The sequence below is a fragment of the Poecilia mexicana genome, unplaced genomic scaffold (assembly GCF_051168715.1).
Source record: "Poecilia mexicana isolate PSO_F unplaced genomic scaffold, ASM5116871v1 scaffold_11, whole genome shotgun sequence".
Lineage (NCBI taxonomy): Eukaryota > Metazoa > Chordata > Actinopteri > Cyprinodontiformes > Poeciliidae > Poecilia > Poecilia mexicana.
Genome location: NW_028263380.1, coordinates 6,390,912 through 6,508,095, shown reverse-complemented (window position 1 = coordinate 6,508,095; position 117,184 = coordinate 6,390,912). Strand labels below are relative to the sequence as shown.

General features: G+C 39.8%; 3 protein-coding genes across 5 annotated transcripts; all 3 read right to left on the bottom strand.

The window, feature by feature from the left end:
* Positions 1-700: 700 nt before the first annotated feature.
* On the bottom strand, positions 701-70,359 carry adcy2b (adenylate cyclase 2b (brain)). The gene is made up of 25 exons (XM_088010104.1): positions 69,070-70,359; positions 58,544-58,741; positions 48,433-48,594; positions 47,476-47,625; positions 41,912-42,060; positions 39,120-39,231; positions 37,664-37,791; positions 35,870-36,028; positions 33,165-33,297; positions 30,438-30,614; positions 30,314-30,354; positions 29,720-29,800; positions 27,743-27,812; positions 26,144-26,241; positions 25,444-25,528; positions 20,231-20,371; positions 16,183-16,302; positions 15,609-15,793; positions 12,035-12,119; positions 9,134-9,292; positions 6,762-6,908; positions 6,470-6,577; positions 2,453-2,567; positions 2,211-2,335; positions 701-1,634 (listed from the first exon to the last, which is right to left on the bottom strand). The coding sequence occupies exons 1-25, from the start codon at positions 69,340-69,342 to the stop codon at positions 1,482-1,484; spliced, it is 3,354 nt and encodes a 1,117-aa protein (XP_087866230.1). The 5' UTR covers positions 69,343-70,359; the 3' UTR covers positions 701-1,481.
* Positions 70,360-88,021: 17,662 nt separating this feature from the next.
* Positions 88,022-106,832, bottom strand: tent4a (terminal nucleotidyltransferase 4A). Its single transcript, XM_015011784.2, has 13 exons — positions 105,174-106,832; positions 103,016-103,139; positions 100,167-100,213; positions 99,949-100,069; positions 98,240-98,347; positions 96,237-96,365; positions 95,515-95,728; positions 94,517-94,643; positions 94,331-94,434; positions 94,059-94,243; positions 92,735-92,893; positions 92,376-92,549; positions 88,022-90,695 (listed from the first exon to the last, which is right to left on the bottom strand). The coding sequence occupies exons 1-13, from the start codon at positions 105,995-105,997 to the stop codon at positions 90,540-90,542; spliced, it is 2,472 nt and encodes an 823-aa protein (XP_014867270.2). The 5' UTR covers positions 105,998-106,832; the 3' UTR covers positions 88,022-90,539.
* A 3,772-nt stretch (positions 106,833-110,604) lies between these two features.
* Positions 110,605-116,534, bottom strand: srd5a1 (steroid-5-alpha-reductase, alpha polypeptide 1 (3-oxo-5 alpha-steroid delta 4-dehydrogenase alpha 1)). 3 transcript variants are annotated; one of them, XM_015011787.2, is made up of 6 exons: positions 116,100-116,534; positions 115,747-115,913; positions 114,562-114,663; positions 112,580-112,730; positions 112,398-112,489; positions 110,605-112,280 (listed from the first exon to the last, which is right to left on the bottom strand). In XM_015011787.2, the coding sequence occupies exons 1-5, from the start codon at positions 116,408-116,410 to the stop codon at positions 112,423-112,425; spliced, it is 798 nt and encodes a 265-aa protein (XP_014867273.1). In that variant the 5' UTR covers positions 116,411-116,534; the 3' UTR covers positions 110,605-112,280; positions 112,398-112,422. The 3 variants fall into 3 exon arrangements, with proteins under 3 accessions (XP_014867273.1, XP_014867274.1, XP_014867272.1); XM_015011788.2 differs by having other exon boundaries at positions 110,605-111,821; XM_015011786.2 differs by having other exon boundaries at positions 110,605-112,277; positions 116,100-116,533.
* Between the last annotated feature and the right edge of the window lie 650 nt (positions 116,535-117,184).

The window sequence follows — 117,184 nt, the reverse complement described above, 5'->3', positions numbered from 1 at the left end:
AGCAACATTTAATTTCCCTTTGAGATTAATAAAATATTTTTGAATTGAATAAAACTCTTAGCACGGGTCAACAATACAAAAGCACAAAACTATATGGGCTAAAATCTACCCAAAAATACTTTTAGTTTGATTTTGTGTTTTTGCATTAAATAACCTACACACTGGTCGTAATGAGGGCCGGATATAGACTGTGAAGGGTCCATGGGCGAGAGACAGTTTTGGTGTTCTATTCAAGACAAAACATTAAAATGTATACAATATTTGACTATTGTATGCATTTATTAAAGTGCAGCAATATTGAAATGACAACTCATATTGCCCTATGAATTTTATATAAGGTACAATTCGTTAGCCTAATAGCATAATTGCCCAAAAAAAAAAAAAAAAGACTTAGGCAATTATGCTATTAGGCTGATGAATTTGAAACATGCATTCATTACAAAAAACATTCAACATATTTGGGGCCACCCAAAAACGTGGAGCCCTGGGCTACTGCCCATGTCAGTCCTTTTTAATAATTTATACAGATCACCCATAGCAGAGTTTATAGAAGTGGAATTAACTAGTTATTTGTTTTGACATTTTGATATCAAAAGTCTGTCCCAACTATTTTTAGGCTCATTGTGCATGTTTTCACTGAATGACGTTTCCAGCGTGGGCTTTTTAGTTTTTGGAGAATTAAAACAACACGCGCTGAGAATTTATATACAAATGTTTTAATGGATAACAAAAAAAAGATGGCAGTGAACGTTCACACACATGCTGTTGGCATGGCTCCAGCTTTCATTATTTAAAAAACAGAAACCTTCCCCCTTGCTTCATGAGTCAGACTCCACCTGTTGGCATGTGGGACACATATGCAGCTATAAAGCTAGAAATACAATCACAGGTTTTATTTATCTTTTTTCTTTTTTTTTTTGGCAAACTACCCATCAAGCTGGCAATTTGTTGACACCAACAGCCCCTATATGACGAGAATTATTGTAACATCCATTTGGAAACGAAATGAACCAAAAATCAGCTCTCAGTGCCAATCAGGCAGACAGAGTTGGAAAAACAAAAACAAACAAAAAAAACCCAAATTGACTCGACAGGCGGCTCAATTCCCTCAAGTATAAGGCCGTGAAGCATTGCGACACCGGCATGGGTAATTAGCTCCACACCACTGCTATTTTACAGACAGGTGACTGGGGGTCCTTGAGAGCTGCACTAATTCAGCCACCCTCTCTTTAGTCAGGCACTCCTTTAGGCCGTGAAGAGACTCCTCAGAGTGACGTCCTCGTAACACTGGAGAGGTGCAAACCCACTCAGAGTGCAGCGTTGAAGGACCGCGCCGGCCAACCTCGGCCTCCTTGATGGATGCCGGTCGGGTGCGCCAGTGGCTTCTGATGATGGGTTCTACTTAGAGAGCATGACAAATCACTTCTGTGCCGCTTTGTGCGATTGTTGTTTCCAGGCCTGTTTTGGCGGCCGAGGCGTGCTCAGGGCATCACGGTCCCCTGCGACAGAGACCGGGTCATCTCTGTGTGGACGAAGTAGGTCTTCAGCTCCCCTTTGCCCTTCACGTTGATGATGCCGCGGCATGAGCACATGTAGCCCAGGTTGGATAAGATGCCACTGGTCTCTTCTGTAACCTGAATGTCACAAAATCCTTTGGATTACTGAGAAATAATATAGCTGCTAACATACCTGTGCTAGCTGGCTAACTTTTTTGTGTCTAAAGTGGGTGAATTTGTTAACACACGGAGAGCAATGAACAGTACTCAGAGACAAAAGTGATCGCCACTCAACGCAGATGAAACAGGTCTTAAATTTCATTCATGGCGGCATTTAAAAAGGTCTTAAAAATACTTTGTGAAACCTGCAGACAGCCTGTGTAGAGCCACCAGTTCTCTCTGAAACAATGGGCCAAACTTCCAGCTAGCTACTGTCAGAACCTTACAGGATGCTGACAACTTTTTACCCAAGTCCTATGTTTTAAAAGATAATTCAACCAAATACTAAAGAAATGTATGAACATTTCCGAAACTGAAGAGAGAGAGAAAAAAAATTATCTGTCTTATTACTCTGGCATTTAGAAAATAGTGTTCATTTTGTAATCCTGGCTGACTTAGATCAGTAAAAACTGAGTCTAATTTACTATCAGTGAGGAAAAACTCTCTCTGATTTCAGCTGTACATTGATGGACATGCATCATACAGACGTCTTACCTGGATTTTACCCAGAACCCCCGTGGTTTCCATCCTGCTGGCCACATTAACACTATTCCCCCAGATGTCATATTGAGGCTTCTGAGCCCCAATGACTCCCGCTATCACCGGCCCATGGTTAATACCTGGCAAAACAGAGATAGACATTGGGGTAATCTTCACAAATATTCAACAAAACGGATTCTAAATGAAAAAGAGGGAAACAAATATGCAGTTTTAAGGTTGCAGGAGACGATTCATACCTATTCGCAGCTTGAAGTCATTAAAAGAGTGTTTGTTGATGACATCTAGCTTCCCAACGAGAGCAAAGGCAAACTCTACCATGGTGCCTATGTGCATGTACTGTCTGTCGTGTTCCTGAGAGAAATGCAGAGTGAATGGAAATGTGTGTTAAGGTGAACAGCAACAAAACCTCTGTCTCAATGACAAAAACACGAGGAACTCAAACTGGAGTCACAATCTGCAAATGTGCTCAACAGATTGTCAATATTCAGCTAATGTAGAATAAAACTAAATTTTGCAATTGCGGTTTTTCTATTAAAGAAGAGCTGTGATAACACATGAATAAGTTTGTTCATGCGATAAGTTATTATTGCGACATCATCATCCAACTACTTCCTGTCTTCATTGTGGTTTGTGCCAGTGGAAACTTCCAGTTGTTGATCACGTGACTCATTTGATGCTCAAAAAATGCTTCTACTGCATGAACCAGCTTATTCCTGTGTGATTTTAATTTTATTTCTTATGTAATGGAAACACCACAGTTGTGAAATTATGTTTCTTTCAACATCAGCAGAATACAGACAAAAATCTGCATCCATTTGTAATGGAAACGAAGCCACAGTTATCCTAGTTTGCCTCCATGACGTCTGCTCACAAAAACAGTGACCAAAACGGAAACGAGGAGAGTCGTTTCTCTTTGTCAAATCCATAAAATAAACTGTACTTTTTAAAAGTGATGGTAAGAATGAGAAATGAAACCAAGGGAAATTGCGTCAGAACCTTTTCTGCCTTTTAATGTGACATTTATCCTATGCAGCTCAACTGAAATCAAAACACATCTGTCTGAAGAGCCTGTCATGTCACTTCCTGCCCCACTTCCTGTTCTTCTTCATGGTTTATTCACTCTGGCAGTACTCAAACCTGGATCTCAGCAGGTTGGAACCAATCGCTGAATTGACAGTGATTAATTACTGTCTTTGGTTCAATCTGTTTGAAGGGAAGCTGGAAAAGAAGAAAAGAGCTGGAACACGCTGCTAGCATAACTATGCATTACAGGAAGTAGTCTCCCTAAGTTTGCACCTGCTACAGGGAATCTGATGAACCACAGATAGAGATCGGCTGTCCTTGTGAGGTTAGCATGAAATTTGCTCGTTTGAATCATTCAGGTTAAGCCAGAGTTCGCAGAGAGGTCACTAAGGATTTCATGAACCAAATACGTACAGTAAGTCCTCAAGATTAAACGTAACTGCTCTGAAAATGTAACCCCTTAAATACATAAATATAAACCAGTTAACAGTGATTAGAGAAGGTTTCTGTCTCAGTTTCTCTGACCAGGTCTTTGTTTTATAAATGCTCAACATGTAAAATGAAGAAACTTCTGGCAACATGAAGAAGGTCTAAGAACTTTGACAAAAGGTCAGAAACAAAGTTGTTGAGATGTAATTCAGTAACTAGCTTTAAAATCATTTTGGAAATGATTTTAAAGCCATTTCTACATTTTGGAGCCTACAGCGAATCAGAGTGCCAGTAGCAGCTTAGCTTATGCACCCGGACAATGACCTGAAGTACCCAAGCTACTTTATCTCTAGAAAAAAGCTAAATTACAGTTTTGGAGTGGCCTAGTCAAAGTTTCAAAAATGGCTTGGGCATAAAATCCTATTGAAATGCTGTGGCATGATCTTAAACATGCTAATCACACTTAAATATCCTCCAGTGGGGCTAAGACATTTGCCAAAGAACACTGGATCAAAATTAATCCATGGTGATGTCATTTCCTGTTATTACAAAAGCTTGATGGGTTTAGAAAGTCAAAGTGCCAGGTGGGTTTGGATAATTCTTTTTTCCCCTGAAATGAATAAAAATATTTGAAAACTGTGTTTTGGTTTTGGTTAGATTATCTATGACTGATTAAAATTAGTTTCACGATTTACTCTATCAGAAAATGTCCTCAAAGTCAGAGATCTGGAGAAAATGTTACAACCTAGAGTGGGGAAGTTTAACAAGGTCAGGTTGACTAGTTAAAGAGCGTACACTTTCATGTAACCGCTGTCTGGTAGTTTTTTGGGGGGTTTTAAAATTTGGGGTTAGTAGTTTAATTGTACAAGAAAAATGTCACATGAAAACTAAAAGGCAAAAATAACTACAAATGTTGATTGAAGAGTCTGGCCTGTTGGACGTTAAGATATATTTAAAGAAAATCTCTTGACTGATGCAGCAACAGTGTCTGAATAGGAGGCGGGGCTGAGTGGACACCGAATTAATCCAGATTTTCAACAATCCGGCAGATCTCCTGACACAGCGCTGATGTCTGAACAAGACCCCCATTTGTTCACATGCATTCAGATGTGCGGCAATGAATCACTGATGGACGGGTGACGCTGCTGCAGATTTCATGGAGCGACCCACACGGGGCTTTTAGCTGCGCTTGGAAAGCCGTTGACGCTGCGATGCTTTTCACTGCCCCATTTTTTTTGAGGCCTCAGGCAGCTGTAGATAATTAGATGGGAAAGTCCAGGGACTTGTCAAATGTACATATAGAGACTAAAAAATAACCCTCTGTTGACTCCTTGCATGAAGCCGCTGTATTCTCAGCATAGAGCCTCCAAAAGTCTTCATAACCAATCAACTTCTTGGCAATTTGTCACATTACGACAACAAGCTTTAGTGTTTTCAATTGGGGATGGTTAGTAATAAATCCAGGAGAAAGTAGTGTGTGTCAAGTCTGGTGTGCATTTTGCATTAAGGCCAATTTTAGTGCATCATGTTACTGTAAAGGTCTTTCAAGTGTGGATACTAGCATACAAAATTAGCATACTCAACCCTCAGGTCATATGTTTTTCATATTTACCATTAGCCACTTGAATTTTTCAAGATGGCCGTCTTTTTTTTTCCTTTCTCTTTTAACCAGTTATTGCCATAAAATGTCCCTCATTTTGGTCGTCCTATTATACTATTTAAAATTAATATGTAACAAAATCAGACGGCAAAACTGAAACAGAGGACTTTTCTGTTTGTGGTTCTCACACCAGTCGTCAACTGAGACAAAGATATGTAACATCATCTAAATAGTTAGAAATAGCTTCTGCCAATTTTATTAGGTGGTTAGCGGTTTAGCATTAGCTTAGCTTCCCCATATTTTTCTATATGTAGCATCTTAGCAATAGCATTCTTTGTTTTTTCATGCGTCTCACATTGTAGTGTTAGTTGGCTCAAATTTTTGTGTTTAGCGGTTAGGTGTTAGCAGAGCCAAAACTCTTGTTTACAGAATAAGTGGCTACTGAACCTAACTTTCTGTTAAGCTGTGCCCACAATGTCAATACCTACAGCCGATCTTAGTGCAAACATAAGATCCAGATCTTGGTGGCCATTTTGAACCACATGATTTCTATGGTTCAAAATATGTAGGCCATGTTTTGACAGCAAACACATTCCTCTAATTGACAATTTTAGTGAAGAAATTTATTTTCCATGACAACCATGGTGGCCATCTTGAAAAATCAAAAAAATTATCAGTAAATCTGAAATCCATGGGTCTAGTTATGAATGATTTAACACTAAATGTATTCATCTTTGATAAATACGGGCAAATCAAGAGCAAAAATTAATTTTCCTTCACGACTGTGGTGGCCATCTTGAATTTTTTAGTGGCTGAGATTTTTTAGTTGTTTTTTTTTTTAAGCAAGCCGCTGGAAACATGGGTGCCAAGTTAGGTCCTTGATGCACACGTGAAAGATTTTGGTCAGTTATCTGCTGCACTATCTGTAGACCCCACCCTATGTTGCAATTAAAGCTGCAGGTCTTTTGGTTATGTTTCTTTAAGCTTCGAACATGGAGATTCAAATTTCTGCTGATTGTCAGGAGTCAGACTGAAATTGAACATCAATGTTACAAAAGTTATGAAAACCAGCCTCTCCTACCTCCCACATAAATCCCAGTAAAATACAGACATAGTGGTTTGATTGGGACAGAATGCACTTGTAGCTACAAGCTACTTGTCTTAGGATTTGCCGAGTCTTACTGTTGAGGTGACAGCTTACTTGTGTGCACTCTGGTCCTGGAGCCACATTGAGCCCAGTTGCAGCCATGTAGGTGCTACCAATGGTCTTTATCTTCTCCACGCCGCTGAACTTGGGCTTAGACAGCAGCTGTGAATGCAGAGGGAAGCCAGCACTAAGCGTGAAACCGGAGCAGCATCCAAACGACCGCCTGGCTTTGTGCTCCTTCTGCTCAGGAGCATCATGACACTTCACCGGAGAAGGTCAGAAATCTTTCTTTTGTCTTTTTCCACACTTTCAGACAGTCAGGATTATTAGTAAGAGAGGAGTTTACCTCATCAAAGTCGGCTATGATCTCGTTGAGAAGTCGGAGGCACTCCAGTCCTTCCTTATTGACATCAGACTCAGTGTAAAACTCTTTGAAGTCCGGGATGGAGGCGAACATCACACACACTGACTCGTACGACTGATGATAAAGGTCCTGATAACAAGCGAAGAAGAAGAAGAAAAAGGAAAAGAAGAAGGAGAAGAAGAAGATAACAGCTGGATGGGCCGTATCGAATAAGCACTCGCGCCAGAAAGATGAAGGGAAATGGCCTGTGGTTTCATCGGGCTTCACAAAAAATAAAATAAAAAATAGCATGCCCTAAATGCCTCATGCTGAACACTGACACTTAGACTTTAAATAAATAAGAAGACGCTTTAATCATCTCTGCAGGGACGCCGGGTCCCCGTGGCAGCTGGAAAATAGGGGCATTCATCTTTAGAAAGGAGGAGGTAAGAACAGAGCAGCTCAGGTGACGCTCAGAGCGAAAGGGGTTTTGTCTTGTGCAACTTTTTTTTGGAAATGTTTCAGAGTAGAAAGTAAAGCAAGTTATGCTGGGTGAAGAGATCATGCAAAGTGTAACAGCTAAGAAAAACAACATCAATAACAGCATGCGAATGTGTACTACTTTATTGGCACCTATGGTAAATAATGTATGAAAAAACCTGAGATCAATTCATATATCACAATAAAAAAAATGAGGAGGATTCACTTGACTACATTTATTCATTGTGGATAAAAGCCCCACATTGTTAAAGGCAAAACCATTATTTTTGCCCGTAGAAAGAATTTCCTCTAAATAAACTCGAGGGTTGCTAACATTTCAACTTTATTCCTTTCATCAGGTTTTCTAGAAACTTCTGTTTAGTCGTCCGCCATCTTGTTTTTCTGTGTGTTTATAACATGACACGGAGACCCGTCTCTTTCAGCCACTGGCCACAAAGCTGGACCTATTTTCATCTGCCCAGCACACAAAAAGAAACCTCAGAGGCTCACTGCAGAGAGGGGCATCTTGGGGGCCAGCACGTCTCCATGACAACCATTACAATAAAAAACGGCAGTAAGTTTTTTGGAAATGCTACCATCACAAATGTAAACATGAGGAAGTTGGCTTGACGCTAACAGAAACTTAACTGGCACTGTAATCAGATTAGGTAGGTGTCCCGATCAGCGCGATATCAAAGTTGGACCGATTTCCAGTATCGATATCAGAGCGATTTCTGATACTGACATGTAGACCCATTGGTTCATGATAAATGGCTCAGTTGTTCTCAGACCTACTGCTGCTGACTATTGTTCTCTGTTTGATTAAAATTGCTCGATCAAGTCTTTTCTAACATCAAACACCACTAAATTAGTCATAAAAGTGTGTATGATTTGTGCTGATATCATATCGGGTCAATATCAATATTTCCCTCCTGATACGATATTAGTATCGTATCAGGAGGGAAAAGTTGTATCGGGACATCCAGATACAAAAAAAAGGGCAAAAAAGGCTGTTGTTCATAGTATGAACAGCAGAGGGAACAATGTACTCATACTGATATGGGTGTGTATATAAAATAATTCCTTCTAAGGCTTTGGACACATCTTCACCAGGGGTGCCACCCAGTACAGTGTTTACTGGTCAGAGACGGTGGAAACCTGGAGTGACTACTGCACTGTTGTTCAGCTTTTCTTGGAGAATAATCCTCAAATTTTCAATGCACGGTCCCCCTCCCGATGAGAGTGGCTGCCACTGTCGTAACTGGGTCACCGAGGAAGACGAGTGAGGCAGAGCTGAAGGCTGAAGTGAAAGGCGCAGGTGCATTACAGCACCTTTTACTTCACTGAGGCACGACTCAGTCAAAATACCCCCAGAACTATTTTATTATGCAGGCAGAGAAATATTGCTTATTTTTCTTTAACTGTACTATTTTTTAAAGCTTTTTCAAATCAGAAATTGTAAAAGATGGATTTCATGGATCCAGATCTAGAGCTTTGAGATTGCTACCAGCAAAGAGAGGAAATATGCTGCTTAAAAGTGTCTGCCACTGGTTCATCCCTAGAGTTTTTCATGTTTTAATGATTCACACGTCAGAGTCAAGTAACAAGGAACAAAGAGAAGATTCTCTTAGAAATTGTCAGAAGGGGCTGAAAATGTACTAAAATCATCCAAACAAAAACACTAAGAGTTTCAGAAAGTTCAAAAGAAATCCTGATCATGGCTACAATAAAGAATTTCAGGTCAGAAATAGCAAAATAGGAAGGAACAATGACTGACCAAAGACTTCTGCACGATAATATTGCACAATGACATCTAAGTCGCAACATTTGCTGATTTGATCTACGTTTTCCTCCATGAATTGAAACCTAGAAACATCTTGGTATTTTTTTTTCACCTCATTTTTCCAGTTGCGTCCCAGGAAGTGCTCGGCCACGTGCGCCGGTAGGACGTTCTCCAGCAGAACCCGGTTCAGGTTCTCCATGGTTTCTATTTCCTCACACTCCCTCTTGAACTTGTCCCGCCACAGGAAGTCCAGCCGGCAGTAATACTCGTTCTGTTGGAGGAGGATGAAGAGGAGAGGGGAGACTCTCTGTAAGCCTTGACTTAAAGACTTTTAGAAGGATTTTATGATCTTTTAACATAAAATAGAGGATAATTGTTAAGTAGAAGTAAAATTATACGACGTTTTCAAAACGTTTAACAAACAGAAATCCAGCCAAGTGTTTTGAGGTGTGACACTATCGCTACTTCATCTCTACAAAATAGCTCAAACCCGATTGGGTAATGTCTGAAAACAACAGTTGAGTTTTGTCACAAATTTTTAGTTACATCTACTTTGACTGGGCCATTCTGACACATAAATGTGCTTTGATTTAATCCATCTCACTGCAGCTCTGGTTTAAATGCTCTGCTTTTCTTTCAGGATTGTTTTTTTATTTAGCTTTGAACGTCTTTCTGTAAACGCCTTGCTAAGAACACAACCCCGCAGCATCATACTCCCACCACCAAATTTCACCACTGTCTCTTTATTTTCCATCAAATAGCAAATTACCTGAATCACTGCAAAAACACAAAATCTCACCAAGTATTTCTGGTCTAGTTTCCATTGTAAATATATGGCTGTACTGGGCCAGGGTTTGTGGTCGTTTGTGAGCATAAAGTTTTTCTGACAGGAATACGTGTTATTTTTCTGTGTTTTCTTTTCCTTTTCATGTTTCCTCTGTCAGTACAAAATATCTGCTGATATCCACGGTCGCTTCATTAAATTTAATCAACATTTACATAACAATACTATAAATAAATAAATATTGAACTGCAAAAAGAAAAAATCTTACCAAGTACTTTTGTTCTAGTTTCTAGTGCAAATATCAACGCTCACTTGAAATTAGATAGAATTAACTTACAAGTAACTTTTCAGCAAGATATAGGAGCTTGTTTTAAGTCAATAATTTTTTATATTGTTTTTTAAAAAAACTAGCAGATTATTCAACTTAAAACAAGACATTTTTCCCAAGTTATAAGTAAAATAATCTTCCAATGAAACTGATACTTTTCATTTGTGTTAAGGAAATATTGACTTGCTGAAAAGTTTCTTGTAAGCTAATTTCAAGTGTACTAAGAGATTTGCACTAAAAACTAGACCAAAAATACTTGGTAATATTTTTTATTTAGTTTTTTATTATTGCAGTGAAACTGACTTGATTGGTGTCTGAAATAAAGGCCTTGTGCAAAACTACCTTCAGCTTATTACTTCTCAGTGGCAGGCGGCTTAATTTCTCTCCTAATGCGTCGCGACTGCGAGGCGGTCATATTTGGAATGCTTGGTATTCATGGAAAAAAATTAGAGTGCCAATAACAAGACAGCGAGACAATGCGAGAAGCAGCGCAGCTATTGCTCAAGGAAAAAGCAGACAGAAGCTGCTTTGCATAAAACATAGCTGCTGCTTCCTTCTCTCTTTCTGTGCTTTTTGGTTATTCATGCTTGAGGTAGTTTTGAATACATCTGCATATGTTAGCAGGACTTGTATACGAAGGTCAAGATAACCCGAGGTTGCGTGTTCGCGCCTCCGTTTCCGGAGCTCACCGTCTCTGCATCCGAAGGCTACAAGGTTCTGGTGGGCGGGCTCCTATACCGACTGTCCAGGGAGATGTAGCTGATCAGCAGGTTGGATGATAGACAAATGCACCGAGTTATTTATTTTATTCCTTGACATTAGCATCAGCTGTGGAAAATTTAGAAGATTCCACCACCAATGGACGGAGGGATCTTCTACGTTTTTGGGGTTTGGGAGTTTCTGAGAAACAGCCTTCCACCTTCTTAGCACAAATTAACAGCCGGCATCATTCGGGTTGCGCGTGTAAACGTAGACGAGGAGAGTCTACCTCGGCGAGTCTGGAAAGTAGGCCAGCTCATTTCAAATGCCGTTTAGAAAGCAGCTAAACGAGGCTGTAAATGAGTTTTGCTCCACTGTGCAATCTGTTCTTGGGGGATGAATCACTGATGCTGTTTTCCTTGTAACCTGATTTCTCCTCCCCTCTGAAGAAAGTTCTGAGAAAAGACCTCATTAGAGCTGATAAGAAATTTGGCAAGGAAAATTTGTTAACGGCCTGCTTGAAGCGTGCAGAATCGTTTTGAGCGCCTCAACCACTCGGGGCAAAGAGGTCTTCCAATAATCATTTTAGCGTTAGATAATGGAAGAATTTTGTAATTGAAACTGAAAAAAAAAAGAAGTATTTTAAGAATAGAATCAGCTTCGAACAAGGAGTTTTAAATATCCTAGTCGGGTCAACAAAACCTTTATTTCTCTGTGACTCTGTGACTGGGTCTCGGTGACCCAGAACGAGAACAACGCAAGAAGCCGATTGGGCCGATCACACGTCTCTGGGGAGCTCTGGATGTGGGTACAGAAGTCCCAGCTCGGAACATCTGCTTTGACATGATAGATGTTACCCCTAAAAAAAGATTCAATTCCCCGCAGAAAATCTGTGTCAGCGGAGTTACGGTGTCGCATGACGCGAGGATGGTGGCGGCGCACCAACATTACAGAAGACAAAAAGTCTGAAGACGTATTTTTATACCCAGAAAGCTTCTGGACTGCAAAAATATCCTTCTCTGAAGGAGTCAGAGTTCCTTTCCCCCCACCCCAACCGACCCCCAGAAGTCTCCATCTCTACTTAGGAGCTGAAGATGATCTTTGAATGCTGAATGACCTAATTACGTAGTTATGACTGCAGCAGTGGCAGAGAAATCAAGTTTTATTATCAGTGATGTCTCCACGGGGGGCGAGCCACTCACCTGCCTGGCTAATACCAGCAGAGTGATGAAGAAGATGAACAGAGACACGGAGCCCATGGTCTTCAGGTCCTTCAGGACGCCCGGTCTGAAAAACATGTTTGAAAACCCTCACAATTATAACGTTCACTTAGAAACATTGTTTTGGTTTAACTGCAGGTAGTAAAGATGTATAAATTCATATTCATTTGTAGCAGTAACACAATGTCACAGATAAAAATGTGTCCATTTGCCAACAGAAAATCACTTTTTCCTCATGGAACATTTTACTACATAGAGGTTGTGCTCGACTTTGTTTTTGTTATCTGTCATTTTGACTGATGGCGCCTGAAATGTTACGTCAATCTACGTTTACCTGTCAGTTTTCAAAAATGATAACGACAAATTCAGTCACATTTAATTTTCATTCGGTTTAATTAACCGAATGCAAATTAAAAGCAACAAGCTGGACAGAGAATCCACAATGTGCTGTTATCCATGAAGCTGATTAATACATGCAACCTTTTCTCTGCAGTGACAAAAGCTACTGACTGTGGCCACAATAACTACATAACACACACAGAATGGAAATGAAACAATTGCATCTACATTTAGGGTTAGGTTTAGGAACAGACTAGCAGTCGTTGGGATTAGGGAAAATGTCTGGGTTAGGTGTAAATTTAGTTACTAAAATGAATGGAAGGCAATGCAACAAGTCTTCATGTGAGTAATTGTGTTTGTAGAAAAAAAAAAGCAAAACTCACTAACGAATGTTCTTCTTAAACAGCATGATATATAAAGTAAATAGTATTTCGTCCTTCTGCAAATATTTGTGACCCTTGAGGTTCTCTGCAGTCTTATTTATTTCAGTTTTGCCCTGCTGATGAAATAGTCAGCATTGCAGGATGGCCATTCCACTCCTGTTGTGCTTCTTAAAGTTCGCAAAATATGGTTTAGTATTTCTTTGTTACAATGCATGAGTGCATTGTAACAAAGAAATATTAAGGACAATCTGCCAATCAAGACCAACTCTTCTTTAAAGAAACAACTTTCTTGGACATCAGCAGATAAATAGCATAAGACACCTGTTTACAAGAACTCCTTCAGAGTTTGGTACGTTCAGAGTCTGATTGCAATCACATCCCAATCAGCCGGTCTGAAGAAAAACCACCACCATGATTTCATCATTATTATCTCCTTAAACGATCAAAAACCTTTCAGCTGATGCCAAAATGTTGTTTTTAGAGATGCAGCAAGCCTTTGTTTCTGGACATAACAAAGTAATCCAATATCACACATTTGTCTTGTCTGGAAAAAATAAAAGTTTCAGTAAATGTAAGACATGTGATGCTGTTCTTGTTGTTACTTGCATCTCATTTTTTGTTTACATTTCAAAACGTCAGCACATACGTTATTACCTTTCCACCTATTCATTTTTAATGAGCATGAGCCATGGGATTTATCTAACTATTAACAGCAGATTATTAATGGTGAATGCAGGGCCGGATTTAGAATTTTAAGGGTCCAGAGGCTACAGCCAGTTTTGGTCCACTATCCAAAAAAAATAAATTTTATATATATATATAATTTAAAAAACAACAGTTTAGTCAGGCTAATTATAGTACATTATTGGTAGGCCTGTACAGCTGCAGGTTTAAAATATCTCATGTGAGAACACTCCATGTTTGCCCCTTAACGACGTACAATAAGTTCAGAATTTTCTAATATTTTAGTGTTTTATACAACAAAATGCAACAATATTACAAAAAACACACTTTATATGGGCCTATGAGTTTTATATTAAAAGATACAAAATAAAATATGCATTAATTGCAAAAATATTAAAAAAATTTTGGGGTCACCCCAAATTTGGGGCCCTGGGCTACTGCCCGTGTAAGTCCTTTCTAGATAAAACACATTCATAAATCATGGATTTCTATTTCAAACTAACAAACGTAATCATCTAATTAACAGCACAGTATATGAATATTATTCTGAGCAGCCACTTGTAGATCAATAACAGTTTTTTCTGTAGTTTTAAATTGTTGGTTAATATAAAAGAGTCCCGTTTTAGGCGTATTCTGCTTCCTGAAACAGCCTGTTTTTGTAGAGTAATAACAAGGATGAAGTTCATACTGAGGAATTTAATCAAAAACTTTTTTGAGCTTATTTGTTGACTCGAACAAGCTGACCAAAATAGCTTCCATCTGTAACAGCTGATCCGAGATAATCTTCATGCTTCTAGAAACTCTGCAGTGTCTGCTTATTTCATCATATCTACCCTTCTAATCAAATGTAGAGGATTTTTTTCCTCTTTATTTTATGTTTCTATGATCTGAAGAACTGTCTCTAAAATGGGAACATATCCTTAAGAGTGACTTGAATCCCTTAAATCTACTTTATTTATGACATTTTTTAGTAATAATTTGGTTCTCTTTACATTTTCACCTCCCTCTCCATCAGCCTCTGGTAAACTTGGGTTCTCATCCAGCCTGGTTTATCGTGGCTACTGTTATTTTAAATCCTTTTTGATATGTTTTTATGACTTTATGTGATGTTCTGCTTAAGTGACTCAACATACATGAATCAGGCCTTTATTTCTCAATTTAGGTACAATCCGTTAATAAAAGATATGACAGATTATAAGTAAAAGAAAAGTAGAATATGAATTCCTTAAAAGCCTTCTGTATGTGTGTTTAAGGACGGTGGGTACAAACCTGTTGAATAAATGCACTTAAATTACAGATTGGACCTTTCTAAACATGCTACTTTTTATATGAGATGAATTTTTTAAAGCACATTTTACAAGAGTCACCAGTATATATGGAGGATGTTTCAATGGCACACCAGCGCATCTTCATCTAAATGCCAACTAATTCAACGTGATCGAACAGTATTTTCCGTTTGCATTCATTTGCCCACAAGACACAACTCTGTTATGTTTGCGTGCACAAAAATAGATATTTGAACTGTAAATTCACTGCCGTACCTCAGCTGACTGAACTCTACCCACAGACTTTTCTGCTACTTGTTAGAGAAATAGCGCTAACTGAGGATGTCGATAATGTGTCAGGAATCAGGTTTATTAGGCGGCCTTGGTCTATTTCCTTTTCATTTAGTACTTCAAAATGATTCCCCTTTATTTGCCTGTAGAAGAAGAAACTCACTCCTCATGCTAACAAAGCAAGGTGAGAGAGAAACCGAGGTTTTTTTTTCTTTTCTGCCAGCTTCTCTCATAGCTAGAGAAACTTTCGACAGGTTTTTTTTCTTTTCTTCTTCTTTTCTCCCCAGCGGTTGTCAGTCAAAGGCAAAAGCTGAATCCTTCTCCATCAACACAAGCGGCATTATCTCTTTCTGCCACTCATCATCCCTTCTTTCCAGCCGTTCCGCTCCGCTGACAGCAGAATGGGACGCTGCCAACTCTGCCACAGAGTTGTTTCAGCGGTCCCCTGCTGCAGACTCGCTCATTTTAATAGGCCGGGATTAACCGACGGGGTCACAAAGGTCAGAGGGAAATGTGGGATGTTAGTCGGATTATACAGATTTAACCAGATTTCCCATCTCTGTAATGTGAAAAGGTAGGAGAACCGGCCGGTACCTGTCCGGCTTGTCCGTGGGGTAGAGGGCTTTGTTGAATCCGTCCAGCAGGGAGGCGTGAGTCTGCAGGATGATGATGTTGTAGATCACCACGGCGACCAGCATCACTACCATCTTCAGCTCGTAGTTGATCCTCAGGAAGACCGAGCACGAGACCAGGCCCAGAATGCAGCAGTAGATGAAGTACTGAAGACGTAAAGAACAGCAGAAACCCTCGTCTGAAAGGGGAAACGTTATGTGTTTTCCAGGCCACTTTGTAGCAAATGTCACCTTGAGTTACTAAAAAATGCTATAAATACCAAATATAACTTTAAAGAAATTTGACTTCCAGATTTGACGCCTTGAATTTGGGCATCCGTCTCTTTAAGAAGCTCCTGCTCTTTCTGAAGTCATCACAACATGGCTCCTCTATTAGCCCTTTAACAACGTTTTTACCAAGCTGACAAGTAGCTCATATAACGAACTCAGCCGATACTCAGCTCAACCAGGTGTTTGCTAATTGCTGCTGGCTAGTCTGAAGGAGCCGAGTTTTAATTACACAACAAAGCACAAATCTGACAACCAGCCGCGCCCACCGGCAGGTAAAACTTGTTTTTGTCCTCCAGGTAGTTGGACCGGCTGCTGTTGGAAACATTCACAAAGAGAGCAGCCGTCTGGATGTCGTCTGCAGCTCCTCCAGGATCCTCCACAAAGAACTGGACAAACAAATCAGAGGAAACATGTTGAATTTATGGTACATCACCTGGCAATGAGTTGAGATATACAGATCTGAGTCGCTCCTGGTAAAAATGAGCAAAACACTGAATTCAAAGAGCTCGTCTGAAGGTTTTTCATCAAGCTGTTCTCCAGCCTTGTTGAAAAATCATGTGCAATCTGCAGCTATTGTAAAAGTTTGGCACTTTCAGATAAAGAGAATTAACAAGCGATTTACTTTTAATTCTACGGTTTGTGCTGCGTATTTAGCTTGTGTCAGCCAGTCGTTCTCCTAACTGATTATTTTATATTTTTATGAGCCGATTAGTGAGAATTAGCACTTGGAGAATAATCCTACTAGACAGGATCAACCCCGACATAATCACAGAAAATCAACTGCAGAGCGGAGCAACTGAGTCACTGCGGTTATTATTGAGCTCCAGCTGGTCCAAGCGCTCCTCATTGTTCTGCTGAACGAGCGCAGAGACTCCATGTCAGTCGCGAGGTCAAGTTCGCCACTTCCTGCAGCCGTGAAGCACCAGAGCGCAGAGGCTGAGCCCCGCCACTCGGCTCGGAGCGCTGATTCACCGGTTCAGCCTGTTCAGCCCTGAAACTTTTATCACGCCGTCTCTGTAGAAGCCATGCGGAGGTTTGAAAACCTGCGATTGTTTTGCCTTCATCCAGCGCCGCTGCCATTGTTCTTGGCTGCATCAGCTTCTCCTGCAGGTGCTCTGGCAGTCACAGTCATAGTTTTTTTTTTCTTCTCCTTTTTTGAATTTCTTTCAAAATGCCTGATTGTCACTTGAGAGACAGCCATTTTTATTCCACAAAAAAGGTTTTGCTGCTGTTCCCAGGAGTTATGATTTACACCTGACGCTGCCAGCTGAGGTTCCTGGAGCCACACCTGCCTGGTGGCAGGAAGGAAAAACCTTCCTGCTACTATTAATTTATGAGAGGCATGTTGCTTTCAAAAAGAGAAATTCCTCTTTCTACAATCCTGTTCCTCCACTCATTTTGGTGTCTTAATGAATAATTCAAAACAAAAAAACTGTGATTTGGGTTCAAAAGTTAACATTATATCTAGTGTTACTATTTAATTTTTATTTTTTTACCATTTTATTTTATTTATGTATTTGTTTTAGATCAACAAATACAAAAAATGTTTACAAAAGCGATGCATAGAACTAACATCGGTATTGGTTGATATTGTTTTTTTTCTTTAACGTATCGGTATCGGCCTGATAAATAAAACTGGGCCGATATTAACAACCAATATTTATTTCCATCTTGTTGCCATTAGTTTCTGGAAGGGGAGGAGAAAGTGTTGGTCATGTGGTTTTTGTTTGGTCATGTGACAGTGGTAGTGATGCAGCAAAGGATTGTGGGAAGTTTAACAGAAGTAAAGAAGTGTGACGTCAGTGGTGTGGTCGTTGAAATGGTAGGAATATGATATACAAGATATACAATATCTGTACATATTGGTAATCGGTGACGGCAGCAATATTTATATTGGATATTGATATTGGCCCAAATTTTCATATCGGCGCATCCTTAGCTTCGTTAATAAAGGGGAAAACGAAATCCAAACTAATCTGGTCTTATGGGGGAAAAAATTAACTGTCCATTGTATTAAATCATTTTTCAACATTTCTTCAGTAGCTGAGTTCAGTTCAGCTCCAGCAGCCACAATGAAGTCAAATTACCACCAATGGTGTTAAATCATGAAATATCCTAAACAGAACCTGACTAGTAAAATGCATGTTAAAAAAAGAAATGCTTAAGTCAATTCAGCATCTGTATCGGATCGGTACCAGCCAATACTAAACCTCAGAGATCGGTATCGGTAAAAAAGTGGATCGGTGCGTCCTTAGTGAAAATCCAAATTTTTGAATTGAATTCAGCTTGAAACAAAAGGAAAAGTTCACATTAATGATTGTACAGGTGCTGGTCATAAAATTAGAATATTGTGATAAAGTTCATTATTTTCCATAATGTCATGATAAAAATTAAATTGTCATATATTTTAGATTCATTGCACACCAACTGAAATATTTCAGGTCTTTTATTGTTTTAATTTTGATGATTTTGGCAAACAGCTCATGAAAACCCAAAATCCCTGTCTCAAAAAATTAGAATATTATGAAAAGGTTCTCTGAACGAGCAATAAAAATAATCATCTGAATCAACAAAGTAACTCTAAACACCTGAAAAAGATTCCTGAGGCCTTTAAAAACTCCCAGCCTGGTTCGTTACTCAAAACCGCAATCATGGGTCAGACTGCTGACCTGACTGCTGTCCAGAAGGCCATCACTGACATCCTCAAGCAAGAGGGTGAGAAACAGATAGAAATTTCTGAACGAATCGGCTGTTTGCAGAGTGTTATATCAAGGCACCTCAGTGGGAAGTCAGTAGGAAGGAAAAAGTGTGGCAGAAAACGCTGCACAACGAGAAGAGGTGACCGGACCCTGAGGAAGATTGTGGAGAAGGGCCGATTCCAGACCTTGGGGGAAGCAGTGGACTGAGTCTGGAGTAGAAACATCCAGAGCCACTGTGCACAGGCGTGTGCAGGAAATGAGCTACAGGTGCCGCATTCCCCAGGTCAAAGGTCAAGCCACTTTTGAACCAGAAACAGCGGCAGAAGCGCCTGACCTGGGCTACAGAGAAGCAGCACTTTGGACCACTGTTGTTCAGTGGTCCAAAGTACTTTTTTCGGATGAAAGCAAACTTTGCATGTCATTCGGAAATCAAAGTGCCAGACTCTGGAGGAAGACTGGGGAGAAGGAAATGCCAAAATGCCAGAAGTCCAGTGTCAAGTACCCACAGTCAGTGATGGTCTGGGTGCCATGTCAGCTGCTGGTGTTGGTCCACTGGGTTTTATCAAGGGCAGGATCAATGCAGCCGCTATCAGAAGATTTTGGAGCACTTCATGCTTCCATCTGCTGAAAAGTTTTATGGAGATGAAAATTTAATTTGGTCTGGAATCGGCCCTTCTCCACAATCTTCCTCAGGGTCCGGTCACCTCTTCTCGTTGTGCAGCGTTTTCTGCCACACTTTTTCCTTCCTACTGACTTCCCACTGAGGTGCCTTGATATAACACTCTGCAAACAGCCGATTCGTTCAGAAATTTCTATCTGTTTCTCACCCTCTTGCTTGAGGATGTCAGTGATGGCCTTCTGGACAGCAGTCAGGTCAGCAGTCTGACCCATGATTGCGGTTTTGAGTAACGAACCAGGCTGGGAGTTTTTAAAGGCCTCAGGAATCTTTTTCAGGTGTTTAGAGTTACTTTGTTGATTCAGATGATTATTTTTATTGCTCGTTCAGAGAACCTTTTCATAATATTCTAATTTTTTGAGACAGGGATTTTGGGTTTTCATGAGCTGTTTGCCAAAATCATCAAAATTAAAACAATAAAAGACCTGAAATATTTCAGTTGGTGTGCAATGAATCTAAAATATATGACAATTTAATTTTTATCATGACATTATGGAAAATAATGAACTTTATCACAATATTCTAATTTTATGACCAGCACCTGTATATTCATATTCATCAAGACACAAAATGCTGTATGTAAACTTCTGGCATTAACAATAGATTTGAAGAAACGTCGATAAAGTTCCCAACTATTGGACGGCCTCGCTGTTAGAACAACAGTGCAAAGGCCAAACGGAGGAGTTCTGCTCCTACTGGGTAGGAATTATCTGATCTGCCTCCAACTCTGCATTAGTTATCCTCTGTGATTATTTTTGCTGGTAGTGCTGCAGTACTTGACTTCCTAAAACCGAACCCACAGTTTATTGCATTTTTTTGCTGCTATAAATACCACACAGGCCAACACTTTATCTGCAGCTGCTTGCTGATCATGCACACACCCACGAGTCGCAAGAAGACAAACTACATTCGCAACATTTTCTACCCAGCCAGTCTCACCATATTGAACACAGCCATCACCAGTATGAGAGCCGTGGTCGTCATGGTGAGGACCAATCGCAGCCAGGGGTTGTTAGTGACGATGATGCGAGAGGAAGCCGGGAGCCATGGCAGAGAGCAGAAGGACCCCTTCCCTCCCTGCTGTGGATCCAAGGAAACAGCAGGAATGACTCAAAGATGCAGGGGGGAAAGGAGGGAGCAGTGGACAAACTTCCAGCATATTCGTTTAAAATATCAGCAATACACACTTAAAAAAAATGTAACCTAAAAAGTGAAGATGTAAAACACACAGAATGTTATTGCATAACATATAAATTAGTTTGAATTAGTTTGCAATCCTGATAAAATGAGAGATATAGGTGTAGGAGCTTGTTTTAAGTCAATAATTCCTGAATAGTGATGAAAAGGTTCTAGAAAATTATTTCATTTACAACAAGACATTTTCCCAAAGTTACAAGTGGAAAAATCTGCAAATGGAACAAGTTTTTTTTTTTTTTTTTGTGTCAATGTTAAGGAATTATTTACTTAAAATAAGCTTTTACAACTTGCTGAAAACTTACTTACGAGTTAGTTTTGTCTCATTTCAAGTGTACTAAGATATTTTCACTATAAACTAGACCAAAAACATTTTGATGTTTTGTTTTTGCAGTTTTAAGCAGAAAGTTAGGCGGTAAAAAGGGGCATTACTCCCACTGTTAAGCATGGTGGAGGATCTGTGATGCTGTGGGCCCGTTTCACTTCCAAAATCTTGTTGGAACGTATTGCAACATAAAACCTTTTTGAAATAAACATCTGATGAAGCCCGGCAGGAAACTAATAACACATCATAAATCAACTGTGATTAAAAAAAGAAAAATAAATATTACTTACATAGAATAAATGCACTCAGCATAATAAGATTGGATTTTTTCAATTTTTTTCAGTGTTAGTTTATGCTACTGTAATAAAATTACGTAACCTTAGAGAAACAGTGTCTTTAGTCAGAGGCTCCTTCACATTCATTGTAATACAGACTGCTACAGGAGATCTTACCTGTCATCACCATTTACAATAACACTGAAGAATTTTAAATCAATATAAATTACAACATTTACTTTCCCTCTGAGATCGATAAAGTATTTTTGGACTGACATAGTAATTATCTTAAAGTTTTTCGCATATCTTCACCAGGTCTGCCAATAAATGTGTCCCCACTGCAATTACTCAATTCTACATTATTAAAAAGGTTCAACTTTTTAATTTTCTTATAAAAGTTTGGATTGAACTCCTTTTCTTCTGGATGTTGTGCTACTTTGAAATCATTTTCCTGAGTCCAGAAGTGTGACTGTTACCTATTATTGCTTGCTCTTCAACGCAGCATGTTCACACTGCATGAGCTCTAATGGCTCTCACACTTTTAAATTGGTTTCCTGGTACAGGAACGCTTTTAAACAAGAAAGGAGGAACATTAGCATCAACATTAGGATGTATCCCTTTTTTTGTTGTAAGGTCAGATATTATTTTTAATTCCCATGAGACACTAATCCCTTTATCTTTCTGTCTTGAAAGCTGTCTCTCCAACCGTTGACACGGTGCCTTCTCTTAGCAACGGCTCGGCTAATTTGGTCCGAAAGGACGTTTTCTGAGAAAACGCCTTTGATCGCAGCAAGCGCGTAATGAACTCTTCCACAGACGAACAGAGAATGTTCTTTAGCAATAATGTGCCTCGTTAACAGTGACGTCCGTGAAGCCGACCAGTCGCGCAGAGATAAAACATGCGCCCACTGTTTTGAGACGTGCCTCCTCGTTAGCCAATTAGCTGCTCTTTCAGCAGTGACCACGGGGTCTTTCCCTGGGAATACGCGGACTGTTAAATTGATTTACAAACTCATCAAACCTGATCTTTTGTTCCCGCCTTCTGTTTCTAATTAAACAGAAGACAGAGTCCGACTCCTGGGTCAGGACAGACCCAAGGTTATTGGTTATCCTCCCAGCAATTAAAACTGACCCACTTACTGGGTGATACTACTCTCCTGGGGACGAAGATGGAAATGGGGTTCTTGAGCGAGGAATCTTTTATTGATCGGCAGTGGAGCCCCAGAGACAGGTAACCGTGTCAGCATGAAAATACCACCATCACTCTACTCAAGCTGGACGAGAAGCAGCTGAAGTGAAATGGGGCTTTGACGTGATTTCATTTAATAATAAAAAAATATTTGTTAAATATTCAAATGTGTTTCTGAACTAGTCGCAGTAACTGTTTCAATACGAAAAATTAGGATGGTTTAGAAAATACAACTTACAAAAAAAATTGCTTGTAAATATTTCATGGACCCAAGACATTTTATGTTTTATCGCAACAACTTTTTATTTTATTTGCTTAATTACAGTGGAGGGAGGTAGGCAGCAGATTATGGGTTTTGGAAAGTGTAATATTTAAGTTAAGATTATGGAACAAAGCTAAAACCATACAAGAGAGAAAAAAGCAATTTAAACTTAGGACAAGAACAGAGAGGGAGATTACTGAGTGAGGACAAAGATGGGAGACGAGTGTGGAAAAGCTGAAAAGCTACTCAAAATACAAAGAAAACTAAAGCAGAATTTCCTTGAATTACACAACACATTATACTTCCAAAACTACAGGGTCACCTCTCTAAATCGTTTTATTACAGTGTTCGAATCACTTTCATGACCAAAGGTGTGTAGAGGGTTACTCTCAGGGGCGTGTTATCATGGCCCTTAGTGACATTTAGAAAGTTACACTGCTTAACAGTAATAATTTGGCTTATTTAGTCTGTCATAAATGCTAAAAATTGGTTCATGTTTCTGTCATATTTTCGCCATTTTATTTAATTGTTTCAAACAACATATTTAATTAACAAGAAAAAAAAAAGAAAAATATTTTACATTTTTAGCTCCAAACTATATTTAATTTGAAGAAAAATATTTAGCTAACAAGCTAAATAGTTTGAGGCTAATCATTTCATTGCTAGCTAAATATTTTGCTTCAAACTTAAGCTTTAAGATAAATATTTAGTTAGCAAGCTATACATTTACATCAAACTAAATATTTACTGTCCTAACTAAATATTTTTGCTTCAAACTTCAACCAAGATATTTAGCTAGTGAAATCCATATTTAACTTCAAACTAAATATGTAGCTTGCTAGCTTATTATTTTTGTTTAAAGCAAAATATGTAGCTAGGAAGCTAATATTTTGAGGCTAAATATTTAGCTTGCTAACTAAATATTTAGCTTCATAGTTTAGCTGTAACCTAAATATTAAGCTAGCAAGCTGTAAATTTAGCTTCAAATGGACTACTTAGCATAAATATTTAGCTTCAAAATTATCCTTTAACCTTATTTAGCTAGCAGGCTCCATATTTAGCTTCAAACTAAATATGTTGCTTGTTAACTTAGCTTGGAGCTGAAAATGTTGCTTGAAACTAAACATTTAGTTTCCTAACTAATGGAGCTAACTCAGAATTTAACTAAGAAATTCATGTTTTAAACAGTTATTCTAAACACAAAAAATATCTATAAATTCATGAACTCATAAGAGACAAGCCTGTCAAAATTAAGCTGATGTCCTCCAGTCGTCTTTCCTTGTCTCTCATAGTAGTTTCCTAAAATTGACGCCGCAACTTAGAGTGACGGCCAAATAATTCATGAAAGCCCGAGGTTTCATCTCATGATAGTACAAAACTGTAACGTGTCCAGAAGCGACGATTGACTTAAAGCGTTTGAGCCGACGTGCTCAGTGATTTCCACAGTTCCAAAAAAACAGATATGGAGATTGGCAGAGAATGCATGAAATCATTTATTCATGAGACACTGCTCTTTGGGGCTCTCAGTCTCTGAATGAATACAGAGCAGATTTCTTTCTATGCCACATCCAGTCTGTGGATTTCTCACACATTCAGTAAATCTTTAAATATGTTCAGGTGGGAGCGATAAAGATATCACGCACGTAAACTAATACTATGCGAATCCACATTTACAGAATGAGAGGAGAAACCGTAAACATGCGACGCAAACAGTGGCATATGAATTTCCTCTGTCTGCACACTTGTAAAATAATGTAGCTAACAGAACAGAAGATTAAATGCGTAGAGCTAAATTTAAAATATAGCTTTGAACACTTTATGTAAGAGCAGTTGACTTTTTGTGAAGAGAGTGAGATTTGCATCCATCCCCCTCTACTAGACAAACCACTGATTTTAGAAGACACATTACTACAATAGACTGGTTTAAATCAAAGACCAGTCAAAGTCCAGACCTATATTCAACTTACAGTCTGTGGCAAAATTTAAAAAATGTGTTGTGAAAGGTCCCTGAAATCTGGGTGTGGACTGAAACCTGAACCTTTAGAGAAACATAAAGACAGTAATAAAGTCAGCCTTTCACCACCTAAAGAACAATTTCATGCTTACACTGGCTCCTTGTAGCTCAGAGAACAGACTTTAAAATGCTGCTGTTAGTTTATAAATCATAGTTTAGCACCACAACACATTAAAGATCTGCTGTTGTATCGACCTTTCGGATATCTCAGGTCTCCTGGTTTTGGTTCTGCTCTACATCCTCAGAACCAGAACCAAACATAGAGAAGCAGCATTCAGCTTCTATGCACCACAAATCTGGAACAAACTTCCAGAAAACTGCAAAGATGCAGAAACACTGAGTACCTTTAAATCAAGACTAAAAACCCACCTTTATAGAGCTGCTTTTGATTAGTAGCACCTGGAACATTGATCAATATATTAGAAATATATTTGCTTGATGATTTTTATGAAGGTTTTTGAGAAATGTCTATCGCCGTTTCATAATTAGTTACTGTATAATGTTCTACAGTGAAAAGCACTTTGAACTGCCTTGTCGCTGAAATGTGCAATACAAATAAACTTGATTGATTAATTGATTAAAATAAATGGGAACACAAAGTCCTCGATTATGTTGAAATACAATAATGTGTGTGAGTTGTAAAGACTATTTTCCTAGAACATGCTACTTTGTGGGAAGCAACTGCTTTAAGTGGTGTTGTGACTTGAGTTTTGGTTATGTTTAGGGTTTAGGATCAGGCATGCCCTGGTAATGGTTACCAGGGTAACCGTCAGCGTCAGGCTAGATAAACGAATGGAAGTCGATGTAAAGTCCTGGTAAAGATAGTGGAAGATGACATGTAAGAGGGTGTGTGTGTGTGTGTATGTAGTCAGACAAAGACCGAGCAAACCCACCAGAATGTGACCAGCAAAGCAAAGGAGGAGGATCAAAGCCAGCAGCAGGAACGTCAGGCCGAACGAGATCCCCAGCAGAGCAGTTCTGCAACACAAACACACTCAGCAGAGCCATCCAGGGCCGCATAACCGTGATGAAGTTTCCACTGCTCTGTGTCAGAGCTGCAATCCATTCACAGTAATGGGACGTAACAGGAGATTTTAGGGCATCTCTGGAAACAAAGCCTTCAATTCAGACATTTGTCTTAAGCATTGGCTCGGCAGAAAATTAAATACAACTGCCATAAAACAGATGAGGTAACGTCTCGACATTGTGGAGCAATGTAGCGGCGAGCGGTGTGTGGAGAGAGACAAAAATTAGAAAATCAATGGCCTCTCAGAAGCGGAATTACACCTTTGGCTCAGAGAAGCGGTAAATTAGCATGACCGCGGATTTCTCTCCTCGCCGTGGAAGCGACGCCACGCTTTTGATTCACCTGATCTATAATCACTGGCAGACACGGTGCCCTTTCATCTCCATCGGCTTTTTAAACATTCTGCCTCTTGCTCCCCTGCCTCTTTCATTTCAGCCGGGTCCCCGTTGATGAGACAGCTGGCGTCAAATGGCTTTTGCGCATCAGCGTGGCACCGCAGCTGGAGGCGGCCGACACTGCCGGCGGAGTGTGCCGTGCGAGTCGAGTGAAAGGGACCAAAGACTTACTTGGGCAAGACGAGGATCTGCACCACGAATATACAGCAGAATATGAGGCAGGCGCAGGTGACGTAGTACTTGAAGGCGGGTAAGGTGGTGGATCTGTACTGTTGAGAGAAGAGAAGTATGAGAAAGATGGTTCCGGGGTAAAGCAGAATGCTGCAAAGCGTAATGAAATATTAGCGTAAGATCACAACCAGAAGGAATAAACAGAGGCTATTTTGTTGGGATTTTATGTAGACCAACAGATCAGTTGATACTTAAAATCCTATACAAAGTCACTTAATTAGTAACCAGAGTCCTGCTGGTTGTAACTCAATCTCAGTTTCAATCCAGCTGGTTTGTAAAGATCTTGGAGGCTCTTTACTGTGTTTTCACACCTGATCATCCAATAGACTTGGTTCGATTTGTGACCAAAATTGCAACATTTGTTACATTTTCATCTGCTGCGGTTCGCTGTGTAAAACAAGCCAAACCCTTTGACGAGCCTGTTCACTCCCCTCGCCTGTGGGGGCGCTAAACCAAGGACTGCTGAAGGAAATGATATGAAAACATCAGAAGAAGAAAAGGGTGCAACTTCCTCCTTCGACAGATGTAAACAAAAAAGAAGTAGCGTCAGCTTACAGCGTTTGTAGGTTTTCTCTTATGTTATTGGTAACAGATTTCACGCTACTTGTCCCGTTAGTTTTAGACAACTATTTGTTTTGATTGTTATTTACCCAGAATGCCCTGCGTTATAGCTCATGTCCTGCTTTTGGAGCGGTCCGAATTTCTACCATATATGCTTTCAAACTGCGCCAGAGTTCACTTCAACTGAACCAAAACATAGGTTTTTAAGCGGACTAAAGTTTGATCCAAATCAAGAGTTTGATTGCATGTTCACACCTCCCCAAATGAACCAGACCTTCCAGGCAAATGAACTAGTTTGATTAAAGCGGACTAAACAAAGCTGGTGTGAATACACTCTTACAGAACATGGTAGATAGGTTAAGAACTTTAAAGCGGTATTATTACAAAACCTGTTCAAACCATCTGTGGTAATTCTGGAGCAGGTGATAATGCTTCTTTGTGCACTGAGGATGCAGCGATCTTTCACCAAAATATCTCTGAAGTTCAGCATCAGACTGATGCATGTGGTTTGAAACATCGTCCAGCAGTGATGCTATTTTTGGCAGAAGTCTTAAATCTAACACTTTCACCGATTGACTCAGTAAAAAAGTTTGTTTCCTCCCACTTCACAATTACAGTCTACTTTATGTTGGTCTCACGAATAAAATCCCACAAAATAACGTTTCATTTTGTGAATGTAACACTGTAAAGTGTGAAAAAGTTCAAGAGGTTTTAATACTTTAGCAGAGGCACTGCGGCCATTTTTTCAAAATGCGTCTAAAATTCAACAAAAGAGAAGCAGACACGACCTGAAATGTTTACCGGAACAACAACAACTACTTCAGGATAAAGTTTCAAAGTGGGAAGACAAAGTTGATCAGAGACTTTGACAAGCCTGCAGAGTCTCTGTGACAAACTGTCTGTTTTATTCCACATTATTCCATTGATTTGTTTCCCCGGTGGATGGAGCTGTCTGCGGTTGTGTGTGCTTTCGCCTACCTCCTTCTCTAGCGCTTTGTTGTGAAAGAACAATGAGATCCTCTGGATGTCCTCAGACTTCAGCCACTGTCTGGAAACACAATGGGAGCAGACAGACCACAGGACGACGAGTCATTCCTCCTGATGCCTTATTTACCAGCTGAGATGCCGCAGGTGGTGGGGCTTTCACCTTGATTTGGTCTCAGGAGGAACTAACAAACGAGTTCGGTAACTTTCCTCAGGAGAGGATAGGTGATAATGGTTGATGTTAAGACGGAAATCGCAGTGCCTCATGTGATTCCTGCACATAACTACACTGGTCAGATGCATTATTCTAAAAGATTTCTAGGAATTTCTCTTTGTGTTGCCTAAAATATCTCCGTACCCATCATTGTTCATCTGGTGATGTATCGAAACCTCCCTCCAAACCAGACTGTACACTGCAAAAACACAAAATCTTACCAAGTAATTTCTTCCAGTTTCTAGTGCAAATATCCTAGTTCACTTGAAATAAGACAAAACTAACTTATAAGTAAATATTCAGCAATATATGGGAGCTTGTTTTAAGTCAATAATTCCTTAATTTTGATGAAAAAGTACTAAATCTTTTGGCAGATTATTTCACTTATAACATGGGAAAAATGTCTTGTTATAAGTGAAATGATCAGACAATGGAACTAGTACTTTCTTATCAATATCAAGGAATTATTTACTAAAAACAATCTCCTATTTATTGATGAAAAGTTACTTGTATGTTAGCTTTGCTGCTTTTTTTTTCAATTGAACGAAGACATTAGAACTAGAAACTGGAGAAAATTACTTGGTAAGATTTTGTGTTTTTGCAGTGTGGAGGTTCAGAATAAAGCATAAGTGTGTAAAGTAACATCCACTCTCTACCAGCTACACACCCAGTGCTAAATAGTTAATTTTCTCCAGAAAGTTACGTTTGTGTGGTCCAACACATGTCTTGAGATGTCTTTTGCTTTTTTGCTGTTTGCAGATTAATTAGTTTCAGTTTCTGCCTGAACACATTTTGAATGAGAGGAAAACTTGGACTTGACAACATGAAAAGTTTTTCTGTTCAGAAAGAGATACTGACTTTCAGCTTCCTTTGCATTTATTTTTTATCTGTTTTTTATATAATTTATCTTTCATAAACAGGAGGGTTTCTCAGCAGACATTGAGCTTACTTCTGTGAGTTGATGCCATCGATGGTGCGAATCATTCGCTCATTGAGTTCTTCTTCAAATCTTTTTCTCTGAGATTTGGATCTTCAGTTAAAGGAAAAGAAGAACATGATTAAGAGCAGAAGAAAAAGATAAGAAATGTCAACAAACGTCAGTGTATTTCATGGGGTTTTTATATGATTGACCAACAATTTTTCAAATTAAACCCTTTGAAAAACTACTACTTCTATTGGCAGATTATTTCAATTAGAACATGGGAAAAATGTCTTGTTATAAGTGAAATGATCAGACAATGGAACTAGTACTTTCTTATCAATATCAAGGAATTATTTACTAAAAACAATCTCCTATTTATTGATGAAAAGTTACTTGTATGTTAGCTTTGCTGCTTTTTTTTTCAATTGAACGAAGACATTAGAACTAGAAACTGGAGAAAATTACTTGGTAAGATTTTGTGTTTTTGCAGTGTGGAGGTTCAGAATAAAGCATAAGTGTGTAAAGTAACATCCACTCTCTACCAGCTACACACCCAGTGCTAAATAGTTAATTTTCTCCAGAAAGTTACGTTTGTGTGGTCCAACACATGTCTTGAGATGTCTTTTGCTTTTTTGCTGTTTGCAGATTAATTAGTTTCAGTTTCTGCCTGAACACATTTTGAATGAGAGGAAAACTTGGACTTGACAACATGAAAAGTTTTTCTGTTCAGAAAGAGATACTGACTTTCAGCTTCCTTTGCATTTATTTTTTATCTGTTTTTTATATAATTTATCTTTCATAAACAGGAGGGTTTCTCAGCAGACATTGAGCTTACTTCTGTGAGTTGATGCCATCGATGGTGCGAATCATTCGCTCATTGAGTTCTTCTTCAAATCTTTTTCTCTGAGATTTGGATCTTCAGTTAAAGGAAAAGAAGAACATGATTAAGAGCAGAAGAAAAAGATAAGAAATGTCAACAAACGTCAGTGTATTTCATGGGGTTTTTATATGATTGACCAACAATTTTTCAAATTAAACCCTTTGAAAAACTACTACTTCTATTGGCAGATTATTTCAATTAGAACATGGGAAAAATGTTATAAGTGAAACAATCTTCCAGTGGAATTAGCACTTTTTCATCAATATTAAGTAATTATTGACTTTAAATGAGCTCCTATATTTTGCAGAAAAGTTACTTGTGAGTTTGCTTGTTTTATTTTGAATGTACTAAGATATACGAACTAGAAACTCGACCAAAAATACTTGGTAAGATTTTGGGTTTCTGCAGTTTCTCCACGAACTCAATCTGCACTATTAGTGCTGATTTAATCGCACTCGGTCACAATGAAAACACATTTAATTTGGTGTTTTAAAAGCGGAAACTCCAAACTGCTGCATGTGCCTTGACCAGGAGTGACAGCTGTCTCACCTTTCTCTTCTTTGGAAGTAGTACTGCCCCATAGGAACGTCCTGGAACATGAAACGCATTCACTGTGAGCGCCGGCCCTCTGGGCGCGGGTGAGGCAGAGAACAAGCAGACACAGGTCACTCACTGTAGTGTTGATCTTGCCGTTGTCCGCCGTCATGCTGTCTCGGTGGTGGAGGTTGGCGAAGGGCTTGGCCGCGCCCCAGGACTCCAGGTAGCGGGTCATCCGGACGGACGCCCTCATCTTCCCCCCGTCCAGAGACGGTCGGGAGCGCACGCCCAGCAGCGGGCTGTGCCTCTCCATCTGAGGACAACATTTGGAAAACAGAGAGGAAACCCGACAGGTGAAAATGCACCGATTCTGTGGGCGTAAAAGCGAGATGGACAGTGAGCCGGAGGGGGTGGGGTTGCTGGGGACGTTTGACAGCCTTCCACACTTTCCACTCGCCTGTCAGTGTTTTTGAGCAACTTGAAACACTTTTTTTTCAGCGGCGGATGACGCAGCGGCCGGCGTTTATTTTAGCGACGAGTGTTTTTCTGCCACTCGAGTTGAATCGGTGGAGGATTAAGAGCCGCACCTCGGGCGATGCGTTTTAATTGCTCGCAAACCACACACACACACGCACACACACACGCACACGCACACAAAAAAAAGTCTGGCTGAGGCTATTTTCAGCTCTAACAGTGATGTTTAATGACAGTGACAGCAGAGATGACACCTTCTGTGGTACAGGCACCATGTTTGGACTGGGCTCAATGAAAATGTCAGAGAGCACCTGCAGCCTTGTCTTGATACTTATTAGAATATTGAGAAAAAAAAAAAAAAGCTCAGCGGACATGTGCAAAAATCTATTAATTACAGTGACAACATTTTGGTATAGGAGGAGGAAAAGATAAATGTAAGCCGTGTAAATAAACTGAATGCATCAGATTAAATAGAGGGTGAACAGAGACCGCCTGAAGGAGGCAAAAAGGTTTTCCTGCTCATTATTTAGAGTGAGAGAGGGAGAGAAAGAGAGAGAAAGAAAGTGTGTGGTTTGGCCAATTTACGCTCTGGTTAAAGCTCAATTTTTTTTTTTGTCTGTTGCCAAGCCAAACAATCTGAGCACGTTCTGGATGTCAGGAGAATTATTATTATTATTTTTTTTTTTTTAAAAGCGATGTTCTCCACGGACGGTTCACAGAAGAGTCAGGTCCTTTAAATATCCCCAATCAGACCTTAATGTCCTGTTTTGTCAGGAGGAGCTGCACAATGTCACAATCCTCTCATACGCCCGCAGCAGAGAGCGCGCTCGTAAACATAATCCTCTCCGAGCCGAGAGACTGACCAAACACCTGCCAACATTTGATAACATTTAGTCACTGCTACACTCCATTATTTTTCCACTACTTGACAATGTCGGTGTTTATTAGCGGCGCGTCCGGGAGCAGGAGGAAGGGTGGAGATGATTTGTCTGTGGGTTTGTTTTTTCTGGGTTAACCTTGACGAGGGTGTCCAAATGTACGGAGGAAGATTGTTTTTTTGGCTGTTTTGTCTAGTTATAATTACCCGAAACCGGATAATTGTAAAAAGTTTTCCACATTTTATCACATCACAGCCATTTCATCTGTTTTATTGGGCTTTTATGTGACCTTTTTTTTTATTAAAAAACAAAAGGTTTTTGCCCCGGAGTGGGAAAATATTAATTGCCTAGAGCTGCAAATGAAGAAGAAGAAAAAAAAGGTTTTTAAATATACCCAAAAGATGAGTAATTTCAAAAAATAAAAATATTCAACTAAAATGTATTTTTATATGTCTGCTTAGATCTGAGAAGGAGACCAGCTGAATGAGTCCGGCTCATAATTATGGAAAATGAAATCACTTACAAAAATAAAGCCCTTGGTTTTGGATTGATCCAAAGTATCGATACCAAGTCGGAATCGGATCGATATCAGCTCATCGATACTTTAGTTTTAGATTCAGTCTTGAAATTTTATTTTATTTTTGTACTGTGGTGCCTCAACTGCACCTCAAAAAAGATTTTGTTTTGATTTGCTCTCAAATTATATATTTGTTTTTGTATTTTGGTTGTCCTAGAAGTTATTTCCGATAAACGATAATATTGTTGTTTAGCTACCATTTTCAAGAAATATAATGGAAATGACATAATAAAGCAAGACCACATTATCAAAGATCAATAAATTACAAATTCAAATGAACATTTAACACCGGAACTGGAAGACATTTTAAATATCCAAAATAAATAAACAAAACAACAGAAACAACAAATAAAATCAGTTTTTAAGTCTTTGGAAACAAAATTGTCCTTAAACAAAAAACGGCTCAGAGACCAAAACACCAGACTGAAGACTTTTATCATCCAGTCTGTGGTAGAAAAAGAGAGAAACTACAAATCACCCAAATAGAAACGACTGTGCTCTTTTTAACTTATGATGTGATTAATTGATTTATTGCTTATTGAGACCAGTTCTTTTTGTCTATTTGATAAAAATATCTTTCATAATTGTTTTTTTAAAGTGTTTTAGTGAAGTGGGTCAAAGCCACAAGGTTGAAGTTTGCTGAGATAAACCAACAGAAAGTAGTTCAGGAAATGATGAAAGTTTTTTTATTATTAAACTGAAATATATGGAGTGCGTCAGGGTTGTGGTGATTTTTGACTGCATGAAGCAATACTTTTTCCAATTCTGAGACTTTTTTTTTATATTGGCCCTAATCATCTTTTGTATTTAAGTGCAACGAGGTAGTTAGTTATTTTTGTTCCCTCAACTGCAGATAATTAGACTTCCAGTCATTTGTATTCATTGTTACAGGTTGTGACAGTGCTAGGTGAGTTTCCATGCGGCGGCGTCTCACCTTGGGGTTGATGACCAGGTAGGTGACCACGCTGTGTTCCTTCAGGTAGGAATCTCTGCTCTGTCCGTCTCCGGGCTCCACCTTGTACGAGCCTTTCAGATGCTCCAGCGTCACCGAGGAGATGTGGACCCGCCTGGAGATGAACGAGCAGACACATAATGAGAGGCGAAGTACCTGCGTCACCGCGCTGTTGACAGCTTTTATAAAAAAAAAACAAACAAAACAAAACAAAAAAAGCAGGTTATTTGCTTGCCGGCTTTTGAACCACTCCCGCCTGCAGTTCTCCCTTTTCATCTCTGTTTGTTACCTTGGCGCGCACAGTTAGGAGAAGATGGAAATACATTTTGTTTTTACTTTTTCAGTCGATGTGGGTCTTTTTTATATTTTTTTTTTTTTTATCATAAAAAAATGTTGCATTTAAAGGCGGCTGTTTTTCCGAGCCGCCTTTAAATGCAACATGAACGCTAAGACGCTCGCGCTGGGTTTACACCTGTGCGGCAGTAAAGGAGACCTGCTGCTGCTGTGCAGAGCTACGCAGGTTTGTGTTAGGATCATGGCAGCAAACCAGCAAAACGCAAAGAACTTTTCACAGTTTTTCCCTCCAAACTAACCGACTGTTGAGTAAAGCTATTGGTGCAGGTAATGTTAGCTAATATCAATACATCACCTTAAGCTTAACAAGAAGCCTGTAGGCTACCGATGTTGTTGTCTATGTTCAGCTACAATTCATTTTGCCCCCAAAAAAGTCGATTCACCGCTCTTACAGACAGGGAGTCGTACCCCCCCTCCCCCCAACCGACACACACACACACACACACACACACACACGCATCGTTCAACCAGACAGCCATTTGTAATCCATACGGGGGGGCCCAAAAAATGTTTGGGAACCACTGTCTTAGCAGGAGACAAACCATTAGCAGCCCAGTGAGACAACACTGCGGTACCAGAGAGCTTATTTTCAGAGGAGCGTATACCGACCCACCGGCCAATTTTCAGAGCTTGTTACAGCGCCAGGCAGGCAGACCTAATGGCGACATAACTAATGCAGAGCTGCTTAGTCAACTGAGGTAGCTATAATTTACTAAAATGCTATAATAGGTGTAATTATAACAGACTTGTCTCATGTTCCAAGTCCCACTGAAAGTGCATTTGTCCTTTAGGGGCCACCGTAATGGTTGCACAGTAATTACCAACAAACACTGCTGTGAAATAGACCCTTTTCACATGACGTCACACAACTTCCGTTTTGGCTCGAAGCTGTGTATCCTTAGTTCCGGTGTACATAGTAAGTAATGATAAAGTTGTCTATTTCATATATATATATATATATATATATATATATATATATATATATATATATATATATATATATATATATATATATATATATATATATAATGTGTGTGTGTGTAAAATGGACATATATATATATATATATATATATATATATATATATATATATATATATATATATGTCTGACAGCATATGTTGATCAGACAGAACACCGGAGCATGGAGTTTACACAGTCTCTAAAACATTTGCCTAAAATAAGATTTGAAGATGTATCACGATTTGCAAACCAATTTTCTCTGACAACAAAATCTAAATTAGACAAAGGCTACAAATTCTTCACCAAACAATACCTGTTTGACTATGAAGGTAGGTATTTTTGTTTTGCGTAACCGTTAGCTTAGCATTAGTGAATTTTGTTAGCTAGCTAACTACGTGACATAACTGTTCCTTAACCAGAACGTTTTACTGTTTTTGAACTATAACGTTTTAGGCTCTAATCTTGATCAGATTCTTAAATTATAGACTGGAGTTGCCACTCATCCCATAAAATAGGGGTTTGTTTGTTATAAGCAGAGATGTCCGGTGCCGCCGCTGCTTTGTAATGCCTTCCTCTAATCGGACCACTTTTTCAGTAACGAATAATCTAACGAGCTCGTATTTCAAATCCAGTAATCAGATTAAAGTTATTTATCCAAATCACTGCGCATTAATATTTTCTTTTGTGTTTATTTTTATTCCTTCTGTGCGTCTTTGGGAGAGACTGTGACAGCAGCGACAGAAAAATGAACAGTGCATGGAGATGCGCATTTTGTTGCTGGAAAAACAGAAATGTCGTCAAGCCCAATTGTTATTTGTGGCTTTTGTCTTGATTTTTCTAAACTCATAAAAAATAATGATTCACCGGTCGCGTTTTTTGGGGGACTTGTGTTTGAACGTGAAGTTGCTCATTTGAGCTTGGAAATGAGCAGAGATGCATAATCAGTCCCAGAATATTTAAAATACTATTCTAAACAACATTGTTGGAAGCTGTCCTTTATATTCCATTAATACAGAAAATGAACCTCTAAACGTTACATTACTGACAGGCGGCGGTGTATATGTTTCCTAACTGTGGCTAAAGCTACTGCTAGGTAGTTTACTCTCCGATCGGAGGCTGTTTATTTTATACACAGTTAGAGAATGGTGAATTTACAATGATTAATAACAGCTATCTAACACTTAAATGCTGTTATTATTAAACTTACCTTTTATTATATCCTTAAGATTATGAGAATGCGGGAATTTTTCAGCTTGGTTCCTAAGGCAAAATCACACCGGAAGTAAAGATACCCAGTTTTGAGTTATGGCGGCCATTGTCTGACGTCACTGTGAAAAGGGTCTATTGCTGCTTCCGTTTGAGGAATCTCACCCTGGCACTCCTCCCGCCTCCATGTGATTGGCCAGCGTGACGTCGTGCGACCACACGTCGTACTGCCACTTGCGGAGGCCAATCACGCCGCAGAGGACGTTCCCGGAATGGACGCCGACGCGCATGTTGATGTCCACCCCGGTGGCGTCGCGGACCTTCCTGTGGACAGGGGGACAGAGCAGAAACAGACCTCTGTTTTCACCGGAGGGTGACATCCAAGGAGAGGACGAGTCGTGTGTTCGAGTCCTCTTCATGTTGCAACCACAGATTTCAGTGTATTTTGTTAGAGCTTTAGTGTTGAACGTCTCTCAGCGGTCCGCTCAGTTCGTCTTCTGAGACATCGAAGACGATATGGTCGGCCACCTAAACTGCCAGGATCGAATTAATTAGAGATAAACCAAGAGGATTATGGGAGTTCTGGAGTAGAGTTTAGATGGAACCTGAAAAATTCAACCCATTGGCATTGGCCGGTCGGTCCAGAATCGACTCCCAATCTCGCAATGTGATCAAACCCAACATTTTATTTTAACAAAGATTTTACCGCTTTCGGTTTCAGACCAACGCTTAAGCTAGCGGTGCAACTTCTCCCGTTTTCAGCTTTTGTTTAACGCCTCTCAGCTCCGTCTTGTTGCTTGTTGTAACCGCAGGGTGAGTCAGATGCAAATCATCTGGGATGTGATTGATAGGATCCAATCTCAAGTGGAGTAAGCACTGATTGGCTACGGCGTAACAAGAGCGACTAGCTTACAAGGATTCGACCTGCGTCTCGTAAAAACATCTCCAATCTTTTTCTGGCTGTTCTCCTCTTTTTGAGTCTGGAAAAAAGCCACAGGCTGTTCATTGTAGCTTCAATGTCCTCCATCGTTGCGTTGTGTTCCGCTTGTGTCACAAGTTTAGTTTATTTAAAGGGACAGCATGCGTAAGAATTAATAAAAGATGCTTTACGCCAGAATTAATTTAAGCTACTTTTCACCTGTAGATCGCATCTTCAGACTGTAGAAACGAGTTGCTATGACAACCCCACACACTGAAGTTGATAATCAATTGCAATGGAGAAACCTTTAAACCATGTAGATTATAGGTGACTCAGGTCGAATTGTATAGTGGAAAGGGGATTATTAGTTGTGTGCTTAAACATCCAGCAACAGCAACAATGGAATACAATCCACTTCACAGACCCCAATATTTTGGTCTGACAAAGTCCAGATACATTACAGTGAAGTGTGTGGCTGCAACAAAAAAGTTCAGTGTGTGAACGCTTTTGCAAGGTTTTGAAAGTACTTCTGATAAAAAAATAAAAAAACACATCAGAGGCCAAAGTAGACCGCAGTTTGAGTCCACAATCTAATTAAAATCAGTTGGACAATTAAAAAAAAAAAAAAAGCAACAGTGAAATCCACAAACTGCTTTGTAATTGCGAGGTGTAATTGCCGACTGTGATTAAAGGTCAGTGCTGGCGAGCCAAAAACATATCTGTCCGTGAAAATAATACGCATCTCTATGCATGAACGAGAGACGGAGAGCAATGAAACAGGAAACAACAAACACGTAAACCATGATGTGTAGTCATCTGCTTAAATTTTTACTGTTGGTTCTGAGGCTTATCCTGTTGTATTGTGTCTAAACAGAGCTGGAATTTAATCTGGCATTCCTTCTGCTCAATCTGTCTAACAGGCGCGTGTTTGTTTGTTTGTGTTTGTGGAGGAGGAGAAGAAGAAGAGTGAGGAGCGGGAGAGGGAAGGGGTGTCGGTGAGGTTGGTGGTAGTGGGGCGGGGGGTGGAATTGGTGTTTTACTTGATGGCCTCACACATATCCAGGCCCATCTTCACGCAGTTCCTGGCGTGGTTCGGCAGCGACTCCGGGAGTCCGGACACGCAGTAGTAGCAGTCGCCCAGGATCTTGATCCGCATGCACTCGTTTTCCTTCAAGAACGAGTCAAACAAACCACACCCGCACTGATGAGACGTCTTTATTAATGGCTAACATTTCCTCTTACTCCTCACTTCCACTCGACGCTCGCACTCTCGCAGTCAAATCCATCAAGCCTAAAAAAATCAGTCACCCACATGCACAACACATTAGCTCTTATTCCACATGTGGGATGAGTATCAGCTCACCACTGGAGCTTTTATTTAGTTTTATGTAACTGCAGCTTCAGGAGGAGACAGTAGCTGAACACAAAGCTCAGGAAGCCTGACTCAACTTGTAGCTGAGCACCATGAGATTGGCACTCACTGTGGGCATCCTGCACGCACACACTCTCCGAGTCCGCTCTCTGGGCTCGGAGAGCGGACCATAACAAGGCCCAAACGGCTTTTGGTCGGAAATAGAAATTGTCGCCTCGGCTGGTTTATAATTAGTCCAGTCAGAACGTAAGCTAATACGTTCTGAGTGGACCCGGTCGGTCCAGAATCGACTCCCAATCTCGCAATGTGAAAAGCTGTGACCCCTCCCCAGCCTGAAGAGGGTAAAACAGGGATACGGCGATTGAATAATGGGTTAAAACAGAGGTGTCCAAAGTCGGTCCTCGAGGGCCGGCATCCTGCATGTTTAATTCTCTCCCTGGTTTAACACACCTGCATCAAATGATGGCTCATTAGAGGCCTAAGCAGAACACTGACTTGCTGACGAGGTTGTTGCTACCACTAGGGAGAGAACTAAAACATGCAGGATGCCGGCCCTCGAGGACCGACTTTGGACACCACTGGGTTAAAAGAAACAAAAATCACTTGATTGAGCCTGAAACATCCATTATTTTAAAACGGCTATTCGGTGCAGGACTTCGAATCTACAGTCATGGTTCGCTACTTTTTTCATATATTAAAATTAAAAACATTTTTTTTTCTTATTTGTTTTTTTTGTATTAGTTTTTTTTTTATTTACGTGAACAAAGAAAGTTAAAATAACCCGACAATAATTCAACTTTATCAGCATGTTTTGGAATTACAAAAAGCAGCCGATACAGAACTGACTGGACATCTGGTTACCAGCTGTACCTGAATGCACCATGGAAGAACAACTGTTGGGAAAACTTGTGCTGCATTCGGATCTGGTTCAATGCAACAGGCAGCTGGATTTGGACTTCAGCCTGTTTTTCTCAGTACCAGTGGTGTTTACATTCTGCTTGTCATAGTTTGACATGAAAAATTTAGTAATTAAGAGCTACCTAATTCACATTAAAAAGCACTTTCTTTGCTGTAAATGAAAATTAAACTTTAATCTAAAATTTAATGATATGAAGTTGTTTTACCTTAGCAATCTGGTCAAATTTGCCAAACAGCTCATTCAGCATGTGAACAAGTTCACCAGGGGAGCAGTCACTGGCCAGCCGAGTGAAGCCCACAATGTCGGCGTAGAGTATGCTGCAGAAAGTAGAAACAAACACCACAGAGAGATGTTATTGAAACGCATTTTATGTGTTTTAGTTGCTTATTTTCAGAAATGGTCACTATTTGAGTTCATTCTTAGAGGATAAAAGACAATAAACCCAAAAAACCAGCATGTTTACACTTCTTGGTGAGATTTGAATAAAGATTCTCACTAAATTATATCCATCACTCTGCGTGATTTCTAGTAGAGTAACAAAGTAAAATGTTTCTGTTTGGCCCCAAAATTTAGAAGAAAAAATCTTAGCCATAGGGGAATGAGACAAACCAAAGAAGGAGGGGAACAGATCATCTAATGCACATATGTCAGAGTCAAGGCCCGCGGGCCACATCCGGCCCGCGAGAAGGTTTTTTGCGGCCCCTGGGATGATCTTGATTTATTATTAGAACCGGCCCGCAGACCGCAGCAAGCCGGCACCCCGTCTGAAAAAAAATATCTTCCTTATTTGAACTGTAAGTAGTTCTTTAAATGTTCTGTGAGATGATGTACTTACCCATGTATCCATAACAACCGGAACTTTCAATATCCACCAAGTTATTGCCGAAATATACCGTCTATTAAACGAGTGCCCCCCGGATTAATTACATTCTCTGCAGCTGCAGCTGCGAAGTTACCGTATTAACCCGATACTTGCTGGAAAGTGCAACGTCTCCCCTTTCAGAAACCGTTGGAATTTTTCCACTTAGCGCTACGTGTGGCGGAATTACGGTACTGCAAATTTAGATGTGTCGCCGGCGACACATCTAAATTTGCAGTACCGTAATTCGCCGGCGACACATCTAAATGCCTTGACTCTGACATATGTGGATTAATAGATTTTTGCACTTTATTTTATTGTATTTCAATCCAATTATATTTTAAAAATATTTCAGTTGTGTCTGTTGAAAATTAAAGATTACTGACAGAGCCATAAGAAAATATTGCTTTATTTATCTGATCATATTGGAATATATTTGTTAGGTTTTCAGTAGGTTCAATTAGGTTCACTAGACTATATGAGTCATTTAAAAAAATTTCAATGAACATTCGATCAGTCCGGCCCTCGGCTTGTAGCTAAATTTTTTATTTGGCCCTCCGTCCATTTGACTTTGACACCCCTGATCTAATGCCTCAAAATCAACCGATAGCTCTAGTGACTGGGGCTGCGGTTGTTTGTGAGCATAAAGTTTTTCTGACATTTTCCTATTTTTTCCTTTTGGTTTGTTTTTTCTTTTCATGTTTCCTCTGTTAGTATAAAATATCTGCTGATATCCACGGTCACTTCATCAAATCAAATCAACATTTGCACTACATTACGATTCATAAATAAATATTCCGCTTACCAAATATTTTTTGGTCTCATTTGTAGCGTAAATATCTTAGCACACTTTAAATAAGACAAAACTAACTTAAAAATAACTTTTTAGTAAGATATATTAACTTACTTAATATATCTATTGATAGAAAAAAGTATTTCAGCTATAACAATACATTTTTCTGCTGGTACTTTTTCCATGAACATTAAGGAATTATTAACTTACAAAAACTCTGTTGCCTATATTTAACTGAAAAGTTACTCATTAGTCAGTTTTGTCTTATTTCAATTAAACCAAGATATTTTAATTAGAAACTAGACCAAAGATACTTGGTAAGACGTTGTGTTTCTGCAGTGTGTGCATCACGCTGAGTCTTTAATCGCTGTATGTTTGTACTGTATTGTGTTGCTATGTGTTACTCTGACTCTTTTTCTGCTTCTCTTAGAAGACAGAAGGAAATGTGGGAACGTTTTATTGGCACCATTTCAGACCATTTTAGAGCAGCTCAGTCATCATCTGTAGCTTAAACCAGACGACACTCCATAAACCCAGCTTGTCGTCGAAAAAAGAAAAAGAATTTGAGCAGCATCACAAAAGAAAAAGCATTTTAGGCAGCATAGATCCCAGTAAAGCAACACAGACGTGTGTGCGTGTCCTTGAGTGTCTGTTCCTTGTTCTGAAAAGAAATTGGCCTCCTCTCCCCGCTGGACCATAGGAGAATTTGTTATTAGTGGAGGAATAATAGCGAGATCAACACGAGGACACTTCGCATTCACCCATAAGCCCAGCTGAGGCTGGAGTTGGACAGAAATACAACCTCTTGAGTAAAGCTCCGGGATGACGTATAAAAAAAAGAAAAAAAAAAAAAAGAACAGGTTTTCCAGGGACTGCTGCTCTCATCGTGAGCCAAGATCGGCAGCCTCTGTGCTGTGACGATAAACCTTTGCCGCACAGAGAGGGATGTCATTGAGCGGCGAGGACAAAAGCTCCTTTTCTGTTTGGTAAAGTGACCTTAGAGTAAAACGGGAGAACGGGACGGGTTAAATTTCAGCTGAACTTCACCATGGCAATGAAAAGAGGTGTGGTAAGAACACCAGAGGAGATGACCGGAAAGGAAAAGATAGGAGAGGAAGCATGAGTGAGGAAATGGAGGCCAAAAAAAAATTTTAAGACGTAGAAAAAGGCGAGAAATCTAAATTTAATAGCAGGTAGAGAGGAGTCGGACAAAAGGTGGCAAGAAAAGAGCAGTGATGATGATGATGGGTTGGAGGGAGGACAGGAAGGAGCAGGCGAGCCACCCAGATGAAAGCAGAGAATAATAACCTTTATTATGTGTGGAGGGAGGAAGCAGGAGCCGTACCTGACGTTGGTGTGCCGCTGAACGTAGAGGTTGTGGAAGTTGTTGGTGCTCTCGGTGCGACCGAAGTTTGGCCCCTGCAGCCGTTGGATGATTTCGGCTTTCATCACTCTGGCTATGTGCGCGGGCAGCAAGGACAGCAGTAGGCGCTCCTGGACAGGCAGAGACAGGACCAAACCGATCCGGATCACTCTTTTTGAATACGCACCATTACGTCAAAAGCATTCAGCTCTCGTCTCTCTCAAAGAGAAATTCGGTAGATTAAACTGGAACTGAGTGTGGAAAACCAAGAACAAGGCTTTTAAAGGCCAAGAATATAATTGAATTTTATTATTACAAAAATAATAAAAAATTCAGTATTTACTGAGGTCCAAACAGATTGCATCAGAGTGTCTGAAGAGTTTTCCTACACATGAAAAAATCTGTTACACCAGCGACACAATCAAGAATTTCTCATGTAGGCGGATGTTGTGTGAGAGGAGCACATACATTGATGAATTTGTTTAATGTGTTTTTCAGCTACATAGTGCCATTTTGTAGCATAAACAACCTTCAGTTGTCCTAAAAATACTACATATATCAGATATATGTAACAGTAAAAGAAATTTTACTTCCGGATTTAATGCCTTTAAATTGGGCCCCTGTCTCTTTAAACACTCCTACTCTTTCTACTGAGAAGAAGATCGTATAACGAGTTCAGCTGATGTGCAGATCCACCAGGTGTTTGCTAATTGCTGCTGGCTAGTCTGAAGGAGCTGAAAAGTGGAGGGCTGCTCTGTGAAGAGGAAGTTTGGAAACTGCAGCTCCAAGGAGATTAAACCCTTTAATCTCCATGGTTGCCATCTCAAACATTTATGGAATAATCGAAGCAACACTCCAGGTGTGTTTTTGATGTGGGAATAACATTGTAACATGATGTGAAGCCCAAAAAAGTTGACTTTGACATGATACTGCCCCTTTAAGTAGAAAATGATACGAGGTTTTCATCTGAAACTGTAGTTTTAAAAAACTTTTGTTTAGTGATTATCCATTTCATGCCTGAGTATTTTACATTTTGAGCTTTATAGATAATAAAATGCAGTCTAGAATAAAAATAACTGAACTATCTCATCTGTGACAGAAAATTATCTTTTGAATTGAACCGTTATGAAATCTTTGTAGCTAGAAATTAAACTAATCAAAGCTGCAGAAACGTTTACAGTTACTGGACATAGTCTGACCTTGTTATTGACATTTTGTAGATTTTTTTCAGACCCTAAAAAAAATTCACAAACACAAAAACGTTTTCACTTTAAAGGCTCTCCGACAGAAAAGCCAAATGACTGCAATGGTTTTTTTAATGATTTCAGAAGAAAAATCCACCACAGAGAGACTCAGTCGATACATTATTTCTGTTTCGCACTTCAGTTTCTAATTATTTAACCTCCTAAATATAGCTCCGTCATTAATTCTCTCTAACGATGGCTTATTGGGGTTAATTTATCAGGGAGAACTGGAGGCCGACGTCAGAAGAGCAATGACTGTTTTACCCCACACTCTGATTTTTTCATTATCTGCCGGTAATGAGGGTGAAAACCAAGAGAAACATATTTTTTTCCAGTTTAAATATTAATTCCTACTTCAATTAAATGCATCTTGACCTCTGCCTAAGGCGAGGAAAAAAAGCAGGGATGAAACAACGTGTGTAACTAAGTCAGTCACTGTGGCGGCGAACTAAACGCTCCTTCAGTATTTCCGCTGTTCTTCTGTGATTAACTTTTTATGCCAGACTCCTCATCTGCACCCTCGAAATTCACATTTCAAACAAAACACGCTTTTCTCCAGTCGCTGGCTATTCTAGTTTTTAACTCTCCGCTGCAGGTCTGACCATTTGTTCCTTTCTTCTTTTTTTTTTCTCCATCTCCTCAGAATTTGTAAGGCTGTTTAACGCCTTGGGTGCGTTAGCTTTGCGTGGAATGAGTCACAGATCAAGTTTAGTGAGGCTTAACAATGAAATCCAGGTGGCAGAGGCGTGTTTCAGTTGCCTCACAGCAGCGCCGTTCTTGGCTCGTGCTCCGATGTGTAGTTTGCATGTTCTCATTGCCCGCGTGGGTTTTCTCCAGGTACTCCTTCTTTCCACCCACACTCTGAAAATCTTTACCGCACCAGAAGCATGAATATGCAAACAGGTTGCCAGTGACTCACAGGAGGTAAAGTCCTTCTCACACTGATGAACGGATGAATACTTTTCTTAAAGCGCTGCAGATTGTCCACGCAATCAAACACAGACCTGCTTTAACGTAGGTCCTGCATAATAGTAGTAATAAAAAAAGAATAATTTATTGATTGATATTTTATTGTATTGATAGAAGAAACTTTTGTGAAATCATTTTAATTCTTATTTTGAGGGTTACACAAAATTAGATCAGCTGAGTCTTCAAATGTTTGGTGTTGGTAATTTAGGTAGAACATTTTCTTTTCTAAATACATACTTAAGTTTTTTCCCCAAACATTTACATTTTTGTCTGAACCACTTTTAAAAAACTTTTCAAATTTCAGGACACCTGGCACGAGTAATTACAGAAGGAAAGTTTATAATCTTATATAGTGAAATGATTTATTCTGTTCTCATTTTTTCTTTTCTGGCAAGTTACAAGTTCTTTGAGTTACCATTGTTTCTATCAGTTCTTTCGATCAGTTCATTTTTAGAACTTTGCAAATGTTTTCTCAACGCAGCACACAAGACATGTGAAAACAAACCAGCCCAATTCATTTCAACCAAATGGTCAGATTCACAAACACAAACTAAGCAGTCTTACTAAGGAAGCCCAGTTGGTTGCATCAAGCTGAAATTGTAGCCATTTACCTCAGCAGTAAGCATGTGGCGACAGTGGACTATGACTGCATCAATTCCACATTTATTGGTGTTTTTTTCCGTCACTATCCTAAGAATCGCAACACTTTGTTTTCCACTTCAGCGTATTTTGTTACAACAACAGTTATAACGAGGGATTTAGCCACGCTAGGCCAGAGGATTTTCATTTCAGCCTTTCCCTTCATAAACATATCTGTCTTTTTAAGAGGGGGATATGAGAATAAAGTATATTCACCAATTATTCTGGCAGCCTGTCAGGCAGAGCAAAGCTGTGTGAGTATAGAGTCAGGCAGCGTGACTGATTGGAAAATGGGAAGAAAGAAAGAAAGAAAGAAAGAAAGAAAGAAAGAAAGAAAGAAAGAAAGAAAGAAAGAAAGAAAGAAAGAAAGAAAGAAAGAAAGAAAGAAAGAAAGAAAGAAAGAAAGAAAGAAAGAAAGAAAGAAAGAAAGAAAGAACAGCTGAAGTTTAAAGAAATATCAAATTTGGATTTCTTGAAAGAAAAATATTTAGATAATTAGAAACATCTTTGGTGACACAAAACTGAATCCAGCAGTTAAGACTTTTGGCGTTGAAATAAGTGTTACGTGTTCCTTATTGGTTTGGTATTTCTAAAAATAACACAATAGTTACTGTATTACTGTATTATTCAAACTGTATAGTTACTGTACTATTCAAACATGAGAGCATATGAAACACTGTTATAGAAGTTCGTTATTTCAATTCTTCTCCAGACGCATCAGATGGAGGGGTTGTTTCAGATCAATTTTGGCGAGCGTGTGTGAGCGTGAGAGCATGTGTGCGTGACCACGCGCGCACGCTGCTGACCGAGCAGCTGCCTGCGCCGCGCACGCGCGCAAATCGCACGCAGTTATGTGACTCACAACTGCGGCTCACAGTGAAAGAGGGTCATTACATTGTTCACACACCACGGGCTCATTTCCTAAAACACAGCAGCAAATTAAGTCTGGAGAGGGGCTCGGTTTGAGGGGACGCGCTAAAAATAGAAAGGCGCACCATCCTCTCTTATTTACTTATTCAGCATCGAAGCAGTTTGAACGCGGCGCGCAGCAGGAGGGGGTATGGTAGCCTGAAGAGCTGTAGTGTTATTAATTGTGTGTTTGACTAATGAACTAATAAGATCTGCAGTCAGCTGCTGAATGAGATTTGGCTCTGTGAATGTCATGAACCGGCATTTGCATGTATCTGCGCTAATTTTAATATGCATACACTTCTTCCCACACGCAAACTACTGCAGAGAAACATATGCCAGAAATATGCCAAGGAAAAAAAAGTTAGTGATTTGCATCTTAGTGCGAGAAAGAGCCAACACAAGTATGCTATAATTGTAGGCATGCAGTACATTTGCTGGCAAAACAGAGAACAAAATAGCAGCAAGTAGCTGGCATGTTTAGTTTGATGCTACGAATATGATGCTGTCCTGAATTGATATAGGAAAATTGCTTATTTTGTCATTAGTAAGGGTTAGACAAAAAGAAAAAAAAAGGTCATCATAGTGAACCACCTCTGAGCAGACCATCAATTATTTGTGTAATATTATATGTCACTTCCCTGGTTGGGAAGAATGCCTAATGTCACGACAAAGACGTTAATGTCAAGCAAATGTCACAGCAAAATGCCACTTAAGACATGGCTGACCTACCAACTTCCCTTCTCTGACAAAACTTTGAAGTAGTGAGAATTGGCAAGTAACCAGAATGCGATTAAATTTTAATTTGGCTCTTTATAGTGTAGGGAAAATAGGAAACAATAAGACTGGAAAAACCCTGTAGAGTTATCTGCTTTGGATATGGGAAGGACTGTAGGGTTGTGCTTTGCGCTTCGTGAGTTACTGTGAAAACTATTAGCTGTGAAATCAGATAGTTCTCAACTTACAATTAAACTTGGCTAATCTTATTTAGCTAGCCAGCTAACAGCTAGTGCACTGTTGTCATCTTGTGTTTGTCTCAGAATTTGGGTGTAGTAACTATAACACAACTTATTGAGCTTGTTGAGCTTTCTAGCTGTGTATGATAAAACTAGTGGGATTTGCTAACTGTTGTGCTAATAAAAGGTGATAATTTACCTTCAAATGTTTGAGTTCAAACACAAGCAAAAGGAAAAACATGTTCACGATGCTTAGTTATAATTTCCACTGGCTTCATAAGGTACAAACTATCAGCTACGCTAAAATAGTTTACACTTAAAATTTTTGTTTTCCATGCTAGGCGGCCATTTTGAGAATGGGACTCTGGTCTGAACTCAGAATGATGAGTTCAGGTGTTCCTGTTGCATTTTCACCTGGGAACCTGGAAAATCTGACTTCCACAAATGGAGTTCAGTGTTACACCCACTATAGTGTTGGTTTTTCTGCTGAATAAAGTCTGTCCTGTCAGTGACTACTTTCTGATTTAATACCTTCTAACATTTAAGCTCAAATTTCACAATGTGTACAGTTCCTGTTGTAAGGTGAACATTTTTCAGAGAGGCCGTTATTAAGTCCATGCTTTTCCACTGCATTAATCCGATAAAAACAAATGAAAAAAACAACCAGAAATTAACTCCAGTACATGTAAAACTATATTTAACATTTAACAAAAAGCTGAGAGTTCTGTCATATTTAGTCGCTACAGCAAATAATAAGCATTTGCACCAGATTTTAAACATTCTTCCACAACAATCCTTTCTTTGAAACTCTAGATTTTGGACTTTGTACCTGTTGATGCTTCTCAAACTCCAGTTTGATGGGAGACTTGATGCAGTTGCAGGTGTCCTGATAGGTCTGCCTGAGCGCCAGGTCCATGAGGTGCTTGTGATACGCCCCGGCCAGGTTTCCACAGGTGAAGATGATCACATTGGCCAGGATCTGCCGCACACACACACGCACACACACGCCGCATATACATCAACTCAGCAGCCATAAAAGATTGTCCGCACACGGTCCGCGTCGCGTTTATGCCCGTGCCTGAAATGTTCCCCTGTGTTCTGCCGTCCACTTAGGGTGTATTATTACCTCATAAAAGCAGGAGAGCACACACTTTTGTGTTAGCTCTCCGTCATTATCCAAACCTCAAGCCTTTTAAAAAGAGGATCCATGGATCAATAGATTATCCTTGTTGCTGTGTCCAAGCGTAATGATCGTTCCTGAGTGTGTTTTATGGCAGATGCAGACGTTCAGCGTCTACAAGACGGAGAAGAGCCACCGTGATTAGAGTGCTATCAGTGTGTTTACTGTGAGGCTTGACTGCAGAGCGTCTGAGCGTGTGTGAGCGGGTACCAGCTTCAGAGACGCGTGCGCTGCACAATCACATTACCCTTATGAGTTGCTGTTTTTTTATTCAGGCTTGGAGATGTTATTGCTCTTGGAGATTACTTTACGTCTGAATTTGCTGTGTCATGATGGGCCAGCTACTTCATAACCTGGACTTTGTCTAAAGTCCTCTGTGTGTCATCGTTTCTAGTTATGCAGAGGGTACGCTCAGCAGCGATGTTTAGAGAAGGTAATGGAGCGGCCGCACAATCATCCAGCGGTTCAAAAGACCCAAATGGCGAGCTCACAACACAGTCACCTCACGTCTGCGGGCGAGGCAGAAAGTTCTTTAAAACGTCCATTTCCTCCATACGGTTGGCCCGCGCGCTCGAAGGCTCGAGGATGGACGAGTATCGGTCTCACCTGCCACACCAGAGGTTCCAGTTCTGTAGCAGTGGAGGTCAGGCAGACGCTGAGGGTGACGGTGTGTGAAAGGCAGGTGATACCGCTGGCGATGACGGCCCATTTCATGGAGAAGGGCAGCATGGTGTAGACCACAAACACAATGAACAGAAAGAACGACACCTGCAGATAGAAAGTGACAGAAAGTATAAGAGAACCAGGTGAAAAATGAGGAGTTCTGGTGATTAGGCGCCAACTTTCAGCTGATGCTTTAAATATTTTTATACTCCGAGGTAGGCCCGTCGCAATAAATCAATTAGTTGCATGATGGATTAAAGCAAGCTCAGCTATTTCCATTTGCATGATTTATTGTTTTTCTCTTTTCTGTCTTTGTTTCTAACAAAAATCGGATGACTAAAGTATTCTATCTGATGCTTCGGTCTCAACTCGCCCCCTTTTCTTGAAGAACAACTTTGTGTACAGAGACATCATAATTCATTTTACTTGTTACTTCTGCTGTTCTATTTATTTATTTTGGATATTTAAAATGTCTTCCAGTTCCAGTGTTAAATGTTCATTCAAATTTAAATTTATGCTGTTAAATTACTTGAAATTGGTCTCGAAAACAATATTAACACTTATCACAATAACTTCTGGGGCAATTTTTCGTCCAGTAAAATCTGTTTCTTTGACAGGCCTGGTCAGAGGTATATTTCACTGCCAATTACATTTCTGTGAGGTAATTAGCTGGACTTCATGGATGTTTCTGTTAAGACGACGAATGTAACTTTAATTCTCGTCAACAAAAGAACTTTAAAAAAAACAATTGTTTTTGACTTGGAAGTAAGATTCAGATAAATCTGCCTCTTAGGTAAATGAATAATATTTTCACGTAATCGATACTAAAACCGTTCCGGAAGTAAAGTGAGTGCTTTAAGTTTGCATTTATGTTCTTATTTAGAAGGAAAAAAGCAATTCCTGTGTTGTCCTGTTGTGTTGACAGATTTCAAGTACCATCCATCCACCAGCTGTATAAACCCATTTATCCTTGCAGGTTCGCAGCGGGGGTCGGTGCCCATCTCCAGCTGTCACTCAGTGCTACACCCTTAACGGGTCGCCAGTCCATCACAGGGCAACACACACACACACACACACACACACACACACACGCACACACAAACACTCACACCTCAGGGCAATCTAGAGAGACCAATTAACCTACCAGTCATGTTTTCGGACTGCTGGAGGAATCTGGAGTGCCTGGAGAAATCTCATGCATGCACAGAAAGAATCCAGGCCAGCACCTTCCTGCTGCAAGGTAACAGTGAAACCATCTGCACGGTTTTGGGCAAGACTCAATAGAAACAAGAAATAGTGACTGATAAGATCCAAATGACCAGGAGAGCACTGTAACTGAATAAACGCTGCTGTAAACAACTCTAGTAGCTAATGTTGGCCATTTTTTTTACACTAAACTAAATGTTTTTTTGTTTTTTTTTAATATGTCTGGACTTCATTTGTTCATTCATTGTTCAAAATCCAGTGGTGTCCGAATGTTTGCCAAGTGACTCCAAAACTGTGAAATTGCAAGCACTTTAGGGCCACAAAAGTTCAACTTTTAAATACAAATTCAAAACCACATTTTATTATGATTTATTTTTCTCTACTAAACCAAACATTGTATATTTTAGTAAAAGAAAACAAGAAATAGATAAAAAAAACAAACATGCCAGTACCTTTCTTGATCTGAAACTTGCTAATATCTGAATATATGTCTTAAAACACAAAAAAGGAGCAATTAAATGCTTTTTGACCAGCACACGAACTGCAAGATGTGGACTGAGAAATTCTAGACCAGGGGTCACCAACTCCAGTCCTCCAGGGCTACCATCCTGTAACTTTTAGATGCGTCTCTGCTCAAACACACCTGGATCAAATAAACTGCTCGTTTCCAGCCTATTGCAGAGAGGAATGAATGCTGGTGAGGGAATTGAGACATTTTGGAGCAGAGGTGAATCTAAAAGTTGCAGGATGGTAGCCCTTGAGGACTGGAGTTGGTGACCCCTGTTCTAGACTTTCTGCACATTTTTTGAAACGCAGCCTCAGATTAGTGACATATTTTCTCTTTCGGTGACGGCAAAAAGATGCATTGCTAAAAACCCATTTTGTTCTCCTGGACCCTGTATCGTGTGCCATCTCCTCTCGTGAGCTCCATGTACCACGACTCCTCTAAAAGATGGGAAAGCGAACTAAAACACAACCAATTCCAAATCTGACTCAAAAGATGAAACACCAAAAAGGTTTTATGCGCTGATGAAACAGAAGTGACCGCAGATCGATGCTGCTGGAGAGGAGGATCACTGCTCTCAACGATCCCCAGGCTGTTAAAAAAAAACTTGAAATGTAATTCTTTTCCTTTCCTGGACGTGCTGCAGTTTTCTCCCACCACTGTTAGAGGAGGGGGAATCATGACTCTAAATCAGAGGGCTGTGCACAAATTGCAAGTGATACTAGTAATTACAACACCAGTCCCACAAGTTTAAAAAACACAAGCACATGAATGCCAGCAAACATTCAGATTGTGTATATTGTTCTGATGTTTGTCTAAATACAGAGCACAGCTGTGTGGGCAGAAATCGCTTCCACAGAAATAGATCCGAGACCAAAATGTCAAACCTGATATAACTTAGTTGAGCTGCATGGGCGGCTTACATAGCTCTTTAACACCTAAAATACAAGTTTAAAAATGTACAAAAATTGACTAAATTCATCTCATGTTTCTCTTTGTAAATGCAAACGAGATATGATAATTGTCTCATTCTTAACGGCACCTCCTACTCCGTCCACTTCCACTTCCGCTGGCGGTCTGTCCTGCCCTTCCTGTTATGGTGGCGACCGGCGCGTTTCAGGTCGCAGCTACAGCAGACACACCAGGTGAACTATGACCTTCCTGCCGCCCGCTTTAACTTCCTGTCGTTCGGGTTCAGCTAGTCGGCGGCGTGCACACAGGATTCGACTGGAAGTGACACCTAAAATAAGCCGACAGCCTCTACATCCCAACGCGTCTTACAGGTCACTGCCATTTTAAATTAAAAGAAAGTTCCAGAAACCTGTTGTCGAATGACGCGGCGGTTAGCGCGTGCGCGCCCCGTAAACACAAGCTGTTGACCTCGACGCGGCCCGTCCCGAGTTCGACTCCCGGTTCATTTGTTCCTTCCCTTCAGACTACTTTCAAATAAAGGCCACTAGCGCCGAAAAAAAGCAAATTCTTAATAATAATAATAAAAAAAAAACCCCGAAATGTTTTGTCAACATTTGGGTTTTAGCAATTGTTTGGCTGACCTAGTTCCTTCTAAAAGCAGATCTGAACAGTAAGAACATACACAGAAAGAGAGAGAGATGTTTTGTGTGGGCTCAGACCTTCTGTTGCTAGGGGAACCAACTACAGGAAGGATGCTGACATCTCGGCGAATGCTGTGCTTTCAAACTCGTTTGTGTTTTTGAGATAACCTTCAAATCCTAATCCTGGAAAGGCTCCTCTCTTTAAAACTATAACAACCCCGGGATCATCCGGAGTGCGCGACATCCGGTCCGATTGAGCGGTCGCGTGGATTGAGAGCGGCGGTCCAATTTCAGTTGCATCACCTGCCTCTGTCTACCACAAACACACTCTCCCTCACACACACAGGCAGCAAGACACACACTCCATCTCCCCCACACTCCAACCTGAATCCTAATACACCTTCAAACGCGTTGTGATGGGAGCTGCAGACACCATCTCTCTCCTGCTTCCTCCATTACTTTTTTTTCTCTCTTCTCCTCTCCGTCTCTATCTGAGCGCTTCTCTGTGCTCCAGACGAAAGAAGAAGACACACAGATATGTACGCCTGAATACCTACATCAAACCCCCCCCCCAAAAAAAAACGTCTATCTCTGCTCGCTTTAGACGTTTATGAGGCATAGCAGCTTTTCTTTTTTCTTTTTTTTTAAGAAGTAAACTCTCACTTTTGTTTCCAAGTCTGCACAGGAAAATGTTTGTGTCTTGTTGGAGGGTACCAGGTGTGAAAATGTTCTTCAATCTGCCCTCAAAATCAAAGCAGGGCCATGATAAACGGCCTATTGCAGACATAGCTGAGCTGTGTACATGGAAGGTAATTTTTTTATATATATTTTTTTATGAGTCAGTCCACATTAGGTCAGAGGGGTCAGGACAGACTGGATGCAGAGACCGGCGGATGTCGTCCGTGCCTTTTCTTTGTGTTCCTCTCTTTTCTCTGCCCCCCGCCTCTCTCTCCGTTATTAGCTCTGTGTGCTCCATCACACACGCTGTTCTCTGAGTAATCACAATCAATTCAACCCACTGAGAGCGGGATGTATTTCTCCTGTGCTCCTTTCACCAGACTTCTGCTCTTCTGCAAGTGTGGCTTTTGCTTTGGTTGGTTTTCCATTTCCTTTATCTCCCCTCCGCCTCTCCGACTGTTCCTTAACGAAAGCCTCAGAACAAATGAAAAAGTAAGTTGAAAAATGTGACTCCCTGTCAGTTTTATTCCATTTGAGAATTTGTGACGAGAAGAAAAACAAACTTTTTTTTAACTTGTTTATTGTACCAATTGGTAGAGATTTACAGATCTGGTTCTTATTATACTTCATGTTAGCTGTAGCTTCATAATGAGCTACAGCTCATTTCATAATGAGCTGTAGCTAACATATAGCTTCATGTTAGCTCCATCATAAACTGTAGATAACATGAAGCTTCATGTTAGCTTTAACTTAACAATAAGCTTTAGCTAATATGAAATGTAGTCTCTCCAAGACGCTTCTGGAGGCAAATGTCAAAATAAAAGCACTTCCTGCTTTGTTTTTTCAGGTGTTTACACACATTCATTCACTTACCACACTGTTCATTTGGCTGTAATTTATACCTTAAATTTCATATTTATATTTGAGAAAAATACTTTAACTGTGAATTTAAAAATTGTTTTGAAATGTTAAAAATTCTGCAGCTCAGAGAAGAAAATAAGTAAAACTCTATTTAGTGCAATATTTAGAGGAGAAGAAGACTATGAAAACATGGATAAACAGGTGTTAGCAAAGACACACATTAGTTAGATTTGTTCAGAAATTAAATTTGAAAAGGTTTAAATATATTTTATGTGCCTTGGTGTTTAAATGCCTGTTTACATTTCTGGTCCGAAAACAACAAGAAGCAGACTTTAGCAGCTTTTACATGCTAAATTGAATGTTAAATGTTAAGGTTAACACACAATTGTTTCTGAATATTAACAGACCTGAAGATAATTACAACATTTTCACATGGTAATTTTACACCTAGGCATGAGCAGCGCATTTGGGTTCCTGACCTACAGCGGAGCAGGGTCAGCGTTGCACTAATCTCACCAATTTAATGAGAAAATCTTGATTTCTGTCATTAGAGACTAGAGATTTGACTTGAACTTGACCCTTAATAACTTGATACTGGATTTAAAAAAAAAATAAAAATAATCTCTGACTTTACACTGCATTCTCAGTAATTATCTGTTTTGGGATGCTATATATTTTAGCGAAAGAGAATTTTTTTTTGATGAATTTTAAGCTTGGAAAGTCTCAAAAGAAGCTCATAATTTTTTAAAATAGACCCGAACAAGAAAAAAAAAGTTAAATAATATAATAATAAAATAATCAAATGAGTAACTTCACATTGACTTATTTTACTGTCTGAAAGCTCATTTAGGAACAGAAACCTCTTAACACTCTGTCAGAGTTTAGCTGTGAAGCACGGTGGTGGTCGTATCATGGTTTGAATTAAATGGATGAATTCTAATAGAAATATCCTGAAGATTCAAACCAGAAGACAGAGACATGCAAGCATTTTAGAAAACCCGCCAACATCCTGAAGCTTTTATTGTTCTGTAGAAACAGATGTGAGTTAAAAAAAAATGTTACCCAGCTGATCACCAGGACAGATAATCTGTTCCTGGAAACATTTAGCTGCTGCATCGGGAGGTCAAAGGGACGCTGACGTGCTTTCACAGATATTTGATTAGAGGTTTTTTTTTTTCAGCCGTGAATAAATAAAACAGCAGCTTTTGTCTCCCTGTCTATATATAGAAATATCAGAGCGGTAGAAAAACTTTCAGGAGTGTATAAATGTGTAAGTAGGAGAGTCATAGGAGCAGAATAGAGTGATTAATAATGCAGAATGATTTTGCTCTCACAGGTGGCTGACGATAAAAATACCTCCAACTCTGGAGGAGGAGCAGAGAGTTGACAAAGTAAAAGTAAAAAAAAAAAATGTAAAAAAGAAAAGTGGAGTGAGGAAATTTGGGCATGTTGGGGGTGATTTACAAGGAGAAACGAAGACAGACGGAGAAGTTTGCGGCTTTGAAAATGGGGTTTGATGAATTGTGGGAGACAGGGCGCCAGATGAGGACAAAATAGGATTCTTGAGAGCCAGGAGAGTAACGGAGTCTGGCAGCGAAAACTAATGTGTCTGTCTGCTGATCTACTCACCTCCAGCTCTCATCAGGCCTCATTAACACAGAATTAATTCTGCGCCGAGGCGAGCACGGCCGCAAACACACACGCACACACAGCCGGCATGAATATGCAATGGAGCGCAGGAAAGCAGGGAATGGATGTGCAAAAGAAAAATTAGACGGATTACACATTAGAGAATTGCTATAGTTGAAAAATGATAATGTACTACAAGTTTATTAACTGTTAGTTTCAAGGATGAATAAATGTCAAAGTCCATAGATTTAGTTCCTCAGGGTTCACTGCTAGGATTGTTCAGTTCTTTGCTGCAGCCCGGTTGAGTTTGACTCCCAGACTCGAGGGATTTGCTAGATTTTCTTTTTTTTCCTCTCCATTTTTCTGTCTGACATTTAAAAAATGGCAGAAAAAAAGCTCTCAGAAATGAATCACAGTTTGTTTTATACCTGCTAACTTGGGGTGAACCGATAAATAAGCCCAGATTTTCTGGATTTGGGTGACGGACAATGCTTAAATGTGAAAACTGAACAATAGTCACAAACTGTTGCCAACGTAGCAACTTTGTCACGATATTTAACAACTTTTAAGTAAAGAAGAAAAAAAATTGGTATCATCCAAAATCGGAATTGGCCAAGAAAAAGATCGGTGATCGGCCAGAAAACTGCAACCGGTTCAAACGTATCATTAAGTTTAATTGACCAAGCTATTCAGCTTCATGACAGTTTAAAGGATCACTGTTTGCTGGGATTTTTTTTTGGTAACTTCCTTGAATTGCCATTTTGATGTCTAACTACAGCTCTTGACAATTTTTGACTGTGAGTTCTATAATTTTGTATTTTTTTGTGTGTGTTTTAATGATATAAAACAGTTGGAAATCCCTTGTTGCTGAAATGTGCTAGATATACTTGATCGATTGATTAAGTTTACTTGCTTTTTTTCTAGTCTGCCACAATAATTGTGAAGTGGAATGAAAATCATAACTAGTTTCCAACATTTTTTTTTACATACAGAAATATAGAATGCTGCTCAGCTCAGTCGAACTGGACGGCAAGAACCTGTGGACGTGTGAACGACAATTTTCAAGTGTGAATTAATAATTGTCCTCTCAAAACAGAATCTCCCACCTGAGTTGTGTATCTCTGCAGCTCCTCCAGAGTAACTATAGTTTTCTTGCCCAACCTGTCGGTTTAAATCTCTTGGTTTTCAGTTGTGCCATGCTTTGATTTTGCTTATTGTTATTTAGCTTGTTTCTGTCTGTCAGTTATTTCTTATGTAAATGTTTCTATTTTTTAGTAGAACCAACCATGTGTTCTGACCTGTGAAACGCACAGTGAGGTGTTTTGTTTTTTGCTTACTTGACTTACGACAAAGAATGACGTTTAGCTTTAGTGCTAACTCCTCTGCATTTACACTCCCATTAATTGTGCTAATGTTGATTAATGTGCACTGTCCTAATCAAATAAACTAAATCAAATATGGTGGATTTACTCTAAGAAACTTTCAGTGCCTATGATGTTGCTGAATAGCCAAACTCTACATCCAACTTATATTAAACTTCATAGTTGATAAAACTGTACATTTGGTGGAAATGAAGTCCAAATTACAGCCAACAAAATGTTTCAGGTGTACTTTCTCTTCAGCTTATTGATTCATCCGTACAGCTCCAGCTGCCTGATCATGATTATCATCGTCGTTAGCGTCATCACTAACACCGGGCGTTATCAGACTTTAGAGAATGGAAAACAGGTGAGACACTTAAGGTCAAGTTAATAACATTTTACAGTAATAAACTAGAAGTCAAAAGAAATCTCTTAAAAAATGCAAATATTTTAGCTTGTCAAAGCAGATGTATTATTTTCTCTCTTCTAAAAGAGAGAGAAGGAATCCTCTTCTTTCAGTCCGGCGAGACAAACGACTCTGCTGACTGCACCGGGTTACAGGGAGAGTTAATGGAGGTGATTTATTGCTAACAACAGTTTTCCTCATCAGTGCTTATCCAGCTCCGACGCGTCAACATGTCTGCTGAAGCGAAGGTCAATGACAGGACACGAACGGAGCGGAGAGGGATGAACTCGGAGGGTGCTGGGGCCCGAGCTCATTTTGAGGGAATCGTAGAGCAAACCTTTGGGGAAATGACTTTGTAACTTATGCAAAAGCGGTTAGCTAAAGCAAACCTCCACACCATGAGGAATCCAACGGAGCGAACTCACCAAGTGCACGCAAAATTCACACTGAGAACGAGTTTCCGTGGGTCTTTTAGAACCAGAATGTTCTCCTAAATCTAAAGATAGTAAATTCAGAGTGTTTGCTGTCAGTTTCACTCCAACTCGAGGTGAAAGTCAGTAAGAAAAGAAACGTACGCCATACGTGAAACACTAGATAGAATGTGGTGTGTTTGAATCCTGCTCCCTTGACCCTGATACCTTTAATAAAATCCAGTCCAACCAAGCATTGTCAGAGGTCAGCTGATTAGCAAATGAAGTCTGACTGTGTCTAATTAAATCTCAGCGTAATCAGATCCGTTCTGTAAATGCCTCAGAGGTTTGTCAGAAATTAGTAAAGGCAGAGCATCACGAAGGCCGAGGAGCAGAGCCTGCAGGTCAGGGAGAAAACTGTGGAGAAGTCAAAAGCAGGGTTAGACGTATCGCATCCAATCTCTCGGCCCGACAACTATTAGTCTACGAATCCGGTTTTGACGTCACAGGAAGAAACTCATTTTTGGAAAAACAATATATTTTAATTTCTGCTTGCAGTGCAGAAGATACAGGTGTGGAAGACGATGCTCTGCTCAAAAGAGATGATAGTGGAGCTCTAAACACAAGTTTCTGCTGTGCCGAGGAAAACTAACTCTGGCTGTGTTTCCATTAACCGTAGAATTGCTCAAATTGAAATTCCGAAAATAAATTAGGTTAATGGAAACACAGCAACTTCAAATAAAGGTTTGTGCATGAGGAGAAGGAGGTTTTTTGGCCATTCCGATATAAATGTATTGCGCGAAACTGCGTTGGAAACACTTTTTTCACATCGTACGAATCACGTGATCAACAGCCAGATGTTGCTATTGGTGGAAATGACAAACAAGAGGACGGCAGGAAGTGGTAGGAGGGTGATAGTTTGTTTTTGTGTTTTTCTAACAACGTGCAGCTGGCTCCAGAGAGATTGTGTTTTTTGTTTTTTTTTTATTTGACATTAGCAGAAAATAGACAAATAATTTGCACACATTTGTAACGGAAACGCAGCTAGTAACAGCTAACTGAATGTGGTTACAGGTTAATTAAATCATAATGATTTGAATCAAATGTTGAACAAAAAACAGTAAACATACTGCTAGATCTACTAGCAACTTTAGTTGGTCTATCAAGTTAAATCTCAATTAAATACATTGCAGTTTATTGCTGTAATGTAGCATAAATCTTTTTTGAAAGACACATAGTGCAGATGCCGTCCCAAACTTGACTTAAATAGAAACGTTTTAAACTAACTGGAACATCTAACTGAGCTCAGTGCACCGTCTGACAACCAGAATCAATTGGAGTGTTTGTGTGACTGAACTGAAACAACTTCTGGGAAGCGCCTCGAGGCTACGCTTGTTGTATTTTGGTGCTACTTAAATAAACTGAAACTGAGCCAGATCCAGTACCTGGTCCCAGGGACTCAGCCTGCCGCCGGAGAACATGAACAGGTAACCCATGGTGACCAGGCAGGCCCACGTCAGCAGAGAGAAGAGGCGCAGCATCCGCTTGAAGACGGATTCGATGCAGACGAGGATGAAGATGGACAGGAAAAGGAAGAGGGCGGCAGACACGGCGATCAGGAACGTCAGGTGATCCTCTGTGTTCTGGAAAAAGAAATAAAGAAGCAGAAACAAAACGATGACGTCACGCAGGTTTACGTGCAGCGCCTCGCACAATTTTCACAGCTCCACTGATGGTAAAAAATAAATAAATAAAAAATGCTTTGAATGCTCCTTTCTGCCAAACGGCGAAACGTCTGAAATTGTTCTTTGTGTTTTTCACTGAGAACGTGCCATGCTCGACAGAATAAAATGACCACAGAGTCCAAACACAAAGCAGATGAACAGACGGCGTCCAGATCGCTAGGCAGACACCGAGAATGTGCTACGGCATCACTTCCACACTCACACCGTTGGAGTCAGCATTTAGAGGCTGGCAACACTAACACACGCACACAAACACTAACACACACTAACACACACACACAAACACTAACACACACACAAAAACACTAACACACACACACAGTAACACACGCACACTTGCTCTTCACATTGAACCAGACATCTCTACTACATGAGCTCAGCATAGCTCGCTTTATCTGTACGGCTCTCTTCTCATATCACAGCATATGAACAAAAATATCAGCAACAACTGCTTTGCTGCTTGTTAATCATAAGTCGGAAGCAACTCTTAGCTTCTACTTGTGAGAAATTATATTTTGAATTTCTCCGTTTATCTAAGAAGTCGGAGATCGGAGTTGGGAATGATGTCACACTGCAAGTTGTAAATTTGACTTATTAGCTGTGCTTCCATCCAACTGTCATGAGAATGTTGAGTGAATTTTTAAAGTGTCATAAAAAAAGGAAAGAAAATGCGAATGTTTCCATGTACTGATTTGAAGCGAATCCACCAGGCTATGCAAAACGTAATCTCGTCAGATGTTGACGCTCACTCAGCTGTAATATACAGGAAGTAGAGGCTGCAAACTGGCATAGAAATACAGAAATCCTTCCTCCAAACTGGAGGTATGGACTATGACATTTTTCAGAGTTTTGTACCTCCACCCACCAGTGGATGGAAGCGTTCCCCCTTTATGCTAGCATTAACTCGTTTTTAGAAAAGCCAAAAACAAAAACAAAAAAACTCCAAAATGAAGAACTTTCTATTTGACTTTAGGGTCCTTAACACACAGGAGGCGATGTCGCTCATTCATTTCCTACGGAACTTGTGAAACGAGGCAACAGCCGCTTATAAAAGTGACCGGAAAAATTTGCGATTGTGAAATTTCAAGCTCATACACGTAGACTCGAGACAGTCGAAAAATGTCTTGATTTTTGTCGCTGTTGTCACAATCTTGTCCCGACTGTTGGGTTTCACACAGAGCAGCGATGACGTTAGTCTGTTGCTATCGCTTGTCTCTCCTCGTGTTTCCATTAGCCCATTAGCTTTTGTAAAAACTTGATGGCAGGTAAATAGTTGGCCTGGGTTTTCAATCTCATCATGTGAAAACCTGTACTTTGTTTTTAATTAGGTTATTGTTGTCTGATGCGAAAATGTGTTTGATTTCCTGAAAGACTTTAGTGTGACAAAAACAACACCCATTATTTTGCCAATGGGTGTTGCCTTTTTTTCACTCAGTTCCACAATTTTCAACTGGTACTAGAAATCCAATGGTGGCTGCAAAACGTTTCTAAATAAACCCTCCAGCTGTCTCCTCTATGATTCAGAAACCACACTAACTAGCAAACGGCTAAAAATAAGGCGGACTCTTCCAGGTACCAAAAAAGTTCTCTCTTTGTGTGTGTGTTTTTTTTTTTTTTTTTAGCCCTCTTTAAAATGTGTAAATTATAGAGCAAATACATAATCAGAAGGCAAAGAGCTTCCACGAGCACATCAGTGGCACTCTCACAGGCTTCACCCTGTGCCCAAACACCCACGGAAACCATTTTAACTTATTCCGAGTCATGATTACGCTGACAGGCCCCGGGCGCTAAAATTAGAAGGCTGCTGTGTGATTACATGTCATTTTAAAGTAAAATGAAAATCAGCTTTGGTATTGAAATGTCTTTGATTTTTTTGTCCTTTTTCTGCCCTCGTCAAAATAGACGTAAGGAGACGTCCCGAACCGCGCCTCTGAATCCACGTCGACCGATTTTGACCGTTGTCTGTCTTCCAGGGTTTTTTCGAGGATAACGCTAACGGCTCCGTTGAGTCAAAATAAGACTTGAAGCGGTTTGCTAACGTAGCAGCGTCGTGCAGAAGACGACGGCATGAGTCACAGTCTGGGAAAGGAATCCCTTGGGGTGTCGCTGCTGACGCCACAGCAGCTTTTACAGTGAGGAGACCGGAGCCCAGATTGGGGACTAACAAGAATGTAAGCAACACCAAATGCTCCGCTCATCCCCCCCAAACCCCAGAGGAAGATTTCACTCACAAGGACATTCCCTGTCGCATCAAAGCGGATATTTTTCTAAAAAGCACACACGTTCGCAGCTCTCTGGAAGAGGGAAGTGGAGGATTTGTCACTGCCTTCAACTGTTGGCGTGGGGGTTAAGCTTTTCATTCATTTGTGGAAACAAAAACGAAGCATCTGCACTTTGCATATTTCTGATTGAGCCCCGTCTAATCCGCTTAACCCCACCCTCGGCGACGGCGTTTAATGCCGTTTCCCTCGACGTGGCTGCCCGCCACATTGTACTGCATTGTAACCCAGAACAATCAATCCCCCCCACCCCCTTTTTTTTCTCCTTTTAAGCCTGCTTCATCCAGCTACTATTGAGAACGGAAAAGGGAGGACTTTTTTGGGGGGTGGAGGGGGGGACATAGTGGCAGCACCAAGAGACACAAATTCAATAGCAACCAGACAAAAATAGACCAAATTATGTCAGAAGTTGAGAGGAAGGAGACAGTTGTCACGGGAGGATGTGATGGAACCGCAGCAGCTCATGCGTTCTCCTTGCTTTCCATGTTGGGTCCCTGTTGAATATTTATTGTGGCTGATGAAGCAGAGCTGGAGGCAGATTTCCTCAATCTGTCTTCCTCTTTGGTTATGGAATTCATCAATAATCAACAAGCTTTCCCCTCAACGTCTCCATTCAAAGCGCTGAGAAGTGTTAACGAATTCTCCTGAAACTGCTCAAAATCTGAAGGAGATCAAGCTGGGAAGACGGTAAAAAAATCACATATTTCAGCTTTATAATGGCTCATATTAAATCTCTGACAGAGAACCCAGTTTTCTGTGAGGAAAATGTTATTTTTACATGCCTGAGAATATTCTGCCGACTGTTTTACTGCCTATGACTGTTTTACTGCCTATAACACGTGTAAACTGAATTTACCCAAATTATTTGTGCTTGCCAATGTTTTATTCAAATTCATAAAAGTGTGTTTTCTTAGCGTTACCTTTCCTTAGTGTTTGGTAGAATTTCCATTTAATCTGCTAGTCATGGGGTCAGTCTTTTCTGGTATCCTCTACTGGCTTTTTACAAGAGTTGCTGAAATTTTTCGATGGAATCGAATCAGGATTGTCCGCCCCACACGCTCAAACACCTTTTCAGCTTCACTCCACAGATTTGCTGTGGGATTCAGACCAGGGCTTTGTGATTTCCACTCTGAAGTAATTTTGTTGTCGTCATCCACTTTGTAGCTAATTTCCGGTATGTCGGGAGTCATTGTCCATCTCTGCCCAAGCTCTAACTTCAAGGCTTATGTTGCGGTTAAGGCGAGTGCTATTTTATTCACTTTTACTTTGCATTACTCATTTTATAGACGAAAACCTCAATTTCCATAAACTACACAAAGAGACTTACCAACTGCAGATGAGAAATGAACTCTTCATGAAGTTTTAACGTCATGACTCTAACCTTCAGTTTATGACAAAAAAAATCTTTTAAGTCGAGCTTCTTTATGCTGGCAGGTTTTAATTTGTGATTTAAAGTTCAGACAGACTTCCAGTGCTAGTAGAATTCATGAATTTGTGCAGAACAGCAGATCTATTTACCGTTTCTATTTATCTGTGTCAATGCGAGCCTGACTAACAACTACAGATCCATCAGCACAGAACCAGACTCTCCGGCGCATCCATCAAGCTGTCAATGAGCTGAGACAAAATCCGAGGTTTTCTCTTTACATTAAAATCAACAGACTGGAAAACTGGAAAACAATGCTGCGTATCACTCGAAGACGGCAGAAACTCGTTGTCAACAGAAAGCAGCCGCGTAATCAATCACCCAAGTAAGAGGAACTATTTTAGATTTGCAGAGAACCATTATCAGATGCTATGTTGACCTCAATTAGTCTGTCAAATTGAGTTTTGAGATGTCATTACGCGAGCATGTTGCCATGTAATTGCAAGGATTGTGTACCCACAGATGGACACATACACAAGCATTACGTTACATTTCGTGCAATTTCAGAAAAAAAAACAACAAAAAAAGCAAAAAAAGGGGAACATTTTCCCTGAAGATTGCAGATAAGCTTGTGAAGGAAATGTGAGACTTCCTTTGAGAAACTCACCCAAAGGATACACACACAGATCCGCAGATGTACGTCCACAGACCCACACACTCACTCACACACACACACACACACACACACACACACACACACACACACACACACACACACACACACCGGCATAATGGGTGGCGCCTACACCTCTTAAAAATACCACAGTCACCCATTCAAGCCCTGATCTGTGGAGAAAGATAAAAGTGCGCTGTAATTTTAGGAGCTTTAGTTCTGCTTTTGGTCGGGTTCCTGCCGGCTCCTTGATAAAGCCAGAAAACTTACAACAACATCCGCCCCTCCTTCATCTGCCCCCACCAACTCCAAATCCACCTTTTATTTATTCCTGCCATTCTTCTGCGCCCAGCGGTAAGAAATGCACACGCCTCAGCAAACAACCAATTCATCACCACTGTTATTCCAGAAGGACAAAAAGTAGTGCAATGACTCCAAATGATGGCAATTTAGACTTCGTTCACACAGCAAGTCTTGTTGCTCAGTTTTTTAAAAACGCACTTTTTCTGTTTTTGCCTGGTTGTTCACATTATTAATTAAATCTGACTGCAATGCAATTTATGAACCGAAAGCAACACAACATGCACAGAAGAACGTTGATGTCACACAACAGCGAACTGTTTGGTTGCATTTTCCTGCAGAGTGAAAGTAGCCTTTTTGACACGGGTCGCACTGTATTAGAAGCAAAAAATAAGGTCCTGGTAAGTGAAGCAGGCCAGTAAAATGTATTGATTTGCTTTAAGTGACTTTAAAGGGATTGAATAGGATGACAGCACAGCCAAGAAGAAGCTATTTACTTTGCTGGAATTAACGTAGAAACCACTTCTGGACTACTCTCCAGGTGCTACGCTGACGCCCCACGATACACACGTGGAGATGACAGAACAAATCCACGGCCTGTCCTTAAACATCCAGCGGCAAAACAATCAATTTGAGATATCAGCAGCCACAGTTCTGAGTGGGCCTTCCTTTGTGAGGCCATTTCATAAAACACAAAAGCAGCACTTGAGAAACAATGGCTCGTGTTTGCGGTTGAGTGTTTGTCGCCAAACAACACTTTTCACTCGACAAAAGCACCGACGCCCACAGAGCTGCGAGCTAAACTCTCCTCCCGCTCTCCAGATCCACTCTGCAAGGCTGTCTTTGCCATCCAAAGTGCTTCAAAGCCACTTATGGCGCCACGCATAGCCATACACAAGGGACACTGCCGCCCCTCCCCAAACCCCCTTGCAATGGGCTCTGTCCCGTTCAATCCCCTCGCTAAAAGCAAAACTCTCTGTGCAGTAGTTGATAATGGGAGTCATGTGGCACACAAGATGTTTGATTGTAATGAAACCTGCAGCTTTTCAGCTTTTCGCATTTTTTTTTTTTAAAAACGGTATTGTCTATCCTGACGACTCACACTGGTCCGGGTCAATCTGTCCTTTTTGCCATTTGGCGCCTACGCATTGACGCTGCTTTCTCTCCTACATCCACTTCCTAACCGCGAGCAAAAACAATTTCATACAAATTCACATTGGAACGCTGCCTTTCTGTTCATTTCTCTTTTGTTCTGGTCCGCTGCAGCTGGTCCGGTTTTTAACCTTCAAAGACTAAAAACGCAAACAGGGAGCCACTTCTAAAGTCAAAAGGACAGACTCTGAAATACTTTTGTTAGTTTGTGCTCGACTGAAATGCTGCTGACATTAAAGATGTTTTGTCAGTGTACCAACCTTTCAGAGCTCTCAGGTTTTCTGGTTCCGGTCTGCTCTGCCTCCCCAGAACCAGAACCAAACATGAAGAAGCAGTAATCAGCTTCTAAGCTAGAATCCAGAAAACTGCAAAACTGCTGAAACACAGAGTTACTGTAAATCAAGGCTAAAAACCTATTTGCTTAGTGTTGTCTTTGATATTAAGAACTAGAATACCATTTATTGAAGTTCAATTTTCCATTATTATTAACCACTTCAATGTTGTGTTTATCTGATGTTTCATGTTTTTATCATGTAAAGCACATGCCTTGTTGCTGAAACACACAGTACAGATAAATATATCTTTCTTTGGTAGTTAATGTGAATATAGTTTTAAAATGACTCAAATCTGACATAATATAATCATTTCTATGTTACTTTCCAGTAATATTGTATTAAGCTCTGTTTCCCTTCGGTTCTGAATTCTTTACATTACACCAAAGTTAATGTAACATTCCCTGCAGGTAGATGTCATACATTACTGTCGAAAAGCTACATTTTCGTGCTCTAGATTATGAGCAGAAGAGAGAAAAATCACTGTAAACCATAAAAGCCAGGAGGAAACATCCAGCTGGAAGGTACGAACTAATCTATGGTAGGTAGAAAAGGTCGCGCATTTCAATGCTTCAAAGTTGCCATGGTTTTACAAATCTAAAAATAAATTAGTTTTGAATGTAGTGGGAGTAATTTTACAGACACAAACAAGCCAAATGACACTAGAATGAGAGACTATTGTTATTTTATTTATTTTTTTTTTTTGGACTCTAATGCTGCGTTTTGGCCAGGGCAGCAGTTGGTTGCCATGGAGACTGGATAAAAACCAGTGGAGAGACATTTCCCACCAGAAGGTACTCAAGGTGTGCCCTCCAGCTGCTTCAGAGTTGTATGAATAGAGTCATTACTGGAAGCTAGTTCAATCTTTCCTGCTTGTGTTTGTGTGTAAATTAGTGATTCATAAACTTTCTTTAATGATGTAACGTTCTGACTTTTAGAGAACGTGTTGCTAACGAAGCTTCGCATTCTGCTGCCAGCTCAGGTAAAGTCAGATGACATAAATATTCACGTTTTCCCGAGGCGCTCCGGAGTCAAAGGTCACTGAAAACTTCCCTGCAGAAATAAAATAGCAGGAAATAAATCTATCGCTGGATTACCAAGTGGGACTTTATGAAAGAGAATCTTGTTTCTCTCCTTTGTAAAACTGCAGAATGTGCTCAGGAACATTAAAATGATTTTCACAGGAAACAATGAGAAGGAATATTCAGAAATATTTTCTAAACTAGAGCTAATTCATAATGAGCTACCAGCTTTCCTGTGGTGCAAGCGATTATTTTAGTAATCTGTTAATCTGACGATTATTCTGACGAGTAATCAGATGGAAAACAATTTACACTTTCTGCAGATTATTCATCTAACCGCTTAAGCCTTTTTTTTTTTTTTTTTAAATACAATATTGGAAATACAAATTAAATAATTCAATTCCTTTTTAAAGTGATAAAATAAACATTTTACTGAATTAAAATGCAATAACAGTTTTTTTTAGAGTATCATTTGTAGCAAAGGATGCATCTAAAAGAAAACACTTAAAAATGTGAAAACCTCTCAATAGCATCAGTTCAGTTTAGGGATAATCTGATGACTATTTTCTGGATTAGCTGATTAATAATTGGAGATTTTATACTGAATTTGAACCAGGTGAAGTTAAAACTTGGTTCTGGGTAGAACAAATTTACAGACAAAGGTTTTTTTCTTTATCATACATCTAAAATGTATGTAGTTTTTGTACAGTTTTAAACCAAAACTATACAAAAGCGTGTGCACACACTTTAAGTGTGTTGTTCTTTCAGAAAATTGCCTTTTTTAAATTGTTTTTGATAAATTAGTTGACAATTACTTCAATAATTGCTTCATCACAATTAACCCGATTAATCATTTCATCCCTAAGTGGGTATAAAGTGAACTTGCTGGATGGACAGCACGTCCTGCAGGTTAAAAGACTGAGGCGATCTGGACGCTCGCTTTAAAAGCCAGTATGCGCCTGGATGAAAGCGCTGAGACAAGCAGGCTTTAGAGGAACAAGTGCTTCAATGCAGAGGATTTTCAGCAAAACACCGTCAAACCCACAGTCTGTACGCTTTATGGGATGTGATTCTGAAATTCTACTCAAGATGACAAACTGGTCCAGATCAGTTTTGACGTTGATATTTTACCAGGCGCGGTCAGATAGCTGGTTTTAAAGTCTACAAAGGAATTAAAAAGTTCCTGTCCTTATTTACAAAAATGGGACATCTGCTTGTTTGGCATAATCCTGATCGACGACGACTGATTTTGAGTGGAAAATATCAAATAAAAAGATTTTAAACTAAACTAAACTTTAGTTTAGCTTGAGTTAATGTATTAAAATCTAAATAAAAAAGGGCAAAATGTGGACAACTTTACGTATTATCTTAGCAAGAATAGGAATAACTGTTTCTCTCTTTAAAAGAAAAACTAATAAAACTCAATACTTTTTGTTTTTGCTTGAGTTTTTACTCATGAAAGGTCAGAATAGCGCAAGAATGTCACACCAGGAGGAATAAGCATGTTTGTTTTTGCCCAATCCGACAGGAGAACGCCGCAGACGAGGAGCTTAGGATTTCTCTCCGAGCGTCGCAAATGTAAACAGAAATGAAATGGCAGCGCAGATGTTCGTTTCATTTACATGAGAGGTGAGGCTGCTGCTTGGATTAAATCAGGAGTTTCACAAAGCCGAGCAGCGCTGACCTCACAGACTGTGGCGGGAAAAGCTGCAGTTAAAGCGTTCTGGCATTGTTCACCAAAGACCCGCAAGACAACGGAGGTTCTGCGATTAGCCACGACTCACACGTTCCCAACGTCAAAAGAAGAAAAAGGCGACTTAAAGCTCCCAACGTGTTTTGGGCTCAAAATTATTCATATCTCTGACAGATTTAAAATGTCAAATAATCTGTTTCTTGTGACTGGAAGTCATAGTGATGTTTTGTAGTTAGTGGAGATGAAGTGTTTGATTGCCGTAATACCAAAATAGGCTATTAAGGAGGGCAGGAATGTTTTATTTCTGCATTTCATTCATTGATAAAACGTGAATGTTAACATTTTTTCCTCAAAAAGCATTCCCCTTACACACAGTGTTATTGTCCTTTGGGATGTACTCGTCTTATTTCCTATCAAAAAAGGATGATTTTAAATCAAAATCTGCCAGGTATGAACCTAACTGTAAGCAGAGAGAACGGTGCTGTGATAATCCAGAACTGTTTCTGGAGCTCCTTTATTGTGAAAAATGAAAGAATATGAACAAGAACTGGTTCATTTAGAAGGTTTAGAAACCGTTTAAGCACAAAAGTATTTACTTTTAACATGTATCAGAAATCCTTTGTCATTTTAAAAGTAGCAACACTCAAACGCAGTTCAAATAAATAAATAAATATATATATAGCAGGGGAAAAAAAGAAACAACCGTGATGTCAAAAATATATATATATTATTTAACCAGATAAAAAACTCATTAAGAACTCTTTCACAAGAGTGACCTGGCCAAGCAGCACAAGTCAAGTGAACAGAAATAAACAAAAAGTATTAGAAATATATAAATGCCACTAATTTACTTTGGGAAAGTTGCTTTTGAACATAATTAATGGATCACTGACTGATATATTCAATGAGTTTTGATGGTTGTGATGACGGTACCTGTTAAAATGTGGTTTCTCAACTGTCGACTAAGTTATTTTTCTGACTTTTTATTTCTGTGTTTTTATGACATAAAGCACTTTGAACAGAAATGTTCTATACAAATAAACTTGAGCTTGAAAACATGTTTGTTTGTTTTTTCCTCTTTCACACAATTTTCTAGTTTCTTTCTTGGCAAAACATAAGTCATGGTGCAAAATTTATTTTGTATGCTTGTTGTTTGGTTGGGGTTCTGGACCAAATATGGGAAGTAGAATAAAGTGCACCATCCGAAAGGTAAAAATATGATATTTCACATGCAGGAGGAGTCCTTCTCTTCATTCAGTTTCCTGTAAGGAGAGTGCAGCGGCACGCTGCCTGTGTTGCTGTTATTATCAGGCTTCAACTCCTCCTGACCTCATCGTTCTGGGCTTTTAACTACCACACCTCCAAAGTGCTGCACTTACACTTCTTCACGCCCGCCACCATGCACTCACCAATCCTGATGCGAAGAACACGGCCAGCAGCGCCAGGCAGGTTCCCATGACGATCAGCAGCAGGAACACGATGAGCGGATGCTGCTGGCTCATCCTGTAGTACGACTCGTACAGCCAGTCCTGGGGCTTCTCCGCCTCCGGGCACGCCTCGCCCTGGAACCCGGGGCCGCTGCCGCCGTCCCCCAGGCCGTCGGGCCCCTCGGCCCCCTCGCTGGCCCCATCGCTCTTCTCCAGCAGGTAGCGTCCGCGGGTCCACAGAGCCTCCTGCCACATGGGGGGCGCGGGGAACTTGGGGCGCTGCTGTTCTCCCTGACAAATACCACCCACCCCCCCAAAAAATAGAAAAGCAGCGTCGCGTGGACAGAGGGGCGGACAAGGGGGGAGGAAGAGGGCGAGGGGAGCTTTCTCCCTTAGGACCGTCCGCCGCCCCCCCGCCCTTCCTCTCCTTTCTAGAAAAAAGTTTCCTCAGCTCCTCCTAATAATCGACACAGAGCTGAGTTACATAGAAAGAGAACTTTCTTCTTTCCCCGTGCATCCTCGGCTGCTACTTCTGCTGGAGGTGACAAACTGAGTCAGGACAGTGTGAAAACAGATCTTCTTCCTCCTCCTGCTCTTCCTCCTCCTGTCAGTAAGACAGGGGTTGCTTGGACTTCGAGGGAGGAAGATGAGACTTTGGCTTTCTCCCTCCACCAACCTCCACCCTCTTCCTCCTCCTCCAGCTTCTTGTTTGCTCTTTATGATTGGTCACAGGGTGATGGAGAGCCGGCAAAACCCCCGTCGCCGCTCACCGCTCTGCGCTGCAGCCGCGACGAAGCAGCGAGTTACCGTGCTGAGGTGCAGATGAGGACTGAGAGAGGGAGAGAGTGAGTGTGTGTATGTGTGTGTATATCTGGGAGGGAGGATAGGAGAGAGCAGAGAGAGAGAGGCTTTACCAGTGTGTTGGAAGAGAGAGAGAAAAAAAAGCCCCAGAGAGAGCTGTTGGGTAAAAAAGTGTGGAGAGGGAGAGAAAAGTGGAAATGTGAAGATAAAGATGTGTGAGAAAAGCAAATATGTAGAGAGAGGCGAGTGTGTGTGCACATCTACGGGTGTGTTTGCGCGATCTTGTGCAAAAAGGAAGTGACCCAAGACACCGACAGGAGGGAGGAAAAGTGTGAAGCTGGCAGAAGAGGAGGCAGGGAGGAAGAGGAGTGTGTCATTGTGTGTGTGTGTGTGCTCTTGTTTAACTGTCCTATTTAGGACTGTTTGAGGCATATTTACTAACATTGTGAAGACAAAGCCCTGTCCTAATGTCGTCAGGTTTAGAGGTACGGCGTGAATTAAAGGAGCAGTGTTATTTTTTTTCCAGCCATGTTGCATCATTTTATAGCACAGTTACCTTCAGTTGTTCTAAAATCCTGTCAAATACGACAAGAAATCTGACTTCCATATTTAATGCCTTGAAATTGAATGTCTGTCTCTTTAAGAAACTCCTGGGTTTTTTTTTATCTCCTCCTTCAGCAAGTCATCACAACATGGCCCCCGATATTCACCCTTTAACGTTTTTACCAGTGTTGCACTGACAAGGAACTCCTATAATAAAATCAGTAGATGCGAAGTTCCATCAGGTGTTTGCTAATTGCTGCTGGCTAGTCTGAAGGAACCGAGTGTGGGAGTGGCTGCTCTGTGAGGCAGAAGCTTGGAAACTGCAGCTCCAAGGTGGAGCTAGATCTACCCAGCTGTTTTGCATTCCTGAATGGCTGCCAATAAAGGATTTCTCAAACATGCATGAAAAAATCAAAGCATCACTCCAGGTAAGTATTTGATGAGGGAATAACATTGTAACATGATGTATAGCTAATAAAAGTCTTTTTTTTTTTTTTTTAGGGAAAACGTCTGGTTTAGGTATAAATGCAGTTACTGAAATGAATGGAAGTCAATGCAAAGTCCTAAGATGGATAGAAATACAAACTTGTGTGTGTCTGTGCATGTGTGTGTGGGTGTGTGTGTGCGCGTGTGTGTTAAAAGCAGAATGAAAGTGAGTGAGAGGAGCTGTGACAGCTGTGCTAAACCAAGAAGAGCAGCTGAGAGTGGAGGGAAGGAAATGCCACCCCAGCAGATCGCGACGAGATAAAACAAGAGGTAAAATGAAACGTATAACCACACACACATGGAAGTGTGTGTTTGGGGGAAGAGGGATGGAGGGGCAGGAAGGAAGAGGAAGAAGAAACAAAGCCAGGAAAGAAGAAACCTCAGGAGACAGACAGAGTGTGGGAGGAAGAGAGATTGGGAGCTTCAAACAGAGAGAGGGGGAGGAGGGGCGAAGGGGGGTAATGAGTGAAAGTTTGAGAACGTCACTGTCTGGGTGTGTGTGTGTGTGTGTGTATGGACGGGGGGGTAAAAATAACAGATCTGACGAGTCAAGATGCCGACATTCCTCTCCTCCATCATCAATCCCCGCTTCTTTTCCTGCCTCCGACATTGTTAGCGACTCCATCTAGCCGCGCCTCATCCCCCCCCCCAAAGAAAGTTTACCCCTGTCTTTACGGTGAGAGTCTGCGAAAAACCAGCACACTGCAGGTAATGTTGAACAGAGGATGCATTCAACTGAGAGGTAATTTTAGAAACCGTGGGCTTTACGTTTTCAGATAAAAGCTGACTGTGCGCGACCATTACTCCGCGCTAGCTAGCATGGAGGTGAAGTGCGGGATAACAAGCCAGCTGGTGTTAAGGCAACGAGAAAAAAATGTTAGGATGGGTTCATATTTCGGCTTCTGTGGCGGAAAGTGAGGAACAAAAGTTACTGAAACCAAACTGACTGTCATGAAATGCACTTAATGTGCTTCAAGCGTGTTCGTGGTTTCCACCGTGGAGTTGAAGTCGGATCAAAAACGAGAACTGAAGCATTTATACTTTCTGTTTAATATATTTCTGAAATGTCGTCAGTAGGAGCCCAAGCAATTACACATACAGAGAAAGAAGCTGGGATGACAGTAGCATTGACTGCATGAATGAAACATTGTGCAAAATGGCAAAGAAAGCCAAAAAAACAGCTACAAAACCTGTCAGTATTTAGAAAGCAATCCCACTGATCAGTGTCAGTGACATCAGCTGGTTTAGTCCTAATGACCGATAGAAAGGCTGCAATTTGCTAAAGTATCCTGATCAAACTATTCTGCGTCCTCGAAGCTCACAGAACAACCCTCCCGTGCGATTCCCTGTCTCGGCTCCTCCAGACTAGCCAGCAGCAATTAGCAAACACTGTGCTTCTGCCGAACTCGTTAGACGAGCTACTTCTCAGCTGGTTAAAATGTTACTAAAGGGTTAATAGCGGAGGCATGTTGTGATGATTCCTGAAGGCCTCCGGCTTTCAGGAGGAGCAGGAGTTTTTAACCCTCCTGTTGTCCTCGGATCAAAATGACCCGAGGACAACAGGAGGGTTAAAGAGACAGAGGTCCAATTTCAAGACTTTAAATATCAAAGACAAACTTCCTTTAAGTCATATTAGATACATATAGCGTTTTTAAAACAACTGAAGGTAATGTGGTTACTTGATTGTGCTACAGAGTGGCACAAATGTTCTGGGTTTGAATCCTGACATGGAGGATCTTCCGCCTCACATTCAGTGACTGCTGGAGAGAGACACCAGCGTCCTGTAAGCCACGAAAATCTAATAAGAGGATTTTATACTTCTGTGCACTCGAACATTTTAATAAAAGATGACAGTGCTAAAAGTTTAACACGCTTTTCTTGTCACTTCAATGTGAAGGGAGACCTTACTGCTGTCATGAGGAAGAGATGTATTTCTGAAACATGCACATAGCTTGTTGAAATCTGTTGCATTAAAGTGTAAGGCTGTCACAATCTGAACAGGAATCATGTTATGTGTGGTGTAAGGCGGCCATTTCCTGGCTGTAAGGACTCTCATTGTGAAATCAAGCAGCCCTCAGGGTGGCTTGTAAGACACAGCTGGAACATCTCCTCTCATTTTAGTGGGTTTTAAGTAATTAAACCTCTTAGACTATTTCTACTAACCAGAGGCCACTGTTTTGTGTCGTGAATTAACATATTTCCCTCCATCTTCTGTTTCATTTATATTTATCTGTTATAGGACAATGTTAGATTTTGTCCAACACTGGTTCAGTTATTAGATCCAACATAAAATGCTTCATATATTTTTAACAATTTTCATCAATGACATTTTTCACTTAGTGGGAATTATGATTCTTGTGCCCCGATGACTTGATTATGTCTCGTGGAGTTCTTGATAAGATATTGAATCAGAGATTCTTTATGACTTAATTACTGACTGTTTGAGTAATTCATCATCAACCATGTATGATTTCACTCATTTTCTGGTTTCTCAAACCGAGCCCGCTGTGAGCATGACAGCACAAATCTGCTTTGGCAGCCACTTTCTGTTTTCCTGTTTTGACAGATTGCACACATGGCCAGTTCAAAACAGGGCGATAATTACCTTCTAATTCTGAAAATGCTGTATGTCGCTTTACCAGTACATGCCGTAAGAAAAGGGGCGCCTGAGCAAACGTACAGCGGCGGCGTGTCTTTTTCCTGGAGCACGTTGACTTTGGTTTTGGTTTGACGTTAGCTCAAACGGATCTCAGAGATTAAAGCGTGTTGCAGGCATATCCAGGGTTTGTGTGACAAGAGAGAGAAAAAGAAGAGGCTTTTGTAGCGATTTGCAAGCCGACGGGCCGGAGCGGAGTAATCAATCACAGCAGAGGAGCAACAAGGCGAGAAATCCCTAATGAATTGTGATCCAGTTGGAGGGAATAATGATAATGATGACATTAATAATGATGCATAATGTCCTGGGCTGCTTAACGCTGACATTTCTCACTCATTCTTAATGGAAACAAAGATTTCAGGTATAAAACTCTGTCATTACTCAAACAGGAGCAAGATTAGAATATTTTTGACTGACAGAAATCTTCTGTTTTTGCTGAAAACTTTAGATCAGACAAGCCAACATGAGTAAATACAAAATGAAATTCCAAGACCAAATGACCCTAAGCAGAAATGTGAATGTTTCCACTCTTCCCTTAGCATTGACTACCACATTTTAATAATTTCAACAGCAATATCAAGACCAGATTGATGCCAGGACCTGGAGAATCAATAGATCATTGAAACAGAACCTGTCTGACAACAGGAAGTATGGAAAAAGACCTCAGAAAACCAAACATGTAACAGGTTTGCTAATTCTTTTTGACTCCAATAAGCCATAGAGAGAGTCTGTTATGCACAAATGGAGAAAACAAAATGCAAAAGTGGGCAACCTTCCCTTTTATGCGATGGCCTAGTCAAAGTCTGGACATTCAACTGAGGTGCTATGGCGGGACTTTAAACGAGTTCAAAACTCTGTTGCAGCTGAATTAAAGCAGTTCTGCAAACAAGATGAGTGGAGGAATTGTTTTCCCCCACCAAGATAAAAGACTCTCTGTAACTAACCACTAACTTTTTATGGCAGCTAAAACAAACCGTCATTATAAAACTGCCTTTTCTGTTTACTCGGCTTATTTTTGTCTGGTATTAAAATTTGTTTAATGATCTGAAACATCTAAATATGAGGGAGAGGAACCATTAAAAAGCTCAGAGGCAGCAAATACATTTTACAACACAACAGATTGTAATAAATGACAGAGTAAGAATGCTTTATTCATATTATTTTATTACTATTATCACTACAAATGTTAAGTACTTTACGAGCTGGGAGAGAATGACACAGGAATAGAAAACAAAACAATGGATTGCATTGAAGTAGAGGAGCATCAATCCAATAATATCTGTATCAGTTCTAGATCGGGCATCAGTGATCAGGGCAGATCTATTCAGTCTAATTCTATGCATTGCGTTGTGAGTGACATCATGCTTTATTATTTATTTTACATTATATTTAGGATTCCTAATTGCACTTCATGAACCACCTGAGAGAAGCTTTGTTGTAGTTTAAGTCAGTTTCTTTATTATTTATTTTACATTGGCTGTTATACTCCCTAACTGCACCGAACAAATTAAAGTTGCGTTGTTTTTACATGTTTGACCAAGTTTTTTTAAAACTATTGGTGTATTTAAATGTGATCTACTGGTTATCAAATAAATTTGTAATTCGGTACATTTACATACGTTTTTAAACACATACTGTGTTTAAAAAAAGAAACGCTTTGAGTCAATTCAACCTGATTTTCTGTATCGGATCAGTATCACCTGATACTAAACCTCAGATATTGGTATCGGAAGTGAAAAAAAGGGGATTGGTGCGTCCCTAGTTTGTAGTTATAAAACCTTTATTTTTACCGTTAGGAAAAAAATGTGACAAACATAAAAAGTACAAACAGGCAACGATGAATAAACACATATTGCGTAGGTGGATGAGGATATAGTGTGGGTTAGTTTTCTTTCTGTCGTTTCGGATTATTATGTTGTTCTCGGTGAGCGTGCTAATGAATTAGCTCTGGACAGACTCCAAGAAAAGAAACCAGGTGTTTGCGCGAGCGGATCATGTTGTCCTTTCATGTGATCTTTCATTTTCTTTCTATCTTTCTTTCTATCTTTTTTTTTCTAGCTGTGCATGGTCAGTTAACAGATTGAGTCCGTAGCTCGTTAATAATGTCTTCCCTTTGGACTAATGCGGTGTTCTTGGCCAAGATAAACACTTGGAGATAAAAGATTGTCAGAACAGAGAGGCTGCCCGGGAGACAGATGGAGGGGGAGAGAGTGCAGCGCGGAGACGGAGGATCATTGACAGCACTCCCATGACAACTGACGGCCCTGACTGTCTCAACGGGACGGCGCAGACGTGTTCGACTGTCTGTGACACCCGTATGCTGGATCCTATTTGGACACCGTGTACAATCTTTTATGGATTATATTCAACAGCAAAATGTCAAATACTACTGTTAAACCTAGGATGTCTTTAAATTTTCCACCCGTTTCTCTATTAGCAAGAAATTAGCAGGAAAGAAGGTACAAATCTATCTATATTCATAAACACTCAAGTTTTTCCACATAATTTTAAGTGGCTTTTAAATGAAGTCATCTTACTGGGACAGGTTGTCAAGATCTTCTGTGTGGAATCTACAACTTTTCCTAGTAATTGGCTGTTTTAGTTTTTTTTTCCTCCAGTGAGCTAGTTTCTAACCACAACCCAAAATAGTGCATATTAATTTAAAATGGGGAACCGTACTATCTCATAGCGTGTCTCTATTTCAGCCATGAGTTTGACTCGTGACCTGTACTCTGAGTGGCAAAAGGAAAACCATTTTTGGAAAGAAAGTCACAATAAGGTCCTGTTTGCAGTTTATGGGACACGGAAAACAGGAGGTGCTCTGGTCAGATTAGAGTGAAATTCAACTTTTTGACAGTCTGTGTAACGGTGGGGTTGTGGGCGGAGCTAAAACTGACCTGTTGAACTCCAGTAGATTAGCCTCATTCTGCAGGGAGAGAGCCTCATTTGTCTTATTATGCTCACATTCCTATAGCAGGCTATATTCTATATATTTTTCTGTTTCTCTTTTTGGGATATAAACTGTAGTGGAAGTAGAAGTAATTCTGATATGAAACTCAAAGCGTGTGTAAACTGAATTGCCCATCTGTTGCATCAAATTAATTGGATATAAAAAAACGACAAAACTTCAGACCGTAACAGTCACTTTCAAGCTGCTGCACAGCTACAATCCATATTTCATAACCAATCCAATAAAATGACCTCACACATAACACACATATCACATTTGTTTTTTGTTAATTTTACAATTCAAGATTAATTTTAAGGTTTTAATTTTATTTTTGTCCTGATTTTAAATTTTTACACAGCTCACAAGCTGGGTGCCGTTAATAATCCACAAACCGCTAATCCATAAAAATCAGTTACCATGGTTTTAATTAGTTGTTCTGCTTCTGCCGTTTCCTGAACCACAGAGTCTATTTTTGGAGCCAGCATAGGTTCTAATCTCTGCTTCGATAGTCACTTAATTTCATTAAACGTAGGCATTCAGGCATACGTTACTGAATCTCTGCAAGTATTCATGTTCATTTTCAGTGCTAACTCATATTGGCATAGTTGCAGTATGTATACATTCCTTGTGATTTTTATTAAATTGGACGGTAGAGCAAAAACTATTATACAACTGTTAAGCATGGACCTGTAAGCAGTTTCAACACAAATTACAATTTTAAAAAGCCATAGTTTAAATCCTGATGAGTTTAAACAGTATCATGATCTGGCAGAGCATGCGGTTGATGCAGATGTTTCTTCTTTGCAATTTTTCTCTCCTTTCACTTCTTTTTAATTGGAAAATCAGGCCTGTGTACACCCAATTTTAGACCAATGACTTTAAGGTTAGTAGCTCCAAAATGTAATGTTTTTTTTTTATTAATATTATTATCCATTGATTAGTTTATTATCAAAATAGTGGGGGAAAAAAACCTTTATAAAATTATGTTTGCATTTTAATGACTTGTTTTTTTTTGCAGCTGTGTGGAAACAACAGAAAGGGGAAAATTCATTAAACTTCTACCATTTTTTACAGAAAGCCAAATTTTCATGTACGTCAATCTTTTTTACTTTACAAAGAGCAGAACGTCATGACATGCATGTGTTATGCAGAAAAATGTGAAGTTATAGAAAATTTGTACGGTGTAAAATTATATAGCTTTGCTTCACAAGTATGTTCATAAACAACTAATAAAGACAATTATGATAAACTAATGGGGAATTATTTCAAACCTAATTAGGAGCTTGATTAAGAAGAATGCAAACATTTACTTTCTATTCATTACCAAAAACAGTGTAAAAAGCTTTAAGACAACTTTTACTGCTGTAGCACAATCTCATAAATTGGTTAACATTAAATTTAGGAATATCTACCTAGTGCTAAAAAAAATTCTGACCTTAAATGTTTTTAGTTTATTTGCATATTTTCTAAGACTGGGGACAGCTACACTAACTTTGCAATAGAAATGACTCTGGAACATCTCTAGAGAAACTTTAATTTGCATAAGAAAGTAAGGCAATCAAATCAAGTAAAATCGTCTTTGCTAATCACAAACATATAACATATAAACAATGCAAAGTCTGACGTTGAGGCTCCACTGGACCGGCGGATGAGAATCCCACTCTCTGTGTCACTAACCTCCTGTTGTGAAAGATCCGGCCTTCTGGAGCGCCAAAGGCCCGAGTATTTACTTAATAAACAGAAGAGAGCGTGAGACAGGGAGGCCGACTGACGGCGGCCATCGCGTGTGGTAATAACCCAGATTCCCTCTGACAAGCTGATAGCTGCTCGACATGAAGTGCGATGCGTTTACAGTCCGCTCGGTGTTGCTCATTCCATCTCGTGTTAACTGTGAGACTGTCCCAGCGGCTCCGTGGCCCCAGAGAAACGGCGGCGAATATGTGTTTCATTGTCACACCAAGTACGCCTTCTGGTGGCAGCCAAGGCATTTGGCAAACATGTGATAAAGCCTTAATCTGTTGCTTTATACATCAGTGTTTACTTTTTCCCAAAGCATCTGTGTTAAAGGGACAATGTGCATTTTCCAGGCACATACTGCAATTTTATAGCATAACCGAGTAACTATGTTACCTTCAGTTGTCCTAAAAAATGCTATAAATATATCAAATATGACTTAAAAGAAATTTGACTTCCTGATTTAAGGCTTTGAAATTTGGTATCCGTCTCTTTAAGAAACTCCTGCTCTTTCTGAAACTCCGCCTTCAGGAAGTTATCACAACATGGCTCCTCTATTAACCCTTTGACAAAGTTTTTACCAGCATTTCACTGAGAAGCAGCTCAGTTGATGCACAGTCCCACCAGGTGTTTGTTAATTGCTGTTGGCTAGTCTGAAGGAGCTGAGTGGGGGAGTCGAGGGCTGCACTGTGAGGTGGAAGCTTGGAAACTGCAGCTCAGAGGAGGAGCTTTGTGTTGAGGGCGGGGCTAGGTCCACCCAGGCATTTTTCCACAGCTGAATGGTTGCCACGGGAGATTAAAGGATTTCCCAAACATGCATGAAAGAATCCAAGCAACATTCCAGGTATGTTTTTGATGAGGGAATAATATTATGACATGATATAAAGCTTTAAAATGTTGATTTTACATGATACTGTCACTTTAAATTCAGCTCAAAATGTTGACATTGCTTGAAGGTTTTCATATTTTTTCACATTATTACCTCAAAGTTCGGTGTCGTCAACAGGAATTTATAACACAAAGTGTGAAACATTTGAGAAGTTGAAAGGCATGTGATGCATATTTTTCTGCATTTTTACAAATAAATATGGGCAAAAGAGGGTGTCTGCATTCGTTTTACCCTTTTCTGACAACAACAAAAAAAATTGCTCTGGACCAAAATCGGAATCAGGCGGTCAGGCTCTGTAAAAATCGGTGACGGTCTGAAAAACTGCAATCAGTGCACCCTGAACAAACCCCTTTAAAAAAGCAAAAATATTTGTGGCTGTAACATGAAAAAAATAAAGATTTGAAAAACTGAATACTTTGGCATAATATCGAAACATACAATATAAGATTCCTGCTCGGTGGCACGAAGTCAGTCTGATCTCATTTGATGTGCTTCGACAGAAAACAGAGGAGATAAATGAAGAGAGCTCCGGCGCCGCACGGCACATAAACACAACGCACACGCACGCACACACACACACACACGCACGCACGAGCGCGCGCACGCAGCTTCGTAACGGCGTAGCTGGAAGTGCGTCTGGCTGACTGTGCCAAACAAGACGGCTAGAACTGTGAGCCGTTTTCATCTCTTGAGCTTCACACTTATTCAGTGTGATAAATGTTGCTCTTTAGAGCTTCTTCAGCAGGTCTGCTCAAATAAGGAGAATCATTCATCGCCAACGAAATACACACAAACAAATAAAGCAGAACTAATCGCTGGCATTTAATTTAGACGAGAGATTGAAGGGAAGAAGAAAAAAAAAGAATAATTAAATCAAATTCTCTGTGTCTGACAGATAAATACCACACTAACTTTCTACTTGTTGTGAAGCAGAAAAACAATGTTTTTTCACTGAATGTGAGTTTAAGTAGCTATAAATAGAGTAAGCTTTTATATTCCCTCACATTAACGGCAGGTGTGGCTGGGCTGACCACCTGCTACCCAGCACACACACACATCCAGAGCTCAGTGCATTGACAGAATGAGAGCACAATGAGGAAGATCGGCCCTAACGTGCCGATTCTGCGTCAGCATCCTCTGACATACAGAAAGCGTCAGGACAGAAGACGAGGAGAGAGGACGGCGGGCGGAGATGCGTTCGTGCGCCGTGGGAGACCGGCGCGTCGAGTCAATCATAATGTTGGAGGTGATACCGATACCGCTAGAGTCGTGTGACTCTGAAGGTCGTTAGATAGAAAGGAGGTTTAATACAGATACATTACAGATGGACTGATGCATAGTTCAGAGAATCAGAATCAAAAAGAAGAGTTCCCCCCTTAAAGGTTTTCTATTTGTTTTTGTCCGTTTTTGTCACACACAACTGTTTGAACTCAAGACCTTCAATACTGGACGAAGACGCAACCTGCAAAACCACAAACTATTACTAAGTATTATAAGCCTGCAAATTTCATAGTATGCTTAAAATAAATGAAAACTAACTTGCAAATAACTTTTCAGCAAAATATAGGAGCTGCTTTTAAGTCAATACTTCCCTAATATCGATGAAAAATTACTGGCAGAGTATTTCACTTATAACACTTACCATATTTCCCATGTTACAGGATAAATGATCTACAAGTGGAACTGGTATTTTTCCAAGTCTTGAAATGGAAAAAGTTTGTGTCCACAAATAAACACTCATTGAACTCAGGACCTTCCTGCATTGCTGTCAACAGCACCACTCTGCACAGTGGTGCTGCTGACAGCTTCAGAACATTCCTGGCAAAAGGAGTCCAAAAATCATATCAGTCCCAACAGAGATGCTTGGGGTTGGATGGTAATAATGGAGGCAATTTTCAGCTCTAGGGGTTATTGTTCACAAATGTTGACAAAAGAAATTGATTTTTGGAAAATTGTGATGTTTAAACACACTAATTATTCCTCAACTAGCAAATGAAAGGCTGTGCAGCTCATTAACACAGAGGAGCAATCACACACTGACTAAAGAGTGCATCTTCTTTTGCAGTGAGACTGCACACTGTCTAAAGCTGCGTTTCCATTGACCGTAAAATTGGAATTACGAAAATAAATTTGGTTAATGGAAAGACACCAATTTAAAAAGAACCTCAAGTTTTCAGATAAAAGGTATTGTTGCTAGGATGAGGTGGTTTTCCAAATGAGTTTCACAAAAATGTGATGGAAACCCTTTCTTTCAGCTCACATGAGTCACATGATCAACAACTGGGTGTTACTACTGCCAGAAACGACAAAGAAGACAACAGGAAGGGGTAGGAAGATGAAGACATGGCAATTTTTAATGACTTATTGCATGAACACATTTATTGAAGTGTGATTTTAATAGCACTGCTCATTTAATGGAAACACCAAACTTGCGAAATTGTGTCTTTTCTATATTAGCGGAAAATTAATAAAGTTTTGCTCATATTTGTAATGGAAATACCAACGCCAAAAATTCCCTCAAAATACAGAATTGTGCCGCATTTGATGCTTAGTTGTAAATGATAAAATAAGCTACCAGGTCACAAAATAATCACAACACAATTTATTTTACAGTTGGGTTTTAGCACACTGTATTTCGTTGACATACTTGAATTATATTTGTACTTTTCAGCTGCAGAGAAAGACTCAGAAGTCTTCTGACTCTCTTCTGAGTCTTCACAAACAAACTCCTCCATCTGTCTGCCTAAAATCCCCCATTTCTTATAAAATTCATAACAGTTTAGTCATAAACTAAATGAATCCACTTGCATTTAAGACAACTTAGAAATAGCAAACAAAACCAGTATGGATTCTACAAGGAGACTCAAAATTCAAATGTCAAATACGCCACAATTCTGCATTTTAATGATGTTTTATCAATGCTAGCCAGTCTGCCAACAGCAAAAGAAGACATACTCTGAGTTTAATTGCTGCCTTGTGCAGGAGATCTGGAGATTTTATTTGCTAAGACATGAAGACCCAGTCTGTGTCAACAGTGCAAAACATGACATTTTTCATATTTTTTTGTCTTCTGTCAACATTTGGATGCCTGATGCGGTAAAGCAAAGAAAGTGGCAGAAGTTGTCAAGATGCAGAAAACAACAAGCAGCTCCCAACAGCACACTAAGCAGTGAAACTCCAGCTGTTACATTGTCATCAAATTGCTCATTAAAAGAATTGTATTCCCAATTTGACTTAATTAAAACTCTTTTTTTTAAAGTAATGGACATAAAACTTCCACATGTTCCAACTGATTGTTCTTTTTCACTGCTGAAAGTCTCGGTTCTTTCTGTATCATTTGTTTACAGGCAACCTCCATAAAATGATTATAAAAACACATCCGCAAAGAAGAGTGTGACAGAATATTCATACGTTCTTTCACAGGGAACCGTTTTTTTTTATTTTCTTTCTTAACGGAAATAAGGGAGCGGCTGACGCGCCGGTTCCTAACATCCAGAGACAAGCTTTTATCATGGCTGCCACTTTAGATATTTCCTGTTCATTTCTCTCAGTCAGGAAGCTTTTAAAGCGAAGTAGACTATTTCAATTGACCTAATTTATCAGAGCTTCTCTCATGTTTAGGTGAAAGAAAAAATTCTGCCTGCCGAGTCTGAAAGAGACTTTTCATGGGCCTCGAAAGCGACTCAAAAATACACATTTTAAAGGAATCTTGCGATTTGGTCTAATTACTCTTTGTTGAGTCTTAATTACATTAAGCTGTTTATTAAATATTTAATGACTGTGTTCCTGTTGGAAATTTAAAATGACATCAGGTTAGTGGATATCTTTGTTCATAGTGTTCGTTTTTATTTGTCTGTATTTTGGTCTTCTGATATATTGGTTAAGATTTACTGTAGTCTTTGATTACTTCACATTTGTTCTAGTTAGTTAGTTAGTTAGTTAGTTAGTTAGTTAGTTCGTTGATTGGTGGTTGGTTAGTTGGTTGGTTGGTTGGTTGGTTGGTTGGTTAATCGGATGGATGGATGGATGGATGGATGGATGGATGGATGGATGGATGGATGGATGGATGGATGGATGGATGGATGGATGGATGGATGGATGGATGGATGGATGATAAACAGGCAACTGGACAGATGAATGGATGAATAATGCGTTCAGATTTTGTTTCTTACTAATCCAGTCTTGGAGAATCCTTGAGTCCAACTGGTTTCTCATACAGACTGAACCCGGCTGCGTAAGAAACCATTTGAGTGTCTAAATTTCATTGCTTAGTGGATTTTATTTCCTGTAGCAAAAACACATTCAGTGTCACTTTGTTTCTTTGTTTTCCATCAGCTAATGGATAATCAGAAAGCATTAAACTTGCAGGCCTGCAGAGAACAATCTCTTAAAACCAAAGATCAGCATGAGGTCAGGAAGAACTGTGACACCAACATTTACACTCTAGCAAAGTGTCCTCTGTTGCCTTTTTAAACAGTTGTCAAAAACATGGAGGTCACCTTTCGATGTATCTTCTGAAGCGCGCATGCATGGAAAATTAGAAAATGAAGTTGCTATTTGAAGACTAAAACAATCACAGCTTACGAGCGTCTTATGAATATGAAACTGTTGATCAGCCTGGTCAGGATTCCATTTAAACCACAGAGTAAAACTGACAAAATGCTCAAAATAAACCGAACTGTCATATTTGATAAGATAAAAGTGACCTTAATCTGGTAACTGGGTCTCTCTCCTCACCCAGCAGTGATTAAAGCACACAGAGATGACCTACATAAGCACCAATCAAGGTGGGGGGGCTTTAGACAGAAAGAGTGACAGGAAAGGAGACGGCACCCACATCCATTACCACCGTGGGATTCATGAAGCAGTCTATTTCTCAATCAAACATGTACATTTAAAGCATGTCATCCTCTCAGCCCCGTCTGCATTGGCAATAAGAGACACATTTAAGAGAGACGTGACGCACTGTTGCAAAAAAAAGTAGTCTAATCAAGCTTTTAATTGCATTGGATTGTTTGTTGTAGAAACATTTTCCAAGATTTGTTGAAATGCTTCTCAAATGTGTTTTATTGTACAAATCTTTGGAGGTTTGAGTTGGAAAAAAGTTGTAGCCTCACACATGCTGCATTGATCATATTTTGGTTTGCTCTCATATGATATTTTTTGCATTTTGTTTATTTTGTAAATAAATAAATGGCACAAATTCATTTTTGCTTTTCTGTTGATACCGTTGGTCACGTTAATATGTTATAAAAGTATTTGAAGATGCCAAGAAACTTTGTCCAAGTTTGGAACAAAATAATTCAATGGCTAAAACCACAAAAACACCTAAAGGTTTGATGAAATTAAACAAAAAGTATAGGTGTCAGTATTATATTGGCGCTACTGGTCTTGTATTTATTGAATCGATTCAAAAAAATATGTGGTATCGCACAACTGTACTTAAGACACAATGCTAGATTACGAATTTGACTTTTTATGAAAAATAATCAGTTTTAGACAACTTTCCTTCCAGAACAACTTGTTTTGCAGAAGATAACGACGCTAGCTCTGATCAGTCAGATTGAAGGTCATCAGTTTTTTCAATTAGCTTGAATCTAGCAGAATTTGAAACCGAGAATTTATTTTTTAAACCCCAATAAAATATAATTGGAATTGAAGTATTTAAAAGTCAGTGAGGGCAAAAATCTGTAAACCCATGTGTTTATTTTTCAGTAAAACATTATAAATGACAGCTTTAAGTTTAGGAAGTGAGACTTACTCCATACTGGTTTGCTACTGGTGTTCAGGATCTTGATGCTCTGCCCAGGAATGGCCTCCGCCCCTCACTTCCCCACCCTGGTAGCTTTCTCACATTACCTAACCCCACGCATGTGATATTAACTACCGACTAAGCTGCTGTTTATGTGTGTGTCTACTTGCACGGTTAGTTTGTTTTTCTGTCCGACTGGTGGTTCCCGCTGGCTGCCGGGATCAAATCCAAAATTGTTAGAAACTCATCGGCATCGCCGCTGAAAATCTCTCCTGCCTTAGAATCGAATCAAGTGTGGAGGCAGCTGATGATTGACCGAAGAAAGGTTTCATTCAGAGCTGGTGTGAAGCCTCAGTCGTTGTGATGAACCGCTGGTAGGAGCATAACCTCACCGGAGCAGCACAAAATGTCTGGTGGGCTAAAAGTCAGTCAGTGTTGCTAAAGATATTTGAACTTTTCTGCATTTTCATCACATTACAGCCATGACCAGAACGATCTGCTCCCTGTTGATCATTTAGCTGTTTGTATAAAGGGGGGATTCATACACATCTCTGCCACACGTTTCAGATTTTTTAAAATTTATTTCTGGTGAAAAAACATCATTTCCTTCCACTTCTAAATTATGTACTATTCTGTGTTGGTAACATTAAATCCAAATAATATACCTGGATGGGCTCCAGAAGATTTTTATACGGGTGGCCAGACCATGCCAGTAAAAACGTTTAGGGGGGCAGAGCTAAAAAAAAAATTAAAAATGTAAGTAATTTATATATTTATATTAAAAAATATTTTATTGGGTTTTACTTTTAAGTCTCGATTGAAAAAGATGACAGTATGAGCTGAGCGTAATTTTCTCGGCCTCCACACATCTCCACTGTTTCTCTGCAAATCAAACCCATTTGCATTTCCAAAGTTCCTCATCCTCAGTATTTAATTGATTTGCCCTCAGTTTAACATCGCTTTTACTATCAATAAAGATAATAGTTTTATCTATGTACATTTCTGTCCTTTTTTAGTTTCTGTAATACATATGCACATGTCAGTATAAAAAGTTCTCTATTAAGTTTCAGCCATTGATTGATTACATAACTTTTTTTTTCTTTACTGAGGATTGTGAAAATTTTCCACTGCAGTATTTGTCATACTTCTAAAGGGGCAGTAATATGTATTTTCCAGGCACATAGTATCATTTTATAGCACAATGTTACAATGTTACATTCAGTTGTTATAAAAATGCTGCTTATATTAAATATAATTAAAAACGTCACACTCCAGATGTTTCTGACGACAAAATAACATTTTAACATGACATAAAGCTAAAAAAATAAAGGGTCAATTTTGCATAATATCCATTCTTACCAATTTTAAATTATGTTTGCCATTGAGAGGACATTGTTCCAGATGGAAAAGTTGACATATTGATAAATTCAAAAAAGATGAGCTTCTTTCTTATTGGAGTCAAGTTCACTCTGAGCAAATTTTGATTCCCACCTCCCGCTCTTTTCCCCTCTTAACCTTCTCTCCGTCATTCAGCTACAGTTTGGCTTTGAACACTAATCCATGCATCTCAGCAGCTCCGTCAGGCAGCTGCTTAACTATTCTGATTCTTCTTTCTGTTTTGACCCTTTCGACCTCCCTCAGCCATTAGCGCTCCCAAGGAAATATTGTGAGGCTTTCTCCTGATTTCTCCCTTCTTTCTATCACAATGAAAATTGAAGGGAGAGAAAAAAAATCTGCATGAAGAGTCCTGGGTACATGTTTCTGATTCGCCACCTCAGGCAAAGACAGAACAGCTAATCCGGAACAAATCCATCCACTTACAGACAGCTGACGTCCTGTGAAGAGCTCGGTGTGACTGAATGTGAAGCTCGTGGACAAAGTCTGGCACAGTGGGATTGACGCCTCTGTATTTGGTTTCTGGGTTTAAGCCCTGCTGAAAGCAGCAGAGAGTGGAGCAGCCTCCAATTCCAAAGGTTCTCAGCAGTGCATGTACACCACCTAGTGGACGGTAGAAGAAACACAAGTTACCTGGTGGAGCCTTATCTTCATAGTCACAGTGATAACGAATAAAAACCACTGGACTTTTAGAAAGACTTAATTTCTGTAACATACTGCAATTAACAGGCTCTCTATCTTGATTTGTGGTATTATTGCTGTTTAATAACTTAATTTTCTTTTTTTTTATTAGGGCAGAGATATGTTGGACAGCTTTACATTTTCTTCGCCTGGTAAAAACCAGCCCTTGTTCTACGCTTAGCTTCTTACAGAGGTGCTGGACTCGACTGTTGTGTATTAAGTATTAAATTTCATCGCTAACATTTTCGCATCACACGTCCCATTTGACGTGTAATGCGAAAATTCAACGCTATGAAGCTTACCGGAAACCGCCTGCGCTGTAACAACCATCCTCCATTACGAACAGAGAAGTACTGAGCCGATGAAACAGCGCAGAAAATCGACGTCATCATTTCACGACTTCTTCCGTTCTTTGATTTGCCTGGTTGAAATTCTACCGAAGACTTATAAAATAGCGCAAATTGAAGTTATGAAAAATAAACTCCCCGACTGTCCGAAGTAGGGCGGGCATTTGTCATTTATCGTGATAAGAAATTTAACACAACACGATTTTGATTTATCATTCACACACGTTAACATCTAGCCGATGATGCCTTCGCATATACTTCACCGCGCCCTTACGCTACTTCACCTCGGGCACATGTGAATGTAGCGAGTTTTACCTTTCACGTGTCTTCGTCTGGGGTGGAGGGGGGGGGGTAAACATATGGTCGCTCATATGGATAGAGCGACCTTGTTTTCTACGCTCCTTCACCCTTATGTACCTTCCTTTGGGGGGGTTGGGGGGGGGGGCGATTTATGTTTTCGCATCCACCTGAATAATATGTAGTTGCGCCCCTGATCCCAGGAAGTTGTTATGGTTACCCTAAACATTTGACCTAAGTACTGTGGTACAAAATAAAGTAGCTTCAGTAAACATAAATGACCTCAAACAGGAAAAAGTTTAGCTGGATCTAATGTCAAAACAGTAGAAAGGTTTTTAATAAAGTACTTACATCAAGACAGTAGTATTGTAAACCCTTTACATACAAAACACAAACAAGAAACTGGCAGTTTTAAAATGTTTATTTAAAAAATAAAATAGAAAAAAATATATTTACATAAAAATGTCAAAAAAAAAAAAAAAAAAAAGAGAAAAGCTTGGCAATGGTTCCCTCTGGTCACTGATAGAAGAGTGTCCAATCGGAGGGTGACATGAACTGACAAGGCTAGTGATGGGCTGCAGGTCACCAGTTTAAAATCCCTCATTGTGTCACAATGGAGGGACGGGGAATATTACATTGCATCAACATGTAAATCTCAGCGACCCAGGCGACGCTCTGTGCCTCTTCATTCCTGCTCGCCTTTTTCCTTAAAACTCCAATCTGAACAAGTGAGGACGATGAGGAAAAATCTGAATAAGACTCGTTAAACGTCCTACAGACCACCGGGGGGCGTGAGGAGGAGGGAAGCGCAGAAGAGCAAGTCTCCTCGGACCGCTGAGATGCACAGAATCTGAATCCATACAGACTTCCAGAGATAACTCACAACTCTAACCCAGCGAAGGCGCCTTCCTTCACCGATTTCATTCCAGGTTCAGAGTGGACGACTAGTCAATCACATCCACTTCATCTCTAGCTATTTTATCTGTAGCCAAAAACATCTGAACCACCTTCGATTTCCACCCTGAATGCATGACAAAAGACGCATTATTGTGATTTTTTTTTTTTTTCCTTTAAATTTTTGGTTAAATGTAACAAAAACAGGACGCCAGATGCAGTTTTGACCGACAGATTAGAGTTGCTGAGCTTTCTTTGAAACAAGAACATATAAATAAATAGTTTCAACAGTGCTGAAGGAAAAAATCTCAGTAAAAACTCAAGATTGTTTTTCGGACCACTTTGGCGACCCCTTTTGTTGAAAGTGCCGCCGCCAGAGAGCAAGCCGCTCTCCGGGCGCACTACCGGAGGCTTTTTTTTTTTTTGTAATTTTTTTTTTTTTTTTTTCTGATTAAAAACCTGCATTGGCAAGTCAAAAATTCTCAATTTCTCACACACATTTTTTTTTAAACTACGTCACACACTACACCAACCCAAGACTTAGTCGCTGGCATAAACACCACTCTCCCCAGTCCGTATTTATGACATATATAGAAAACTATAGACTTCAGAACACGTAAGGGCCTTCATTTAAAAAAAAAAAAAAAGAAAAAATAGGTGGGGGTGGGGCGGAGTTCACATGAGTTGGCTCGAGCCTGAGAGTCAGTCCAAAGCGGTGTAGTCATGGGAACGTACAACGGTTGACACGATAATCAAGAGGAATCCTTTTGCATAGTAATAACACCAGTTCTGCTCAGTCTTCCACAGGCCTGTTTGAGCGTATAAGTGTGTGTGTGTGTGTTGTGTGTTCGCAGAAAACGGACACACACTCCGAGTAAACACAAAGAAAGGCATTGCAAACAATTAGCGGAAGTACCTGGCAATTAAATATACACCAGATTCCTGAATGGAATCAAAATATAATTCCCTTTCTTAAGAGTTCTTGGTTCAGGAAGAACTAACTCCCATCAGGTCTCACCCTCCCATCTCCTCTTTCTTTTTGTTTTCTCCCCCCATTTGTTCCAAAAAGGAGAAAACCTCATTGCTGAGCGTCTTAATATTGTCGGTCTGCACTGATTTATATCTATTACTGAGACTCTTGATCTTTAAATTCAAGTAAGCTGAGCTGAAGCATTTCCTTATCCCGCCTGCCCTCCCTCTTTCCCCGGTGTAAAAGATTTAGTGGAAGGAGGATATGCACAATCTTATCACATCGACAAAACTTTGAGGTTGAAACTCAATGGGAAGTAGGATGAAAAACGGCCAATATTGCAATCAAAGCGTTCTTTGACCTCCACATTGATGCCAAATAAAGATTAACACACTTGAAGAAAAAAGAAAAAGAAAAAGGAGGAGGGGTCGGGGTTTAAAGTTTAAAGTCAGGTCCATCCCAACTTTGTCACCTACAGAGATGCACGCTCTAAGCCTCCACAGATGTTGCCCGGGGAGACGCTTTGTAAACAAAATTTTACAACTACAAAAATAAAAATATAAAAATGCCTTTACATATACACACACACAATTAAATAACAGCTTTAATTTTGAAAAGAAAAAAACATTATTGCACCAAACAAACAAAAAAAAAAAAAAAAACGGCTTAAGTGTGCTGGAAAAAAAACATAAGAAAAAAGAAAAAAGTGTAACACCAAACCACAAGCGGCTTTGCCGAAAGGGTTGGAGAGCGAGGTCAAGTGAAGCTGGTAGTGCCGTCACCGCCGGAAACGACAAAAAATAAAAATAAAAAGTGACAACACTGACAGAAACATAATACTGAAACGAAAAAGAAGAGGAAGAGCGGAGGAGGATACGGATCTAAAGGGCTGCTGCTCCGCGGGAAAAGAAAGTGAAAACAGCTGGTCTCTGATCCCTCTTTCTGTCCGTCCGTCCCGTTTAGGGGTGTCAAGTTGGGGAGACCAAAAAAAAAGAAAGAAAGAAAAAAAAAAAAAAAAAAGAGGGAGAAAAGGTTAGAGGGGAAGAAGCAGTGGTTTCTATCTGCTGAGGCTGACGGGCAGGCTGTCCCTCTTCCTGCGCCGCGTCCATGAGTTGCGGTGGTACTGCGCATGTGTGTGTCCGCGGTTAGCCAGGGCGGCTCCGTTCACCGGCGGCGGGTTGTGGAAGCCCTTCACGTTGAACTTCGTTCCACTCTGGGGACGAATTAAAGGAAAAACACAGAGGGGGACACAAGGAGTTACCTTAAAATCACAAAGCTGATAATCAGATTCAGCTTGTGTTTGTATTCACAAACAAGGAATTTGTCTTTCTTATCAAGAGCATTGCATGTGCAGCTGTTTTTTAAATACATGAAGAAGAGACAAAAAAGGAAGAAAAAGAAAGGCAGGTTGTGCAAATACGATTATTTTGCTTAGGAGAGTAGCTGACTAAAACTGTACGACAGACAGCCATGTTTCTGTAGCAGGAACCCAAGTTTGTGTCCAGCATGTGTGGGTTCTGCAGAGATGTAATCTTTTTTTGGATTTTGAATTTCATTAACTAAGGAAGCAATCATCAAAATGAACAAAAAATAAACACTTTAAATACATTATTAGCTACGTTTACAATACAAATGTGCAAAAAAAACTTTGGCGGTGTTCCGCTAAAGTAAAAAAAAAATAATAATAATGATGTTGCAGTGTTTTCCATTATAATGTGAGTTTTTTTCCCCCCTAAAATTGGCATGTTTCTATTAAGCAAATTTATTTCTGTAATTCCAATTTCTACATTTAAATTAGAAACATAACACAATTTTTTTTAAAAGTTTTGATAAGTTTTTTGCACCTGCTAGATCGAAATTGGTGGAGGTTTTTTTGCAAAACGGTAACAAACACTTTTCTTTTTTTTTGCCTCATATCAGTTTGTATGCAGCAAAATAAGAACATAGCTCAGGTTGTGTTTAGATTTGTCACCGCTAAGATTTTTAATAACTTATCCTGTCACTTTAATCTATTTTCTTATCCAATACAAACACTGCAGATTGTTTTTCAAAATTAGCAGACTATTGATATAAATGTGCACATTTGTAATGGAAACGCAACTACCTATTACACAAGCAAACTCATGTTGCACAGAACATACTAAAAACATGTACAACCGAAAGAAATGTGAAACATCGCACCCAAAAAATTAAAATATACACCTTTTCTTCAAATTAAGGCAAACTTGTCAAATCCTTTTTTACACTTATCATAATTAGTTATTTTCTCTTTACTTGCTCAACAAATTAAACATGCAATATTTCAATGAAACAGAGAAAAATAAAATTTGGTGTTAAAAAAAAAAGTTAACCATATGATTTTGCCCTATGGGGCAAAACGTTTGGACACCGCTGGTGTCTAGAGCAAACAAGTAGCATCCAGAAAAAAAGAGAGAGCAAAACTTTAATTCTGGTCAGAATTGTCTGAGCAGGGCGTAGCAGGAATGTATCAGCTCATATTGACTCTGTGCTAACCTTGAACGCGACAGCCAATGGGGAAAATGTGCAAGCAGACCTGCCAAGTAAAGCTCAGCATCTGTTGCAAAGATGGGTGCATGAATTTGCAGAATTGCTCTGCGGTCTTCTTAAGAAGCACAAGTCTGGATATTTTATGGGGAAAATCATAAGACTCAAACAGCTGAATATCTCACCTCCAGTGCCAGCGTTACTTGCTGCTGAAAAGAAACAGGTTTGTGTGAACCGAATGCGAGAAAAAGAAACGAAATAAAAAGCAAAAATGGCTGGAACTTCTAAAAGACGGACAAATAAAGGATGAGTAAAGCGTAAGGATGAGTGAGAGACAAGGTTTCCCTTGATGTGGTGCATGAGAGCGTTTGCAGCATCCGGCGCCTACCTTGTGTGTGTGGCTGGAGTGGGGGCTGAGCGGAGGCTGGGGGCTGGAGGGGGCGGGGGTATGAGCATGGGCTGGGGGGGGCATGTGGTAGAAGGAGGGGAGCCCGGTGTCCATACACACCTGTCTGCCAGGCATGGAGTGCATTGCTAGACCGCTGGGCAGCGAGACGTGAGCCTGGAGAGCAAACAGGACGACACTGGGTTTCTATAGAAAATATATTTAAATAAGCTATTTAAAAATATATATATGTTTATAATTTGAAAGATTTTTCGTCTTGATTTTTTCCAACCAGTAGTGATGGTGTTTTTGAGATTCAAGTGTGCCATATTTAGCTGAAGGAAAGAAGGCTTGCGGCCTACCTGTGAACCCGGAGGAAGCAGCAGATGGCGTCCTCCCATGCCGTGCTTTCCGGTGCCCAGGTGGATGCTTGGCTGCAGGGCGAGGCCAAGCGCCGGGAACGACGCGTACGCCGACAGGGTCGGAGGAGGGAGGGTGTATGGCAACGCTGAGTCAGAGTCCTGGCAAAAAAAACAAAAAAAACAAACAAACATAAAAAAAAATAAATAAAAAAAATGCTGTCAGGGAGAATAAATCTTTTTCGGAATGTAAATTTTCTATTATCGAGTTCGTCTAAAGTTGATTGATTGTTATCAATTGAAAGATAAGAGGCCATTTTCCCAAAAACCTGAGTTTTCTCTCCTATCAAGACAACCAACCATCTTTCCATAAAGGGCAAAATTTTTCATATTATGCTAAATTATTTTTTTAAATTAGAATTTTCTTACATCATTTTGTTTCTGTTGTATTAAATACCAACTGAATAAACAGAAAAATGTGGTTTTCTCACACTATTAAACTTAAACATATTTATAAAACATAAGAAAAGTTGCAGAATAGAAAAATAAAAGATGAAAAAAATAAAATATTTGACCCACTTAATATCCATGAACAGAAAGAATTCACTCCACATTTAGAAACTGAAAACTGTATAAAAGTTGTACGCACACAGATTTGTTTTAAATTATCTTCTCCCATCTGTGCTGAAAAATATTTCTTGAATGTTTTTCTGGAAGGAGCTTGTTTGGTAATGAACCAGTTTACAGTCGTTGCTCTTGAAGGAACGGTAAAACTTCACTCCATGTAGAGCATTAACCAACGTCGGCCCTCAAAAATCAACCTTGCTTATTGGCTTCATGTTTATTTCATGAATCTTGTTACATTTTTTTCTCCGTTACGCTCTCTGCTTTTCTGACATCTTGTCCTCACCTTCAAAGCACAACATTAATTCCTAAATGAGAGGTCGGCGCTCAGCTGTATGAAGCACCATTAAGGTGAAACTTGAGGAACTTGTTCGAGTGTTTATATTTCCAAACAGAACCGCATAAAGTTCATTTTGCCTCCCACACCGAACTCTGTTCAGACAGTTTCTTTAATCCGGTCTTAATTCCTCTGCCATTTTGATTTCTATGTTGCTTTATTTGCTTAAGGACGAACAGCGGTGCCCTCTTCTGGATGGAGGCCAAACAACAACACTGGCAGACGGTCTCAGAGGACGTTACAAGCTAATCGACTGGAACCAACTTTAATCAAATAATCAACACTGAACTGAATGAGGCTTTGCAGCATTCATTTAAAAAAAAAAAAGAAAAAAAAAAAAGCAGCATCATGAAAGGTGTGTCTTACGTTGTCGGAGCCAGACAGCGAGGAGACGGATGAGGCCGATGAGTGCTGCTTGGGGCTGGAGATGGACATGGGAGAGTCTGCGCTGTGAGGTGAAGCAGAGTCCCTCTGCTGATCCTCAGGACCTACAACACCACCACCCAGCACACAGGACTCCTGCTCCGAAACGGGCTCCTTGGGAGAAGACGCTACAAGAAAACATAAGCGATGATTCGCACAAACAGAAGAAGTCTGTGACGTCATCTTCAAGATGCTCTCCGGAAGCCTGATGCTACCTCGGTTGTCCGTCTGTGGTGAGTCCTTGCCTCCCCACTTCTTAATAATCCACTCCCTGTATTCAATGACTTCTTGGGTTAATCTTATTATCCTCCCCAGTGTGCTGTGGAGTAAGACGGACAATTTGAAATGAGCGTCTCGCTCTGATCCGTGGAATAACAAACACTTCTCGGCTGAATCCTCACCTCTCGCAGTCTTTGTTGGGGTAGGACTTGGCGAGCGGCGTCACGGCGTGACTGAGGACCGTGTAGGCGTAGTCAAACACCTGCTTGACGTGCATGGCGCCATAAGAACCCCTCCCCACATCGTTACCTACGTGGGAAGAAAACAAAACTGAATGTTACATCGTTTCATAGTTTTGCTTGAGAGAAATTGGGATATTATTTATTGATGTGCAGTTAGAGTAAAGAAAACATTTGGGCAAGATACATTTTCCCCTCTGATTTTGTTATCCGAATTTTACTGTCCAAGGATTCGGTGTTACTATGAATTGGACCTCTCAAATAGGGTTGCAGTGCACAACATAATTATAAAATCAATCGCAGCACTACGACTGATAAAACGCTCAGATTTTCTTCATTCTCATCTCATCCACTTCCGCAAAGGTCTGAAAATTAGCAGCTGAGAGACTGAGTTTCTGCAGGTTTCACCAACTCCAATTTAAGACTTTAACACCATTATGAATGGAATTTAAGACCTACACTGCAAAAGAAATGCACAAGCTTCGTCCAGCCAACTTGCGATAAATTTGCACTTATTGACAAAAAAAAAGCTGGCTAGCTAGCAAGGGTATGTTGGCAGAACGCAATTAGCCTGTCTGCATGTGACAAGCTTTAGTCTGACAGAAAAGTCCAACCAAGATAAAATTTAAGATCCGTGATTAAGAATTCGGCTCTGCAAACCTATGATTAGAGAAAGCAACACTTCAGACATTTCTTCAGCTTATTTGCTTTTGCAGTAAAAAGAAAATTTAAAACCAGAGCAATGAAAATAAAAAAAAAAAAAAAAAAAAAAACAAAGTAGTTTGGCACGGTGACAACCCAGAACCCAGAAATATCAATAAATCATATGCGTTTCCATCAAAACCAGGCTACAGAAAGAATAAAACTCTTTTTTTTTAAACTAAGTATCAGAAAACAGCAACGTGTGGCATAAAGAGTTTGAGTTGGATCGAGTTGCTCACCTGGAAGCAGTGGGTCCTCTATGCAGAGCATGGATGGGGTGTATCCGTTCGTCATGGTCTTCATCACTTCCTCTTTGGTGACGTACGCACCTCCGTTTGAGATGCGGATCCCCGTTTTCAAGTAGTTGAAATGGCGGCCGTACAACTCGAAGAACTCGATCAGCAACACGCCCAGGTTCTGGTTGGGGTCTCTGGCGTCGATACGTGGATGGAGCTGAGGCAGAAAATATTTTTATAAGTCACGTCTTAACATTTCTACATAACTTCTACTAATCATAGAGAGTAGAAACTCCAAAAGAAGAAGGGTAAAAAGCCTTTACATAACCATAAATTTAAGATTTGTTCAGAGGGAAAATAATTTTGAACTTCAGTTGTTAATACCAGTCCAGTTTTACATGTTGGACTGAAACTGATATGGTAAAAAAAAAAAGACTCACTATGGTGATCTCAATATATCATGAGTGCCTAATTTCTAATAAGGTTTCCTTTGGAGAGGAGGAAGACACAGAGCAACACAGACTGACCACATGGACATAATGACAAACACTGGATTTCACAGACATTATTTCGGTCTCTGAAATACTACACTATGATGGAAAGAAACTATTTTTCCCCCTACATTTTTCAACATATGATACTTTATAAAATAGGAATTTATTTAAAGGCTTTTAACATAGGGGCACCACTAACAGGGGCTGCCCTGAAAGCTTATACAACAGTACCTGTAGGAAACTGATGACCATAAGGATGAGGCTGTAAGAGCTAATGCCCCCAGTGAAGACTTCGTTCAGATCCCTCTGCAGCAGAAACTGCTTCAGCACAAAGATCAAGTAAGGCAGCACAGGATACTTCTGTAAGAGACGACAAAACACAAACAATGAGAAACCTGTCGGTTAACTGAGAGGAAGGAAGAACAAGTCGGGAATTAAAAGCACAGAGTCACACTCTGCTTGTACAGGCTAAAATCACATACTATTGGAACAGAAATAATTAAATTGTTATTTTATTACAGAAGTAGGAAATGTTGCCGTTGTGTTTTAAGTGAGAGGATAAAATATTATGCAGTTCATTTCTACCCGACAGATTCAAACTAGTAGTGCACTGATAAATTGGCCCCAATTTTTTTAACTTTGGAAGTTCTGCAATCAACTTTGTTGATATATGTAGCAGGTTTTGAGATAAAAGAAACAATCAGCATCAGTCAATATCAGAATCAGCAGGTCAGGCTTTTTAAAGATCGGTACTCAGCCAAAAAACTGCGATCGGTGCACCCTAATTTGAACCAAGAATTTAGGTTTTTCCTATTTTAGCAGCATAAAATAAAGATATCGATGAAAGGTGAAATCTTCACATCTACTCCAGTTAGAAAAGCTTCACATAGCTAGAATAATTTGAAAATTAAATATCTCTACAACTGCATCAATAGGACTTTTCAAGTCCCAACTTCTCAGGTTGTGCCTACAAATTTGAGATCCATTTTAAAATTCAACAAGCTAAAAGATCACACTTGATTTTTCCCCTAAGATTAGGCACAGATAGCAAAGCGGTAGCAAAGGTTTTAAAAAGAAGTTTATGTCTTTTCAATACTTTCAACGAGACAAAAAGCTGGAGAGACCAGAGTTGATCCAAAAGTGACCTTTTTTTTTGGCAAGAAATAACTTAATCTTACTTGGACTAATTTTAGGAAGGTGACAACAGTAAACATTGTTGACTAATAATATGCATAAATGTAGCCCAATGCAGACAGAGGATTTGTGTAGCATCAGTTTCATGTTAATCAGAAAAGCAACTTTTCCTATTTTCCTTTGGAAGCTAAACGACTCATATGAAAGATATAATTAAAGCTTTCTCTAAGGTACTGAAGCTAACAAGAACCCTTTGCTCCAGCTTCTATTACACAAATACTAGACATTTAATAACGGTTATCCACAAAAAAAAAAAAAAAAAAAAAAAAAAAAAAAAGATGCCTCTGAAACAGATAGGCTGAGGAAGGGGAATCACAAGTATGACCCCATGATGGGACAAGAGCTCGCTTTGCTTTGTTAGCATGCGGAGACACCTGGTGCTGCACCTCCTTCCCTGAACACCTCGCATGAGAAGATGAGTCATCAGCGTCACTCGGCGCTCGCCGAGCTTGACGCTGAGTGATGCTGAAGGCCCAGGCCTCTCAGGCTGCGACACGCATTCCCGCACGACGAGAGAGTAAACAAGGTGCGAACCAGCGTCGGGCGAAAGAACGGATCTGACAGCTTGCTGGAACATAAGCTGCAGACATTCCTTTCCCCTCATTAGCCAATAGCCGTGACTGACACGGCTACAGATCCACCTTCAGCAGGAATTCCTTCAGAGCCAAGAGGTAAGAAAACTCCAGGCAGATGAAGAGATTTCGACAACACAATCCTAATTAGCGTTTTTTGTTGTTGTTTTTTTTTTTATCTTCTTATGTTTAAACAGAGATGAGCCAGCTCGACTGGAGTGAACGACTCGGACTGCTCAGTGAGTCAAAGAGGGAATTTCCAAAGTTCTACTTAAACGCTGAAACAAGAACTATAATTATGTGACTCGAATGGCTTTTTGTGTCTATTTTAATACATCTACATGACCTTTTCCAGCTCTATCCCTCCAGCTGTGTGTATTCTGGGTTGGCCATTGATCTGATTTAGCCGGAGACACTCGCAGTGAACTTGCGTCTCGCATTTATGTGCGAATCTGAGTCGTCGACAACCTTTAAGTAGTCTTTAATGAAGCTTGCCGCCTTCACCCCACTTTTCATGTTAAAACTGATGTCCACCTTGACCTCGGTCTCTTGGTCAGTCAGCTTGATGATCGGCACCTGCAAGAGAGATTTAAGAAAAAAACCAGAAGGTGTTAAACGACATTTTGTGTCCCACACCGAGGCGCTTCAGAGCGGAGAAAAACTAAACCATGAACTGTTTTACTGTGGCAATTAAGAGGGAAATGCAGCATTCTGGCAGTTTGCCGGGGTTCTGTGCAAATACCACAGGATATTAATATGTGCCCGCTTGCAGAAATGCTGCTATATTGTTAGTGTGAGCCCTCCCACCCAAGCTGTTGAACAAATTACGATTAGCCGTGGAAAGATGGCTCTGGCTTTAACACAATGGAGGGAAATAATGGCAGAGGGGAACAGTCTCTGACCTCAGGGTTCCTACATGTTGGCCGAGTCAAAACATTGTAACTGAAGACCGAAAGAGGTCAGCGCCTTATTCCTAAACTGTTCCGAGAGTTTCCTTAACTTGTTTAGCCAGAATAAGTAGCCGCAAGTAGAATTAGCATAAGACAAAGTTGTTTGTTATTATTTCAGTCATGAATTGACAAAGCAGGATGTTACAGCTCACCTGCGCTAGTTTGCTAATGTGCTAATCGAGTTAATTTTTCATTTAGCGCGTTAGCTAGCTTTCAAAACGTTTAGCATACTTAGCTTCCCTTAAGTTACTTTTTACGGACAAATTTTACTAAACTCTTACAGTTTAGTAAAAGTTAAATAAAGTTTTAGTTATCTTCAAGTCATTAGATTTTTATATTCATGGTCTTATTTTGAAGCAGGTGAAGAATGTTTATGTAGCAGTTCTGCTTCCCCTCCTTACGTTCTCTCCCCACTAATGACTTTATTTCAAACAAATAAAATATGAACAAAATATAAACATAAATACCATATCCAAGACCATTCTAGAATATGCAAATGATGTCAAAATTAAAATTGTGCTCAAGGGTTGTAGTCCTAAGCGCAGAAATAATTTGAATTGAAGTTAGCGCTTTAGCATAGCACTAAAATGTCAGCAGAGCGCTTTAGGGTTAGTCCAGCTAACTTTTTAGCTAGCAGAGCCCACCACTGGTTATTTATTCAATCAGGACAGCTTCCAACCCTCCCCCCCTCAAGAATAAATAGTTACCATAATTAAAATTACTTTTTATTTTCATTCAGTCTTTGACATTATAACTTGCTCGTTGATTAGAAATATCGGGGTGACAGAAAAGTACCCCAGAACAAATCTGTGAGGGAGTGAATGGTAAAGTATGTGCAGTAATACAGATTTAACAGTCATTTAACAGCCTGAGGCAGAAATCGTAGCCGTTAGAGAATATGTGAAAAGTCTTTGACAAGGTTCACAGGTTCTGACCCCTGGAAGTCCTGATCCCTATGAGCATTCCCTGGAAATGAGTCCAATTATTGCTCTATCATTATCAGAAACGCAGGAAAAAATAGGAACGAGTTCTTCTAAACTGAAAAAAATGGACGACCAATCACAGACAGGGAGAGTCTTTAGTCTCCAATAGTCATTTTTCTTCGTTTAACGAGATACTTTATCGCTATAGCAGCAATTAGATGTTCATGAAGATCTTTAAAAGGAAATGTAATAATGTAAACGAGCTGGAGTAAAACTTAAAAGATCTAAGCCACACTTTACTTACTGTAGCCTTGTCCAGCACTTTAATGGAGAAAGGTTCGGCCACATTGTGTTTCCGTAGAGCTTGCTCTAGCTCTTGAAGCGGAGGGCGCTCCCACTTCCCCAACACCACCAGGTCAATGTCGCTGTGGGTTAAAGGAGAAATAAATAAATAACGGCAAGCATTAAAAAAAAGCAATACAGCAGGATTTAAAGTGACAGTCTGTCTCTGCAGGACTTTACCTTGTTGGAAGGTAGAGCCCCGTGCTGAAGCTGCCAAATATTTGAACCTGGTGAAAATGATTCAAGAGACGTTACTGAAGTACTGCTGAAGATAACCGCATCTTTTTAGGTGACATATTTTTAAGACATGATGTCAGTTGAATGTTTGCAAAGTGCCATCGACAAAGGCATTTCTGGGTTCCACTCAGGAGACGTAAAGCCTTGCCAAGGTGAGTATACAGCAGCCAAATGAAGCACACAAAAGGTTTGGAAACAAAAGGCTGGGGCTTTATGGAGGGGAGTTGAAGTGAAAGCTCTTGAAAGGAAGCAGAATGAAGTTCTTTCCCTTTCCTTCTGTTAAACGCGACAAGGCAGCGGCACGGGGACGGGCCTGAAATAACAGGCTGGGATGTAAAAAAAAAAAAAAAGAAAAAAAAAGGAAGCTGGAACAAATGCGGGGACTTGAGTCCATTTATCTAACAATGTGGCTCACAGTGGAAGTGGGAAAGGCTGGCAGCCAATGAATCACCGCCGCTCGTACTTTATGCCGTTAAGTAACAAGCGGGGAAATGACATCAGTCTTCCTGCACTGCGTGACCCCTCTGCTTCTACATATAAGTAATTAGCACTTTAAAGAGGAAATGTTATAAGGTTGTATTATAACAGGGTACCTGCAGGATTCAGCAAGTCAAATATACGACTTTTTAAGATGTTTTCAAACGCCAACCTGAACAAAAATGAACATCAGAGATGGCTGATTCAATCCCTATGGACCGATGAGGAAATCGTTTGCCCTTCGCCAGAAAAGCGACCAATAATATTCAGGCATGTGAAATTTTCCCCTCTATGCATGTGAGCTTACGACGAGACAAAAAAAATGTTAAATGTTGAAGACTTTTGCCGTTATCGCCTCCTGTGTGTTGGGTTTCACCACAAGTGGTGGTGACTTTTGTGCGTCGCTGTCATTCGTCGAGTCATTACCCATGATAGACGCAAAGAGCGAGCAAGTTGCTAGCTAGCTGCCGGTAACTAGCAGGCATATATTAGCTGCTTGTTACCGGAAGCCTCAAGACGCAATTAAGATGTCTGAGTAGTCTCAAACTTTTGCCTGACAGAAAAGTCCAACGAGAAACAAACAAAAAAAAACTACATAAATGTAAATATGGGATTAAAAAAAGTCCTGTCAAAACAAAAGACCTGTGATTAACGATTTTAAGGCTGACGTGCATTATTTTAATGAATTTAAAACATTACTTTTTTAAAATAACTTTTTAAATGCATGAATTTAAGAGTTTTGTTAAGGATACGCAGACATTCTGAATAAAATGTTCAGATACATATGAACATATTCTGAAGAAGGTCATCAAAATGTAATGTGATTACACAATTATTTTACGAAATTAGGTTATTTCCTTAAACCATTTAAGAATTTATTTATTAATATAAACACTTAAATCTGAAGTAAAAGAACAGATTTTTGACAACTGGAGCAAAAACAAATTTGATTCCACACTGTTTAGTTGCATTTGAGGCAGATAAGACATGATTTGTTGTGTAATACCACCAGTCACCACTAGGGACTCTTGCATATTTAAATTAAGTACTGTTCTCAGAAAATGACTTTATGAACAGGAATTGTTGAAGTTTTTAGATGTATTGACTTCATATGACAATTCTGTGGTTATTGAGTTTTAGGTCTACTCAGCTCCAGATTCTTGTCCAGTTCTGGTCATTTGGGTTTAATAAAAACAGACAGAAAGGACTTTACATTCAAACCCTTTGTCGGTAAATTCAAAGCTGACAAAGTGGTTGTTTATTGACATATCGTCGATAATTTGATCTGATCGGTAGCATATGCAGCAGAGACGTACCGAGATCCTGTCTGGTTACCTGTCCAGGTCGTTGACTGGTTAGAAACTCAAATAAAATCAGATATTTTTCTGATCAGTGAAAGCAGCAAAGCTAAGCATCAACGGGTTCTCTTCAGTGGAAAAGATTTTAACTCAGTAAAAAGAGTCAAAGTCAGCGCAGATGGTGTAGATCATGCTAGTCAGAAGAATCACACAGACGTAAAAAGCTATTTCAAAGGAAACTGTATTATTTTTAGACATGTTGAGACGGGTCTGTGAGCGAGAAGGACTTTTAGCAGATACCAGGAAGACTGAGCAAACTTTCTCCGTTTGATCTTCCTGAGCTTCCAACCAGCTGGGGAACATGCTGGATAAGAAAATATTGGCAGCCTTCAGGACATTTCAGAGCTAAGGGTAAAGGTCAATGTTCCATAAGGATCACACATCATCATTCTAAGGTTAGTTGACGATTATTTCAATCGATTAATCAGGATTCATTTGATTAATTGTGCCAGTCCTGCATTCCTTACACAACTCAATTTAAATGCTTCTTTACACAATGTACAATTTCAAAACAATATTTTGTTTATATATTTAAAAAAAAAAAAAAAAACAGAACAGAAAAATAGTTTAAAATTGAAAATCCATAATTATTTTTGAGTTTTTATTGATGTTTTAAAATTCAAATTAAATTTGAAACTTCAAAGTATTAATCAAATGTATCTGTTATCGCCCTATGAGTTTTATATAAAAAAAAAAACAATCCAAATAATGCAATCATTATAAAAAAAATTAATGGGCTACCCCCTAAACATTGCGGCCCTGGGCTACTGCCCTATAAGCCCATTTTAAACTCTGGTCCCTTTCCAAATCGCTGAAGGAAAATATAGAAACACCACCCTTACAATTCCATGTTGCAGAAAACAAAGAATTGAGAGAGTTAACGACACTTTTCAAAACGGACCCGACTCGGACAAATCCGAGCTTCAGAGGAGGTGCTGGTGAACTCATGGATCTTACATCCGCAGTAGGCCACAGCTCCTTGATGATCATCTCTATTCGCTTCACCACCTCCTTCCTCATAGCTGCCTCTTCAGGTCGCGGGGACATGAAGTTGTAAAAGTCCATCACCTCTTCGTGGAGTCTGAGGAAGAACAAAACCCAGGATCATCATTCGCCCAGAAATCGTAGAAACCATACGCTGCTGGAATTGTTTTCCCTCGTACAATAATGTCATAGCGTCATAGCACTCGGTGTTAGATTATACCTATAACTAAAAGGGAGTACGTGAAACAGGTCTCTGCATATTTTAGGTCCAAATGTTGCTGCATTACTGTACGCCTCGCTCAAGCTGCTTACAGTTGGGAGCACCGCTCTCTTTAACGACATCCAGCTTTCTGCCGGGCGAGCGTGTCACAGCATACAGGATGAGACTGCAGAAAGGAGCAGCATTTGGTCACGCAGGTTTCTCACGCTGGTATGGCAGCAGGGACAGCAAAGAACTCGACAGCTTCCAGGGATAAAACCTCCACCTTGTTTTCTCTCCTCATGCTACCAAACCCTTTTCAGAGCAGCTACTCATTAAAAAAGAAAAACAGAGATGCTCTATGTCGGAGGCTGTAATTAATTTCATCTGTAACAAAGACTTCAGTAGTTTTTGTTAATCCCAGCCCTACATAATGTGTTATTTGTAAGGCAATTTTTATTAGCAACTTTTAAACTTTTTAGGAAAATTCATGCGTCAAGATGTGGAGCACCTCAACTATCAAACCATACGTCTCCAAATCATAAATGTACATCAAACAGAAAGCCAATTTTTCCTCATTTAAATTATGCCTATCTTTTCATTTTCACTTGAACGTCATAAAAATAATAAGCAGCAACAGCACATTTCCACAACTGTGTTCAAAATAAATGGAATAAAGTTTCTATCAGTCTGTCTAAAATATAATATGCAGTCTGCTTTCATTTAGCCTCAGTAGAACAGGTTTAAATCTTTCTAAACAAGTTTTCTTCAACCCTACGAGGAAAAATAGTTATACATTATATATACAGTGTACTGCATAGCAAGTCAGCAAACAATTGGAACACTGCTTCTGCTTCCTTTTAGCGATATAACAGCAGAAATCAAGCTAATCAGTTGCAGTTTTTGACTGAAAGCCTTTTATATCAAAATATTACTATTACTTATAATTTGACTGCATCCTTTACTTGCTATACATTTTATTTGCTATACAACCCTAATAAAAGATATTCCTGCTTGCATGTATCAGTTAAAAATGTCTGGTTATATTTTGTAGTGAAAACTATAACCCACTGGGTAGGACACAGGAGAACAATTGTAGCTATACAACAGCAGAGCGCAAGCTAACTTGTCAATGGGAAGGAAAAAAATAATAATTAAAAAATACTCTACAGTGATGGTTATCTTGTCATTTATTTTTTGAATTCCTTAAAATAAAATTATAGTTATGCACAGACTTTAAAACTTATCACGAAACTTAAAAATCAACCAATATAAGTTATTACTTCTGGCATGTTTGAGAATTTTTTTCATGTCTTACTGAAGTATCCATAGAGAATCTAAAAATATATATTCATAATTGTACATTTAAATACAACACTTAATCCTTTCAAACATCCCAGTAAACAAATCAGGACACTTCCGGTTCCTGTCCATGGCTGCGTACCAATTGTTTCCTAGATCACTCACTCTATCGCGCCTTGCTCTGCATTTCGAAATTTGGGACACACTTAGGGCGGTATCTACGGTTTATATGCGACAACACAAGTCTTAAAAATGCTGTAATTGACATTTACTGATAATATCACAAACTTTCCTGCTCAACTTTAGCAGCAATAAATTCTTAAATAACAACAACAAAACTACAAAGTGAGCTACGTAGGACACTACGTAGGGACCAAGTGGACAATTCAACGGCAGTAGACTAGCCAGCCAGCCAACGGGAAGAAAGCATAAAAATAAATAAATAAATAAAAGAAAGAAAGGATTAAACGGACATCCCTAAAAGTACTCCACAGTTTTTTTGAGCTTTCATATTTTGAATACAACTATTCACTAAAACCTAAGTTTAAAAAAAATCCTGAATGTCGGACACTTGAAAGCAACGACAGAAAGACAGACGTTACTCTATTTTGAATCCTTAAAGCAACTCACCCAAGCACTCCTGAGCTGTATTTCTTCTTCTTCCACGGCGTCCAATTGTTCACATGATTCCCATTAGTGCAGTTCGAAAGCAGGTAATTCATCCCATAGGTACTCGCCTTGTTGTCACTTTTCCTCCGTCCCGGGTGGAGATTGTGTGTGTGATTAACGGGCACGGCAGAGTGGTGGACCTGATGCTGCTTCGCGCAGATCTGCTGCAAATTAAAAGCCGGATGCTCCTCCGGGCTGCGCTGATGTTGCTGATGGTACAGGTTCGCGTTGTTTTCCGCGCCGTCGTTCAACCCGAGGAGCAGACCGGCGCCGCCGACGTTCTTGTTGAAGTCGCCCCCCACGTTTCCACCCAAAGTCCTCTCGGGAAGCGAGCTGCTGGAAACGGGACTCTCTGTCCCCGACTCCTGCGAGGACAACGAGGAGACGGAGCCCGTCTTCGGGATCGGGATTTTGGCCCCGCTCGGCTCGTTCGCCATCGGGAGGGAGCTTTGTGCGGTCCCGTTGGTCGCCGGTGTCCCTTGTGCGGAGGTGGCCGCGCCGCCGCCGCTGCGTGCGGGGCAGTTCATGATGCTGTGATGGCTGCTGCCGTTACTCAGGCTGCCTGTAACGTTCCCGTTGCTCGGGCTGCAGGCGCTCTTGCACGATGCCGCCGCGGCCGCCACATTATTCAAAGCCATCAAAGCCGCATAACTCACACACCGGCTGTGGTTCCGAGTGTGAGCGGATAGCGTCCGTACTCCCTGAGAGGTCTCCCAGATTTGCATCCATAAGGCGTTCGCAGGTCCTTTCTGCTCCGGCTGAATCCAAGCTACCCTCGGATCCATTCAACTCCTCTGCCTGGTAAACCCCCCACCCCCCACTCCCCCGACAAGTAACCTGTCGTTAGCGAGCCCGTTTTGAATCTGTGCCGCTGTACCGGTTCCGACGAGATTCGCTGATCTATTCGGTGTCACAGAACAAGGCGGAATAAAAACATGAAATCAATTTCGGACCATTAATAAACTGGCCCTCGTAGCTGCAAGAATGCCGTGATTCCTACGGGAATTCAATATGGCGTATTCTCTTCAAATCAGGCGCATGCGCTCTGCTCAGTTTTTTTCCCTTTTTTAAATGACTGTGCCCCCATCCACCCACTCTTCCTCCTTTTTTTTTTTTTTTTTTTACTCCTCACAGTCGAACGAATGAAGAATATGACAACAGAAACATACGACATTTTATTTGATATATGAAGGGTTTACAGCGAGCGAGCAGTTGATTTTTTTTTTTTAGCAGTTTTCTGGAAGTTCAACGAGTTCGATGAAACCGTGATTTACATTTTCCGGCTATCACCAGTAGGGGGCGCATGGAAGGGAAGCTACAGGGATCCCCTCTGTGTGCCATAACAGGGTTTAAATCTTTCATCAGGACTGACAAATATTGGCACCCTAACCACAAATTGCTGTCCTAGAACATGTAATCACACGTTTAAGTTGTAGAGATGGAATTCTGATCATACAAATTGCTATTTAGCAGCTGCTAAATTGATATGTGGGATAAAAAAGCCTCCAGGCTGCTGCAGGAAAACAGAAGAAAATCTCCCCAGAACGTACCTTCCAAAATTATTCAGACCTCTTTAAAATATTCAGACTTCCAACCTTTATGTATCTCCTTCTTATTTTATTTAACAAGGAAATTACATATACATTTAAAAATCTGTATAAATACACATTTGCATTTTGCTCCTTCCATGTTCATCAACTTTGACCTTCTTTATGGTTCCCACTGAAAAACAACAGCATAATGCCACCATTACCATGTTTTATTGTGGAGTAAAACATGGTAATGGTGTGTTAAATCAAGGCATGAGAAGTGTGACACTGGTTCCATTTATCTCGGAAGTTGTAGCTGGGAATGACGTCACACCCGAGTTAACCATCATTCCAGCTAGCATACAGGGAGAAGTCGGGATTCCAATATGGCGACGCCCAGGTAGTCACTGTTTGTACCATCTCTTACAAAGATTGCTTTAAGCTGTATTTTCCATTAGCAAACACTTTTAATTTGTTTAGCTTATTGTTGCTGGAGCTACAGGTAACATTCATTCTAAATATGCTTGTAGTCTTGTAAAATAAACATGTTTCCAGCACAGCTTACTACTGCTGAACCTGGAAGCGGCCATATTTGATCTCAAAATTGTCGATTGAGATTTCTTTGACTTTTTGAGTGGGAATTCCGATTTCGGGAGCATTCCAGCTGATTTCCAAGTCCTCACTACAAACAGAACGCACTGTTAGCATACTGGGAGGAGTGAGAGTAGTTGATATTCCAATATGGCGACACCCAAGTCACCATTGTTTGTAGAACATCTTAGAAACTTCATCTTAAGACATACTTCCTCATGCAAACACCAGTTTTAATTGGTTCTTTTACAGTTGCCGGAGCTACAGGTAACATTGATTATAGACGCAGTACAAGTGTGTGTTATAAAATAAATATGTTTCCACCACAGCTTGCTATTGTTAACATTCTTTGAGTTGTTGGGATTCCAATATGGAGTCATTGTTTGAGGCTACAAATTCTTACGATTTGTACCCACAATTTTTGAGTTTCAACTACATTTCGAACTTACCAGCTAGTAGTGTGTCACACTTATTAGTATTTGCATGTAAGTCAAGTGGTTCAATTTCTAAATGCTTCTTCTTCAAAAAAAAAAAAGTCTAAGCACTTTAAATGTCTTGGCAGGTTTGCTGTTGTTTCATAATCTTTCAATCTAATGAGAGTAAATTGCTTCACCATGAATTCTTTTGTGAGGCACTGCGTGTTTTTGCTGTGTTAGTGTAACAGGAATTTCTCCCTCTATGTTTATTGTTACATCCATTTTTTTTTAAAGATGGTGTGGATCATTCTAGGTGCTGCTCTCTCCAAACCTTTAAAGCTCTAAAGTGCCACAGAGTTGCTGGGTAAGGCGAAGCAAAAACATTGTGTACGCGTGCAAAAAAGGAGTGAGAGAGAGGAGAGGGTCCACTCGCATAATTTCCAGCCTCAGTCTGTGTTACTCATGTGCGGCATGTGACCCCGTCAAGGAAACCCCCCTAAGGGAAGCCATGTGTCAGCTAAGATATAATGTAGCTGTAGCATACTCAGTGATGTACACAGCTCCTCACTCACACTGTAAGCCAGCGGAAATCAAGTCAAAACACAAGCTTCAAAGTGACAGAGTAGCCTGAGAAGGTTATTGCTTTCAAATGGCTGCTCTATCTTACACTCATCTTTTATAGAAGGGAGCATAGTAAGAGATCCTTTACAAACATAAAGAGAAGAGATTTTCCAGATGTTTATACATGTAATTTTTTTAAATTCTAGACTGCTTTTTATCCATCATAAAATGGATAGATTGAAGATAAAAACAAAACAAGACAAATAAGCTGAGAAATTCAAGTCTGCTCAATAGTGCCCTCTACAGGCACGAATAATTGCTCACGTATTGGTAGAAGAACATTTTGTTCCCTTTTTTTTTACATATGCAAATGCTTACTTCAATCTAGACAGGAAGCATATTTTACACCAATGTTAATATTAACAGGTATCTGTAGACATAATGAAGACTTTTCATCTAAAGAGCTTTATTTTTGTCATAAAAAGAAAGGATTTTGTTATTGACATTAACATTGAGAATGTCAATTTTTATCTTTTAAATGCAGGTTTCAAATCAAACTAGATTATTGATTAGTATGTTAATGAAATGCTGCACTGAAAGCTTTATGAAAGTTAAAATCTACCCCGACTGGACAATTTAATGTCACACAGTGGAATATAAGACTATCAATTGTAGATCGCTATTATGTAAAAATGAAAAGTCATGACTCAAACAATTAGTCATAAAAATTAAAAAATATATCAGACATTAGGTACTTTTTTTTTTACTTTTAGTAATAGGTACTGATGACAGAACCACAGGATTTATTTCAATGATTAAGAAATACATTTATAAAATTATCAAAGGATTTTTATTTATTCTATGTAATCATCTGTGCAAATTTAAGTAAATTTACTGTAAATTTGTGGGACGTTTGAATCCCAGATGTTCCAGATGTAAAAAATAACGTAATACTTTGCAGCTAACTTAGTTGTTTGTGGTAAGTTATTAAAAATAAGTTGTAGGAAGTAGCTGTGTTTGTGGTAAATAAATCTAATTCCAGCCTTTCAGGAAAATATCGCTTAGTGAACATAAAGATTCATCATAAAAAAAAAATTAAAAAAAAATTTCTTAACTTAAATAACCAACGTCACATTACGTCAGTGCAATTTAAGTATTATCCATTTACTGTATCTGTTTCTTTCCATCATTTTGATGCTTTTTTGTAGCCTTATAATTTGCTCCGAGTGAATAATGGTTGAAAAGACGGAGTCTGATTTCTGAACTTAACTGGCCATAAAAGAAAACTATTTTAGTATGACTAAACACCATAAATCACAGATAGAAGCGGCTTAATCACTATTTGATTGATTAATTAGATAGACATCATTTCACTCTAAAATATTTCTGTATACGTTTGGCATTAACGTTTTATTTTAGGTCTTGTACAAGCATTTGGTGAAAATTATACAGCCTGAACCTACCACACCGCTTGAGAAGGCCGAGGAAATCTTCCTCTTCTAAAGTATTTACAGCCCAGACTGAAACCTTTCATCAAGACACAAAAGAAGAACGAGGGAGATCCCACTTCCATCTGCCCCCAAAATGAATGATGCTAAAATTAAGAGGAAGTCTCATTTAAAACTGTCGAGTGTAATATAGTGATGCAATTACAAGGAGCGTGGCTAAAGAGGATGCATGGAGGAAACGGCCCGGAGAAGAAGCAGAAGGGGCGAGACGCCAGCAGGGATTTGGAAAATGAAAGACGTCAATCTGTGACAGAGCCACCACAATTCATCACGCTTAGATACAGTACTTAAGTTTTTATTGATGACGGGTGGAAAAATTACAGCAAAACACGTAGGTCTGTAAAAAATGTTGACGGTAACATCTCGGTGTAGCACTAAGCTGAACTGCAAAGCCTTAAAGGGGCAGTGTTATATAAAATAGACTTTGTAACATTATAATGGTAAATCTAAAACATACTTGGAGTGTTGCCTTGATTCTTTCATGAATGTTTGAGGAATCTTTTAATCTCCTGTGGCAACCATTTATTCAACTGTGAAAATGCCTGGGTGTACCTAGCTCCGCCTTCAAGGATGAAGCTCCTCCTCCTCCTGTGGTTTCCAAACTTCTGAGCTTCTGCCTCACAGAGCAGACTGGGTCCGGTTTTCCACTGTATTGTCCGGAGGTGAAGGTTAAGTCATATTTGATATACATACAGCATTTTTATAACTACTGAAGTTAACATAATTACTTGATTGTGCTATAAAATGGCACTATGTGCCTGGAAAAGATATCAAAACTTTCACATGATCATAAAAAAAATCAATTTATTGGGATTTTATGTGACAGAACAGCACTAAGTTGTGTACAATTGTAAAAAGTGAAAGGAAAATGCTTCTTGAACAGGTTTGTTTTCATAAAAAAGAGGAGAATTAATGGCACTTGATGAACATTTCATCCCATTATGAATCTATTACAGTTCTCACTCAGAAAAAAAAAATCTTTACTCATAGTAACAGTCACCACAAAACAACACCAGAAGCTACGTGACATTCAAATCAATACTAACTTTTCCACTTGTATATTTTCTCAGAGTTTTTGTCTTTTTAAGCTCTGTGCGTTCTCCATGTGGTGTTGACTTGCCATCCACGTTTATCAGTGAGTTCCTCTTCTTCATTGATTGGTGGAGAATCCCCACGGCGGTGCTCAGGCAGGACTCTCATCTCCTCGTTTCAGGCTTGGGTGAGTTATTGAGAGGAGGCGCGTGATTTCCAAATTGAAGCCAGATAAAAGTGTCAGGCTTTGCTGTTACCGCAAAGACTCCTCTGTCTGGTTTTTAGATTTCTTTAATGATAAACAGACCAAAATGAAGCAGGAAGACCAGATTTGAAATTTCTCCATCAGAGGCATGCACAGATCAGACACTAGGAGGTGCTGGAGCACCTGCTGTTTTGTGTAATACTGTATGGACAAAAAAAGTGCCCTTCTTAAATCTTTGACAATATCACAGTATTTTCTTGCAGTATTGTGACTGTACTACAATTAGAAAAGTAACAATTAGAACCATTTACTACTTCTTTTTTATACAACTATATGACTGTGAGTGTGTGCCGCAGCAATTATAGCCCCACAAACACAAATGCTGCTTTTGAGAAACATTCCCGTTTGTAAGACGCTTCTTCAGGACACCGCTCACATAAAGAAGTGTACTTTCAATCAAGTTTATTTGCATAGCACATTTCAGCAACAAGGCAGTCCAAAGCGCTTTCCATCATGAAAACACAAATCCATAAAAACATCATACAGACATCAATTGAGAAACTGGTAACAAACATTAAGTTTTGTCGAGTGCCATCGTCAAAATCATCAATACGCCTCGTGTGTGTTGGTCAACATCCCAGTGATTATGGGTGGAAAGCCACTCTGAACAGGTGGGTTTTTTTTTTAGAAATGATTTAGAAGAGCTCAGTGTTTCAGCTGTTTTGCAGTTTTCTGGAAGTTTGTTCCGTTTTTGTTCCGTAACGTATCTGCACACAGTAAGTGGGTTTAATCAGATTTTCACATTTATTGATACTCTCATTGAAGAAAGTGGGGTAAAAAATTTACAACTAGTTATCTTGATGTCACGGACAGTTTTTTTTTTTAAACATCATTAACTGAGAATTCTTAGCAAGAAAGTTATGTATCACAATAAATGATACGATAAATGCTCTCTGGCTGCCTCTCTACTAAGGCAGCTGGAGGTTCAAGGTGCCCCATTTCCCCATTTGAGCATCTGACCACTAAAACATCTGTGCACGCCACTGGTCTTTATTCAACATCAGCTTCAGATTTCCAGTTTCTGCTCTGTTTTTTGTCGGTATGTTTGGATGGAAGGAGGATCCATGTATCTCCCTGTCCAGTCCACGGACAGGAGTCGCATAAGGTCTTTTGTGTTGCGAGTGTAACTTGAGTGGCATTTCAGCTGAAGTCGTAGGGGTTTCCTGCTGATTTATGAACGAATTAGTGATGTCCGTCCACGCTATTATTTAACTGAATAATAACAGACGTCATTTCCAAGCGAAAGAAAGTAAGGAAACAAACAAAGTTTATGACAGAAGTACCTTTCTGGGGCGGCTCTGCAGCTTTCTAGAACACAAAGGGAATCAGTGCCTTCCTGCTTTTGGGATAGTCTTCAAACTTAGCGAGGTACCATCTGCGAGGCGAGACAAGAAAAGATCCTTTCAGGATGAACGTACGCAGCCCCGCGAGAGCGAGCTCAACTCAGCGTGCGTGTTATTCTTACTTGTGGTGGGCCACAGCCCTGTTGGCGAGGACCGCTGTGGTGAAGACGGAGAAGGCTGCACTGTGAGCCGAGCGGCCCGCCAGAGCGAAGCCGGCCCACTCGGTTATCTCTCCCAAGAAGTTGGCTCCGGACACGAACTCAAACATTCCGCCTGATGAAGCAGGAGAGGAGAGAAGGGAACCGTTTATGTGTTTGACGAAACAAAAAACAACCGCCTTGGAATAAAAAAAAAAAAAACAATATACAACTTTAACCAGGTCGCTGCTCTGGAAGACGGAGCCGGGCTGTTTGCACATTTACAGCGGCTCTCTCGTGATGTAAGGAGGCCGTGAAATATGTTTAGTTATGTAGATCAGTTGGACACCACATTTATTTGAGGATATTTGGAAGTTTTAGTTACATTAATTTAACACTTTTTAAGTCATTTTAATGTTTCTATTTTAGATACATGGATTTAAGACTTTTTAAGGACACCCTGATTAAGCAGCACAGACCAACTGAGCGCGAGCTACAAGGCTACAAGGCTTTATACAAGGCCGCAATGATCAGACACGATGTAGTTATATACAGTCCCATTTAAAATGATTCAAACTTCTGGATTCTTCAGTGCGTTTTCGTAGCCACAAACTTCAGTGATTCTGTTTAGGATTTCACGTGAGCAACGCAAAGAAGTGAGGAAAATGATTCAAGGTTTTCCCCAAATACTCACACTTTTCAGATTCTCCTTCCACTTCACAATTATGCACTACTTCGTAATGGTGTGTTGCATAAAATTACAAATAAACCGGATTAAAGTTTATGGTTTTAATGTGACGAAAAGGAAAACAATTAAAGAAAATAGACTCTCCAGGCGCTGCAGGTACCTCCTCTTGCCTTGATAGCTAAACGTAGCTTTGAGGAAAGTGTGACTCTAATCAGTCAGCCGTCTCCCCATGTTTTACATGATGAATGTTGTTAAACAACTTTTGCATATGAAAATGCACAATTCTAGATAATATTGATTTTGTTAATCTGCTATGTTTGTAATCTGCAAATAAAACTGAGCTCACTCAAGAGAACAAAGTAATAAAGACATGATTTGCTGATCAGCTTTAACACGTCTGGGAGATTTTCACGGCCGATTTCACAAATAACACAATGTACCAGCAGTCCTCGTTTCTTAGCAAAATTTTGAATATCTGGGAAAAAAAACATGTAATGAGATATTATTCTGTTTTGATTAGATGTAAACAGCATTACAGGACAGAAAATAAAATACACACACACACTTACACAAAACATTTTCCATATAAAGAAATCTTGTTTGGAGCCACAAATCTTACACGAGCTTTTGAAAAACAAGAAAACTATCATTTCTGAGAAATACCCACCATCGGTCCACAATTTAACATCAGTTTTCAGGTTTTAATGTGGAGAAAATCAATACACTTTATTCCACAGGTTATTTATGTTTGCAGAAAATGATAAGAAAAAACAGTTTTCAACATAACAAGGAATATCTACAAAATAATGTGAGGCATTTAGAGGCACAAAACAGCTAGAACCTGCATTTCTTATTATATATAATAGACACATGCATTTATTGTTTTTCTTAAAATAATTTTTGATTTATCACAGCAACTACAAATTCCTATTAATGTCTGAAAACCCTAAAACTGTCCGAGTATTTATTTATACTATTTTCTCTACTGTCTGGCTCTTTACAGCATTAGTAAATTATGACAACTAAATTTGTGTGCAGTGACATGCCTAAATAATTTTCCAAAAGAAGTTGCTAATACTTAATTGTCACTTCTATTGGTGTTACTATAAATACTACAAAATTTTGTGAAGATATTTTAACATCAGGTCTGGTGATTCTTTACCGTTTTATCCAAAGGCATTAAGAGCAAACGGTAGAAGGTCTGAAGAGCCGCGGTTTCTAGTCAGTGTGACGGTAGGAAAACACTTCTGCGTGGATCTGCCGAGAGAAAACACTTTACCTCGCGGGATTTTGTAACCCGTCTCGCCGGGTTTCCTCAGGCTCCTCAGGATGTGGTCAGAGTGGATGTTCATCAGCCAGCCAATCAGCCAAAGAGCAGAACCTGGAGACGGACCCAAAGCTCTGTCACCAGATATTATCAATCGATGATCAACAGTAGGGTCGTACGGTTTCCTTCATTGCTTTTCTCGTGTTATCCTTGACTAAATTTTCCACCGCTTAGGGTTGCCAGGTTGGGCAGAGAACATCCTCGATCTTCAGAGGTCACTGTGACCAGTTTTGTTGATGATACAAATGTTTTCTAGCCTCCCTTATCCGACCACTCCCTGAGGGGGATCCGTCTGTGTATAGATAGTGCAGAAGATTAAGCCTTGCAGAATGTAAATAGTACAGATAGGGAGAATGAGTTAATGATGATGGGATTGCAGGGCACATTTTTACAGTCTTAATTTTAAAAACCCATTTACCTTCCACCTGGATAACGCACACTACTTTGTGTCGGTCTATCTATCACATAAAACATATTCAAGTTGTAAGGTGACAAAATGTGAAGACATTTGCAAGCCACTAGCTGCGTTTGCATTACAAATGTGCGCAAATCTTTGTCTGTATTCTTGCTAATGTCGGAAAAAACACAACTTCACAATTGCGGTGTTTCCATTAAATTAAATTAAAATTAAGTGTGAATAAGCTTTTTTTTTAATGCTTGGTGCTAGCCCTCACCATTTGTCAGCCATCAGAGGAGAAGTCAGCCTCAGCTACACAGGCAGCCATTTGGGGAAATTGTCATTTTACGGAAGAGCAGTGGGTTCAACATGTTCGAATAACACTCAACGTTTTATGAACTTTGGAAAAATGTGAGAGCTTTGGTGGCACAATTAAAAAAAAACAAAAAAAAAAACAGACAAAAAATACTTCCTGTCGTCCAATTCGTGGTTTTCACCAGAAGTAACATCCGGTTGTTGATCACGTGACTCAAAAAAAGTGTTTCCATTACAGTTCTACAACATGCATCTATTTCAATAGGACTGAAAAACCACCTTGTACCAGCGCAACAACTTTTTTTTTATCAAGTTTGTTCGAAATTGGCCTATTTTTATTCATTTATTTTCGTAATCTCAACTCGTGCAATTCTATTGTTAATGGCTCCTATGAAAGATCCGCTGATCAGATGGAAAACCCTCACCTGTGATGAAGCGTGGATGTGTAACCCAGTCTGCAGGGTACTCTGCATAGTGACTCAGGTATCGAACCTGCATGTAACCATTGTAAACGCAGAAGGCAAAGGCCAGGGCGAATGAGGCGAACGGTGTTGCTTTACCCCCTCGAATTAAAAATGGATAAATAAGGGTTCTGCAAAAAAAAAAAAACACACACACACACAAAAAAACAAATAATAATAATAAAAACGTGTTAGATATTTTACAGACTTGCACATTTATATAACACACAAAGTTCCATACATGTAGGTAATAATATAAGTACAAGGACACAACTAACGTAAAGATTAAGTTTATGTAAAAGTTGTTGGTTACTTACCTTTGAACATAGTGGCAGAGGAACATACCAATGAGGAGCTGATTGGGTAATAGAGACGTTTTAGAGGAAGATGTCCAAAACACCAAACACAGAGGCAACAATAAGGAGGGCAGCTCCTGAATGAACCAGGCAAACTTCACATCAACAGGAAACCCATATTTGCTCGAAGCATACCTTCCGTATGGGACGTTTTGGAAAAGTAAACTAACGAATGTGAAGGCTGCCATGAAATACATGAAGTAAGCCATGCAGTCTAAAATATACAGCTCCTGCACCTCCGAGGAGAACAGCCAGGACAGGAAGACGTCCATAGCAACGGAAAGCTGAACGATACCGGGTTAAAATTTTATGATACTGCTCCTGTTTCACAGGAACTGGTTTACTTGCTGTCACGCAGAAAACGCAATGCCGACTGAGCGTACGAGAGGGACCGCCTCGAACCAATCACATTTCGAACCACATGCTGTCAGATGCTGTTGACCAATCACAAAACTCAGTTTTGCAACGACGTTACTCAACTAGAAAATATGGCCCATATTATGCCATGAATATTCAATCATTATTTATTTAAATGATGTCAAAGCCTACCAACTATTTATGTTTTCATTATGAAATTAGCTTAACGTGATTTTACTGTTGCTGTGCACTTTTATAGCACTTTTAATACGAAAACTCCAGGTTATCCGTTGTGGATAAGCATGGATAATTAGCCAATCACACAAAAGTGTTTCTTAAAAGTCCACCTATCAGAGCCACCTACGAGCCAGGAGCTTAGTTTCACAGGAGAAGCAGTACGTCAACGCGGTCACCATATTGTGAGGGGCAAGTTCTCCTCCAACAATCACAAAATGTGTAATACTACTAGACGTGATCACAAAATTTTTTTTAAATATTATTTAGATTTTTATTTTTTGGTGGGAAGAAAGGCACAAAAATGGAAAATGGAATCTGACCAAAGCTATTATTTACCCCTGACAAAAACCCTCCCGACCCCACTAGGGACAAGGGTGTAAGAAAATGGATGGATGGATAATTATAATGCATTTAATTTATTTAGTTGTAGGTATTATTATTATTATTATTAT

Excerpts from the sequence above, each read along its gene's own strand:
- adcy2b (XM_088010104.1), bottom strand. The coding sequence starts at position 69,342 with ATGTGGCAGGAGGCTCTGTGGACCCGCGGACGCTACCTGCTGGAGAAG. Across the intron at positions 30,615-33,164 it reads ACCTGGTCATCAACCCCAAG|ATGGAGAGGCACAGCCCGCT; the intron begins GTGAGACGCCGC and ends TGTTGTCCTCAG. Across the intron at positions 27,813-29,719 it reads GATGGCATCAACTCACAGAA|ACAGTGGCTGAAGTCTGAGG; the intron begins GTAAGCTCAATG and ends TTGTGTTTCCAG.
- tent4a (XM_015011784.2), bottom strand. The coding sequence starts at position 105,997 with ATGGATCCGAGGGTAGCTTGGATTCAGCCGGAGCAGAAAGGACCTGCG. Across the intron at positions 95,729-96,236 it reads TGGTCATCAGTTTCCTACAG|CTCCATCCACGTATCGACGC; the intron begins GTACTGTTGTAT and ends TTTCTGCCTCAG. Across the intron at positions 92,894-94,058 it reads CGCTGTCTGGCTCCGACAAC|GACTCTGACTCAGCGTTGCC; the intron begins GTAAGACACACC and ends TTTTTTTGCCAG.
- srd5a1 (XM_015011787.2), bottom strand. The coding sequence starts at position 116,410 with ATGGACGTCTTCCTGTCCTGGCTGTTCTCCTCGGAGGTGCAGGAGCTG. Across the intron at positions 115,914-116,099 it reads CTCTGCCACTATGTTCAAAG|AACCCTTATTTATCCATTTT; the intron begins GTAAGTAACCAA and ends TTTTTTTTGCAG. Across the intron at positions 114,664-115,746 it reads ACATCCACGCTTCATCACAG|GTTCTGCTCTTTGGCTGATT; the intron begins GTGAGGGTTTTC and ends GTCCGTCTCCAG.